General features: G+C 46.3%; 3 protein-coding genes and 1 non-coding gene across 6 annotated transcripts; 3 read left to right on the top strand and 1 right to left on the bottom strand.

The window, feature by feature from the left end:
* Window positions 1-17,015: 17,015 nt before the first annotated feature.
* On the top strand, window positions 17,016-44,245 carry KCTD20 (potassium channel tetramerization domain containing 20). Of its 3 annotated transcripts, XM_066237231.1 has the most exons (9): window positions 17,016-17,189; window positions 24,346-24,439; window positions 28,095-28,296; window positions 31,651-31,924; window positions 34,718-34,820; window positions 35,158-35,278; window positions 36,590-36,787; window positions 38,987-39,097; window positions 40,841-44,245. In XM_066237231.1, exons 3-9 carry the CDS (start codon window positions 28,137-28,139, stop codon window positions 41,131-41,133), a joined length of 1,260 nt encoding a protein of 419 aa, XP_066093328.1. In that variant the 5' UTR covers window positions 17,016-17,189; window positions 24,346-24,439; window positions 28,095-28,136; the 3' UTR covers window positions 41,134-44,245. The 3 variants fall into 3 exon arrangements, with proteins under 3 accessions (XP_066093328.1, XP_066093251.1, XP_066093393.1); XM_066237154.1 differs by lacking the exon at window positions 24,346-24,439 and having other exon boundaries at window positions 17,017-17,189; XM_066237296.1 differs by lacking the exons at window positions 17,016-17,189; window positions 24,346-24,439; window positions 28,095-28,296 and adding an exon at window positions 28,311-28,582.
* A 3,209-nt stretch (window positions 44,246-47,454) lies between these two features.
* Window positions 47,455-95,872, bottom strand: STK38 (serine/threonine kinase 38). The gene is made up of 14 exons (XM_066237436.1): window positions 95,610-95,872; window positions 87,074-87,209; window positions 79,747-79,798; window positions 78,716-78,838; window positions 76,686-76,769; window positions 68,285-68,408; window positions 65,377-65,531; window positions 61,158-61,260; window positions 60,349-60,410; window positions 52,501-52,618; window positions 51,388-51,511; window positions 51,096-51,191; window positions 50,031-50,125; window positions 47,455-49,402 (listed from the first exon to the last, which is right to left on the bottom strand). Exons 2-14 carry the CDS (start codon window positions 87,202-87,204, stop codon window positions 49,272-49,274), a joined length of 1,398 nt encoding a protein of 465 aa, XP_066093533.1. The 5' UTR covers window positions 87,205-87,209; window positions 95,610-95,872; the 3' UTR covers window positions 47,455-49,271.
* Window positions 95,873-130,525: 34,653 nt separating this feature from the next.
* TRNAT-GGU (transfer RNA threonine (anticodon GGU)) lies at window positions 130,526-130,601 on the top strand. The gene has a single exon. It is a non-coding gene; the product is annotated as a tRNA-Thr (tRNA).
* A 3,237-nt stretch (window positions 130,602-133,838) lies between these two features.
* Window positions 133,839-141,411, top strand: SRSF3 (serine and arginine rich splicing factor 3). The gene is made up of 6 exons (XM_066237514.1): window positions 133,839-133,975; window positions 135,568-135,775; window positions 137,745-137,879; window positions 140,017-140,055; window positions 140,293-140,379; window positions 140,570-141,411. Exons 2-6 carry the CDS (start codon window positions 135,570-135,572, stop codon window positions 140,595-140,597), a joined length of 495 nt encoding a protein of 164 aa, XP_066093611.1. The 5' UTR covers window positions 133,839-133,975; window positions 135,568-135,569; the 3' UTR covers window positions 140,598-141,411.
* Window positions 141,412-142,907: the final 1,496 nt, after the last annotated feature.

Below are 142,907 nucleotides of genomic sequence, written 5' to 3' on the forward strand. Positions count from 1 at the left end.
GACAAATTAGTAAAACCAAATAAAAATAGATTAAAAATACCTAGAAAGCCTGACCTGTGGTGGTACAGTGGATAAAGTGTTGACCTGGAAATGCTGAGGTCACCAGTTCAAAACCCTGGGCTTGCCTGGTCAAGGCACATATGGGAGTTGATGCTTCCAGCTCCTCCCCCCCTTCTGTCTCTTCTCTCTCTCTCTCTCTCTCTCTCTCTCTCTCTCTCCCTCTCCTCTCTAAAATTTAAAAAAAAAGTAAAAGAGGAAGTTATTAAAAAAAAAATACCTAGAGAGGTGGGGAGGGTTGGAGACGGAATACATTCTTCGTCCTACTTCAGTGTGTGTGTTTCCTCCCCGGAATGACTCTTGTCTTCTCTCTTTAATCCTCATACACACAGTCCATCTCAACAGTCTCCACAGACACTAATGAAGCCTATTCTCCCACACACACCCTTCTTTTTCTAATATTCTCACATCAATCCAATAAGTTGAAAATTGAACTAAGGTTGTCTCGAAATAGTTCATAACAAATAGCAATAAAAAGGCAAATATTTGTCAAAATGTTGATTATTGCTGCATCTAACTAGTGGGTATACTCATGGCAAATATATTATACTCTCAAACTTCCTTTGTTTGAAATTTTTAATAATAAAAACTTGGGGGAAAGTCAGGAGAGATATCTAAAATTGTATAGGGCCTGACCAGGCGGTGGCGCAGTGGATAGAGCATCGAACTGGGATGTGGAGGACCTAGGTGCAAGACCCCGAGGTCGCCAGCTTGAGCACGGGCTCATCTGGTTTGAGCAAAGCTCACCAGCTTGGACCCAAGGTCGCTGGCTTGAGCAAGGGGCTACTCGGTCTGCTGAAGGCCCACGGTCAAGGCACATATGAGAAAGCAATCAATGAACAACTAAGGTGTCGCAACGAAAAACTGATGATTGATGCTTCTCATCTCTCTCCGTTCCTGTCTGTCTGTCCCTATCTATCCCTCTCTCTGACTCTCTCTGTCTCTGTAAAAAATAAATAAAATAAATAAAAACAAATAAATATAATTGTATAAGATTTTATATGGATATCTGTAAGATTTGTGGCCTATTTAGAAAAGAATTCAAAACAGAATGAAGCAGTAAATGAATTGGTTGAACCTAGTCAAGTGAGGTATTTGTTACAGGCTCTCAGCAGGTGGAAAGTTAATGGTATAACTGAAATCTTCCTTTGTTTTGGTGGAGGAGTTGTCCAGTGTATGCAGGGCATGTAAAATTCAAGAGAATTTAACATATAAGAGAATTAACAATCACTAGTATTTACAAGTTTATCAGGCTTACTATAAATAACTATTTGGCCTGACCTGTGGTGGCACAGTAGATAAAGCACGTTGACCTGGAAATGCTGACATTGCCAGTTCAAAACCCTGGACTTGTTTGGTCAAAGCACATATGGGAGTTGATGCTTCCAGCTCCTTCCTCCCCCCTTCTCTCTCTCTCTCTGTCTAAAATGAATAAAAATCTTTAAAAAGTAAAATAAAAAATAAAATTACTGTAAAAAAATACCTATTTGAAAAGATTTGTCAGTTGGACAATGAAGGTATGTGGAAAAGGAGTAAAATATTTTTAAAGCATGTGGTCTGAAAAGATTTGTATTTAGTTACATGGAAGATGCACCTTTTAAATTAATTGCTAAAATTGGCGACTTTTTAAAAAAGATTTAATTTATTGATTTTTAGGGAGAGAGAGAAGGGGGGAGGGGGACCAGGAAGCATCCACTTGTAGTTGCTTCTTATATGTGCCTTGACCAGGCAAGCCTGAGGTTTTGAACGAGCGACCTCAGCATTCTAGGTCAATGCTTTAGCCACTGTGCCATCACAAGTCAAGCAACTTTTTAATTTCTTCTGAGAGAGAGAGAGAGAGAAGCATGGACTCATTGTTTCACACTTAGTTGTGCCTTGATTGCTTCTCCTATATGTGTGACCAGAGGTTGAACTGGTGCCCTCACAAATGAGCCTGCGACCCCAGGATCAAGCCAGCAACCTTGGTGCTTTGAGGTGATTTATCCACTGTGCCATTGGCCAGGGCCTAAAATTTGCTACTTTTAACTAAAATAATAAAATGTATCAGCAGAAATGTTATAATTTTCTCTTTATTCTTCTTTTAACAGCTCAGGGAGATTAACTTCTGAATAGAACTTTTATGAGCTTGAAAATTAAGTTTGAAAATTCTTTTAAAAACTCACTTGCTCTGGCCAGGTAGCTCAGTTGGTTAGAGTATCATACAGATACACCAGGGTTGTAAGTTCAATTCCCTGTCAGGGCACATACAAGATCAACCAATGGGCCTGACCTGTGGTGGCGCAGTGGGTAGAGAGCATTGACCGGGAACACTGAGGTCACCAGTTTGAAACCCTGGGCTTGCCGGGTCAAGGCACATACAACAAGCAAATAATGAACAACTAAAGTAAAGCAACCATTAATTGATACTTCTTGTTCCCCCCACCCCTATCTCTCTCTGCTCTCTGTAAAATCAATAAATAAAATATTTAAATTAAAAAAAGAAAAGAATCAACCAATGAATGCATAAATAAGTGGAACAATAAATTGATCTTTTTCTCTCTCTCTTTCTCCCCCTTTCTCTTTCTCTCTACAGTCAATAAAAATATAAATAAATAAATCAGTAAACACTCACTTGTAGAAGACAAATATATGAACACTAGAAGAAAAGGTTAAGACTATAGGATCTAGAAGGTAAAATGCCTGAATAATAACAAGTCTTGGTAGGAGGGAGAAAAAACCACTAAAGCTTTAGGAAAAAAATTATGAGCCTGACCAGGCAGTGGCGCAGTGGATAGAGCACCGGACTGGATGTTGAGGACCCAGGTTCAAGACCCCAAGGTCGCCAGCTTGAGCGCAGGCTCATCTGGTTTGAGCAAAAGCTCACCAGCTTGGACCCAAGGTTGCTGGCTCAAGCAAGGGGTTACTGGGTCTGCTGAAGGCCCACGGTCAAGGCACACATGAGAAAGCAATCAATGAACAACTAAGGTGTTACAATGCACAACGAAAAACTAATGATTGATGCTTCTCATCTCTCTCTGTTCCTGTCTATCCCTCTCTCTGACTCTCTGTCTCAGAAAAAAAAAAAAAGAAAAAAAAATTATGAAATAAATAAATGTGAGGAAACTTCCTAAAACCAAAGGTCATGTGGCTGCAGAATGAAAAGGCCCAGTGAATTTCCAGAATGACGAATGAAAAGAACTATGCCAAGGTTCACACACACACACACACACATCTTGAAATGTCATATATCGGTGATAAACAGTAGATTTTAAACACTTCCAGATTGAAAAAAAAGGAATTAAAACAAACTCAACAGCAGTACTGGATGCTAGAAGACAACAGAACCTTGGAAACCTTGAGGGAAAATGTTTTCTAACTGAGGACTATGTAGCTATTTACATTAACAAGCGAGGCCCTGGTTGGGTAGCTCAGCTGGTTGGAAGGTCATCCTCACAACCCAAGGTTGTGGGTTCGATCCCCAGTCAGGATGCATACAAGAATCAATCAATGAATGCATAAGTGGGGTGCAGCAACAAGTCGATACTTCTCTCTTTTTTCTTTCTCTCCCTCCCTTCCTTTCCTTTTCCTCTCTCTCTAAAATTAATAAAAATTAGAAATTAAAAAAAATGAGACTAGAATAAGCCCCAGTTTTTCACTATCTCAAAAAAATTAGCCTCCCATGCATCTTTTCTCAGGAAACTACTGGAGAAGGTGGGCAGTTGACTAGAAGAAGGAAAAAACCAATAGAGATAAAGGCAGGGGTCCTGCCGGGTGGCGGGGGGAGGTTTTTGTCATAAACTATTTAGCAATGATTGATTTCTAAATTATGTGTTTGGATTAGTTTAAAAAATAAAAATTAATTAAAAAAAAAAAGAAACAAAGTAAAAGAAGGCCAGCGTGATTGAAGAATAATGGGCAAGCCCGAAAGAAGGAAAGAATCTTGTATGCCCTGCTGCATGCTTTAGATTTGATCCTAAAACAGTGAAAAACCACGGAAGGCATTTAAACAGGAGAGTGACACGATCAGACCCCTGTTTCAAAAGACCACTCTGGCACTGGATGGAGGATGGTTTGGAATCAGGCAAGAGACCATTATAGTAACTTAGGAGATGGAGAAAGAGTGTGTAAATTTAAGAAGATTAAAGAACTAGAGTTGATTGATTAGAAAAGGGGATGACAGGGAGACAACGTTCATGGATAAGTCCCAGGTTTCTGATGATCAAATAGGTGGATTACGGTGGCATTAACTGAACCAGAGAATACCAGCATAGACTATTTTGCCTTGTTGGGTAGAGTTGTATTTGGGAGAGGGGTGTGGTGGCAGGAAATGGTGAATTGGATATATTCAGTGTTTGGGTATCTGAGAAGTCATTCCGGTGGCGATGTTAAGGGAGCATTTGCCAAAACAAAGTTGGAGCTCTATGTGCCAGGCACTGTGATAGGTGCTAGGTTTTAATAGTGAGCAAAATCTTTACAGTCCGGGATATATTAGTGGACCTCACAGAGGATGGTCCCTCAGTGTTGCTGAACACAGAGCAGGTGTTGAAAATGTTGGAGTGCATTTAGATAGTTATATTAATAGGGGGTTGTATTCAGATTTTTTTTATTTTATTTATTCATTTTAGAGAGGAGAGAGAGAGAGAGAAAGAGAGAGAGGAGAGAGAGACAGGGGGGAGGAGCTGGAAGCATCAACTCCCATATGTGCCTTGACCAGGCAAGCCCAGGGTTTCGAACCGGCAACCTCAGCATTTCCAGGTCAACGCTTTATCCACTGCACCACCACAGGTCAGGCTGTATTCAGATTTAATAGGTAGAATCAAGGACCCTAGACCAGGCATGGCCAACATACGGCTCACGTAATGAGTTTATGCAACCTGCAATTAAATTTTTAATATTCTTTGCTACTTTAAAATCTCAGCCACTCAGAAGCAGAAGTGTCTTTGATTATTGGAAATCAAGATATTTAAGAAGATAGTGATAAGCGGAAAAGAATTCCATGTGTGACTAATCTAGGGTTAACTTCCAATAATTGGTCGAATGGGTTCGCGATACTTCTTTATTTTTTTAAAAAAAATCCATTATAAAGATTTACAACTTTTGTACTTGTTTGTACTCGATATGAACTGTTTGATGTTTAGTAGCGATGTGAAACCCACATTGTTTTAGGCAGAGTTTGCCAGTGAGCACCTAAGGTCAAACAATTCGTTATTTTTGTGGTCAAGTGTGCCAAATCAAGCGGCATTGTAGCACAGACAATAGCTGCAGTTGATAACTGAAAACGTGTCCAGACTGTAAAACAAAATAGTTGTTTTATTTGTGATATAACCCCTTCAAGCTCAGTCTATTAATTAAATATTATTTTGATTGATTGCGATACAGTTTGGATATTTATACAGTATGTAATTATATTTTTATTAAAATAATATATATTAAAATTTTTTTCACTCACATTTATTCATAAATAAATTACATAATAAAATTTTGTTTACTTAAATGAATCGTTTTTGTATTTAACATTTTTTCTTTCTCTTTTTCTTTTCTTATTTAACATTTTTTAATTTTAATTATTTCGTCCGGCCCGTGAAAAAAGTTTTCTTTCTGATCTGGCTCGGGGCAAACACTGTTGGCCATGCCTGCCCTAGACCGACCTACTCCAATGTCAAGGTACCAACTGGGAAGGTCTCCCCCCACGATCCTGCAAATTGTCCTACATCCTATATAACTCCGTACTGTTTCTCTGGATATCCAGGTAGGTTAAAAACAATCCATATATGACTATCTGAGTTTAGAACTTAAGTCTGTTTCACATATATAAACACAAAGACTTTTTGCATGGGTTTTGTATACACTGGGTTTTCTAAGAATTCATCCTCTGTATAAGTCACAAAATCAAGAGGAACTTACACTTTCATTGTTAGTATCATTTTGTTTTACTAAACTTTAACAAGATTTATTATATCAGAAAACCAGAGGGCTGCAATGCCACACATGGTAACCGAGTTACTAAGTTAACACACCTCACCATACTGTATTTGTGGGTGTCACATTCACAGCGATTCTACAAATAGGTGCAAGCAAGCGACTATTTGATTGAGTCTTCTCTTATATTATGCAAATATTTTATTTGTTTATTTTCAAGAGAGAGGAAGGGAGAGAGAGAGACAGACAGGAACATCGATCTGTTCCTTTATGTGCCAGATGAGGGATCGAATCGAACCTGCAACCTTTGGGTGTCAGGAAGACGCTCTAACCAACCAAGGTATCCCACCAGGTATACGCCGAGTTTTAATATACTGAAATACATATTGGTTTATGGTAACTATTATTATAAATTAACTTCCTGTTCATTCTCTTCTATGAGAAGGGCATTCTACAGATTTTAAAATTGAATTTGTATGAAGTTCCCATTAACCATACATATCATTTCAGAATAGGAGCGGAGGCGTGATGACATATTTGTTTTAAAAAGTGACTTTCGAAGTGTTCTTGCATTGTCCCTTGCATTGTCCCAGAAGCGATAAAAGTGCAATTTTCCATTTCTGTTATACTTAGACACGTATACTTTTTACATGATATAAAATTGGGAATGCGCTTGTTGGCCGCGTTCCTTCACTCTTGCATCCACACCTCCGCTATGACTCCAGGAGCCTGGGGCAGAAGTGACGGTGTGGCGTTCCAGCCTAGCCTGAGGACTGGGTGGGTTCCTGCTTGTCCCTGGGCACCTCCGCCATCCCCACGAGGAGCCGCCCCCTGCCCCCACTCCCCACTCCCCCCCCCTCCCCGCCGCTGCAGCCCTTGCAACTGCGCACCAGGAAGAGCGCCTAACAGAAGACAGTATAATTGTCAATAGCCTAGAATTAGAGATCCTTTTTTTCTCCTCTCTTTCACCCAGAGAAAGAGAATCAGAGACCCTTTATTCCACTATTTTCCAGTTTCTAAATAAACATAAGTTACTTTTCATGCTCATTAAAAAAAAAAAAGAAAGTTTACTAAAGAAACAAAATCCTTAACTCTCTTGCGTGAGCACGTTGGTTTTGCCAGGACCTGACTTGATCAGAGCGCCTTGCAGACAGCGGGCGGGCAGTGAGGGTTATTGTCGAGAGGCCCTCCCCTCACGCATCTCGCCCGGCTTCCTCTCTGCTTCTCCGTGTTCCCTCCTGGTCTTTCTCTCCCTTCTAAGTAAGACCAGTTTGCAACTTCTCTGGCCCACTCCCAGTTTCTCTCCCCCTGTCTGATTCCTCCTTCTCTTTTCCTCACTCTTCTTTGTGATTCTCTTTTCTTTTCTTTTCCTTCTCCTGAACTTTTTTTTCTTCCTATGTTATTTTTTCTTCCCTCTTTTTATTTTCTTTAGTTTGGTATTGCCTCCCCCTTTCTCTCTTCTCTCCCGTTTCCTTCTCCTTCCTTCCGTGGGATTTCTCCCCCTTAGCTAGCCATAATACATACAAATGCGTTGTTTTCTGAAGGTTCATTGTTGCCTGGCCTGTGGTGGCGCAGTGGGTAAAGAGGTGACCTGGAATGCTGAGGTCACGCCTGCCTCCAAAACCCCAGGGCTGGCCCAGTCTGCCAGGTCAAAGCAAATAACCAGAAGCAACTATTACAGTTGATACTTCCTGCTCCTCCCCTTCTCTCTCTCTCTCTCTCTCTCTCTCTCTCTCTCTCTCTCCTCTGTCTGACAATCAATAAATAAAATCTAAAAAAAATAAAAAAGAAGAAAGTTAATTGTTTACCGAAATGTATTCTCTTTTTAGTGTTTAAAGAATTTTAAAATCAAGTTCTTTTTAATCGTGTGTGAATCATCTTTGACTTTTCACTGGTTCAGTGGTTCTGGCTGGAAGAGACTCACCACCCTTGTTTTATACCTTTCCATAGAAAAGGGATGTCCTCCAGTGACCTTCAAATTTTGGAAATAGTACTTATTTGAATGGACAGTACTTGCACACAGGACCAAGGTCATCTTTAAGAAGCTTTTGGAGCCCAGGCCAAATACCACTTCCTGACCCACCTTCCTATTTATACTTTTATCCAGGTAGAATCAGGTTACATTATGGGCAAAACTGAAAAAGAAAAATAAGTCACCAACATGGTCTGGTCACTGACCCTCATTGGACCTTAGATTCCTTCTTAACAAGTTGCAAATATGATGTATATGTTTGCTCGCTTCTAGTTTGCATTGGGTGTGGGGGACAGGCTGTAAGCAGGCAGGATCCTTATAGCCTAAGGCAGGGGTCTCAAACTCATGGCCCGCGGGATGCGGCCTGCCCACCAATTTTGTGCGGCCGCAGACTGGCCCGCAGATTAATCCACGAAGTTTGATTAGTCTGCGGGCCGCACAAAATTGGTGGGCGGGCCGCACGGCCGCGAGTTTGAGACCCCTGGCCTAAGGCTTAGTTTTAAGCCTTTCCCACCCTTTTTGATGTGGGGTGGTACATTCTCATAAGGAATCCCATTATGCCTCAGATAAGTGACTTTGTATCAGAGACTTCCTTGTTTGTATACTGGATTAAAGGTTTGATTTCTATACTATAATGTATAGTATAGAAATATACTATATAAATATAGACCAGGAGCTTGCTCTCTCTTGGTTCCTGAGATTAGCATTAGAGAGGAGAGCAGAGAAAGGCCATGTGGAGGGGAGGAGAAGCAGCCAAGATGGCAGAGTGCTGAAGGAGAAGCCAGTTTGTGCAGAGTTTGTGCAGTAAGAAGGAGATGGGGAACAGAGGTGAGTAAGGCTGGTGAGCTAGAAACCTTTGATTCTAGGAAACTCGGATAAGTCAGTGGCTTTGGGAGCCCTGAATGGAAAGGGAAGTGTTTTCCCACTGTGTGTATTTCTTGCCCGCCCGGTGCAAGCTAGGATTAAAGCTAATGGCCCACCAGTTCTTGGCTCTGTTGTTTCATTACCAACTGTCTGAATCAAATGTGAACCTGCATGGGCCAGGTGGCTGTGATGGTGGCCGCGGCTACTGGCTTTACAATTTTCAAGGCTCTTTCCACATCGGGCCTTTTATAAGTGACTCCTGAACATAATTTCTTCTTTTTTTTCAATGTTTTATTGTATTGATTTTAGAGGAAGGGAGAGAGCAGGAGGGACCGGAAGAGCTGTTCCCGGATGTGCCCTGACCGGGGATTGAACTCACAACCTTTGCATTTAGGGATGATACTCTAACCAATCGAGCTCTCCAGCCAAGGCTAGACATAATTTCTGAAAGGGAAACATAAGCCCAAGGAGTGGATTTTCTCTCTATGGAACCTTAGAATTGCAAAGCTGAAATGGTTCCATGGAGTTCACCTAATGCAACCTGAAATGATAACTTCACCTCCTTTGAGCCAATTTCTGTATCTATAATGCAGGTCTGTCTTGCCAGGCTACTAGGAGAACTAGAGCTAGTACCTGCCTACTGTTAATAGCAAGATAATAGGCCCCAAATGAAGTCACTTATTAGCCCCACATCAGCAAACTGAGACTTAACTAGTTTAGACTCTCCCTGAGATAGACTCTTAAACCAGTCAATCAGGAATGACCTGATCAGCACTAGTTAGGTATAACAGATAGAGACCCCGCCGTCCCGCCCCTAAAGGACGTAACCTTGCAATAACTAACAGGCTTCTTTGCCAGTACAATATCCCTCTTTCCCCCCTCTTCTGCTTCTAAAAGTCTTTCATTTTACACAGCTCCTCAGAGCTCCTTTTCTTTTTTTAATTTGTTTTTTATTAGAGAGGGAGGAAAGGAGAGAGAGATAGGAACATTGATGTGTGTGGCAGGGGCAACCTTTTAAGAATAAGAATCTATGAGGGCAATTACTGTACCATTTTAAAAACGCACTAAAAAGGACACATTTGATAGAAAACCAAATGTCCCCTTAAGAAAAGATGTCAAATTCTATTTAAATTAGTAACTCTATTGTTATTAGTGATTATGGATAAAAGGGGGAAATATTGAAAATACTGTCACTATAACATGTTTTTATACTCATTCAAACTGCATAATAAATGTTAAGGAAATCAGCCTATTTTAATCTACTAACAACTTACGGTCCATATTGAGGAGGGCAATTTTATCTCCTAAAAATGTGTTGGGGTGTTCTTTTTAAAGATACTACAGGTTCGGATCACATGTGTGCATGATGTTAATACTAATAGTACCTTAACCTTCTCTAGTAGGTTGTAAAATACTTTTCACATCATTTTAATTATGTTTTCTTCCTCATAACAACCTCATGACAAAGATAGGTCAGCTATTATCTTACAGGTTAGGAAACCCAGGCTTGTGCGTGACTTGCTCCCTCAGTAAATCACCACTTACCGACCTAGCGTCGAGGTCACCTGGAGCTTTCCCCAGTGTTTATTTTTCACTACATCGCACTGCCTTCCGGATCTGATACCAGGTCATGATTTCCTATCTCCTTTCCAGGTACCTTGTACCTTCACAGATGTTGACTTATTTCCAACATATCCCATCCCCAAAGGAGCAAGGAGAACTCTTTGGGCTCTTGGTGAATCAGAAGAAACCTTTTTGGCTTTGCTTAGTTCCCAGTATTTCTCATTTTAGAATTTCTCAGTGCCCTGGCTGATAGCTTAGGGTTAGAGCATCGTCCCAAAGTGCAGAAGTTGGCGGTTTGGCCTCCGGTCAGGGCACATACAGGAACAGATTGATGTTCCTGTCTCCTCCCTCCCTCTCTCTCTCTCTCTCTCTTTCTCTCTCTCAATCTTTTCCTCTCTCTCTGAAATCAATAATAAATTTAAAAAAAATTTTTAGGCCTGGCCGGTTGGCTCAGCAGTAGAGCGTCGGCCTAGCGTGCACAGGACCCGGGTTCGATTCCCGGCCAGGGCACACAGGAGAAGCGCCCATTTGCTTCTCCACCCCTCCGCCGCGCCTTCCTCTCTGTCTCTCTCTTCCCCTCCCGCAGCCGAGGCTCCATTGGAGCAAAGATGGCCCGGGCGCTGGGGATGGCTCTGTGGCCTCTGCCCCAGGCGCTAGAGTGGCTCTGGTCGCAACATGGCGACGCCCAGGATGGGCAGAGCATCGCCCCCTGGTGGGCAGAGCGTCGCCCCTGGTGGGCGTGCTGGGTGGATCCCGGTCGGGCGCATGCGGGAGTCTGTCCGACTGTCTCTCCCTGTTTACAGCTTCAGAAAAATGCAAAAAAAAAAAAAAAAATTTTTTTAAAGAGTGGAGGTAAGGGCCCAGGACACATGTTTTGGTAAACAGATTTTGCCCTTTCTCAGCTTTGAAGGTTTGGGGAAAGAGGAGGTGTCACTGGAGCAGGGTAAAAGGATCTCGTGGTTTTCTGTGGTGGCTCAGTGGGGGACTGGAGTCTATGTCATCAAAAGCTCCAAGTTCACTAGTTGAAATCCTAGCTTGAAGAATATATATTTTGGGGTTTGTCTATTTGTTTTGTTTTTCAAATGCAGTTTATTTTAAACTCATGTAAGGTTAAAAACAAACACTTCCCAGCATTCTCAGTATTGAGTTCACGAATGAGACTTGTTTGTTCACAAACAGGCAATGGGAACTGGCAGGGCTGGGGCATATGGGATGGGCAGGTCAGAGTCTGTTTGTGAAGTGGTATCAGGAGGCATGAGAGATAAACATATTATCAGTTTACACCCAGCCACTGCCAAAGCCCAGGGTAAGATACTTCTACATTTTCTGATTCCCGCATTCTGACTCCTCATAGGACTTCTATTCACAGAGGTTTATTTGATTCTTGAATTTCAAGCTGAGCCTTCGATGTACCTTTAAAAAGTCATGCAGCCTGACTTGTGGTGGCGCAGTGGATAAAGCATTGACCTGGAACGCTGAGGTTGCCGGTTTGAAACCCTGGGCTTGCCTGGTCAAGGCACATATGGGAGTTGATGCTTCTTGCTCCTCCCCCTCCTCTCTCTCCCTCCTTCTCTAAAACAAATAAATAAAATCTTTAAAAAAATAAATAAATAAATAAAATAAATAAATAAAAAGTTATGCAGTCTTGAGAGTCTGGCACATAGGCGGGGGGATGTGGGGGAGTGGGGGGGGAGCTCGTGCCCTCAACACAATCTCAGTGGAAAATGTGTGCTATTGGAATTTGACCATTAAACTTCAAGAAATTGTTTTAGTCTCTTTATCTTCCATCAGTCCATTTTACCTTTCCCCTGACACTCAAAATACACTCCACTACCTGCTTGCCCATTGCCTTCTAGAAGAAAAGAATATCAAAATAAAATTCCACAATTGTAGTACAATGTGGAATATCTTTCAAAGGGTTTGTTCTTTCCAAAGCATTTATTTTTCTTTTTAGAGGAATTTAAATTTTTATATTGTCTCAAAAACCCCAATGGAAGCCCTGGCCGGTTGGCTCAGCGGTAGAGCGTCGGCCTAGCGTGCGGAGGACCCGGGTTCGATTCCTGGCCAGGGCACACAGGAGAAGCGCCCATTTGCTTCTCCACCCCTCCGCCGCACCTTCCTCTCTGTCTCTCTCGTCCCCTCCCGCAGCCAAGGCTCCATTGGAGCAAAGATGGCCCGGGCGCTGGGGATGGCTCTGTGGCCTCTGCCCCAGGCGCTAGAGTGGCTCTGGTCGCAACATGGCGACGCCCAGGATGGGCAGAGCATCGCCCCCTGGTGGGCAGAGCGTCGCCCCTGGTGGGCGTGCCGAGTGGATCCCGGTTGGGCGCATGCGGGAGTCTGTCTGACTGTCTCTCCCTGTTTCCAGCTTCAGAAAAATGAAAAAAAAAAACAAAAAAAACAAAAAAAAACAAACCCCAATGGATGTACTTACAAATGCTCTGTGTGAAGAAAATACAACTCAGCTCTTAGGTAGGACTGGCCTCATGTTTTCTTTTTTCTTTTCGTATTTTTCTGAAGTGAGAAGCGGGGAGGCAGAGACAGACTCCCGCATGCACCCGACCTGGCATGTCCACCAGGGGGCGATGCTCTGCCCATCTGGGGCATTGCTTCATTGCAACCAGAGCCATTCTAGCACCTGAGGTGGAGGCCATGGTGCCGTCCTCAGTGCCCGGGCCAACTTTGCTTCAATGGAGAATGGAGCCTTTGCTGCGGGAAGGGAAGAGAGAGAGAGAGAGAGAGAAAGAGAAAGGAAAGGGGGAAAGGGTGGAGAAGCAGATGGGCGCTTCTCCTGTGTGCCCTGACTGGGAATTGAACCTGGGACTTCCACATGCCGGGCCAACGCTCTACCAGTTGTTGTGTTTTTTTGTTTTTTTTTAACTTTATAATTTATCTCTCTCTTTTTTTTTTTTTCAGAGACAGAGAGAGAGTCAGAGAGAGGGATAGACAGACAGGAATGGAGAGAGATGAGAAGCATCAATCACCAGTTTTTCGTTGTGACACCTTAGTTGTTCATTGATTGCTTTCTCATATGTGCCTTGACCGTGGGCCCTCAGCAGAACGAGTAACCCCTTGCTCGAGCCAGCAACCTTGGGTCCAAGGTGGTGAGCTTTGCTCAAACCAGATGAACCTGCGCTCAAGCTGGCAACCTCGGGGTCTTGAACCTGGGTCCTCTGCATCCCAGTCCGACGCTCTATCCACTGTACCACCGCCTGGTCAGGCATAATTTATCTCTTAAAGAGTAGAGGCCTTTTGACCCATAGAGTTTTCCATAGTCAGGACTTTGCAAATTCCAGGATCATAGTACAGTTCAACATGTTCCACTGTTCCCTGTGTTTCCTACAAACTGGCTGCTCATCCCACGTCTAGATCAGATTTAGGTTCGATCCCATCAGCAGCAATTTAAGCAGTGGTGTGGTTTCCCCTCAAGAGGCACGTAATGTCTAGTTCTCCCTCTTCTTATGATCTTTGAAAATGTTGACCCATAATGCCTGTATCTACTAATTCACGGGAGGTTACAAAATCGGGCTATTCTATCATTCCTCTTTTACATAATAGTGGAATACTTTGAAGCAGATTCGGTTTCCCTCACTTCTTATTCGGTTGCCCAAATAACTAGCCTTCACTTTTTAAAATTCCTTAAGAGGAGAAATCCTACCATCATCATCTACGTAGTTCTCTTGGGGTCCTATACCTTTGGACTGTGGCTACTTGTTTGTTGAATTAGCATATGAGACATTCCTATAAACGAGACTAAGAGGCACACTGAAGTTGTATGTAAAGCAAATGTATATTAATAAAGATTTAGTAGTAAATTCCAGCCACGAAGAAACTTAAAATGCTTGATTCTCTGGTTGATCATTTATTCAAGGTCCAGTCTTTGCTTCCTGCCAGTCGTAAGCCTTTGAGACTTTCATGAAGAGATTGTTAACAAAGGTAAGCTGATAAAAGTGAAGTAAAAAGGTTTCTTGTGGATCTATTTTGGGTCAAAATGCAGGGTTCTGGCCAGCTTCCATCTAGAAAGTCAGAAATAAATAATTATTGCCATCTATAGCTGAGCACAATGTGGACTTCAAACAGAAGTGATCATTCTTTCAAATAATCTCATTAGATGTTTGCAGTCATTTAGAGATCACACAACTAAACCAGTTAGTTAAGAACCTGCAAACATTATTACTTTGAGAGTTCAAATATCTTGCGATTTTTGGTTTGTTTTTATATTTACCACTGTACATTTGATGTAGTCTGTAGAAAGAATAATTATTGATAGTTTCTTATATGATAATTGCTAATAGCTATTGCTTTAAAAATATTTTCATTCTAAGATAGATAGCATCAACTTTAAATTAGTTGTCTGGTGTTATGGCTGAAGGCATTTACGGTGCCTCCAGCATGTGCTCAGGAGCTGACCTGCACGCACTCAGGGGACGTGCCTACCTTGGCGGAGGTCCAGCAAGAATGCTGGGGTCAGAGGGCCTGGCTTCTCAGTTCTTCAGCACCACTGCTGAGTAGTGTAAAGACCTTAGATAATTCGATTACATCTTGTTTTCCTCATTTGTAAACCCGAGTAATCAAATCTCTTTCCCCAAGTTGTTGAAAAAGATTAAGTAATGTAAAATATTGGGGAAAGTGCTTTGTACATTACTGGTAATAGATGTTATGTTTTAAGGAGACTCCGATAACAGTTAGTGAGATGAACTGTATTGCCTTTTCAATTGGCTATTAAGACCACTGAAAATTCCACGTCTGCCAATTTGACATTAGGAAGGGTTTCAGCTTCAGACAGAAATACATCTGAGAGATTCAGGTTTTGGAGCTGCACTAGAGTGGAAATAAAATGATAAAAGTCAGCATACACCTGTGCTTTCTGTGAACAGACATTTGTTCTAGTCCGTCTCCTTGATGTCTACTCAAAAAAAGAAAAAAGGTATCAGGTCTGATATTCATTCATTATATTAATTAATTATATAAAATTAAAGACAAAAAAATAGAACCATTTAGTCTTAACTATTAATTAAAAGACACAGTAGTTAGCCTGATTCTCCAACCTTTGGGCCAGGTTTTTGTCTATTACAAATGTGCAGAGAGAAACCTTTCCAGAAAGGAAGAATTTGTTTCAAGAATTCTTACAGGAACATTAGAAAGTCCCCCCCCCCTTTTTTTCCTTTGCCTTGAAGGACAGAACACTGTACTTTATAGAAATGGAAAGAAAGGCATTAGTTTGAATAATCCTCCATTTTACTTTGGTTGTAAAGTCTGGATCCTATAGCTCTCCAATTGTCAATATTTATTTTTACTATTGAACACTGGCAGACACAGGGCTATGCGCTCACCAAACCATTTTTCGCATTCCTTTTTCCCAGGCACACAGGAAGTGATACCCACCAGCCTTCTTAATCAGGTTGAACAATGTGACTAGTTCAGGCCAATGACGTGTCAGCAGAAGTGAGAGGTTCACTCTCAGGTGAGGCAAAGAAAAGCCTTGGCAGGATTCTCCCCTCTAAGCCCTCCTGCCAATCGAGTGCTTGGTTAACAGAGCTGCTGAGTCACCACGTGTAAGTCCGCTGCCCTGGAGTCTCCTGTCCCTTCCGGTGGTTGGTGCAGCATCAAAGCCTAGCCTGGCCTGATTCAAACACAGTACTGAATGCTTCACCGTCACTTAAAGAGAGGTGAACCAGTAGAAACGGGGAGTGACCTCTAGACCTCTAAGATCCAAATATTTCTGCAATTAATGTTGTTGATCTTGCAAAATGCAATTTTGCTATTTGGTGCAAGTATCTGGCAACCATTTGCAACCTGGTGGAATGAGTCAAACTCTTTTCTTCTATTACTGAGATTTCAGCTCGAATCACAATCTTAGCCCTCAAATTAATTTTTAGAGATTTTTGTAACAAAAAAGTTGACTCAGAATTTAAGGAATCATGCCATTATTAACTTATATGGTTCTCAACATTTAAAAAAATAGAATAGTTTGCATAACCAGTAGAACGTTTTATTTCACTCGTATGATAACTCTTGAAAGCACAAAAGCCATTAGAAATCATGACGGTGAGGATTGATGCCATTTCTTTCATGTTAGAGGATCATACCTAGGTGTTTATGAATCTTAAAATAGTTTTCTTGTAACACAACCAGTTTTCCAATAATTTGCTTCTAGTTGATTTCAAGTTCGTAATTCCACCTCGTTTGCTATAGCATGTAGTTTCATTGCACTCAAGGCTTAAGAAAAAGCGCCCCGCCCCCTTCCTTTTGGTCAGAATGCACACCTAGGATAGGGGCTTGCAAGGAAAACGTATTTAAATAATTCCACTGCTCTTATTACCTCCGTCCCTCAGACGTATGGAGCGATCCGGGCTCCACAATGTTCTACATATAATGCATTAGCTGTCCTGGGATAGAGCGAGTTTATTTTTACAACTGAGACCTGTACTAACTTTTCCGTTTTAGACCTTTAATAATTGAAAGTGGGTATCCGCATCTCAGAACTCGAATCCACTTTGGCGGTGCAGGTGGAGGAGTGTGCTCTCCTCCGGCCCGTGGGGCGTGTGGGTGAGCGAAGAGGGACCCACCCCGGTCTCCGCCCCCGCGTGGGGCCCGCGGTCTCGGTCCGGGCCCCGGAGCCCGGCTTTCCCAGCGTGCCCCGCGCGCCGAGGGGACTCTTAACGTGAAGCGCCGGGTGATTCAGCCGCGTGGCCGCGCCGGCCGGGGCGAGGGGCGCGCGCCGCTGCGGCACGGCCGGTCCCGGGGCGGCTTCTGGCGGCGCGGGCGGGCGGGGTGCGCGCGCCTCCCGGGCGGATTCGGGCTCCCGGCCCCGGAGCGCGGCAGCGGGCGGCGGCAGGTAAGGGGCGGCGGGCGCGGCCCCGCGGTCTGTCTTTGTGTCGGGTGGGGGCGGGGGGCGTCTGCCCGGGACGCCGCCTGGGCGGAAGGCCGCCGGGGCCGACCCCGGGGCCGAGGCCGCGGGGCTGCGCTCGCCGCGGGGAGCAGCGTCGGCAGGCGGGCCCGGCGCCGGTGTCCGTGCCGCGGGGGGCCCGGCGAGCCGGGGACGGCGTCACCTGTCCGGCCAGCGTCGGCTCGGCCGCGGGGGTGGCCGAAGTGTCCCCGAGCTGTTTCCTGCGGGCCTTGGCTGTGTCGGGCTCGCCGCCAGTGGGAACTCCCGAGCGTTCATTGATGAAACAGTCGCAGGCACGAGTTTTCTTTTTTTTCCGGCTATTCACTAAACTCGTTAAAAATGACGTAGTTGGTGGGACTGCCTCCTCAACTCGAGCAGAGAGTGCATTTGCTCGCCGCTTTTCGCGCCTGCTTCGGCGCTCCTGCCCCGCACCCGCAACCGCGAGCCTCCGTGGGCGGCCCTGTCTGCAGAGGCGCTGGGCAGAGCCCTAACCGGTCATTTTCTTTTAAATGAAACCTCACTTTTTAGTAGCCCACAGTGTCTTCAGGTTGACAGCCCTGGCACTGCACGATCAAAAACCCCCAAAAAACAAAACAAAAAAACCCCTCCTCTGTTTTGGAGTTTGTGTTGATTTCTGAAAATTCCTGGGTTGAACCGATTTATCTATAAACAGACCAGCCAGCCAACTTAACAGCGTATAAACAGGGCAGTGGAGGAACCGTGGAACCAGTTTGTGGACATGCATTTTCCAGGCCCTTTTGTTGTCCCCCTGTAAGCTGCGCAGCGACTAGCTGCAGCTGTTAACCGGGGAAATTGAGGGGTTTGTGTTGTTTTCTTATGGCTCCCAAAATGTGTAGTAATATCAGCACCCTCCCCCAAATTATGGGTGCAGTAGTTCTCAGACATAGATTTGCTCCTTAAAAATGCCAGTACTTGCCCTGGCGGGGTAGATTAATGGGTTAGAGTGTTGTCCTGGTAACACACCAAGGTTGTGGCTTCCATCCTGGGTCGGGACACATACAAGAATCAACCAATGAATGCATAACAAATGGAACAACAAAATCAATGTTTATCTCTCTCTCTTCCTCTCTCTCTAAAATCCATCAAGAAATAAAAATCGTAAATGCCAGTACCATTCCCAGAAATTTGGTTCCGGAGAACCGTGATGGGTCCCTGAGTATGCATTTTAACCAAGCACCCTCTCTTGGGCTGTTACTGGTGACCAGGGCCCACGCTTGGAGAAACAGCACCATAGGGCGGCCTGAGGACTTTCAGAGCTGCCCAGCTCCCTTATCCCTCTGTTGATTTACTCTCCCTGCCCCCCGGCCAGTCCATGAGCCAAGACTCTGACACCAGGGTAGGAAATGACTTTCATACATATTTCTGACATTGCCTTGGTGGCTGAGAGAGAGCCAGGGCCTATTCATGTGTCCTTTTTCCTTCTGGGGGCTATTTTCCATATTATCAGACCAACAGTGCCATTACGTGGGATTTGCCTCCTCTCAGCGAACTGGGGCTCCTTCCCTTAGAACCAGGGCAGCGGGTGCCATGTTATCCCCCAGGGCCTTGAGCTTTCAGACTCCCCGGTTTGTGGCAGCACCGGTAGCATTTAGGAGGGCTTTCAGTTCCGTCATCAGATACCCCAGTAATGTGTGTGTTGTGCAGAGCACGGGCAGCAGGTCATTTTAGCAGTAACCTTGCAGAGGTGGCCCAGAGTTACACGGCTCCCTGCAGGCAGGGCTGGATCCTCAAGTCTGCTACCAGAGGCTTCTTCTGTTTCTTAGTCCTTCTTTAAGTAAATGTGGAGGCGTGAGGTTAGAGTCAGGCTCTGTGTTTCTGACCTTTTTTCCGACTTCAGTATCATTTTGGTGTCTGATTTCTCCTCTTAATTCATCTTTTTTCCTATTGGTTCACCAAATGTCACATCTTTCCTTCCAAAGTCCTGGGTTTCCTGATTATCACAACTTCCTCTGCCCCCAGATCTGAATGTGCCTGCCTCTCCTTGGCTAACTGGAGTAGACAGTTTAGGGAAATTGTTGGAAAATGAGTGATTTCTGGTTGGAATACCCAGAGTCATGGAAATATGCGGCTTAGAGATATAAGGAAACCTATTACAAATGTATCCAGCGCGAGCCTCTCGTCTTTCAGATAAAGACTCTGAGAGATGAGATGGCTGAGTGAGGACTCCCGGCTCCTGGCCCAGCGTTCTTCCCCCTGAGCTGTCTCGAGAAAAAGGCTTCAAACATGGAAAAGCTCCAGAGAAATTAACTTGTAAGGAGATGAAGAAAGCGGAAGAGACGTTCACTGACTACAGAAGTAGCAGTGTTTGGAAAAAAGGGAGATTGAAGGAGAATGTCATCGAACCATATAAATCCTGACGAGTGGGAATACTAAAAATAAGGAACTCTGAGCCTGGAATAAGTAGAAAAAGGAAAAACAGGAGCAGATATGTAGTTATTTTGTAATCCCAAGAGATGTTATTTTTTTTGAAGATTCAGTAAAAGTTAAGTACATTGGTGATCTTTTATTATGTAAAGATCAGGGGTCGGGAACCTTTATGGCTGAGAGAGCCATGAACGCCACATATTTTAAAATGTAATTCCGTGAGAACCATACAATGACTCGTGTTCGTCATTATCCAATAAAAATTTGTTGTCCCTGAGGACAGCTGTGATTGGCTCCAGCCACCCGCAACCATGAACATGAGCGGTAGGAAATGAATGGATTGTAATACATGAGACTGTTTTATATTTTTAACGTTATTATTTTTTTTTTATTAAAGATTTGCCTGCAAGCCAGATGCAGCCATCAAAAGAGCCACATCTGGCTTGCGAGCCATAGGTTCCCGACCCCTGTGTTAGATGTTTGAACAATGTCCAGAATCTTTTGAAGTTGTCACATAACTGTACTGTTGTCCTTACCAAAGTTACTAGGTATCTCTGTGGGAGACAAAATAAAAGACTGATGTAACTACTAATATGATTCAGTATATTCTGATGCTCCTACTAGAAGCGAGATTATCCGAATGGTATATGTGCATTTCTGCAATAGCAGGAAGGAAAGAAGTAGGGATGAAAGAAGAGAACTTTTTTTTTTTTTTTTTTTTTTTGACAGAGAGACAGAGAGAGAGTCAGAGAGAGGGACAGACAGGAACGGAGAGAGACGAGAAGCATCAATCATTAGCCTTTCGTTGCAACACCTTAGTTGTTCATCGATTGCTTTCTCACATGTGCCTTGACCGCGGGCTCTCAGCAGACCAAGCAACCCCTTGCTCGAGCCAGCGACCTTGGGTCCAAGCTGGTGAACTTTGTTCAAACCAGATTCTCCTGCGCTCAAGCTGGCGACCTCGGGGTCTCGAACCTGGGTCCTCTGCATCCCAGTCGGACGCTCCATCCACTGCGCCACCACCCGGTCAGGCAAGAAGAGAACTTTTTGATACTTAGTTTTACTGGGAGTCCCACATTAGACGTTGGATCATTCTTATGTATTCATGAAAAGTAGAATGAGAAATACTGGACTTGCTGTATCATCGACATTACTGTCTGTCAGACGCTGTACTAAATGCTTTTACGTCCATTGTCTCAATTCGTGCTCTTTATTTTACAACTCAGGAATCTGAGACACGCAGAGCTTAAGCTTGCCCAAAGTCATAAACCTATTGTCAGTGTTCAAACTTCCATCTGGCTGGCTCCAAAACCGTTGAGGTTTATGCTTAATAGCCTTAGACCCTCTCATACAGTTGACCTTCAAACAACATGGGCTTGAACTATGAGGTTTCATGAATATGAATTTTTATTTTTCAAATGACTGCAGTTCAGTTGACCCTCTCAGTTTAAACCTGTTACCCCAGGGTCAGTCAGTTCCACGTTTGGGAATCTGAGTATGCAGAGAACTTGTGCAGTTTTTGAACAGTGTGGGAGGTCGATGCCCCCTAGTCCGTGTTCAGGGGTCAGCTGTTCCCCATTGGGTAGTGGTTAAGAAGGTGGGCTTTGGAGCCCATCTTTCCTGGGCTCAAATCCTAGCTCCTTCGTTTACCAGCTTGGATAAAGTACCCGGCAGTTTCTGTGTCTCTGACATAGTGATTATAATAGTACCCACCTTGGAGGGTTATTGGGATTGAGCCTGTGAAGTGCTCACAGCTGTGCCTGAGATGCTGCACATTCTCAGGAAATGCTGGCTGTTCATTGGTTTTATTACTATTGTTCATTGTAATTTATTTCAAGTTACTGTCTTCTTTAGGTTCATATTGTGCTTTCCACTGTTGAAATTTTAAGGCTTTATAATAAGTATAGATATAAAGTGAATGATCTCTGTCCTTACAAAAACGGGGAGCCTTGGCCCAAGTTTGGAAAGCACTGAGGCGCAGTGGAGAGACCTGTGACCTGGCCGGAGGACTCGGTTTCAGGTGTCTCTGTTACTGCAATCCTGCTTGTCTCATAGAGAAGGTTGTGAGGATCAGTTGCAGTAACAAATATGAACAAAATCTGAATGGTATGCTGTACAGATGTGAAATACTGTCAGTAAGGTTGTAGAGGAAAGTGAGAATAAATTATTGTTGAGATTATTAAAAGAAATTTCAACCTTATTAGAATAAAACAGCTCCCTTTGAAAATCCCAGTCTATACCGTAAAACAGTGGTTTTCAATATTTTTAGACTTGGGGACCAGTGACCTAGCCCGCCAGAAATGGAAGTGTGCAGTGAATAAAATTTTATTTTACTGCGCGTGACAGAGTGACACTGTACAAGATGATGCTTGATCCCCGAACCCCACATGCACGATGCATTGAGGATGACATCAATTTGTCCGAATGCTGTTTGTCTGTTGCGCACGATCTGTAAATGCTCTGCAGGTACAAAAGGTTGTCTGAATGAGCCTGCAAGTTGCTGAGATCTCTAAGACAGCCTCAGTGGTATTTTCATTGGTGATACAGGCTGATAAGTGACAATCGCCCTGAGCTTAAGGGACTAAGATCATTGGGTCTGTAATCTTCACATGTCAGGGTGTTAACTCTTTCTCAGGCCAGCACTCGTCTGTGGGAGGTTGAAAAACATTGCCAGAAAACCATATGAGACTCCTTCCGTGTGTTTGTCCTAAAGCTCATTTGGGTGGGAGAGAGTGAAGTTTAATTTTTGCAGTTTTATCTGTGTATTAGTTTGCTAGGGCTGCCATAACGAAGTTTCCTGTTCTAAGCTTTTATTTTAAAAAATTACAACATTTTCTTCAAGAGTCCCTGTGTTAGAGATACACCTTCCTTTTCTCTCATTTTAAAAGTATTTTAGAGACTTTGGAGTACTCAATAAAACACCATTTCAAAATAAAATCATGATGAACCTATAAGTAAAGGAGAATGATTATGAATATTTTCCATCTGTTTTTCTATGAATATATTATTTCAACCTGCCTTTTAAAACCTAATATTAATACTATTTCATGCTATTTTTTTTTCTGTATTTTTCTGAAGCCGGAAACGGGGAGGCAGTGAGACAGACTCCCGCATGCGCCCGACCGGGATCCACCCAGCACGCCCACCAGGGGGCGATGCTCTGCCCATCCGGGGCGTCCCTCTGTCGCGACCAGAGCCATTCTAGCGCCTGAGGCAGAGGCCAAGGAGCCATCCCCAGCACCCGGGCCATCTTTTGCTCCAATAGGAGCCTCGGCTGCGTGAGGGGAAGAGAGAGACAGAGAGGAAGGGGGGGTGGTGGAGAAGCAGATGGGCGCTTCTCCTGTGTGCCCTGGCCGGGAATCGAACCTGGGACTTCTACACGCCAGGCCGACACTCTACCACTGAGCCAACCGGCCAGGGCCTATTTCATGCTATTTTAGTATTTTAAAACTACTTTTTATTGTAGTGAATTATATTGATTTTACATGTTAAGTCAAACTTTGTCATGATGCAGCAATTTTCAACCAGTGTGCCACAAGAATTTTAAAAACATAATACCTGGCCCTGGCTGGTTGGCTCAGTGGATAAAGCATTAATCTGGATCGCCTGTGGTCGCGGGTTCGACTCCCAGTCAGGGCACGTTAGAGAATCGATCAGTGAGTCCACAACTAAGGGAAACGACGAGATGGTGCCTCTCTCCCTCTCTCCTTCCCTCCCTCCCTACTTCCCTCTCTCCCTTTCTCTTTCTCTCTTTCAAATCAATGGGAAAAAATTTTTTTAATTTAAAACATGCAATACCTGACTGTTTGTTTAGTAAGGGGCACTGACCTCTTTTCCCAAATAAAAAGATGACACCAGCCAACACAATAGTGTCCAGTGTGAATGCCCTGTCTTGAACCATAAATATATAGGTCATACAATAGAGCTGCATCTTATTGGGCACATCACATAAAAAGTTGTGTCTGATCGTTTAATTCTTGGTACCAGAGATCCTTATATACAAGTATAGGCGCCTGATTTTTAAAAAAGTCACTGTGGAACTAAAAGAGTTGGTAATGATTATTATTATTACTGTTATTTTTGTAAATCAATCAGAATTAATACTTTTTTTTTTTTTTTTTGTCAGATCAGCAAAGAGTATAGTATATTTTTTTGGTGTGCCACAGAATTTCAGTAATTAATTTATGTGTGCCATGAAGTGAAAAAGGTTGAAAATCACTGTCATGTTGCATTATCTTTTTTTAATATATCTGGATTTGATTTTTTAATGATGTTTAGGATTCTTGTTGATGAGAGAACGGGACCGACATTCCCTTTTGGTAATGTTTTTATCAAGTCTGGGGTCTGTGTTATGCTGCCTTCAGAACAAATTGGGAAATGGTCCTCTTTTTCTATTCTGGAAGAGTGTGTAAGATTGATGGAATTTCTTTCTTAAAGGCATGGAAGAATTTGCTAGTCAGGCCATTTGGTCCTGGAGTTGGTTTGTTTGTTTTTGATAGACATGTTTTAGTTACAGAATACGGTTCTGTGTGTGTGTGTACCTATCTCAGAATAATGTGATATATCTATCGTCTGTGTGTAACTACACACATGTATCTCACGGTGTGCTTGCAGGGAGCTGGCTTACAAGGGGGACTGGGCGCGGCCATCAGGAAGGGCCGGCTGGCACCTCGGGCCGGAGCTGAAGCCGCCGTCTATAGTCACATTTCTTCTTCCTCAGAGACTCCTTGACTGGGTCAGGCATCCAGATTATCGAGGTTGCTCTTCCTCAGAGTGAAGTAATTAGAGACCTTCCTCCCATCTACCAAATACAGGTACTTTCACAGTAATGCCTAGATCAGTGTTTGATTCAATACTTGCAGCCTCCCCAAGTTGACATTTAAAATTGACCATCACATCTCCCCAGGAACTGACTATCTTACCGGTTGTCTAATACCTTCAAACAAATGTTTTTTCGGTTCTACCACAGTTTTCTGAGGGACGTTATTCCAGGGGGTAGGACTAAAACCAGTGCCTGGAAGTAGGTCAGAGTGGGCACTCAGAGGAAGGAAGGCAGACTTCAGCTCAACACGGGGGAAAAGTCTTTTCCGCCAAGGATTTCTGCCCAGCGGTACAGTGAGCTAAGCAAGAGACTCTATTTTTGGTAGACAGGACTGAACTGGACATGTTCTCGTAGTCGGGTGGAAGGTGATTGAGATCCCGAATCTTTTGAGAGTCATGACTGGTAATATTGTGGTGCCCGGGCGGGCAGTTGGGAGCCTCTTGTGAAGTTGCCAGCAGTTAGGACATAAATAACATCCGGGCATCACTTTCTGTTACCATGATTTCATTAAAGAAAAGACATCTTTAAATATAAAAAAAGAAGTAAAGATATAATTTGGGTACAAAAGATAGTCCTTCCCAAGAAAACATTACATTAACCTACTATAATTCTTCAGTTGACGTTTTAATCTTTTTGAAATCAGGATGTATCTGAAAATCATACATACATTTAATATAGTAGCGCTTCTTTTTCCTAAAAACCTATTATTAGATTGATGTTTTAATGTCAAGGACTTTAAAATTGGTGCATGTGTGTGAGTGTGATGTGTGCGTCTGTGTGTGAGTGTGATTGTCTGCTTTGTCCTTACTTTTGCTAAGAATCAGTGAAATCTTTCTTTTGAGAGGGAGAGATGGACAGAGACAGGAAGGGAGAGATAGGAGAAGCAGGAACTCGTATTTGCATCATTTTAATTGTTCCTTGATTGCTTCTCATACGTGCCTTGGGGGGGGGGCTGACTGGAGCCAGTGACCCCTTGCTCAAGCCCATGACCTTTGGGCTCAAGCCAGCTAGGATGGGATTGTTTCGATGATCCCAAATGCAAGCCGGTGACTAGAAATCAAGCTTGAGTAGCAAGCCTGCACTCAAGCCAGTGAACTCGGGGCTTCAAACCTGGGACCTCAGGGTCCCAGATCAACACTGTATCCACTGTGCCACCGCCACCGCTAGTCAGGCAAGAGTCAGTGAAAACTTTTGACACTCTTGGAACCAGTCCTTGAACCATCTTCTGACACGGTGATGTGGATTGCCTCCAGGATTTTCAGCACGGACAGGCCCATGGATCTCTTCCCTGAGGCATTCAGACCTTTTCTTACTGTACACACACTTAGCTTTTTCCTGTAAAATGGCCTGCTGTGTTGACAATGCTGTCCCTTTTAAGATATTATTGCTATCTTATCTTGGCTAGTTCCTGGAAGTTTACCATTAAGTAATCTTTAACAGCTTGTGTGTCACTTCCTTTAGCGGGCTTTGGGTAACAGCAAGTACAAGAGTGTCTTGGATTTTAGGGACATCACCCCAGAGATTCTGTCGCATGTTAACTGGATTTTTCTTAGGAGTCATGAGCTTTGCCTGGTCTGTTTTGTGCCTTGGATGTAAGGTTGGTGGAAAATGGGGGATGGTCAGGTAGGAAAGGTCAGACCTGGGAACTTTGGCTAGGACTGTCTACACTCAAGCGTGCCAAAAGAGGCTTCACAGGAACCATTTGGAAAAAAGCGACTGTCTGCCAACCAGTGAGATTTCACCACGTCATATTAGCTCTACTTCCCCAGAGGGACCCCTTTAAACATCTCCCACGCGGTTTAATCCTTGCGACTTCCCTGGCCTCCATCTCCTCCATCTTTCTTTCTTCAGGGCCAAGGAACCTCGCTGGGCGGGATGCGCGCTCTGTACTCAATAAAGCCTTTTATTATTCCACACTTTGCGGCTCCGGGCCCCTTCCTTCCTTCTCGGCGGGGGAAAATACCTTACATTGGATAGTCCCTAGCATAATGTTATTATAATGGCCATAACTAAGCCCTGGCCAGCTAGCTCAGCGGTAGTACATCAGCCTGGCGTGTGGAAGTCCCAGGTTTGATTTCCAGTCAGGGCACACAGGAGAAGCAACCATCTACTTCTCCCCCCCTCCTGCAGCCATGGCTCATTTTGAGCAAGTTGGCCCTGGATGGCTCCATGGCTTCTGCCTCAGGTGCTAAAAATAGCTCATTGCCAGGACAGCAGCCCCAGATGGGCAGAGCATCGATTGTTCTTAGGGGGCTTGGTCAGGGTACATGTGGGAAACTATCTCTGCCTCTCACTTAAAAAAACAAACAAAACAAGACATGTTACTGCCCTTAGTGACCTTCTTCACAAATTGGTGTTAGTCTACAATCCATAGATGATATGAGATGATTCTTCCATGAAAACACCAAAATCAGTACGGTACAGAAAGTGCTGAGTAGGGTGGACGTCAGGAATGTTTTCAGAAGATGGGCAGCCCCCAAGGGGAAGGGCTGTGGGGCATGACTGCCTGGAGGAGAGATTAGAAGCCCTCTGCCTGGCCTCTCCATTCTGCCTGGTCAGTGGATACCTTGCACATGGCATTCCCTCAGTAGGTGTTTCTGTGATGGCTGCCCCCTGCTGGGGGGACAATTAACTTTAAGGCCAGTGATAGCTTGGTGTGATTTTGAGTGAGAGCCAGTGATAGCTGGGCATTGGGGAGTGAGCATAAGCTATAGAAAGTGAAAGAGAGAACTGATCATTTCGCTCTTTTTAGGGCAGGTGACTCAGAGTTTCAGTTCTCATTTTAGTAGCATTATCACTGTGAATGTTTTCCATTTCCTGGTGCTCTATGGTTGCCGGAGTATGTGTTGGTGTTTAAAAAATATATGTGCCTGACCAGGCGGTGGTTCAGTGGATAGAGCGTTGGACTGGGATGTGGAGGACCCAGGTTCGAGACTCCGAGGTTGCCAGCTTGAGCATGGGCTCATCTGGTTTGAGCAAGGCTCACCAGCTTGGACCGAAGGTCGCTGGCTCGAGCAAGGAGTCACTCGGCCTGCTGTAGCCCCATGGTCAAGGCACATATGAGAAATCAATCAATGAACAACTAAGGAGCCGCAACAAAGAATTGATGTTTCTCATCTCTCCCTTCCTGTCTGTCTGTCCCTATCCATCCCTCTCTCTGACTCTCTGTCTCTGCCACAAAAAAAAAAAAAAAAAAAAAAAAAAAAATATATATATATATATATATATATATATATATATATATATATATATATGGGCAGGTTTTCTCTAACTGACCAATTGGACTCTTCCCCTCTGGTGTCTCTTTGGTATAAACAACACCATATGTTATAGACTCTGCTTTCTCTTCAGATCACAGAAATCTCTTGCCTTTTAAACACCACCATATTATCGCAGCACCATAAAAATCAGTGTGGTCAGTGCCATTCTGTGGGTAAGACTTAAAGTGATTTCCTAGTAACAGGTTCACCAACAGATCGTTTACATCAGCCGATTCCTCTCAATATAAAATCGTAGAAGTGTTGAAGATGTGATATCTTCTCAAACAAGGAGGAGAGCTGTCAGCCCTCGAGCTTGATTTTCGTGCCACGGAAGTCGTCGGCAACCTGTTTTGAAAGTTCTGAGTCCTGCCTATTCCTGTTTTGCAGGGTTTTCCCGATCAAGCCCACAGTTGGGCGTAGGGCCCAGGCATGAGCGTGCAACGTGGCGGCAAGAACGACAGGTTCCTGCGGCAGGAGCCCAGCGGCCTGATGGACGGCACCCCAGCTGCAGTCCAGGAAAGAGAAACAAGCTGCCTGACTTCCTCTGGTCTTCAGAATCTCACGTATCCTCTGGGCCCCAGGACTGACGGTACGCTGATGAGAGAGATCTTGACTTAATTTGGAGGGCTTTCTGAACCCACGCATCCGCTCTGCCCAGAAGACATAAATGTTCATCTAAGGAACATATCCAGTGAATTGGCTTAGTTTACATATCACAGTTACATAAAGCTAACCATCACAGAAACTCTCTGCTTATTTAATTCGTCTAGCAGCTCATCTAAGTTGGCAGTAATGATGTATGAAAAATAGGCACGGTTTGCAGGCAGAAGACAGGTTCGAATTCTAGCTCTGCGACCTATCCACTGTCACCACAGGTGAGGCCCTTAGTCTCCCCGAGCCCCACTGCCTTCATCAAGAAAGCAAGAATATTAACATCCTTCTTACCCCTCAAGGCTGGAAGATTATTGAGTTAATGGAAGTAAAGGTTTTTTTATTTAATTTTATTTTTTATTCATTTTAGAGAGGAGAGAGAGGGAGAGAGAGAGGAGAGACAGAGAAGGTGGGGAGGAGCTGGAAGCATCAACTCCCATATGTGCCTTGACCAGGCAAGCCCAGGGTTTCGAACCGGCGACCTCAGCATTTCCAAGTCGACGCTTTATCCACTGTGCCACCACAGGTCAGGCCAGGAAGTGAAGGCTCTTGATAAACTATTAGGTTCTTTCTGACTTTTAATAAAATCAGTAGCAACAGTCACAGCACTGCCCACTTACTGCCCACTCACTGTGCTGGGAGTTTTACATACATCCTTCAGATCGAGGGTGGCAGGGTGTGGTCACCTCCAGGCTGCTGCCTGCTTTTGTAAGTACAGGTTTGAAATACAGCCATCATGCCCTTACGTTTCCATGTTGTCTGTGCGGCTTTCCTGCTACAGTGGCACACTCTGCCCCAGAAAGCCCAGAATATTTCATTTCTGGCCTTCGACAGAAAGTTTGATGCATTTTCTCGTTAAAAATGGGGAATTGGAGGCATACTGCTAGGACCTAGGGGACCGGGATTTGAACCTGTGTCTTTCTGATCAGACTGTGGTATTATTTTAGATACAAAAACTGACAGAGGAGCTGAGTGACTGCCCCCTAGAGCGCACCCTTTTGGAGAATTCCTGCAATGTGTCTCTTCCTACTCGTTCTTTTAAGGGTGGAGCCCGAGGCATCCTTCAGGAATCAGCCTCATGTAATTGCTTCATTGCTGGGGGCACGGGAAGCTTTCTAGAGAACTGTAGTAGCGACTTAGAGACCTCCTTTCATTTTTGAGTCCCGCCCTGCCTTGTGCAAGCCTGTCCGGTCTGGTGATTAAGGTGTTTCTTGCTACAGGCTGCCTGTGGATTTGGGGAAACTTAGCTCTTGGCAAAATCAGGGCCACATTCAAAACTGAAATCCTCCAGCTGTAGGATGTGAACCCAAAATTGATTTTTGATCTAGATTTTGGTTTCTTTTTCTCTAGAAACTAGTGGGAGAAAAAATAAAATGTACTTTGGTTACCTAAGTGCCTGAAAATTAGACTAATTTCCCAGAGTCATGGGCATTTTCTGTGTTCATGAACTACTGTATACAAATTTAAAATACAGGAAGGGTGGGAGTGAGACATACAGTTGTTTCTATAATTCCCCCCCAAAAAAGGTGGGAAGAAAATGTAGAAAAATGTTAACCGAGCTTGCCAAATGTAGGTAATGGCTTATACATATTGTATTAATGCTTTGCTTCAACTTGTTTGAAATTTTTCATTAAGAAACATTTTTACATTGAAATAAAATACAAGGAGAACTGCCAATTTAGGAGCCTCCTGGGTACTCCTTTTGTCAGTACGTGTTCCTGCTGGTCTTCTGTACACCTTAGATTTTTTTATTTAGTGAGAGGAGGGGAGGCAGAGACAGACTCCCGCATGTGCCCGACTGGGATCCACCCGGCAATCCCACTAGGGGGTGATGCTCTGCCCATCTCGGGCTTGCTCCATTGCAACTGGAGCCATATTTTAGCACCTGAGGCAGAGGCCATGGAGCCATCCTCAGTGCCCGGGCCAACTCACTCCAATCGAGCCATGGCTGCAGGAGGGGAAGAGGGAGGGGTGGAGAAACAGATGGGTGCTTCTTTGTTCCCTGACCAGGAATCAAACCTGGGACATCCATATGCTGGGTCATGCCCTACCACTGAGCCAGCTGGCCAGGGCCACACCTCAGATTTCATTACTGCACTTGGTGCAGGCCACTTTTACGTGCTCTCACATGCTTGCAGTTGGTCAGTCCTGTGCAGTAGATGGAATGAATGAACATTATTCTCATTACACAGATGATGAGCCAGGTTTAGAAAAATGAAATCGGCCCCAGATGGGCCTGCCCTGTGGTGGAGCAGTGGATAAAGCATCCACCTGGAACGCTGAGGTCACTGATTCAAACCCCTGGGCTTGCTGCCCGGTCGAGGCACACACAGGAGTTGATGCTTCCTGCTCCTCCCCGCTTCTGCTTTCACTTTCTTTCTCCCTCTCTCCCTCTCTCTACTCTTAAAAATGAGTAGATTTTTAAAAAATTTTTAATAAAAAGAAGTAAATAAAAAAAATGGCTCCAGATGGGCAGAGCATCAGCCCCAGATAGAGGTTTGCAGGTGGTTCCCGGTCAGGGTACATGTGGGAGTCTGTCTCTCTACCTCCCCTCTTCTCACTTTAAAAAAGAAAAAAAAAAGGAAAAGAAAGTAAATCACTTTAACCAAAATGGCTCTTTGTTGATACCAACCCTGAGATTCCAAGCATGAGTCCTAACCCAAGGAGTGAAAATGTGTTTTTCCTCTGACTTTAATAGAAAAAGTGATGCATTAGACAGAATCCATCATTATCTTTCTGGAAAATAAAACTTGGAGACATTTTTGAAGACTGTGGAAAACTTGCCACACAGTTTTGGCACACAGAGGTAGCAGGTTCCTTAAGTCATAAAACACAGGAACTGTGAGTCTTATTTAGAGACAGAAGTGAAGACAGAAGTAGAAAGTGGTGCCCCCGAAACAAGCCTGGGTGGTCGTGGGGGTGGCAAGAGCGTGCTGTTCCGTGAACAGTCTTCGCTGATGTTTAGTTTGTTTAAACCATGCACAAGTTTACTTTTAAAACTTTTAATTTTATTTTAAAGTGTGGGTATTACTACCTTTATTATCTTTATTCCCACCACACACACATGCATGTGCACACATGCACGGGGGGGGGAAGCTGGGGGGTCCAATATAAGTCTCTTGGTGTATTTGTTCTTTACTTGCCTTAGGCAAGAATTTTGCCTGTGAACCCCTGAAAACCTGTGAGCTTCTGGTTTAATTTTTTTATTGTTTTTTAAAGAAGAGAGGATTTCTTTTTTCCCCCCAAGGCTTCCACTGCTGAGTTATTTTGGTTTGTCTATCTGATCTTTTAGACCTTTCACTTGACCACGCGTCCCCACCAGCAAACCCTCTGTTCCCGCACATAATGCCGCTCCCCGAGGACATCAGAGGCCCTTGCTTCCCGAGTGGGAGCAAACGGAGCCATGAGCCCTTTCCTGCTCCAGAACGCTTCGGGAACAGCACGGCGGGCTTTGGCAGTAATGTCCACCCCCAGGCGCCAGAGAAAGTGACACTTCTTGTAGATGGCACACGCTTTGTGGTGAACCCACAGATTTTCACTGCTCATCCGGATACCATGCTGGGGAGGTAATTGGTGATCATTTCCTTCCAAATGCTCTGTTTCTGTGACTAGAACACCTGCTGTCGATCTGGCTTTAGATGCGAGAATAAAGAGCATTGCATTGCCCAGTCCCACCCCCCCCACCCCCACCCCCCCCCACCCCCGTGGAGAGACAGGGAGAACACGCCGCTCAGAAACCCTGTGTGTGGGTGACTTGTGGGCCTGGGAACCGGAGTTACGTGCAAAGCCAGTGCAGTGAACGAAAGTCCGTGCAGACAGGGAGAACTCTGGGAAATAGTCGGTCTCGTTCCCTGTGCCTCTGTGCACTCACTCCAAAACAGAAGTCGGCTACTTGATTTCTTCTAGTCACAATTTCTTCTATCCACGTTTTCTGGGTTCCATGAGTCAGACTTGGTGGGATGAGGTGAGATCTGTAAATCATGATCTTTTCTTTTTCTTTTATTTTTTGGGGGGGACTTCTTTTGTCTTTTGATAAAGAAAAGACAGAATTAGACAAATGTTTCACATGACACGACAGCACAGCCAGTCCCCAAAAGCGTTGTTTTCCGACCACCTTTTGCCATGGTGCTTGGAAAGGGACCCGCGCTATGGTGTTTCAGTGCCTCCGCCGCTGTTGGCCTCCGGAGCCTGTGTCCGCCTGTTGCGTTGCTGTGTGATCGTCTTCTTCATTCTTCTTGTTCTCTTCAGACTGTGGTCTCACCCTCCACTCTTCACCCCCGCCTCAGGGCTCAGGGTCAGAGCGTAGGGGGGGCCCGCACCTGTGTGGGGGAGCAGTGCTCTGGGAGCCGGGCTGTGAGTTAGGAGACGCCCTTTCTGGCTGGTCAGAGACCTTAACCTGGGGAAGGGCAGATGCGCTAAGAGTAAAATAACAGTAACAGTAACGTTTGTACACACATTTGGCTTTTAAGGAGTAGATCTTATTTAAAGATCTAACTTCGTCTGACCAGGGCGCAGTGGTTAGAGCATCGGCCTGGGATTCAGAGGACCCAGGTTTGAAACCCAACTTGAGCGCGGGCTCATCTGGTTTGAGCAAAAGTTCACTAGCTTGAGCCCAAGGTCGCTGGCTTGAGCAAGGGGTCCCTCAGTCTGCTGTAGCCCCCCCCCCCCCATCAAGGCACACATGAGAAAGCAATCAATGAACAATAAGGAACCACAAGAATTGATGTTTCTCATCTCTCTCCCTTCCTGTCTGTCCGTATCTGTCCCTCTCTCTGACTCTCTCACATAAAAAAAACCCCAAACCTATATATTTTTCAAACATCTGAATTAAGATTAATCTAGGACATTAAAACATCTTCTAAGTTGGCCCTATGTTTTACCAGACTTCCTGGCCTCAGTTCTCAGTGCCCTGCCTCCAGCCCCTCCCCCACAGGGCTCCTTGGGGGGCTGGCGGGCTGAGCTGGTTCCCTCTGCAAGGAGTGATCACGAGAAGGCAAGCATTTTCTGGGTTACAGGTTCTTGGGTGACTGGTTCTCTGAATCTAGTAGATTATCTCAGGAAGGTTTCTTTATCTAAATGGCCCATCAGCTGAGTTGACTAAGATCATGAATTCTGTCCTGTGGCTACATACAGTATTTGTAAGTCCAGCTAATAATGAGCTTACTGTGACCCGCTAGTCACAGAGGACAGGCTAGGAGAGGGAGACCGGCTTGATGCCGTTCCTAGAGAAATATCTCTGAGGTTAGGTCCTGCTGATGGTAAGGAGAGTATATTCATGGCGTGGTGTTCACTATTTTGAGTCATAACTGTCTTGGCTAGATTTCAACCAGAACGTTCCAGAGAAACGTCAGCATTCTTTGGAGACGGCTTTTATCAGGATGGACTCCTGATATATGGTCGAGTGATTTGGAAAGCATGTTCGAGGGAGTCTTCTCCAGGCCTTTGGAAAGCCCCCAGTTCAGAGGGGAGGCTGACAGTGTGCCCAGTGGAACGGCAGGGCTTCCCCGCAGGTCCAGGGAGGAAGTGGCCGCGTGCCCCCACAGGGAACTGAAGTCGCCTGGAGGCAGCGCCTGACTTCGGTTCGGTTCCGCAGCTCACACAGAGGTGCAGCAGGGTCCTAGCAGGCAGGGGCCAGCTTTGGGAGGGGATTTGGCATAAGGGAGGAGGGATGGGAAAGGAGGAATAAGAAAGCAAGACTCCTCCTTGTATCCTCATGGCCTCTGAGTTCATGCCCAGAGCAGGCCTGCGGCTCTGACCTGTGTCACACTGCTCACTCGAATACCGCCCCCTTTTTACGTGTCCTGTGTGCCAGTTACTCCTTGGAGGGAAGGGCACTTTCCCCCAGAGCTCCACCATTAAATTGTACCAGGAAGGGAAAGCATGAACACATTTGTACCTACTAATACAGATTCACCTGTCAGATGGGATGTGAAAAGCAAAGCCGAGGAGTACTGAGGGCCGGCGTGCCAGACATGTTGGCAGAGGAGGGGAAGGACCAGGCCAGGGCAGGAGGCGGGAGGCTGCCCCGGGCTGCCCGGTGCACGTGCAGGCAGAGCCCTGGGCCGGGGCAGGGTGGGAGAGGCGCCCTCGCCCATCCAGCTCTGTGGTGCTGTTTTACTTCTAAAAGTAAACGCTGGGGACACGTGAGGTCTCAGGCCTCCAAGCACTCCAACGCTGAATGCAGTGGCTGCCTCCGTTCCCGTCTAAGGGGCATTTCCTGAGACCCGAGTACCTCCCTGGGGGCTGGGCCCCCAGCCTCCACTACCCTCACTAGGAGAGAGTAACATGGGACAGTCTCCTGGAAGGGGAGGTGACGAATCCTGTGGGAGATGGTCACCCCGTTGCCTGCTGTTTTTCAGGATGTTCGGACCCGGACGAGAGTACAACTTCACCCGGCCCAACGAGAAGGGCGAGTATGAGATCGCTGAGGGGATCAGCTGCACTGTCTTCCGGACGGTGCTGGTGCGTGCTAGCCTTTCTGTCACATCCTGCCCGCGGGCCCGCAGGGTCCACGCCCTGACAGTTCCAGCAGGCGTGTTCCTGACTCTCCTGACTCTCCTGCTTTCTCTTTTCTTCTTGTAACGTAAGCCTTCTTGCTGTGTGAGCCTGATGAGGCGTCAAATGGTGATTACACATGTCAGGACCGCCTGCAGCCACTGTACTATTTAATGAGTCACTCAGCTTCGTGATGGTGCTCGGACCCCATCACTTGAGCAGAACCAGCGATGAAGAGGGTGTTGAAGCGGTCATTTTTCATCTTGTCCTTTGCCTACATTTCTTCTTCTTAACCTGTTGACAGGATTATTACAAAACTGGCATCATCAACTGTCCTGACGGCATCTCTATCCCAGACCTGAGAGATACGTGTGATTACCTCTGCATCAACTTCGACTTCAACACGATCCGCTGTCAGGATCTGAGTAAGTACAGGAGCAGTGGGACTGAGTTGGCCTGCAGTTGACTGGCCCTTTTTATTGCTAAACAGAAAGAGTTTCACGGGGTTGAAAATCACCCGCGGAGGTGGAGGTGGGATGCGCTCCCGTCCCCTGTGCTTCCGAGCGCCAAGGAGGCGGAGTCACGAGAACATGGAGTGGGTTCTAAATGTGGCTTGACCCCTGGGTCATCAGGCTGAGTCCTTCCCTTCCTGGGACCTGGGTGTCTCAACCTTTTAACAGATAAGGGTGCTGAGTCTCACCTGTGCAGGAAATCTCGCTACTGAGTCTCACGTGTGCGGGATGTCTCGCTACTGAGTCTCACGTGTGCGGGATGTCTCGCTACTGAGTCTCACGTGTGCGGAAAGTCTCGCTACTGAGTCTCACGTGTGCGGGAAGTCTCGCTACTGAGTCTCACGTGTGCGGGAAGTCTCGCTACTGAGTCTCACGTGTGCGGGATGTCTCGCTAATAAAGTTAAACAGTGTAAGTTAGCTGGGTTCTTACCATTATTTTTATCATTAATTTTTTTTCTAATTTTTAATTTATTGTGTTGACATGGTTTCAAGTGTCCCGCTCAATATATATTATTATTTTAACTTAGTGTTTGCTAAGTGCTTTACAGATGTGAACTTGGCATAAGTGCTTATAACAACCCTAAAAGATGGGTGATAACCTTAATTAACAAATGAGACTGAGAAATTAGCTATTTAAAACTCAAAGCATTAAAAGCTGAGATTAGAACTAATTAAATACAAAGTCCGTGCTCTTATCATTACCAGGCTTCCTGAAAATTATTTTTTAAATTGTTCTTTAAAGTTCATGACATATTTCCCGGCAGAGTCCACCACGTTCTCCGGACTGGTGCTTTCTCCACTGGGTAGCGTATCCTTAGCGCAAGCCCCTTGGTGTCACCAAACGAGATGACTCCTCAGCTGTGGTACTCGAGGTGCCTGACGCTGGGGCCCCGGGCATCTTCAGGAGTGCCACAGAGTCATCCCCAAATGAAGGTTCTGTCCCAGGAAGAACTCATGTTTATGGTATGACCCTGTGTTCAGCAGAATCTCCATTCGTCAGAAGGCTCAGGTGTTATTAATATTAAGCAGGAAACGGAAGCATGGTAGAATGTGAAACACTTAACAAAACGGGCTAGTTATCTCCGTGCAGCAGGAAACAAATAGTCTGCCCTTTCACGGGTCACTTCTCTGACCTTATCAGTGATAACAGTATCACTTGAGTCTTCTCACTCCAGTAACATGCACGTGGGCCGCGGGGTGTTCACTGGGCCCCTCTCTCCCCAGGCGCGCTGCTGCACGAGCTGTCTAACGACGGTGCCCACAAGCAGTTCGATCACTACCTCGAAGAGCTGATCCTGCCCATCATGGTGGGCTGCGCCAAGAAGGGGGAGCGAGAGTGCCACATCGTTGTGCTGACGGATGAGGATTCTGTGGACTGGGATGAAGACCACCCCCCACCCATGGGGGAGGAATATTCCCAAAGTAGGAGCCACCTGCATGACGTCATGTTCTTGGCCAGTGACATGCTGCCCAGGGGAGCAGTAGGTCCCAGGAGCACTGGGAATGTCACTGTTGAGCCAGTGACGAGCACACCGCCTGGTGGTCAGCTCAGCCTAGTGAGGCGGGTGCTCCCTGTGTCCGTCTGCCTGCCCTGCTGCCACCAGCGTCTGGTCTGGCGTCACTTCTGAGCCGGCATTTTTACCTCCGTCTGTTTCATGTTTAAATCCATTTGAATTAGCGATAATTCAGAATCCAAAAAGTACGAAAGGATATACGTTGAAAAGTCTCGTTCCCAGCTGGCCTCGTCTGTCTGCTGTCCTCCTCAGTGTCTTCCCGATGCACTCAGTGCACACACGGGCACTTGCACGAGGTTCTCCTCTCAGATGATACCGTGTTCCACAGACTTCAGTACCGTTTCTTTCTTTTTTTTTTTTTTTTTTTTTTTTACAGAGACACAGAGAGAGTCAGAGTGAGGGGTAGACAAGAACGGAGAGATGAGAAGCATCAATCATTAGTTTTTCGTTGTGCATTGCGACACCTTAGTTGTTCATTGATTGCTTTCTCAAATGTGCCTTGACCGTGGGCCTTCAGCAGACCGAATGACCCCTTGCTTGAGCCAGCGACCTTGGGTCCAAGCTGGTGAATTTTTGCTCAAACCAGATGAGCCTGCGCTCAAGCTGGCGACCTCAGGGTCTCGAACCTGGGTCCTCCGCATCCCAGTCCAACGCTCTATCCACTGCGCCACCGTCTGGTCAGGCTTCAGTACCATTTCTTACACTGAAAGCTTTCCGAGTTTCTATAGCGGCACAGTACTGTATCGCATGATTTTGCTGTGATCGCTAACCAGCCCTGTTACAGACATTTAAGCTATAAATCATGACGCCACAGTGACTATTCTATACAAGTCTCTCACACATGCACGTCGCTATAGAATGATATTTCTATAAGTGGGATTTCTGTACCAAAAGCCTTAAGCTTTTGTAATTTTGATAGATCTTGCCAAATTATTCTCCACAGAGCTTGAGCCAATTTATACTCACAAAACATGAATTTATTTTCTGCACCCGTTTACCAAAAGTGTTTTACTAAACTTTTCTGTCTGCTACTAGAGTTTTTTTATTTTGTTTTGTTTTGTTTTTTTAACAGAGACAGTCAGAGTGAGGGATAGGCAGGGACAGACAGGAACGGAGAGATGAGAAGCATCAATCATTAGTTTTTCATTGCGCGTTGCAACACCTTAATTGTTCATTGATTGCTTTCTCATATGTGCCTTGTCCACGGGCCTTCAGCAGACTGAGTGACCCCTTGCTGAAGCCAGCGACCTTGGGCTCAAGCTGGTGAGCTTTTGCTCAAACCAGATGAGCCCTCACTCAAGCTGGCGACCTTGGGGTCTCGAACCTGGGTCTTCCGCATCCCAGTCCAATGCTCTATCCACTGCGCCACTGCCTGGTCAGACTGCTACTGGAGTTGTTTTTTTTGTTTTTTTTTTTAACTAGAGTTTTAATTTACATTTCTCATTTCATGAATAAGACTGAACATCTTCCTTTTTTTTTTTTTAATAGATTTTACTTACTTTAGAATAGAGAGAGAGAATGGGGGGGGGGGGAGTGGGAAGCAACAACTTCTAGTAGTTGCTTCTCATATGGGCCTTGACCAGGCGAGCCCGGGCTTCAAACCGGCGACCTCAGCGTCCAGGTCGACGCTCTATCCCCTGCGCCACCACAGGTCAAGCTGAACATCTTCATTTTTAAGAGCCATTTTTATTTCCTTTTCTGTTAACTGTACTCGTGCCTTTTGTCCATTACAAATGAGACTGTTAGTCGCTTGCTTAGCAATTTGTGCAAACACTGTTTGTGACCACTGTATATCAAGGTGGTTAGCCTTTTCTAGTACAAGTTGCAAATATTTCCAGTTGATTATTTGTCGCTTTAGCTTTAGTGGTGGTTGTGACTAAGCAGAGATGTATTTCTATGTAATGGGGGGGATAAGCTTTTCTTTCATGGCTTCTGGATTTTACATCATACCCAGAAAGGCCTTCCTTGCCCTGAGATGATAAAAATTTCTTGTATGGATTTTTTCTTATGGTTAATGTATTATTTAATGTCTAATCTGTGATCCAGCCCCCCTTCTTCCTCGCAGAGGTCTCCGCTCCATGACTAACACCCGATCTTTCTCCCCCAGTTCTTTATAGCTCCAAGCTCTACAGGTTCTTCAAATACATTGAGAATCGGGATGTTGCTAAAACAGTGTTAAAGGAACGCGGCCTGAAAAACATCCGCATTGGAATCGAAGGTAACGGAGTCCAGTCCGCTTTCAGCTTGCATGGCTTACGGGGTACGTTGGAGCTAGGGCCTCAGCTCCGGTCCCTCAGCCCGGCCGCCGGGGGACCGAGACAGTGGACACAGGAGAACGACAGGCCTCCCCGAGTGTGAAGCACTTTCCATTTTGTTTGCCCATACATTCCTCCTCATCCTATTTCAGCTGCACATGTGGTAAGGCAGCGGAGGAGTAAGCTCCAGTTTCCTGCCTCTGGAGGAGCGCAGTGCGGGCCAGGCCTCTGGGGGGCGGAGCAGGTCTTGGGGCTCCCCCGTCGGAGGTCGGAGGGCGCCAGCCGTCTCGGGGGGCATCCTTCTGCGATCAGGAAGGCTCCTCCTGAACACTAGAGCGTAGAGACTCAACATTTTTAAGTTTTGTAAGCTAATACTGGGTTAAGGTTTAGGGTTAGGGTTATTTTGTAGCCAGGGGTAATTTTATTTCTTTGAAACTAACTGGCTCATATTTGAGGTCAGGTTTGGCTGTGACCAGCATACATACCTTTGAGAAATGCCTAGACATACTGACGGAATTGCTTCACCTTTAAAGATCATTTCTTGAGCAGTGACTCCCAACCTGCGGTCTCCGTGGAAGGGTCTCAGAGACTGCCGAGCCACCCGGCCTCCCTCCACAGGCCTCTGACTCCTGCGTCCTGCGCCTCTCCCTTAAGTCGCGGGTCTCACCCACAGAACCCAGCGGGTCTTCACTGTGTCTGACTTAGGTTGGGATTTAAAGTTGGAAGAGGTTTTTGAGATCATCTAGTAAATCTCTTTTTTTTTCTTCTTCCTTTTTTTTTTTTTTCCAGAGACAGAGAGAGTCAGAGAGAGGGATAGATAGGGACAGACAGAGAGGAACAGAGAGAGATGAGAAGCATCAATCATCAGTTTTTTGTTGTGACACCTTAGTTGTTCATTGATTGCTTTCTCATATGTGCCTTGACCGTGGGGCTATAGCAGACCGAGTAACCCCTTGCTCAAGCCAGCGACCTTGGGTCCAAGCTGGTGAGCTTTTGCTCAAACCAGATGAGCCTGCACTCAAGCTGGCGGGCTCGGGGTCTTGAACCTGGGTCCTCTGCATCCCAGTCTGATGCTCTATCCACTGCGCCACCACCTGGTCAGGCAGTAAATCTCTTTATACTGTGTGCTTCCTTTGTCTCTGGAAACCCTGGGGACAGGGTGGTAGGGATCATTCCACTGCCCAGAGCAGGACATCACATTGTTCCACTGTGGGGACATTCCTCAACATCTCTAATAGGAGACCGCCGCCCTGTTCAGTCTAGACTCTGAGTAAGATCTCTGCCATTTCCATATGATGGCCTGGCAGATATGTTGGCGGCATCCCTGTTTTTTCTTTAGGCTAAACATTCCTCCTTCCCTGAGCTCGTTCTCATGGTGTGCCCTCTGAGCACCAGCAGCAGAGGCCTGGAGTAGCCGCGCCCCGCAGGGCTTCTGTCCAGTGTCCTTGCCGGTAACTAAAAGCTTCCGAGATCAGTAAGAAGCTCCTCTCCCCTCCCATTAGGAGGGGTAGAATTTTTACTTCCCTTCCAGGGCTGAGACCAACTGTGCAGGAGGGAAAGGGTCTCTGGGGCTGGGAGATCGCGGTCAGAGGCTGGTCACTTTCCTGCGTCTCTGGATTTGGGAGGAAATGGATGTGGTGAGGAAGAGGTCAGGCAGCCAGAGTGAGCACATGCTGAAGTCATGAGGACGGCCTTTCCTGTTTCAGGTTACCCCACCTGTAAAGAAAAGATTAAGAGAAGACCTGGTGGCCGATCCGAAGTCATCTACAATTACGTGCAGCGGCCCTTCATCCAGATGTCGTGGGAGAAGGAAGAAGGGAAGAGCCGCCACGTGGATTTCCAGTGTGTTCGGAGCAAATCGCTCACTAATCTGGTAGCTACTGGGGAGGATGTCTTGGAGGACCAGGAGGTGGTGATGCATCATCCGCCCCAGGTGGACGAACTTGACCGGCTAAACGCCCCACTTTCTCAGATGGCTTCTAACGACTTTCAGGAGTAGGGCCAGCTGTGGGTCCACCCCTCCTCGAAGCTTTTCTGTCTGGGCTGCCCACAGCCAGTCCTCCCCGTGAGCAAGAGACGTGCTTCTCCCCCATCCTGCCCCACTCTCCCATCCATGTGCGTCCTCCCAGGGTACCTGCCCCCCCGGCAGGGGGGCACAGCCCCACTGGGAAGTGAGCTGCCCGCTTTGCAGTAGCCCTGGTCACTTGAAACATGAGGTCTGGTGCTGTTCAGTGAGTCTTTGCATAACTGCAGAAGCAGAAAAGGAAGTCAGGACTCCGGTTGCCTCATATCCGGCAGAGCGGTTCTTGTCCTTTATGCTTTGTTCTTGGCTTCTGTGTGCTTTGTTTGATAGCAGGCACGTTACTTAGCAAAGGGACCAAATGGAAAAGGAGGTAATCTCCGTCTTCCTCAGATGGGCGCTAACGGCATGCTCAGAGGAGGTTCATGAAGGTGCCGTTCCCGGTGGCGTCTGAGCCCAGATCGCATCAGGGAAGAGCGAGGCTCTCACTCAGACTGTCTGAAAGGAAATTCTTAGGCACTTAAATTCAGTTTTGTTTTTTCATTCATGCAGCAAACGCTCCAAAACCACCTGTTCACTGGCAGGAAGGGTGATGGCAGAACAGTGTTCACAAAGCCTCCGCTTCGTGGTGCTTGAGCCTCAATGAAGGACTCACTTGGGAGGAAACTCACAGCTCGAGTAGAACCTCTCCAGACCAGGCCACGTGCGCTGCCCAGGCTTGGACTGGCGGGAAGCCGCCGGTCTCCGCCCTGGAGTGGCACATGGCTGTGGGTGTGGCTGGGAGGCCAAGCGGGGACCTGAAGGCTTTCAGGATGTGGGCACCATCTTCTCCCCAGCACTGGGGGTCCCTGGGGGGACATCAGCTTTGTCCCAGTCCAGACTTTTTCTTTGTATATTCTTTTCATACTCGTGGAGTTATTTTGGATGCCAGGATATTTTTCATTTTTGAGACGGCCTGTCGGCTGCTCACACTAAGAAGCCATACTAATATAATCCCCAAAGGAGGGGGAGCTGAAAAGAAATTAGACCTAGTGGTTGTGTTCGGTCGGTCAGCTGCGTGATCATGCATAACGTGGACCGTCCAGATCTCTCCCCCCAGCACTGACCCACGTCCTCCGGGGTCCCCATGGCCAGAGCCACGTGTGTCACTGGATGAGCTCCCATTCTGTGGTCCAGGCTGGCTGTCCAGTCACCTCCCCAGAGCGTTTACTCATCACGGGTTACAAAGAGGTGTCGTTTCGTTCAGGTTCTTCAGGATATGAGCATGTCCAGTTTTCTTCAACTCCTTTCCCATAGGGTCAGCTGCTCGACTCTGTTTTATGACTGCTAGTCCCGGGCCTCCAGAGGTGAAGTCAGATGGTGCTGAGAGCTGCCCCTCCAGGCTTACAGAACAAGGTTTCTGAGGACCTGTTCTCTGTGCGTGTGGTCAGCATAACAGCAGGAGTCAGTGCTGTTTCCCACTCGGAGATGGTGATCAGGTTTGAGCTGAATCACCTCCCGCTGACAGCGTTCTGATGCCCACTGGCACCATGGGGAAGGCTGACGCCAGGTTAAGGTGTGGGGTTGGGGTTACTTAGCCACCAGAGGGCAGTGTTATTTCTGTGATGCTGATTGGCTCATACTTGAGGTCAGGTCTGGCTGTGGCGCTACCAGTGTACGGTCATGCCCACTAGTCACTGAGCAGCCCAGGAGCTGTTTGCTGGTGCTTGCCTCGCACTTTCAGTTCTTGCTATGTCATAGAGAGGGAGTCTGCCCTGGCCGTGTGTGGTCTGTGCGCCTGTCGCAGCTGCTGTGCTGCTGATGCCCGGGGCGTCCGTGCGCTGTGGCCCGTGCTCACGCCGTGTCGGTCCTTGTCAGGCAGGAAGCCAAGCTGCAAGGATGGCGTGTGCTCCACACTTGTTTTCCACATAAACCATTGACTCACTCAGGCTGTGAAGAATTAGATTCTTTTCCCCCAACCTGGCTTGTGCTTTTGGCCCCAACCCCATGGAAAAGCGGTGGAGGTCAGTGTGCCTGTGCCAGCCAGTGGTGGTGGCTGAGGAGGAGGCTGGGCCCCAGGGAGAGGAGGTCTCTCCCGCCCCGCACCCCCCCCAGCCCGGGGCTCTGCATTGCTGTGATTGGGGGGCTGTGCTCAGCCACAGCAGCTCGTTCCCAGGGCCGGGACGTTCCGCCCTCATGGGAACACAGGCCGGGCTGCAGCCCTTCCCTTTGGAGTCAGCACTGATCCCCTGAGCAGGTGTTTCTGATACAGAAGAGGTGGGGCTCTGGCTCAGTGTTTCTTCTAAGTGCCTAAAGTAAGCCAGGTGGCTCACACGGGATCATGTTCATAGAGAAATGGTTTTGCCCAGACTGTCTCGCTCAGAGGTATCAGCAAGCCAAGATGAACTTGGACTTGAGGTTTCGAGTCCGAGTCTGTGTCCACATCACATCACGTGCGGGAGAGTAGGACGCCCTTGCCACTGGGGACTCGGAGACTAGTGGGCAAGGAGGCTGTTCAAGGGTGTCTGGTGATGACAGTAATGATTTCTCCAAAGCGGAGGAGAGGTGTTGACAGAAGGGCAGACAGCACAGGGGAGAGCAGCCTCACTGCCTGCACAGCTGCTTTAGGCGGAAATCCCAGAGAAGGTGTGCGAGCTGATGGAGACAGACCTGGGGAGCGCTGGGGACCATCCCGGGAAGGGCGCACGTCTGCAGAGAGAGTTCCTGCAGGTCCCTGGGTAGTAACGACAACCCGAATGCAGGCTTGAATGCAGGCTTGAATGCAGACCAAGTATGATATGGAGACACTTTTTGAGCGAAAATAGAAAGTTAAGAAGGGGTTTGGTAATCTATTCAATGCCACTTCTTGCCACCATTTTGAAAGTGTTGAAATGGGCACGGTGAGTTCAGAAAGCAAATGGCGCCTCCACGGGGGACGGCGCCACACCGTGCTCTGGTGGGACTGCCTCTGCAGAACTCTCACGGGCAGATGCCTTCCCTCGGCCTCTTCACTCTGTATTTAAATTGCACATGTTCACCTGCCAGTGTTTACGTAATCCTGTATTTGGGATGCTCCTTTTTTTAAAAAAATAATAAAATATTATCATTTGTGTCTTTTTGGTTTTTTTGGGGGTGGTAGAAAATAAAATTAGAAGTTAAAAGGGACCAAAAAGAGCAGCAGGGGCCTGCCCAGGCCAGTCCCCTCTCCTGCAGGGCCACAGGGCACACTGAGCTGCGTGTGCCCATCTGCCGTTCCTCTGTGCCCCAGCTTCCAGAGCCCCAATGCTCTCTCTAGTTCCTGGTTAGCTTGCACTTGAGACCCTTGAACCCTCAGACCCCACAAAGTCAAACGTAAACCTGAAAGGTAAGAGGACTCCAACGTCGCGTCCCCGTTTTGGTTTGTAGCAGCTGAGGAGCTGCGCCACGGAGGGCGGCGGATGAGAAGGGAGAGCGGAGTGCAGGCCGGCCAGGGAGGACCCTGCCTGCCCCATAGGACCTCTTGCCCTGCCCTGTCCAGTGGCCCTGCCCTATCCGGGTGGCCCTGCCATTGGTGTCTGCTGAGCCTTCAGCTCACCCAGCTGGAAGCCTGCGGGTGCTACCACCCAGGTGCTGCAGCATGCGTGCCCCAGGCCTGCCCGCGGTGGCGCGGGGCCTCGGCATGATCTGGAGACGTGGCCATGTGAGCGCACTGCTGAGCACTGCTTGGCTGGGGACACACTGCCCCAGACACGGCGTCTCCCTCCAAGGGGCTTCTGTAACCACAGGGAGATCTCTGTCAACAGTGCCGGTCACTCAAAGCCCAGAAGGGTGGAGTGGCCAGTTTTTACTGTGAGGGGTCAAGTTCACATGAGTATTCTAGAGGTGACACATGAACCAAGTTGTGAAGGAAAGATACCAGTTGTTTTGGGTCCATGAATACAAGGGGAGGTATCCCAGGCCAGCTCAACTGTGGGCAAAATTGTATTGTCAGGAAGGCGGCTGGGGTGATACAGACATGAGGCCAGAGTAAGGAAAGGCCGGGACCTCGGGCAGAGGCGTACTGGGAGCCCCCAAGGGTTGCACACGAAATGACATGATCAGACTTGAAATTTAAAAGAATTTCTTTGGTAATCCAAAGGATGACATACTTGAAAGAAGGACCAGAGGCAAAAATGTCATTTAAGAGACGAGTGCAGCCTGACCAGGCGGTGGAGCAGTAGATAGAGTGTTGGACTGGGATGCGGAAGACCCAGGTTCAAGGCCCCGAGGTCGCCAGCTTGAGCATGGGCTTATCTGGTTTGAGCAAAGCTCACCAGCTTGGACCCAAGGTTACTGGCTCGAGGAAGGGGTTACTCGGTCTGCTAAAGGCCTGCGGTCAAGGCACATATGAGAAAGCAATCAATGAACAACTAAGGTGTCGCAATGAAAAACTGATGATTGATGCTTCTCAGCTCTTTCCGTTTCTGTCCCTATCTATCCCTCTGTCTCTGTAGTAAAAAAAAAAAGAAAAAAAAAAAAGATGAGTGCAGCTTGACCAGGTGATAGCGCAGCGGATAGAGCATTTACCTGGGATGCCGAGGACCCAGGTTTGAAACCCTGAGGTTGCCAGCTTGAGTGTGGGGTCATAGACATGGTCTGAAGGTCACTGGCTCCCTCCCCCCATCAAGGGAGAAGCAATCTTTGAACAACTAACTACAAGTTGATGCTTCTCATTTCTCTCCCTTCCTGTTTGTCTCTGTGTCTGAGAAAGAGAAGGAGCCCACTGCAGTGTCAGGGAATGAAGGCGCTACTGGCAGGACAGGTGGCCCCGCTCCGGACCTGGACATGCTTACTGCTGGGAGCCCTGTAAGGTTTCTGGCTTGGACAGCTGGGGAGACTGAGCTAGAAAAAAAGGCTCTGGAGACAGGAGGAGCTCTGGACAGCTTTTGTCTGAGGCCAGAGGCCTTCCAGACGGCCATTTCCAGTAGGCAGTTGGCTACATGGGATCTAGGGAGATTCTGGGGAGTGGTCTAGGTAGGCTGGTCACTTTGAAGACCTCCACAAAAGCATCGTAGTTGAAGCCACAGTACAGGGCAGATATCCTAGAGATCACGAGTGAAAAGAGGGCAAAAGTCATCGCTATGAGGAGCACCGGTAGAGGAACAACCAACAAGGAAGTCGGAGAGGTAAAAACAGTTTTTAAAGTCAACAGTGTGAGTGCAGCAGGCTGATCAAGTAAGGTCAGGAGTAAAGAAGCCAATGGACACCAGTGAGCAGAGGAATTGTAATAAACCAGCATGCTCTATACACGGGATAAGTAATACATGTTTCATACAAGGGGCAGGAACCAGACTGGTGGGGGTTGAAGTGGGAGAGGGAAATAATGTAACAAAAGTGACTGCAGTGTTCTTCACAAAGCAGTAGTTCCTCTCAGCTCCTTGCTGCTGGTGAGAAGCCACACTGGCAGCCCCCAGTCCTGGACTGCTCACGCCCCTCTGCCAAACAACTGCTGACAGACATCTCCAGGAAACTTCCCTAAGCTTCCCAACAACCTGGGGTCGTTAACAGTATTGTTACATCAACACTAAAATTCACTTAACAATCGATGCTGTGTTCTGTTAAGCCACTTGTGGGTAAGAGTTCTCCACTCAAGCTGATCTGCAGTTCAGAAGCACAGGGCACAAAAATAATTCTGAAAAGAAACAGGCACTGAAGAGCCTGAGTCAAGGAGGACATTGACGGCCAGCTTCATGAGAAGGCGGTACGGCTGACGTTCTATTTGTTCCTAATTCCCTCTAAGAGCAGGAAACAGAATTATCCGTGAACAGTACCAACACTGAGCCCATCGCACACATTTCCAAGCCTGGGAAAGACAGGAATGCCAGCTGCATGGAGGGCCCTTGGCCCGCAGGTCCTACCCTGGTCTGCGCCCCTGCCTGCCTCCCTGCCTTGGAGGCTTCTCTCCCTGACTCAGGGAGGGCTGAGAAGTGAGACCCAACCAGACTCAGCTGGACAAGATCTGGAGACAGCCTGCTCTGGTAGAGATGGAGGAGAGAGGGGGCCGAGAAGTCCCATCCTGAGAGCTTGTGAGACCCCACGGTCAGCCCAGGCTGAGGAAAGGGGCTGCCAGCTGAGAGCACTTGTCAGAAAGGTCCCCCTTGGCCTCACTGCGAGGCAGAGCCCACGCCTCGTAACACAGAACCAGGCGCAAGAACACGTGTGGCCCCAATGGGAGACGGGACCGCCACACGGACAGCGCCTCAGGACCTCGGGTCTCGGCTCCCCTGTGACTGCAGAGTGCCTGGCCTGCCTCTCGGAACTGGAAGCCACACTTCAATCAGAATACATCACAGATTACACCTCTTTTCTTCACACAGTTTATTCAAAAGTTTACAAGTTAAAAGGTGGACATTTCTCCCTCCTCCCATCCTCCCTGCCACTCCCCAGCACAGTCACCACTCCTGTCACATCTGACCCATGCTTACCACACACACTCTTGCACAACACATGGGGGTCAACACCCCGACAGGTAATACAAGGAAATACAAAGTTGCACAAAAGGACCGCACTCACTTCCTTTTTACTAACAGCATGAATGAAAGATTAAGGGGCAGATACGTTACCTTCACCCAGAGTTAATACTTCCTTAATGTTCTTTTTTATTCCTCGAAGACATGAAGATCCAAAGCAGCTGCACTTACTACTGTGCCTTTGAATTCCACTTTTATTTCCTGAATGGCCAGGCTAGGACACACTTTCCTTTCCAAGCAGATCTTAACAACATCAAGACTGGCAGGAAGCAGCCTCCCAGCTGCAGCTTGGCCGTGACACTCAGCAGCAGGGAAAGTCACTACACGGGTGCAAATGATGCTTTCAGAGTTATCAACATTTTAAAAATATTAATGCATGAATGTGGAACCCCTCCAGTTTCCTGACACAGCCAAGTCCCTCTGACGGTGGTGGCAGCTGTGAAAGAAAAGGCACTTTGTGCTAGAACTCCGAGGGGTCTGGAGAGAACACCACAGCAGGCCCGTGGGCCCGAGTGCAGCCACCCTCCAGGGCGGAGAGGAACACTCCCCGGGGAGGCGTCTGCAAAGGAAAACTCCGTAACCACAGTTCCAAGGCAAAATGGTACTTGAAGTTGGGAGAGAAGAAATGCCGAGAGAGAAGACAGAACACAGCTGCACCAAGGACTGAGGAGTGACCTTGACAAAGATCTGGAGGCTGGCCCGCACTTCCCACGGGGCTGGTTCCATCACCACTTTCACAGAGGTTCCGGAGGCCGCGTAGGAGCAGCCCCTCAGCCAAGAAGGTGCCAGGTCCCCTGCCTCTGCCTGGCTCTCCACACCATGTTCCCAGGATTAAAGCCACGTTCCTGCTGGCCCATGGCCACAGCCGTCTTGGGGATTCTCCGACACAGCACAAGAAAAAGGGTTCTGCAGGTGGTCCGGACGCCTTGGCAACGCTCAGTGGCTTCAGGGCTGTCTAGGAGCAGCAGCGGATCAAGCTGGTGTTCTGCCATCGATACTCAGAAAAGCAGCACGAGTATGTCCGGTGTGTGGGAGGACATCCCTCAGTGGACTGAGGGTCTGTATCCTAGTACCATAAATAAAGTGCACCATGGAGGGAGGCTATAACAAGCTGCTTATCCGGGCCAGCGACGGGGAGAAATGACCATCACTGCCCGCAGAGGACGGGGTCCCCTCCAGCCGCAGCGCTGGCTGCCACTTTCATATTGCTGTTTCCTTAGCACTATGGAATGTTCCGCTGTAAAGACACAAATACTTGGTGGGCTTGGCAGAAAGGGTGTCACAAAATCACGGGAATTGGCTGTAGTCAATAAGGATACGTTACAATTTCAGAAAGGTTGGATGATGGCCGTTTTCCCCTCCGTTCCAATGAACTTAGGAAAACTCAAGTTTTGTTTAGTTTTTAACACCTATCAAATTGGCTCATGACACGTCTAAAGAAGCCGCTACGGCCAGTGTAGTAGAAAGGCTGTGTCCGCTCCGTGGCTTTCCGACGCCCTGCGCGGGAGGACCCCCTCACTGTCCCGTCAGGACAGTCTACCGTGATGCACGGGTGGGTGGGGCCATAAACTTCTTTCAGAAGCACGTGCGAGAGGAGGGCCCGGACGCGTACACAGAACTCCGCTCGGCGCGGGCTCCGAGGCAAGGGCGCTATTTGGCCGCTTTCATGTAGGAAGGGATGGCCCCCCGTGCAGTCAGGCCCTCGAAGCGCTTGTACGTGTAGTTGACGAAGACCCAGTCCTTGTTCTTGTAGTCGGTCTCGGGGTGATTACTGGTGGCCACTGGGAAAGAAACAGATGTGAGAGGTGACTCGCCACCTCACCCCGACGGACCACGGGGCACTGAAGACATGCCATTCTGAAGGACGCTCTGGTGTCTATTTGGGAAAAATTATTTTTCACTCTGTGAATTTTCTACATTTGCTTGCCAATATGTTCCTTGAACCTTTTTCACATATATTTTAAGTTTTATTTTCCCATTTCTTCCATTTCGGGTGACCTAACCTTTAGTTTAATTAATAGCCAGAGAACGAATCTCTGTGGCTCGCCCCCGGCTGGGCAGGCTAAGCACGGAGGTGCATACGTCCTGCAGGCCGGCCTCGCCGCCCGGCACCGGCTCAGGAAATACTTACGAGGAGCCCGAAGAGCTGAAGTCCCTCTCCACGCTCTCTACCCTGCTGTGCACACCTCGCCCTGAACCAGGAAACCATGCGCTTTCAGAGCAGAAGGAGGCAGTGCTGGTGCTATTTACCGGGAAACCATGCGCTTTCAGAGCAGAAGGAGGCAGTGCTGGTGCTATTTACCGGGAAACCATGCGCTTTCAGAGCAGAAGGAGGCAGTGCTGGTGCTATTTACCGGGAAACCATGCGCTTTCAGAGCAGAAGGAGGCAGTGCTGATGCTATTTATTACCTGTTGGCTTAAGAATATCAGACTCTGGAAACTCATCGAAGTTGGAGGTATCATCAATGCTTTTGATTTCAATAGATATTGCAGCAGGCCTCTCTCTGCCAAGAACAGACATGCCAAAAATTACTGTGGCTCGTGACCACATGGCCTATAGCGAGCCGCGTCTTCTCCGAAGAAGACCCCTGGTCTGACACGGAAGACCCCCGGCTGGAAGCATGTCTCTTCTCTGAAGAGCTTCTGACCACGGACCAACCTCACCAACTAACTACAGCCAAACAAAACACTGCAATGAAGAAACATAAATAACAACTATTCCTAGCTGGGAAGACCAGAACCATTCATTGTAGGAGGAGAGATTCAAGCCCCACAGTTCTGCACTCCCCGACGGCCTGCCCAGTCCACTAGAAAGGACACTCGGGCCTGGGAGAGGCCCGCAAGCAGGGCTCTGCCCCTCATCAGAGGTACCAATGATTAGGGTGGCTAAAAATGTGGCACAAAGGAAGCCAAGTCAAAAATCACAAGGATGCAAATCAGTACACAATTATGAAAGATGACAGCGTCTCACTCCTATCTAGGAAGAACGACCAGACCTGGCCGGGGGCCCACAGGAGCCACGCAGGCTGAGCTGGGCAGGCAGCACTCTCCAACCCAGGCCACGCCCCCTGCCCCCTGCCTCCCCACTCTGCGCCACGCCCCCAGCCCCTGAGCTTGCTCCTCCCTCTCCAACCCCAGCGCCAGCCCCTGCCCAAAGTCCTGCCCACGGTCCGTCCCTGACACCAGAGAGGTTGGTAAGTTCCAGGCAAACACACTTCTTAGAGGTTCCCTTCACCGTGGAACCCAGAGTTCACTGCCCTGTGGATATAACTGCTGGCTGCAACACGTCCTCTGGCTCAGGGCCGACAGGTAGCTCCAACTCCCAATCTTCACCATGAATTTAAATTGGGAAATACACCTGAATTCTTTAAAAAGATCACTTCCCTTACTTGGTTTGCCAATAGTGCCGCTTCTAAATTAGTATTAAGCAAACTAGACTCTGAAATAATCCTGAAAGCTGTTGTATGGATATACCTGATATGTTCCCAGTCAACACCTTCAAAAAAAGAGTTACTTTTGATTTCCTCAACTCCAGGGGCTCCAATCCTATGTTCCCATTCACAGCAGAATCTGGAAAAGACACAGGCCTTTCAGCATGCAAGCTGTCTCTTCGGAAAAAGAAAAGGAACAACCTCTCCTTTTTTAAAAAAGAGAGAGATGGGAGGAGGCAGGAGGCAAACTCAGGAAATTATGAAAGCTTAGAAAATGGATTCACTCCTGTCAAGAAGCCTGGGTAGGGATAGGGGAGACGTCCTCCCGCCCGTACCTCAAAATCAGGTCCTTGGCTTTCTCAGAGATAGGAACTTCTGGAGGAAAAGTCAGAGTTTCTTTCCAGTTCATCACCTTCTTATATGTCTCCTGAGGGGTCTCAGAACAGAAAGGTGGGTAGCCTGTAATAAAAAAGGAACTTGGAGGTTTTATATCGCTGAACTTGGAATCCGAGATTATTCTCCTCAACATGATGCTATGGATCTTTAACGACCTTGTTCTGTCCTTCCCTCCGTGACATGGACAGGAGTTCCACTCTTTCCCGAACCCCCAGAGCCTCGTGAAGAGGTGCTCTGTGGCCAGGGAGAGAAGGGGGTGCAGGAGAGCTGCAGATGTGGGAACCACTGTGCCCGAAGGAGAAATAAAGGGTGAAGCATCACTAAGAAACCCAAGGCTAAGAACACCCGTGTGTGGGTCAAGTGCCACATTATCTAAGAAAATAGCATGGTTTTCAAAGGGACCGCCATCCTTCTTTTGAAAGCTACAGGCAAGAGGATAAGTGGTCACAAACCACATCACCCAGCGACCCACACATAGATCCCATTCGCCCCACGGGCATCCACCCCGTGCTCCCCGGGGCAACCAGACGCCACGCCTGTCGCCCGCACAGACACACTCAGGACCACTAGACACCCTGCCTCTTCCAGTGCTTGCAGGCATGGGCCCACCCCCACTGGTGGGTCCCCTAAATGAGAGCTACCATCTAAAGGAGAGAGGTCACAGGGTTCCATGCTGTGAAGCCTTGAGGGAAGGGGACAGCGTGGGGAGTAGAGAGAGCCAGAGGCAGGGCAGGAAAAGCGCTCTGCACACAGCGGACGTCCAGTCACCGCCCGCCCGGGGACAGGGGGAGCTGCTGGACCGCGAGGACTGAGCAGCAGGGAAGCGTGGGCAGTGCTCCCCGAAGCAACCACAGGATGCCCGTGTGCCGAGAAGAGAGTGGGAAACGGTTTGGGGCCAAGGCTTTTTGCCCTGGTAAACTTAACTTTGGAAGATGAGGGAGGGCGGAGAGCTTAGATCAAGCCCAAACTTGATCTAACTGAAACAGTTTGCTGTCAGCAGAGGACTCTCCCCCGGCTACACAGAAAACACCATCTGGAAGCATGCAACTTACCGATGAGCATCTCATACATGATCACTCCCAGCGACCACCAATCACAGAGCTTGTTGTAGCCGGTCTGCATGAACACCTCGGGGGCAATGTAGTCAGGAGTGCCTACTGTGGAGAAGGCCTGAAACACGCGCCACACGTCAGGGGGGCCCAGCCAGCGGGAGGATGCCCCGAGTTCTTGTCTGGAGACCAAAGGCCACCAGCCCTCCTGAGCTCCCCACAGACTAAACGTGCAGGAGGCCTGGCTGCTCTACGGCAAACCTGATCTGCCAGAGCGCTTCCGAAATGAACACTAAAGCCCTGTCAGCGCGAGACCCCAGGCAGCAGGAAGGGCCCGCTCTGTATTTCTTACTGCTGCTGAGACCAGTCCCGGCACCTCCGCAGAGAGGACCTTATGAACCCAACACTGCACATAAAAAGAATCTGACACCCAAAATGGCTTTGCCCACGGCGTCAGAACTGGTTAAGTGACAGAGTGCAGTTTGGAAATTGTCTTGCTCCAAATCATCCCTCTTTCTATCATCTACATTCTTTGACTTGAGGAAATCATAATGGGGATTTTATTACCAAAAGCTAAAGTTAGGCCCTGGCTGGGTGGCTCTGTGGATAGTGTCGACTCAGCATGCCAGAAGTCGTGGGTTCGACCCCAAGTAAGGGCACATAGGAGATCAATCAATGGGCATACGACTAAAATGGAACAACTAAGTGAAATCAAGTTGATGCTTCTCTCTCTCACTCTCTCCCATTTCCCCTCTCTCAAGTCACTGGGAAATTTTTTTTAAAAAAGAAAAAGCTAAAGTTATAACCTATAGGTCAAAGGTTCATAATGTTTGTTTACCAAATTTAACTACTTATACACAGATACAGTTCTGAGAGGAATGTTTTCTAAAATCAAGTAATCTCTCCTCACAGACCAGGCTGCAGTTCTGAGGAAGCACAGCGTCCAGCGTGCTCGGCACTGGGGACTCGCCACGTGGTGGCTCTAATCTAGGAGATGACGGTATTATCTGACTTCTAGAATTAAAAATTACAGCTGTGCCTGACCAGGCGGTGGCGCAGTGGATAGAGCGTCGGACTGGGATGCGGAGGACCCAGGTTCCAGACGCCGAGGTCGCCAGCTTGAGCGCGGGTTCATCTGGCTTGAGCAAAAAAAAAGCTCAACAGGCCTGACCTGTGGTGGTGCAGTGGATAAAGCGTCGACCTGGAAATGCTGAGGTCGCCGGTTCGAAACCCTGGGCTTGCCTGGTCAAGGCACATATGGGAGTTGATGCTTCCTCCTCCTCCCCCCTTCTCTCTCTCTATCTCTCCTCTCTCTGTCTCTCCCTCTCCTCTCTAAAATGAATAAATTTTAAAAAAAATTAAAAAAAAAAAAAAAAGAACCAATTATAAAAAAAAAAAAAAAATTATTTAAAAAAAAAAAGCTCAACAGCTTGGACCCAAGATGGCTGGCTCGAGCAAGGGGTCACTCGGTCTGCTGAAGGCCCGCGGTCAAGGCACATATGAGAAAGCAATCAATGGCCTGACCTGTGGTGGTACAGTGGATAAAGCGTCAACCTGGAAACGCTGAGGTTGCCAGTTCAAAACCCTGGGCTTGCCTATTCAAGGCACATATGGGAATTGATGTTTTCTGCTCCTCCCCCCTTCTCTCTCTCTCCCCTCTCTATAATGAATAAATAAAATCTTAAAAAAAAAGCAATCAATGAACAACTAAGGTGTTACAACGAAAAACTGATGATTGATGCTTCTCATCTCTCTCCGTTCCTGTCTGTCCCTATCTGTCCCTCTCTCTCTGTCCTTGTAAAAAAAAAAAAAAATTTACTGCTGTGTTCTTTTAAAGACATTTATTAGGAAGTACTGCAAACATCCAGAAACAAAGCAGACACTATATAACCATTACCCATATTAAAGTTAAATAATCTGCCATATTTGTCTCAAATCAGTTGTCTTTAAAAAAATAAATAAAACTAAAGAAACAATTAATCCCTCCCTCCCTCTCCACTGAAGTTAACCCCCCCTGGAGTTTTGTGCTAGGCTTGTAGGAACACTCACATAAGTAATAACCTAATATTAATTTTTGTATATTTCAACTTCTAATAAAGGGTTTCATACTGTGCTGTATTAGTCTGTAAGGCTACAACTTGCTCTTACTCCAATTATAGGTGAGACTAATTCATGCAGCCCTAGCTCACCCATGCCACTGCTGTGTACTAGTCCATTATACAATGTCACAGTAGTTTGGTTTTTTCTCCATTCTCCTGTAAATGGGCACTTACATCGCTTCCAATGTTTCACTAGCACAAATACCACCTGAATGAACATTCTTGTAACTCCTCCAGGGCACTTTTGCAAAACTTTCACTAGGGAATGTAAGAGAAATAGTATCACTGGGTCTTCTACTTAATCAGACAGCTTCCAACTGTCCAAAGCCATCACGCCTAGTGGACACCCCAGTGGGAATGAGCTCCTGATGTTCCGGATCTCACCAAAATTCGCTTCCTCAGACTTTATCATTTTTACCAATCTGATGATTATGAAATTGGATCTCTCTGTTTTAATTTGCATTTCCCTTAATTCCAATACGGTTGAGTGCTAATGTTAATCAGTCATTCGGGTCTTTTGTTCAGATCCTTTGCCCATTAGTTGTTTTTTCTATTATTTTTTTAGTTGTATTATCTTTTTTCTTATTGATTCATAAAATTTTCTTATAAATCCAGGGCATTAATCCTGATTCAGGACATTCATCCTTTATAGTTGTAAATAGTGCAAGTATCTTCTCCCAGTCTGCGGCTTATCATTTTATAATGATTTTTAAATGATGTAATATTTGTCACATACCAGAAATATGTAATTATTAAATCAAAAAGCATAATAACGAAAACGAATACCCACGAGTTCAACTGAAGAACAAAAATATTACGAGTATCTTTAACACAAACCGCGTGCTCCTCCCCCCAGCCCTCCTCACCCCTCTCCACACCCCAGTATGTTTATCATTCCTCTGCTTTCCAAAGAAATAGAATTCGCCATGTCTCTCGAAAGGAGAGCTTTTTAACTTTGTCCTTGAGCTTTGGAAAAATGGTACCATTCTACATGCAGTCTTCTGCTATTTGATTTTTCCTTCAATGTTTTGTTTCCAAAATTGATCCATGATGTCACACATAGCTACAGTTCAATTATTTTCATGGCTGTAACATTTCTATTCCAGAATGTAACCATTTTCCTATTGATGGGCAGGAACCTCTCAGTAATTGGCAGTTTTTTACTGTTATGAAAATGTAATAAACATTTTTTGACATGTCTCCTGGTTTACAAGTGCAAGATTTCTCCAAGACACATGACTAGGGGTAGAGCTGCTGGGTTGTAGGCTGTGCACATGAGCGGCAAGGTAATTCCAAAGTAGTGGGACCATGGGATTTATCTTCTCATTTGTGTCTTTCTATATACAGAAACTTTCTTTAAAGTAGTAAAATAAAACACGCTTTTCTTTATGATCTGTACTTCTTGTATTTGAGAATGTTTTTACTCTGAGGTCACAAAGATTTTACAGCATTTGCTTCTAAACTTTCAGTTTTACTTTCCATCTACAATTTATTTTGTGTATACTATATAATAGAAATCCACTTTTCCACACACATAATTATACATCGTTTTATCAATAAATACATTAAATAACATAAACACCAGGACTTGTTAGTTTTTTAAGTTTTAAGTCTGAAATATGGATTGGGCATACCTCAAAGAGCAGAAAGAAATATTTTCATTCTAATTGCAGAAAGTTAAGAAAGTATAAAAACCTTTCAATTTATAAACTAGATTTATTCCAGCAAAGCTGAATATTAAGTACTGTCAATCTATTCATTCAAAGATTTCTATTATGAAACCAGAGCTCTCCTGACTGGTGGTGGCAGAGGGGACAGAGTGTCAACCTGGATGCTGAGGTCACTGGTTCGCAACCCCGGGCTTGCCCAGCCAAGGCACATACGGGAAGTAACTATGAGCTGATGCTTCCCACTCCTGCCCCCCTTTCTCTCTCTTTCCTCTCTCTAAAATGCATAAATAAAATCTAAAATGAAAAGGGAAAAAGAAAAAGAAACCAGAGATCTGCTGCCACAGGAAAGGAATTACTACAAGATACTAATGTATTAAAAAAAAACTCTCGGAGTTGGGGCACATGCGGGAATCCGGGAATCCGTCTATCTCCCCTCCTCTCACTTAAAAAACAACAAATGAACTCCAGGAGTTATAAAATACAAGCAGCAGCAGGCACAACTGGTGACAGGAGGCGAAGCTCTCACTCCGGGGCCTCAGTCCAGCGCCTGGGGAGCTCAGGCTCCTCTGAGCACCTGGGAGGAGCTCTGTCTCGTCGAGGACTGCCCCCTTCCCCAACTTCTGTCTGTTTTCCAGCCAAGGCGTCCTCCAGCTCCAGGCTCTTAGTACCTCAAATCCATCCTTTTTCCTTTTGTTGTCTGGACATTTACAGGGTCAATCAGAGCTATACTCTAAAAGAGTTTGTTGGCTGTTAACAGTCATTTCAAACATATGACACGTTCCAACTTATGTTTCAGTTAGGGTTTCGGGGGAAATAATTCCACTTCCTACTCAACCACTACTGTAAAGTTACACTAAAAAATAAATAAAGTGACAAAGATTGGATGCCTAGATGTACTTCAACTCTCACCTCTGTGGTTTAATAATACAGCTGACACTTACCTATTCCCTAGTCAGTTGCCGGGCCTAAGGCTTCCCAAGACCACAGAGCAATTTGAAACATTGCAGTATGAAGTCTGTAGCCAGGGAGTGCGCCCACAGCCTCTGCTTTACTCAGTGGCTCTCAATGGACTGAAAGTGATAAGGTGGGTGAGCAGTACGAAGCTTATTAGCCTAGAGCAGTAAAGCAGTAATTCCTACTACGCATGCACTAATGTTCCCTGCCGCTTGGTACTAGCTGCCAGGGACCCCTTACCACAGGTGAAGAGTTCGGGGTTAACCCTTGAGTAGTGCGTTTTTCTCATGCTCACTGACGCTCCATGAGTGAGTTGTTTTTCAAAAAATGAAATCAGTTCCAGTTACAGTTTTATTAACTTAAAATCATGTTTGTTTGATAACCAATTTGTGGAAACAAGAACACACATTGGCCTTTTTTTAATGTTGCCTTACACACTTTTAAAATAAAAATCTTTGTTATGATCTTACTCTGGATGGTCAGGAGGCACAAGGATGTACATGAACATTTGTACTGCTCAAAGGGTTAAAGGACCGTTTAAAGACTAAGAGTTGGCTTTATTGCCTTCAAGTTATCAAAACAGGCAATAAAAATTACCTTAATACATTTCCATTTCTACCACAGATAAAATAAAAAGGCAAGAATGTTAATCACAGCATGAGAACCTTAGTCTGCTCAGACTTAATTTTTAAAAGATCTTAAACTATTAAAGGATACTGCACTTCAAATACAGAAACAGAACTCTCCTTTGTAGACCTGTAAGTGATTCCTAGTAAGTTGGACATGACCCTTTGGTGTGTGTCAAAGAGCATAAAGTCTGTCTCAAAACATAGGATACTTAAGGTACTTAAGCTTAATTACCCCCCAAATAAATATTAATACAGCAGCCAAAGGTTAAATCTTGGCTTGCTTTAAAAGAAAAAAAATCAAAGAAGATTCTTTACCTTTTGTTAGCTTCCAAAACATAGGTAAATGTCAATTTCCCAATAATGTAGAAGCTACTGATTTTTTTTAATGTTTATTTATAGAGAGTGGAATGGAAGGAGAGAGAGAGAGAGAGGAACATGGATCAGTCTGTTCCTGTGTGTGCCCTGACCGAGGATCCAACCACAACCTCTGTGCTTCAGGACGAGGCTCTAACCCACTGAGCTATCCGACCAGGACAGAAGCTGTTGTTGAGAAATAGTCTCTTCCTTAGAGGGGCTCAACCTTCACTGCACAGAATTACCCAGAGTCCTTTTTAAAATCAGATATGCGGACTATATACCTAAAACCAAGTGAGTCAGAATCTCTGGGGAGGGACCCGGACAGCAGTACGCCCTCAAGTTCCCAGGTGACCCTGGCGCGCAGCCCTGGTTCAGCTCTGCTCCATGAACAGACATCCCAGAAGTCCTGACCACCTTTACTCCTGGCATTCCCTAACCCTCAGCCAGCTTGTAAACAGTGTTCCAACCACACCGAGTGTAGACATTTAAAAAGTATCCGAGATCCTAAGGAAAGGATACGATCACGTGGCCAACTACACCAAACTTAAGTATCCCCAAGTTAATGTCACAGGAAGATGATCAGAGGTTAACTGCATATCTTGCAAAGGTGTTTGGTTTAAATAATTGCCTCTCCCCAGGCCCAGGTTTAACATAAAAACCATAATGCTCAAAGCACAGTCTGGGTCCACATATGGGCCTCAAAAAGTTAGAAGAAAAAAAAAAAGGCAAGCCCTTCCTTTCATTCTTTCTTAAACAATTCTATAGGCTTCCACTTTCACATGACAGCTACTTACCAGTGACCTTGCTAAGTCACTGAGTTCTCTCCAGAGAAGTCTAATGCAGCACTTCCCTGAGCGGTCCGGTTGACAAGCAGCACCGGGCAGACCCGCCAGTGGCTACCGTGTTTGCACTGACGAGAAGCGCCGACTGTGCAGCAGGCACGCGCACCGTCACCACTCTGAGCCGGTCACAGTCTCCCCCCAGTGCTATTCTCGCACTCTGATGACTGCTTTTAGTTTACCTCTACCATCCTCAAATCCGTTCACTACAGGTTTCTGGCAAAGCCTAAGTATGCAGCCATACACATTTCCGTTAACTCTCTAATAACTAGACATCAGGACGTGTTCCCTGCACTTCAGATATGAACCAATGAATTGGAATAAAAGTTTGCTGGGCAGCAACATTTTAGTGGTGAATTTGTACTATTTAAATAACTTTCTGTCTGACCAGGCAGTGGTGCAATGGATGGAGTGCCAGACTGGGACACGGAGGACCCAGGTTCGAAACTCCGAGGTTGCCAGCTTGAGCGCAGGCTCATCTGGTTTGAGCAAGACTCACCAGCTTGAGCCCAAGGTCGCTGGCTTGAGCCAGGGGTCCCTCGGTCTGCTGTAGCCCCCCAGTTAAGGCACATATGAGAAAGCAATCAATGAACAACTAAGGAGCCACAACAAAAGAATTGATGTTTCTCATTTCTCTCCCTTCCTGTCTGTCTGTCCCTCTCTGTCCCTCTCTCTATCTCTCTCTGTCACAAATAAATAAATAATTTCCAATATACAATCATGATAAATCCAATAATGCCATTTTTAAACCTGCAGCACATGATTTTATGTGTATTCAAATATTTTTAAGGTAAGTAATGAGTATTTCCCTTAATTTTCTCTTCCAATTTTCAACACCTGGTTCTGTTTTCCACTGCTAATTAGGAAAGGGCAGGGCCAGTAAACTGAGGAGTCTTGACTTGCGGAAGCGAACCAACGTTTGAGAAGTCTGAGAACCACTGCCTTACAGCTCCGGGAGGTATTTGTACTTAGTTTCATTTCGAGAGACCTCCAGCTTAAATATGACCCCTTTACCACCATAAAAATAGGAAAAAGGTGGAACAGGAAGGAAAGGGGCTGTCACCACTGTAAAAGGTCAGAATGATGCCATCTACTGAAAATGCCACAACCAAAACAACCTATTACTTGCCTTCAAATGATGAGTTTGGTGCTACTGACATAGTGACAGTGCCATGTTACGGTCATCTTAAAAGCAAGGGAGAGACATGCTGCAAACATTTATCAAACTCAAATTTATGTGCATATTTTTTGAGCATATTCAGAGTTGGCTTGTAGCATGTAAGAAACTACAGATATTACTTACCAGCTGACGTCTATTTCTTTTCCAGGTCTCTGCTTTCCTTTTGGAGTTCATGTTCTGGAAAGCTAAAAGTTGAAAACAAGTTCTAATCAAAGTTCAGACAGGAATGTTGACCACTTTTTTAGGCTCCAGTTCACACCTCATGAGACCCTCGAGTTTGCCAATACATCAGGACAACACAGCGAGTCTACAAGCCCGACCCGGGGCACGTGTCAGTCACGCCGTGAGAGCGGGCAGCTCTTCCAGCACCTCAGGGGGCCACCGAGGACAGGGCAGGCCCGGGTCACAGTGACAGGGCTTTTAATCAGCCCAGTCCCGTCGGAAGCAGAGGTCCTGAGGCAGGCCTACGACATGGACAATCTCTCGAAATCACCATCACACTTCCAGGAGCAGGAACTGTTCACCAGAGACTCCTGAATCTGTAATTCATTATTTGATATAAGCTTCTCTAAGATGAGCTGCAGTTCTATTACGTGAGTTCAGTGGCTTGCTAGTGCTCTGTGACAGGGACACTCATAACGATAAATGTCTATCGGCTGTGAGAGAAAGCAGCACCTAGGATGGCTCTGTTCCCAGGACCTTCCTCTGCGGCCGATTTCTCCCCAGGAACCTCAGGAGCACTCAAAGTGAACTCTCGGGCCCGTCACACTCCGGGGCCCCTCGGCCTGCCCCACTGCCCGGGCGCAACGCTGAGTTCTCCGAAGGCTCCACGGGAGGCTCTCCCAGTCCGTCCTGCCCGTTCCCGTGGCCGGGGGCAGCTCTGCGAGGACCGGTTAAGGAATAAAAAGGCTAACCTCACCGTTCACACTTACTGAAGTCACTGGGAAGGCTGTGGTTCAGATTCCTATAAAATTCTGTCCTGTGTGCTTTTTTCAGGCCTGTGCAAAGGCCAAAGTCAGAGAGTTTCACGTGGCCCTGTTGAGAAGAAACACGGCGATGGGTGCACACTCGCGGGCGTGGGGCACACAGGGTCCCCGCCCGCTCCCCGCAGACTCACCACAGCTCCCCAGCCTGCGGGTGCTGCCTCTCGTCCTTTCGTTATGGGGAAATATATTTAGTACCACATACATTTTTAAAAGATCACCCCAAATTCTATTAAATTAACAACAGTGTTTTCATTTTTGCATATTATCTGTTTTTGTCTACATACAGACTTTTAAACATAGTTGAACCCTCTATAGCATCTAAAGATAATTTTACTCCTTAAACTAACTCAAATACTCCTCTGTGTTTCTATATGGACATAGGCTTAGACATTACCATTTTTAATGTTTACAGATAATATTCAAATGCCTTAGTACCTCCTGCCTACCTAACGTCCCCCACACTGGACACTCACTTCATCCCCAATTCTTCACTCTTACTGTGATGAGGATTCAAGCACCCCTGTGACACAGAGGGCCCATGTTCTCAACCCCAACCATGCCTGGTACAGAGGATGGCCTTCATAAATGGTTGTTAAATAAGGAACAAATCTTTGTTCATATAGCTTCTTCTTCTCTTGAATTACTTCATTGGGATGTAACTCCTTCATTCCAAGGAGTAAACTATTCCAGAGACAAAGGAAATGACCTTGATTTGACTATTCCGAGTGGACAGCAGAAACTCAGAGCCCCTACATTTTCACTCCTACACTTCAACACTTCCTGATAAATGTGGCCAGACTGCATTCCAATCCTAAGTCTCTGATGCCATCACTCTCAACACTCACAGCTCCTGTGAGCCAGACACCAGGCTTTAAATGTGTCGTCTCGTTCTTCACTCTTAAGCCACACACATAATGACTCAGAGTCATTAACGGCTTGCTGGTGACATGGCAGAACCAAAACAAGAAATCAACAAGCTCTTTCTCTCCGGACCAGGATTATCTAACCTCTGCCACCTGGTCTGGGAAATAGGGGTAATGACACCTCCTGGCAGGAGCACGGGAATCAGTGCAGACAAGGGTCCTGGCACGTAACTAGCCCCGAGAAAGAGGTTGATGTTCAGAGGGTGGTTGAATTTTAAGCAGAGAAGGAGGGAAAATCAAAAGCAGGAGAGGGAACCCCAATGCACAGATCTACACTGCTCCCAGCCACACAGATGCGGTGTGGCCAACATCTGAGCCCAGTGACTTCAACATGTGTGGCCGTTCGTGACACCACCTTCCTTCAGACCCTAACATACGTACAAACTTCCTGGGGTACAAGGCTAGAGGCCCAGCACAGATGGGTCAGGTTTTATTTTGTTTTGCTTTTAAAGAAATTCCATTAGATTTGGCTGTGTGTGCGTGTGCACACAGGTAAACTGTCAAACAAAGACAGCTTTGAGTCTATTAACCTGATATCTTTTTTTTTTTTTTCAGACTTGCAAATAACTTGTTGTACAAGTCAAGGAACAGAGTTTACTTTGTAGTTCTGGTGATGACATGTTTTACCTGGACACCTCTAAGAAAGGAGGTGTCCTCAGGAGCAGTGCCTGGAGCACATGCTGTGCTAACCTAGGTTTCTGGGGACTCTAGCTATTCCAAGTCGACAGCAGAAACTCAGAGCTCCACACAGCCCACACAGAACTGGGCTCCCTGTGAACAGTTACTCTACGAGTCTGGCTGGCATAGACAGAGAGTAAAACTGCACCTCGCAGGGCTCTCTGTTCCTCCTCAGCTAGACTGAGTCCCCAAATTCTTAGCCTTCACTGTTTGCTGAACCGGAACACAGACTACAGGGTACAACTGAGATGGTCCTAAGGCACCTGGCGAACCAGACCAGGGCACGTGAACCCAGGACCAGCAAAGTAGGGCCAACACCTCATTAAAAATGTATCTGAGGCCCTGGCCGGTTGGCTCAACGGTAGAGCGTCGCCCTGGCGTGCGGGGGACCTGGGTTCGATTCCCGGCCAAGGCACATAGGAGAAGCGCCCATTTGCTTCTCCACCCCCCCTTCCTCTCTGTCTCTCTCTTCCCCTCCCGCAGCCAAGGTTCTACTGGAGCAAAGATGGCCCGGGCGCTGGGGATGGCTCCTTGGCCTCTGCCCCAGGCGCTAGAATGGCTCTGGTCGCGGCAGAGCGACGTCCCCGAGGGGCAGAGCATTGCCCCCTGGTGGGCAGAGCGTCGCCCCTGGTGGGCATGCCGGGTGGATCCCGGTCGGGCGCATGCGGGAGTCTGTCTGACTGTCTCTCCCCGTTTCCAGCTTCAGAAAAAAAAAAAAAAAAAATGTATCTGAAATCAAGGACATAAAAAAATACTTTTATATGCGTTAATATTTTACATACCAAGAATACCAAGCTATTTACTTTTAGAAAGCTAACTGTATATAAATTATGGACACCAACAGAAAAGGTACTGAAGCTATTATACTGACATAGTGCTTATCTTTGCACTGTGAAGTTACTGATATTTTTCTTCTTTGTAACTGTATTGTTCAAATCTTCTACTATGTATGTGCACTGATATAATAAAGGGGAAAAAATACTATTAACCAGAAAACATTATCTGATAAATCTCTTGCCCTCTTGAAACAGAATCAAAGCTTTTAAAGAAAAAAATTCAGGTTTTCAATGATAGCAAGAATGTTATCAGAAGACAGAAAGAAAATTACTCTAAAAATTAAATTTACTTTTCTCTTAAAAGAAAAATTCAGTCTAGACAACAAATCTGTGACAGCACATGACCTTCTACATTACTGGGGCTGGAAGAGCCTGAGTAGCTTCTTGGGGTCAGGATCTGTGCTTCACAGACACCGGAGGCTCAGGGCTGGAGGGACCCCAGGGCTCAGGGATGCCCAGGGCTCAGGGGACGCCCAGGGCTGAGGAGATGCCCAGGGCTCAGGGGTGCCCAGGGCTGAGGAGATACCCAGGCAGTGTCCCCCAACTTAGCAGCACAAGGGTCCTCTTCACATTCGCTGTGAGCTCATGTGCACAGCAAACAAATATAAAAAGGCCACTGCAGAGGCTGCTCCAGGACCTGACCTCTGCGGGGAGAGCTGCGCTTGCTGCTGGGCCTCCGTTCCCGGCTCCTGGCCGGGTTCCTCCATAGGAGGCAGCCCGTCAGGGCGGGGGCTGGGGCTCACTAAGTGACACGCCCCAATAATTACATGCTACAAGATGACTATCTTTGGCTTTATTACAAAATAACCTTCAACTTTTTTTCTTTTTCTTTTTTACATTTTATTTGCTGATTTTAGAGAGGTGAAAGAGAGAGAGAGCATCAACTCATTTCTCGTATGTTCCCTGACCAGGCGAGCCCAAGGTTTTGAACTGGTGACCTCAGCATTCCATGTCATCGCTTTATACACTGCGGCACCACAGGCCAGACCAGAATAACCTTCTATAAATCAATTTTACTCCTAATCATTTTCAATGTGATTACTCCATAATCATTTTCATGTCCTTTATTTTTAAGAGGAACATTCAAGTCACACTGGAGAATCAGCCTGGCCTGTGGTGACACAATGGATAAAATGTCGACCTGGAATGCTGAGGTCATGGGTTTGAAACCCCAGGCCTGCCCGGTCAAGGCGCATACGACAAGCAACCAATGAACAGCTAGAGTGATGCAACTACTTTTTGTTCCCCCCACCTCTGTGAAATCAATAAATAGAATCTTAAAAAACAACAAAACTGTAGAATCATAAGCCTTTCAGAGAAAGAAAGTACAGTAACAGCAAACTTGTAAAAAAACAAAAACATTGAGAGAAACATATAAGACATTCACAGCTCCACAGCGCCCCTGCCGTGATCACAGGGGCAGCGCAGGGGACAGAGCAGGGGCAGAGCAGAGGGTGCTCAGGCCGGGACACACACACACACACACACACACACACACACACACGGTCCTGCTGTCACTCCCAACACACACACACACACACACACACACACGGTCCTGCTGTCACTCCCAACACACACACACACACACACACACACACACACACACACGGCCCTGCTGTCACTCCCGCCCCCCCCCACACACACACACGGCCCTGCTGTCACTCCCGCTCCCCCCACACACACACACACACACACACACGGCCCTGCTGTCACTCCGCCCCGCAGTACCTTGCTGTCCAGGAGCAGGTTGTCTGGCTTGATGTCTCTGTGGATGAATCCGAGCTGGTGGATGGAGTCTATGGCTAGCACTGTTTCTGCTATGTAAAACTGAGTCTCCTCCTCTGTCAACGTGTCTTTTTTCATCAGTAGGGTCATCATGTCCCCTGGAAACAAGATATAAAACCACCACATACACATACACACACACACACACAATATAGGAGTCAGTGCCAGTTTTCAGATACGCCTTCCCTATCTGCCAACATCAGGCCTCTGCCACGTCCCCGAGGCTGACCCACACCGCCACCCACGGTGGGCAGAAGCAGTAAGTAGTTTCTAACACTTACAAGGTAAAGCTCAAAGCCTCAGAGAGCTAAGCACTTTCTCCTAAGCTAACTGATGCTTACCACTGAGCTATGATTTCCATTTTACTTTGACAGAAAATGAAAATTTGTCTCACACTAAAAAAAAAAAAAAAAAAAAGTAAATTTGCTTATGATAAAATTTTAAACTGGGGATAAAAGCTACTTTAAACTTTGTCTGCATAATATCTGCAACCTTCTCTCTACCCAGAACCAAATGGCATTTCCACATTGGTTGTACCACCATTGTTAGAGAGGCTGAAATGCCAACAACCATGTAAACATTTAGGGGGGTGGAAAACAAGCCTTCCAATTTCTAGTCACAAAACACTAGAACATAAACAAACAAACAAAAAAATAAGTGGGAATAAAAACGGATTTAGGAAGCAAACAGCTAGTCAGCAAAAACTAAAACTAAATTAAAAATGCTCCATAGAGCCTGACCAGGCAGTGGCACAGTGGATAGAGAATCAGACTGGGACGCGGAAGACCCAGATTAGAAACCCTGAGGTCGCTGGCTTGAGCCCAAGGTCGCTGGCTGAAGCAAGGGGTCACTCAGTCTGCTGTAGCCCACAGTCAAGGCACCTATGAGAAAGCAATCAGTGAACAACTAAGGTGCCGCAATGAAGAACTGATGCTTCTCATCTCTCTCCCTTCCTGTCTGTCTGTCCCTATCTGTCCCTCTGTCTCTGTCACACAAAAAAAAAGAAAAAAGAAAATGCTCCATAGAGAAGGTGTGACTGTCGCCTCCCCAAAGCGCCCACTGACCCCCAAGCTCAGTGGGCTAATCCCACCAGCGCTTCAGCATAGGTATTTAAATAGACACTAATATGCTTTATGCAATTCTTGTAACACTGTATCAATAGGTTAGCACTTAAAAGATAAACATTTTGTTTTCTGCCAAGTCAAAATTTAATTATTTCTGCTTAATACCAGTAATATAAAATGGCAAGACAAAGACTCTGATCATAACTCGACAGTTAGACAAAAGCAAAGCAAAGACAATACGTATAAGTAGTTTAAAGCTCAGAGAAATAGGAGAGGTTCAGTTCAGACCTCAGGTAAAGCTGTTTATGTTAGAACAGGGAAAAGAGAAAGAAAACTGATTTCAACAGAGCATCATGCTGCTTTTGAATTTCATTTATCACTTTCGGGGAATTTTTATATTGTTTAGAGAAAAGTGGATATTTTACCCCCAGGCAAAAAAAAAAATCACACCTTTTATTAAAATGCTCTTTTTTGACTAAGACTTAAAATATGAATCCCTCTGCACTCCTGGCAGCCACACAGTGACTCTGGAGGACAGTGACGGGCCAGCGCACTCAGGCAGCTCTAAGGGAGCTGGGTGGCCCTCACCGAGGCCCAGGGTTTCGGCCACCAGCCTTGCCTGAGCGGGCCTGCCCCGATGATCATGGAGCTCATGCCAGTGGGCCTGTCGCCCTGCAGGCCAGCTCCACCAAGGGCAGAGGGCAGGTCCCGCAGACATGAGCAGCCATGGAAGATGGCGGCCGTAAGGCTTGAGGGCACACGTGTCAAGGGGCTGGTGACTGGGCTGGTTCGTATTCCTGTTAAGAATCAGCATCTAGGCCTGACCTGTGGTGGCGCAGTGGATAAAGTGTCGACCTCAAATGCTGAGGTCGTCGGTTCGAAGCCCTGGGCTTGCCTGGTCAAGACACATATGAGAGTTGATGCTTCCTGCTCCTCCCCCCTTCTCTCTCTCTCTTTCTCTCTCTCTCTCCCCTCTCTAAAATGAATAAATAAAATAAAAATAGAAAAAAAAGATAAGAATATGTGGATTTGAGTCAAGATTAAAAAGAATCATCATCTAAATAATACAAAATTTCTCCTCATTCTATCAGCCTCTTTTCTTACCTTCATTAATAAAAAATAATTGATTAGATCTAAACTAAAGGCTGTCACAAGATCAAAATATTATGCCACAATTATGTTTGCTTTGCTATAGAATCAGAAAAGAAAGTTTTCTACCCCACCCCCACCCCACGCTCGCTCAGTGCACCTGCTCACCGCGAAACAGACCGTTTCCCGGAAGAGGAGGAGCATCCTGTCCTGGTTTGTGCAGAAGCTGTCTCAGGAGATGCACAAGCCAAGTTACAGAAAACTTCACATCTCAGAAACAAGAAACTGATTCTGGCCACTAAAAATTCACTCCTTATTAACATAACTTATAGAAAAAGAAACAAAAGAGTTGCAGCAAAGAATGTTATAGTTTCGGTTTTGTCACTTGGGTAACTGATTATACATGAGTCCCATTGACAGATGAGGAGGCAGGGTCCCTAGTTTATTCCTATATATTTAGAAAGAAAAAGAAAAAAGAAATGTCCATCTGAAATCATGAGAATGAATATGAAGGTTAATTTTAGGCACTAAGAATTATAGAAAGGCACCCAGCACAAGACAGGTTACTGGCTTCCTTTACAGACCTAAAGGAGAGACAGAGAGTAATTTTGTGAGGACTGGAGAGGAGGGTTAACTGAGGTGAGAAAGAAACCACAGAACAAAAAGGAAAAATGACCTTTTCATCATCAAGTAATTACCTCCAGGCAGGAACTCCATGATTAGGTAGAGGTTTAGCTTATCCTGAAAACTATAGAACATTTTCACAACCCACAAACTGTCTGCCTCCACTAGAATGTCGCGCTCCGCACGAATGTGGCCGACCTGGAGGTACATGCATTTGATTAATGACAACACTTGCTTTGCTTCATTAGACTGTATATTTGTTTAAACAATTTAAATACTAGTTTGAGTATTAAATTGCGATGATGCCAAAGATCTAATTGATGCTTAGGCAAACCTACTGACTCAAAATCGACATTTGACCTGAGGGTATTCGGTAATGAAAACTAAAGGGATAAAAGGCTTAAAAACATAGAATGAATGGCTGTAATGCAAACGGCAACTTGAACAGTGCTAAACATTGAACCTCTGACTGCTTAAAATTACCATGATTTTGCATGTATTTTAGTTCTAACACAGTAGTCCCTCTGTATCCCAGAGGGATCCTTTCCAAGACCCCCAGCGGATGCCTGGAACCGAGAGGAACATGGAACCCTGTATATATTATGTTCTCCCCTATATAAACATACATGTGGTACAGTCTAATTTATAAACAAGGCCCAGAAAGTGGTTAACAACAGTAATAAAGTAGAATGATTACAACAATATACCGTGATAAAAGTCATGAGAGTGTGCTTGCTCTCAGAGTACCTAACTGTCCTGTCCTAATCTCGCTCAGGAAGCCCAGTGCCCCCTCGTCAGCATGTCTGAACTGCCCGCATCACTGCCCTCGTGCTTTGGGACCATATTCAGTAAAATAAGAATAACTTTCAACAGCACTGCGATACCATGTCAGTCCCCTGATGACTGAGACGGCTACCGAGTGGCTGGCAGGCGGTGCGCGTACACAGCGCAGAGTTTAAAACTTATGAACTATTTCTGGAATTTTCTATTTAATGTTTTCAGACCACTGTTGAACACAAGTAACTGAAATCACAGAAAGAAAACTGCAGATAAGGTAGGAACGAATGTAATCTTTCATGATAAAAGACTGAAGCTGAGACTCTCAACCAGTCCTGGCTCGGGCATGCCGGGGGGCCCGCCAGCCTGCGCCCTGCTGACAACTCTAGAACAGCACTGCCACAGCGCTGCAGTCCCTGCTCGGGCATGCCGGGGGGCCCGCCAGCCCGTGCCCTGCTGACAACTCTAGAACAGCACTGCCACAGCGCTGCAGTCCCTGCTCGGGCATGCCGGGGGGCCCGCCAGCCCGCGCCCTGCTGACAGCTCTAGAACAGCATTGCCACAGCGCTGCAGTCCCTGCGTGCAGAGTGTGTGCCCAGTCCCTGCTCAGGCATGCCAGGGGGCCCGCCAGCCCGCGCCCTGCTGACAGCTCTAGAACAGCACTGCCACAGCGCTGCAGTCACCGCTCGGGCATGCCGGGGGGGGGGGGGGGGGGGGGCCCGCCAGCCCGCGCCCTGCTGACAGCTCTAGAACAGCACTGCCACAGCGCTGCAGTCACCGCTCGGGCATGCCGGGGGGGGGGGGGGGGGGGGGGGGGGGGGCCCGCCAGCCCGCGCCCTGCTGACAGCTCTAGAACAGCATTGCCACAGCGCTGCAGTCACTGCGTCAGCTCACTGAACTGAAATATAAGAACACCTAAGAAAAGGTTTAGGTTCAAATTTATGACATTTCCAGTTTTCTACTCTTCCTGAAATATCTACTAAGGAGACCAGGTTGCCGAAGGTTCGGGAGAACTGGTAGAATTCATTAAAATAATGTTTTATTATGACAGTTACCTTATCTACTTTGAATATATTGATATAATAGTAATCAAAATCGTGCTGTCTATTATCAAATTCCACCCCCTCTCCTCTGATATAAGTGTCACAAGATGCAAGGTTGGGCTGAACAAGATCTCAATTTATTAAACCCAATCCAGTCCTTGAAGACAGGTTTGGTCTTAACATGTGCTGCAGGCCTTGAGCTGACAGTGTTTGGAGCTGAAGCTGTACCAAGGTCCACGAACTGGTACTTCCGTTGGCAAACTCAGGCCCTGGGTGTTGCTTTGTTTGATACAACGTTCTATTTGCTTGTTTGTTTTACTGGAACCTCTCAGCACAGCCAAGCACTCCCATCTGGACACGAACTCTGCCCCTCTCCCGTCTGACACATAAGCTGCGACCGTCTTCCATGCTAACTCCTGGGGGCCTGAAGGCATTTCTGCTTACTTACTATTTAAGTTTTCAGTTGCAACTAAAATTATTCTTTGAGAAATTGCTAAACAGCAGAAAACTTACATTTTTATGCCTCTAATTATACAGCACGAGAGTGGGGAAAATTGAACGTAGGGTGATAAAGTGCTCTGGACCCAGACGAAGCCCAGCGAAGCTACTGCCTCGACTCCGCTTGAACACGAGCAAAGCGCTTACTCGCGGCTGTGAACCGGTCACTACCAGACACGAAGCCTGTGCGAGGCAGCCTCCACCTCCCTCTGCGTCCGCGGCTCCTGTTAAGGCAGGGGTCGGGAACCTATCGCTCGCGAGCCAGATGTGGCTCTTTTGATGGCTGCATCTGGCTCGCAGGCAAATCTTTAATAAAAGAAATGTTAAAAATATAAAACATTCTCATGTATTACAATCCATTCATTTCCTACCACTCAGGTTCATGGTTGCAGGTGGCTGGAGCCAATCATAGCTGTCCTCCAGGACAACACCAAATTTTTATTGGATAATGTGTAACGTACACGGGTCGTTGTATGGCTCTCATGGAATTACACTTTAAAATATGTGGCATTCACGGCTCTCTCAGCCAAAAAGGTTCCCGACCCCTGCGTTAAGGCCTCTCCTGACCGACTACGGGGAGCCAGAGAAAAGGGGAGGCACTGCTACTACCACTTGTCACTCACCCTAGAGGACGGAACAGTGACTACAGCAACCGCTGTCTGTCAAGGGGAAAGCTATCATCATCACTGTGAGCTCAACTTGCCCTTCTCTCCTGGGGCTGACTCAGCCGCTGGGAAGCTCAAGGTCTGAGTGGAGTCAGGAATATAGGGTAAGGGACAGAAGAGCCAGAAGTGTGACCCTCCCCAGAGGCTCCCTTTCCCTGCTCTCTAACTGTCACTGATGGGTGGGGAATTACAGGCCAGCTGATGGGAACACAGGGACACCAGTCTTCTGTCCCATCCTGACTCTAGACTGGCATCACACTGAAGGTTTTCCTTTTGCATTAGAAAAACATGAAGAAAGTAGCTAAATGATTCTCTTACCCTTTAAATTTATTTTCTGTCCCTGCAGGACAAAATGACAACCTGAACTCTCACTGGGTAGCTGTACTTCTTGCTCAGCTTAGTAAAAGCAAACAAAAAGCTTTTCCTCTAAGGCACTCTGAACCTAAACTCCGTCAGCACACCCAGCCGAGACGGGTGTGCACTGGTCTGCCGCCACGCTCACTAGCACACCCAGCCGAGACGGGTGTGCACTGGTCTGCCGCCACGCTCACTAGCACACCCAGCCGAGACGGGTATGCATGGTCTGCCGCCACGCTCACTAGCACACCCAGCCGAGACGGGTGTGCATGGTCTGCCACCACGCTCACTAGCACAGGCTGCTGAGACGGGTGTGCACTGGTCTGCTGCCACGCTCACTAGCACACCCAGCTGAGACGGGTGTGCACTGGTCTGCTGCCACGCTCACTAGCACACCCAGCCGAGACGGGTGTGCACTGGTCTGCCACCACGCTCACTAGCACAGGCTGCTGAGACGGGTGTGCACTGGTCTGCTGCCACGCTCACTAGCACACCCAGCTGAGACGGGTGTGCACTGGTCTGCCGCCACGCTCACTAGCACACCCAGCCGAGACGGGTGTGCATGGTCTGCTGCCACGCTCACTAGCACAGGCTGCTGAGACGGGTGTGCACTGGTCTGCCACCAAGCTCACTAGCACAGGCTGCTGAGACGGGTGTGCACTGGTCTGCCGCCACGCTCACTAGCACAGGCTGCTGAGACGGGTGTGCATGGTCTGCCGCCACGCTCACTAGCACACCCAGCCGAGACGGGTGTGCATGGTCTGCTGCCACGCTCACTAGCACACCCAGCCGAGACGGGTGTGCACTGGTCTGCCGCCACGCTCACTAGCACACCCAGCTGAGACGGGTGTGCACTGGTCTGCCGCCACGCTCACTAGCACACCCAGCTGAGATGGGTGTGCATGGTCTGCCGCCACGCTCACTAGCACACCCAGCCGAGACGGGTGTGCACTGGTCTGCCGCCACGCTCACTAGCACACCCAGCCGAGACGGGTGTGCATGGTCTGCCGCCACGCTCACTAGCACACCCAGCTGAGACGGGTGTGCACTGGTCTGCTGCCACGCTCACTAGCACAGGCTGCTGAGACGGGTGTGCATGGTCTGCCGCCACGCTCACTAGCACAGGCTGCTGAGACGGGTGTGCACTAGTCTGCCGCCACGCTCACTAGCACAGGCTGCTGAGACGGGTGTGCATGGTCTGCCGCCACGCTCACTAGCACAGGCTGCTGAGACGGGTGTGCACTGGTCTGCCGCCACGCTCACTAGCACACCCAGCTGAGACGGGTGTGCACTGGTCTGCCGCCACGCTCACTAGCACACCCAGCTGAGACGGGTGTGCACTGGTCTGCCGCCACGCTCACTAGCACAGGCTGCTGAGACGGGTGTGCATGGTCTGCTGCCACGCTCACTAGCACACCCAGCTGAGACGGGTGTGCACTGATCTGCCGCCACGCTCACTAGCACAGGCTGCTGAGACGGGTGTGCATGGTCTGCCGCCACGCTCACTAGCACACCCAGCTGAGACAGGTGTGCACTGGTCTGCCGCCACGCTCACTAGCACACCCAGCCGAGACGGGTGTGCACTGGTCTGCCGCCACGCTCACTAGCACACCCAGCTGAGACGGGTGTGCATGGTCTGCCGCCACGCTCACTAGCACACCCAGCCGAGACAGGTGTGCATGGTCTGCCGCCACGCTCACTAGCACACCCAGCTGAGACGGGTGTGCACTGGTCTGCCGCCACGCTCACTAGCACACCCAACTGAGACGGGTGTGCACTGGTCTGCCGCCACGCTCACTAGCACAGGCTGCTGAGACGGGTGTGCACTGGTCTGCCGCCACGCTCACTAGCACAGGCTGCTGAGACGGGTGTGCATGGTCTGCTGCCACGCTCACTAGCACACCCAGCTGAGACGGGTGTGCACTGGTCTGCCACCAAGCTCACTAGCACAGGCTGCTGAGACGGGTGTGCACTGGTCTGCCGCCACGCTCACTAGCACAGGCTGCTGAGACGGGTGTGCATGGTCTGCCGCCACGCTCACTAGCACACCCAGCCGAGACGGGTGTGCATGGTCTGCCGCCACGCTCACTAGCACACCCAGCCGAGACGGGTGTGCACTGGTCTGCCGCCACGCTCACTAGCACACCCAGCCGAGACGGGTGTGCATGGTCTGCTGCCACGCTCACTAGCACACCCAGCCGAGACGGGTGTGCACTGGTCTGCCGCCACGCTCACTAGCACACCCAGCCGAGACGGGTGTGCACTGGTCTGCCGCCACGCTCACTAGCACACCCAGCCGAGACGGGTGTGCACTGGTCTGCCGCCACGCTCACTAGCACACCCAGCTGAGATGGGTGTGCATGGTCTGCCGCCACGCTCACTAGCACACCCAGCCGAGACGGGTGTGCATGGTCTGCCGCCACGCTCACTAGCACACCCAGCTGAGACGGGTGTGCACTGGTCTGCCACCAAGCTCACTAGCACAGGCTGCTGAGACGGGTGTGCACTGGTCTGCCGCCACGCTCACTAGCACACCCAGCTGAGACGGGTGTGCACTGGTCTGCCGCCACGCTCACTAGCACAGGCTGCTGAGACGGGTGTGCATGGTCTGCTGCCACGCTCACTAGCACACCCAGCTGAGACGGGTGTGCACTGGTCTGCTGCCACGCTCACTAGCACAGGCTGCTGAGACGGGTGTGCATGGTCTGCCGCCACGCTCACTAGCACAGGCTGCTGAGACGGGTGTGCACTAGTCTGCCGCCACGCTCACTAGCACAGGCTGCTGAGACGGGTGTGCATGGTCTGCCGCCACGCTCACTAGCACAGGCTGCTGAGACGGGTGTGCACTGGTCTGCCGCCACGCTCACTAGCACACCCAGCTGAGACGGGTGTGCACTGGTCTGCCGCCACGCTCACTAGCACACCCAGCTGAGACGGGTGTGCACTGGTCTGCCGCCACGCTCACTAGCACAGGCTGCTGAGACGGGTGTGCATGGTCTGCTGCCACGCTCACTAGCTCACCCAGCTGAGACGGGTGTGCACTGGTCTGCCGCCACGCTCACTAGCTCACCCAGCTGAGACGGGTGTGCACTGGTCTGCCGCCATGCTCACTAGCACACCCAGCTGAGACGGGTGTGCACTGGTCTGCTGCTACGCTCACTAGCACACCCAGCTGAGACGGGTGTGCATGGTCTGCCGCCATGCTCACTAGCACACCCAGCTGAGACGGGTGTGCACTGGTCTGCTGCTACGCTCACTAGCACACCCAGCTGAGACGGGTGTGCATGGTCTGCCGCCATGCTCACTAGCACACCCAGCTGAGACGGGTGTGCATGGTCTGCTGCCACGCTCACTAGCTCACCCAGCTGAGACGGGTGTGCATGGTCTGCCGCCATGCTCACTAGCACACCCAGCTGAGACGGGTGTGCACTGGTCTGCTGCTACGCTCACTAGCACACCCAGCTGAGACGGGTGTGCACTGGTCTGCCGCCACGCTCACTAGCACAGGCTGCTGAGACGGGTGTGCACTGGTCTGCCGCCACGCTCATAGCACACCCAGCCGAGACGGGTGTGCATGGTCTGCCGCCACGCTCATGAGCACAGGCTGCTGCTCACTCTTCAGGACGCTGACCCGGGAGGGCCGGTGGCCAGGAGCCTTCACTGGACCACACTGAGACCAAACCCAGGGCTCTGAGCTGGACTCAAACCCTCATTCTAGCAGGCATTTCCTTTACTTTCATGTAGAAAATGCTCCACACTAGTTTTGAAGAAGGTGTAACATTTACGGACTGTTTTTACACAGTGCCTGGGTCATCTGTCCCAGCGCTGGGGAGCTGGCATCTACTATGACGAAGTACTAGGCGAGAATCATGACGTGTGCTTCCTTACAGTTTTATTCTGAATGCTAATTGTTTCATAAAGAAAGATTCTGAGCCTTAGATGTAGGAAATATGTCTTGTAAAAATAAACCTTACTTGTACAACACAAAATATACTCACTAATCACTACAGCTTTAGTTTCCTTTTCAAGGTGGATAGAAACTCTCAGGGCCCACACCCATACTACACACTCTTTTCCAGAAAATACATAAGTAGAGCTGTTGTGTGTTTTTAATAAGGTTAGTGTTAGCATAAACAACAGTGTCTGGAGACTTACTGCCAGAGTACTTGATACTCTCAATCGAAATTTTCAGGAGTCTAAAGCTTCTGGGTAATATGAAAATCAGAGAGAAAATATAAATCCCAACTGTCAAGCTGGGACTTGAATGAGTCCTCAGCAGTTATACCTCCTCTGAAGAGGCAGAAAGAACAGGGTGTGGGCCAGTCTCCCCACTCGCGGGCTCTGCACCCAGAGCCCTCCTCGCCACAGGCTCTCGCTTCGCCCTCCTGGAGCGTCTGACAGTCTCCCACGGGGTGTTTGCAGGTGTCACCAACTGCAACCTGTTCTTAAGCGACCAGCTAAATACAACCAGATCTCTAGAAAGTCTATATTCTCATTTTTAATATACTGTTCCGATATTTAAAGTATACTTGGCATAAACTACCTATGTATCTTATAAATCTATTTGCAAAGTAGGTTTAGGTTTCGAAAGCATTCTTAACTCTTAAAGAAGATGTGCAGTGCTCTGCCGCTTACATCGAGTTTCCGATTCACTCATTCATTCCCTCTTCCCTTTCAGGGAACGGTCAGTTACTGAGCAGACCCAACTCTGGTTTCCGTGTAGAGAAGAATGTGTATTCAGACACATTTTAGAGTGCAAATTCCAACTTCTAAGTCCTCAGCCTCAGTTCCAAGGTATACATACAATTTCTACCTCTCAGCATTCAGTAAGGAACATGCTTCAAAAAAGGCTCAGAAGGGCAACTTGCGACCACTGGGATGCACAAATAGCACACGCTTCTCCAACAGGTTTGCAACTTTAAAAAGAGTGTGCATAACACATAGGCATTATTTGTACTTTTAAAATATGTGCACCTACTTTTTTGTTGGATAAAGGAAGGGAATATTCTATGTATATTCATACCTGACAGCTAAAATAACTGTAATAAGAATAAACATCCCCGTTAAGCAGAAAGATCCACCTTAGTAGACAAAAGCGCATGCGGTGGCTGAGCCTCACAGCGGCTGCACTTTACCTGCTCTTTCTCAAGCATGTCTGCTTTACGGAGTATTTTCATCGCGTACACATGCCCTGTGTCTTTCTTCTGAACCAGCCGCACCTGAAAGTTAATGTAAGATGCCACATTAAAAGTTTACAATGCCAAGTTAATGCTTTCATGTGTTACAGAAACATTTAAACTGAAAACATATTACAATTTTAACATAAGCAAACAGAACAGAGCAGAAGAAAATGCTTTTTGATGTTCCAAAATAGATACATTAGACCCGTGAAGTCAGCGCTGGCAACATCCTCAGACACCTCCACATGCGAACAGCTTTAGCTCCCTAGCTGAACTGATCTGATTTAAAACCCTCACTTTTGAATTTAATTTAAGGACTCACTGACCCCGTGGCACATATTGTGTAGTCAGCTCCGAAACCATAAGTAAATGATTACAATGTTTAAAACAATAGCAAAAGTGCCTGAACAGTGGTGGTGCAGTAGACAAGAGTGTCGACCTGGGATGCTGAGGATCCAGGTTCAAAACCCTGAGGTTACCGGCTTGAGTGTGGGATCACTGACATGACCCTATGGTTGCTGGCTTGAGCTCAAGGTCGCTGGCTTGGAGCCCACCGCCCCCAGTCAAGGCACATATGAGAAACAATTACCGAACAACTAAAGTGCCACAACTATGAGTTGATGCTTCTTATCTCTCTCCTTTCCTGTCTCTGTCTAAAAAAAAACAAAAAAAAACACACAACAGCAGACCAGTGTGTAAAGCGCCGACCTGGAATGCTGAGGTCCCAGTTTGAATCCCTGGGCTTGCCCACCAGTCAAGACGCATAAGAGGCAACTACAAGTTAATGCTCCCTGCTCCACCCCACTTTCTCTCTCTCTCCCTCCTCGCTCTAAAAAAGAACAAGGAGGGCCTGACCTGTGGTGGTGCAGTGGATCAAGCATTGACCTGGAACCATGAGGTCGCCAGTTCAAAACCCTGGGCTTGCCCGGTCAAGGCACATATGGGAGTTGATGCTTCCTGCTCTTCCGCCCTTCTCTCTCTCTATCTTTCTCTCTCTCTAAAATGAATAAATCAAAATAATTAAAAACAATAATAAAATAAAAAATAAACAAATAAATAAATAAGAACAAGGAGGAAAAGAATCTGACATGTAAAATTAGAGAAATATGGTTGTATGCATCCTGAGTCCCTATGTAGAGGCGGTTCTGTCGATTTCCCTCTCCTAAGGGACCAGCCGGGATCGGAATGCGGAGGGATCAATTCAATCTTCCGCCTGTGATTTGAACATGCACTTACACTTCCTCGAGGTGCGGCTTTTCAGTAATACACTGCTTTTATCCAAAGATAACGAAACTATTGCATCAGGTCACCCACTCTGGATGTTTTCCGTTCCCGGGGATGACCTCACACGGGCTCATTCAAACCCTCCCCACCAGACTGCTCTGGTGACCAAGCAGGATGTATTTGCAAGACCAGCTGGGACAAAGGTACAGATTCTCTCAGCTCTCCACCACTATCCGTGTAACTCATCCGCACAGATCCTGCCTCCGAGGGCCGCTGTTCAGCGCTGTGCCAGTCCAGCAGGAAGCAGCACAGGGTGAAGACATGCTGCTAGCTCACTGCTGGAGAGGCAGCGTGGTTCCAGGGGAATGAGAGCTTCCAGGTCAGGACAGCGGGTTCCACTTCCAGCACCACCACTGCACAACGGCTGTGGCACACTGCAATTATATACCCCCCCCCCCAGTCATCTATGTATGAGTATTGTGTCTATAGGAGAAAAGCTCAGGAAATGATAAGGGTTGATGTTCTTCTATCTTCCGACACTCCCCTAGACCAATACTTAAAACATCAACATACCTCTGGTGAAACAGAGAACAAACTGAGCTCTGGGACAGTGGAGGAAGTCAGGGTGTGAGGCGGCAGGCTGCCCTGTCCTACCCCGTGTTTCAGTCACATCAACAACCACGCGCTCACGGCACGTCAGAAGCTTTGAGGGTCAATGGTATTTCTGTACTCGGTAAGCAGATGTAGCTGTGGGTTCTTACCTCACCAAATGCTCCTCGGCCTATCACTTTTAAGGACTCAAAATCTTCCAGTCCAAGTCTTGTTCTCTTCAAACGGAGAAACTCTGTTTCCTTCCGAGCATGAGCTGACCTCCTGAGTCGTTTCTAAGGGGTAAGTAAAGGGAGAGAGGAATGGTGGCGGGGGTTGGAAGTCCACAACAAAGCCATATTGGAGACCTGACCCACCCAGAAAGCAGGGCCACACCAGGCTAAGCGTGGCCCTTTCACACGGGAAAGCACCACAGAAGGACGCTAGAGGTCACTTCTCCCTCCCCCAGCCTTCAGCTACCAGGACCGAACCCCACTGCCCAGGGGGGCGCTCCCTCCAAGGCTCTCACTAAGCCCCCTCAGCAATCCAGTATTCTAACCTTTCTAAAGAAGGCGGGACAATGAGCAACGTTTTCCTTTCACCTTTGTTATATAAAAACTGTGTGTGCTTCTTAATTTCCCTATGGGTGTTTTACACACTGCAGTTCGTTTTATGCTTTAGTTTTTTATTATTCCTATAAGTCTGGGGTATTTTTCGCCATTTCCCTGGGTTTTGTGATTCATTTCTAATTTTGAAAGCATTTCCACCGCCATTTCGGTTCCCGGCAATCTCTGGTTAACCCCATTTTCTCCGACCACATCTGTGGGTACTGGAGGAAAGGCCCCATTTGAGAGATCTTCTGCCTTGATAATGACTTCAAAAATGTGTCCCCCTTCTACGGCACCTTCAGTGAATTATTTAACTATGCTATCATTTGCCGTTTAACAATTTAATCTAGTTTCATCTCCTTCTTTCTTGGAATTCTAAATTAATTCTAATTAATTTATTAGAGCTGTACCTGGAGAAGTCTTCCTCTCCTGAGTGCTTAATAACCCCCTCTGCATGAACGCCTAACTCCAGAGGCACACTGGCCTCCCAAGTCCGCTGCTGAGCCAACCCCCCAGTGCATGAACACTAACGATTTCCTGAACAAGATTCGGCTGCCACGCTGGGTTTCAAGGGGAAAAATTCTGATTTTAATTACCTCTTCATCTTTTAGGCCTTCTTCTTCCATCACTTTTTCTAACTTCTTTTGTCTAAAAATAAACATGTGAAGTAACATTTGAATAATTTTCTGGAAAATCTATGCAAACATAATTATTTTTTAATGACAATAACAGGTAAATCTTAAAAGAGCTCATTAAAGCAACAAATTACATGTTACTAGGACCAGTGAAAAGATCCCCACTCTTCGTTAGTTCTTCATTTTGAAACAGATTGCATAAGATGCTAACGCAACAGAGAACCGTATTTTGAAAAGTTCCCACTCGCTTGCCTGCTCGCTCTCCTTTTTTCCCCTGGCTGAACTGTATTTCCTCCTTAAACCACAAAACAGCTGGTGTTTGATAACCTCATATCAGGGTGTTTCTCCCCCTCTCCTTGACTGAAATCTACTTCCTTTATTTTTACATCTTCCTCCTCCTCTTCCTGCCACAAAGAGTAATAAACAACAAAGGTAAAAGGCAGAGTCTGGATGTCCAAGGGAGGTAACTGGCATCACTACAAAACTTAAGGACTCTAGCCCCTTGGAGTACTGAACTTTAGGAACTGTATTCGAGAATATTTTTTATCTAGTCTCATACCAATATAATAAAACTAAAATGAAAACTTCCTTACAACCAAGTCCGTGTGACCTTTATTTATTCGGCATAATAAATAAAAGCGCAGGGGCTGGCCTCTCCCCTCCACCACTGCCGACATTCCAGAAGGCATGCGATGTGAGCAGGGCGGGCAAGAGTCAAGCACAGGGTACGTGAAGTAGTGCATGTGGCCCAGTGTGGCAGAGGCACACAACACTTCTATGTGTGCCTGCCTCTTAGTGGCTCTTAGTCTGAGGACAACTGAGAACCTCCAGAGGCATGTGCACAAGGACTGATGTGACCAGGTTTCTGTTTCAGAATGGCAAACAGCAGTAATGAGCTAATGCACTGGCAGGAAAGGCAACTGACAGACTGAGGCAAATCAAAAGCTATGTAAGGATTCAGATGTGTAGTAAAGAGCTGGAACTAGTGCTAGAAACCTAAAATGAAATGAACAGAGCTATTGCACAGATGACCAGCAAGGAAAAAGTCTTAGAATTTCTTGTGTGGGAGGACAATGCAGCCACTAACCAAGATAAGAAACACAGACAGAGGCAAGATAATGGAAAGATAATGAGTTTCGTTTTGGTAAATGACTATGTATTGCAATAATAGTATTTGGTTGAAATGAATATACTGTTAGAAAACATATTACAAATCCACTGCATCAAATGATGACAAAGAATGTGTGTCTAAATGCTCAGGAAGTAAAAGTTCTATTCTGTCTCTGATGGAAAGAAGTACGTGACTGTCAGCTTCCCACTTTTCTTCTAATTCCCAGACATTTTGGGATATCATTTATATGTGCTCATGTATCGGAGGGAGAAGGCTGTACTATTGGTAGTTTCAGAAGTGTAAATTAATTCCATATCAGTGGCTAAATAGCTGAAATAGAAAAGAATAGGCCCTGGCTGGTTGGCTCAGTGGTAGAGCATCGGCCTGGCGTGCAGGAGTCCTGGGTTCGATTCCCAGCCAGGGCACACAGGAGAAATGCCCATCTGCTTCTCACCCCTCCCCCTCTCCTTCTTCTCTCTCTCTTCCCCTCTCGCAGCCAAGGCTCCATTGGAACAAAGATGGCCCGGGCGCTGAGGATGGCTCCATGGCCTCTGCCTCAGGCGCTAGAATGGCTCTGGATGCAACAGAGCGACGCCCGGATGGGCAGAGCATCGCCCCCTGGTGGGCATGCTGGGTGGATCCTGGTCAGGCGCATGCGGGAGTCTGTCTGACTGCCTCCCTGTTTCCAACTTCAGAAAAAGACAACAAAAAAAAAGAAATAGGGAAGAACAGGAAGAGTCAAACTATCAAGGGCAAGAACGGTAAGAACGCCACCACGTTCAGCTCCTTTTGTGCCTTAGGTATCAAATACATCATGCCTTCTGACCATATATTTTCTGAGTGACCACATCCGACTGTACTAGAAGTTCAAAGTGCATCACACGATGTGTGTCACAGAGACAGCTCCTTCTGACTATATTTTAAATCTAAACTCAAACTGAGTTTTCCACAGCTTTATTCCAAGTTAATTAAATTGGTTTCAGTAAAGTTATCAGAATCAACTCTGGCCCTGGCCAGTGGCTCAGAAGATAGAGTGTCGGTCCAGTGTATGGACATCCCAAGTTCGATTCTGGGTCAGGGCATACAGGAAAAGCAACCATCTGCTGCTCTCCACCTCCCTCTCCCCCTTCTCTCTCTCTTCCCTTCCTGCAGCCAGTGGTTCAACTGAGTCAGGCATCGGCCCTGGGTGCTGAAGACAGCTGAGCTGACTCGAGCATTGGCCCCGATGGGGTTCTTAGGTGGACTCCAGTCAGAGTACATGCAGATAGATGTCTGTCTCACTATCTCCCCTGCTATCTTTAAAAAAAAGAGAAACAAAACAATATTTGTAACATCAAAACTAACAGTGAAGTAGTGCGTGCTTTTGCCCTTAACTCAGGAACAAAACAAAAATATCTACTCACAATGCTTATGTTCAATATTGCACCTGAAATTCCAGTCAATGCAAAAAGGCGAGAAAAGAAAGCTATATCGATAGGAAAGAAAGAAGTAAAACTCTCTATCTAAATAGGACATGGTTGTTTGCATAGAAATTTCTAAGGAATCTACAAAAATAAGCTGCATTTAGAATAAGTAAATTAGCAAGTCACAGAACACAATTAGCAAGTCACAGAACACAAGGTCAATATACAAAATTCAGTTATATTTCTATATGCTACAGCAAAGAACAGGAAAATGAAATTTTAAATATCCACTTATAATAGCACCAACCCACCCAAAAGAGTACAAGGAATAGATGAACAAAAGACACTTAATACCTCCACACTAAAAACTAAAAAACAATGCTGAGAAAAATTAAAGCAGACTTAACAAAATGGAAAGCTATACCATATTCATGCATCGGGACTCAATACTGTTAAGATATCCATTCTCCCCAAACTGATCTACAGATGCAATACAATTACAATCATAATTCCATCAGGCTTTCCTGTAAAAAATGACAACCATTTCTACAATTTATATGGAAATGAAAAGAACCTAAAATATCCAAAGAAATCTTGAAAAAAAGGAAAAAAACCCCAAAACTATTAATAAGTTGAGGACTTCATAGCCGACTTTGAAACTTACCACAAAGATACAGTAATCAAGGCAATGTGATACTGGCACAGGGATAACTAGATCAACGAAACAGAATTGAGAACCCAAAAATAGATACACACTTACATGGTTTTAATTTTTAACAAAAGTGTCAAGGTAATCTAATGGGGGAGGGGGAAAATAATCTTTGCAACAAATGATGCTAAAATAAATGGATATCCAAAAGAAAAAAAATGAATCTTGGCCCTGGCCAGTTGGCTCAGTGGTCGAGCCTCAGCCCAGCATGTGACTGTCCCTGGTTCCATTTCTGGTCAGGGCACACAGGAGAAGCGCCTGTCTGCTTCTCCACCCCTACCTCTCTCTCGCCTCTCTCTCTCTCTCTCCCTCTCCCTCTCTCCCTCTCTCCCTCCCTCTCCCCTTCCTGCAGCATGGCTCAACTGGAAAAAGTTGGCCCCAGGCAGTGAGGATGGCTCCTAGGCCTCCACCTCAGGCACGAAGAGCTCCAAGAAGAGCTGGGTTGCTGAGCAATGGAGCAATGCCCTAGATGGGCAGCACATCGCCCCCTAGTGGGACTTCTGGGTGGATCCCAGTCGGGGCGCATGCAGGAGTCTGTCTCTCTGCCTCCCCTCCTCTTGCTGAATAAAAAAGAAAAAAATAAATAAATCTCAACCCCCATTTCATATCACACATTTACTAATTCAAGACGAATAATAGTACTAAATGTAAAAACTAAAACCATAAAACTTCCAGAAGAAAACAATATTTTTATGACTTGGAGGTAGGCAAATGTTTCTTAGAGGTCACAGAATGCAATAACTATAAAAGAAAAAAATGCCAAAATTGAAATTTTCTGCTCATCTAAAGAAATGAAAGATTGGAAAGAAAATGAACAGAACCTGTATGGTTTTGCAAACCAACATCATCCCAATAAATTCAATTAAAAAAAGAAAGAGCCCTGGCCGGTTGGCTCAGCGGTAGAGCGTCGGCCTGGCGTGCAGAAGTCCCGGGTTTGATTCCCGGCCAGGGCACACAGGAGAAGCGCCCATCTGCTTCTCCACCCCTCCCCCCTCTCCTTCCTCTCTGTCTCTCTCTTCCCTTCCCGCAGCGAGGCTTCATTGGAGCAAAGATGGCCCGAGCTCTGGGGATGGCTCCTTGGCCTCTGCCCCAGGCGCTAGAGTGGCTCTGGTCGCAACAGAGCGACGCCCTGGAGGGGCAGAACATCGCCCCCTGGTGGGCAGAGCGTCGCCCCCTGGTGGGCATGCCGGGTGGATCCCGGTCAGGCGCATGCAGGAGTCTGTCTGACTGTCTCTCCCCGTTTCCAGCTTCAGAAAAATACAAAAAAAAACCCAAAAACATATGCCTATGTATGTTTATGACCCGGCAATTCCACTCCTATATTCACCCAAGAACTGAAAACAAACATTCACTAAAAGATCTATCACAAATGTTCATAGAAACTCATTCAAAATAGCAAAAAACTGAAAAACTTTCAGTCCAGATGTTTATCAACAGAAGAATGTATAAATAAACTGAAGTATAGGCAAAAAACAGAATGGTAGTCAGCAATATAAAGGAACAAAATTATCAATACAACAGCAATACGAATGCACTTGAAACATTAGGTTGAGTGAAAGATGCCTTATTCAAAACGAGTCCTTAACTATATGAACCTGTTTACATGTTCCATTTATATGGAATAGGCAAGACCAAATCAATGGTAGAAACAAAATCACAATAGTGACTGCCTGGGGTTGAAGGAGTATTATCTTTAGAAATGAAACAACTTTTCGAGATAATGGCCATGTTTTATGTTGTCATAGAAGTCTAAGTTATATAGGTGCATGCAATTGTCAAAACTCATCAAATGGGCCTGGCCTGTGGTGGCACAGGAGATAAAGCCCCAACCTGGAATGCTGAGATCACCAGTTTGAAACCCTGGCTTGCCCGGTAAAGGCACATACAACAAGCATTTAATGAACAGCTAAGGTGAAGCAACTATGAGTTGATACTTCTCACTCTCCACCCCTCACTCTCCTCTCTTTGTAAAATCAATAAAGAAAATCTTTAAAGAAAAAAACTCATCAAATGCCAACTCTTTTTTTTTTTTTTTTTGTACTTTTTCTGAAGCTGGAAACGGGGAGAGACAGTCAGACAGACTCCCGCATGCGCCCGACCAGGATCCACCCAGCACGCCCACCAGGGGCGAAGCTCTGCCCACCAGGGGGCAATGCTCTGCCCCTCCAGGGCGTCGCTCTGCCGCGACCAGGGCCACTCTAGCGCCTGGGGCAGAGGCCAAGGAGTCATCCCCAGCGCCCGGGCCATCTTTGCTCCAATGGAGCCTTGGCTGCGGGAGGGGAAGAGAGAGACAGAGGGAAGGAGGGGGGGGGGTGGAGAAGCAAATGGGCGCTTCTCCTATGTGCCCTGGCCGGGAATCGAACCTGGGTCCCCCACATGCCAGGCCGACGCTCTACTGCTGAGCCAACCAGCCAGGGCCAAATGCCAACTCTTAAGACTGTGCATTTCACTGAATGCAAATTTTACTCCTTTAAAATACTGAGCTCTAGTTTGTTATGCAAGCAGAAATATTAAGAAAATACAGTGATCCCGGCCAGGGCACATAGGAGAAGCGCCCATTTGCTTCTCCACCCCTCCGCCGCGCCTTCCTCTCTGTCTCTCTCTTCCCCTCCCGCAGCCAAGGCTCCATTGGAGCAAAGATGGCCCGGGCGCTGGGGATGGCTCTGTGGCCTCTGCCCCAGGCGCTAGAGTGGCTCTGGTCGCAACATGGCGACGCCCAGGAGGGTCGCAACATGGCGACGCCCAGGATGGGCAGAGCATCGCCCCCTGGTGGGCAGAGCGTTGCCCCCTGGTGGGCGTGCCGGGTGGATCCCGGTCGGGCGCATGCGGGAGTCTGTCTGACTGTCTCTCCCTGTTTCCAGCTTCAGAAAAATGCAAAAAAATATATAAAAAAGAAAAAAAAAAAAAAAGAAAATACAGTGACATCTAAAACATACTTCAAGTACAGCAAAAAATTAAGATAGATTAAAGAATGCACAGAGGGATGAATACACAGATATGTGATAAGACAACAAATGGTATTCCAGAATCTAGATGTCATATTTATGGGCATTCTTTCAACTTATCTGCACTTTTTTTCTTTTTATCTTCAAATGGTTTTTATTTTCCACATAAATAACAACCTATGTGGTATACTCCATGACAGTGGTTTTTAACTACCAGTTCACAGACCGGTGTTGGTCTGCCAGAAATTTCATGACCCTAGACTCTATAATCTTTCTACAACATCCCAGAGCGACTCTTTTGCAGACTAGTTGTGGAAAACCACTGCTCTATGGTAATATTTTCAGTGTTCTAAAATATTAATAAAGAGGAAAATATCCCTCAGAAATTGTTAATGCTTCAGAGGTCCTTTCAAGGATTTAAAACATTTTAAGTAGCCCCCCCTTTTCTGTTTGCCCCTCTCCTTTAAAGGAAACAAAATAAAAATATTAAATTGTATCTGAATAATTATTCTCTGTCAACTTCCATAATAAAATGCTGGGAATAAATTTTAATCATGAGTTAACTACATGAACAGTATATAGACACCAGAGCAGTAACAAAAGCTGCTACTACCACTGTTAACTAAGTGATCATTATGTGTAAAGCACTATCGTAGGTATTCAAGTATTGTTTTGTCTAATCCCCACAGCAATTCTGCAAGGCAAGCAGTTTTGCCCCCATTTTCCAGATGGGGGAACTGATACCCAGAAAGACAAGGAACCTGTTCCAACCTCACACGGCTACCAAATGGGAAAGGCAGGATGCAAACCCAAGTCTGACTACATAAGTGCTGTTCTCTCCATTATATCACACTGCCTTCATGAACTCCACGGATATGGCTCAATTAATTGTTTTATACTATCATGGAATTTTGTGTCATTGACGTAATAGTAGAAATATGTGGGTTATAACAGCAAGGGCTTTGGAAACCAATGACACTGTCATTCCACTGCAATGGGATAGGCTATAACATGGCTGTTGTTATTCTTGTCTCCTTTCAACAATATTATGAAGGTTCTGTATGATACCAGACATAAATACCAAAACAATGACATAATTTTCTTGGACAAAATTCTTTACCTCATCTCTCGTTCTTCATGTTGAGCGATAAGGTTGCTATAGAAATTCTCCAGTGTCACTTTGGTCATTGTCACCCTTTCTTTCGTGTGATTACTCATGGAGGAGCAGGGTGTTGAGCCCGTCATTGCCATGGCCGCTGGAAACAAAGAAAAGAAGAGGTGTTAGTCTCAGAGTTAGAACCTACAATTACGCGCTCTCCTACCTTACCGGTAGGAAGGTAAATTGGTACAACTTTTCTGGAGGACAGACAAGTACCTGTAAATAACAACAGCCAAACAAACAGAACACTTGGTGAAAATATGTATATATTAGTGTCCTATGACCCTGAACTACTACCCCTAAGGAAAAGGCCTAGAGAAATTGTCACACAGGCTTGTAACGGGACATACACAAGAAAATGTACATTATGCCATCATCTTGTTAACAAGTTACAGAGGCAATTCAGTAAGAAAAGAAAGAAAATGCTGGGGATGAATACAAAGAAACAGCATGTAGCACTCAGAAGCAAATCTACCAGCACCTCAAAGTGACACAAATATATCTTTAAAAAGTGTTGTATTTAAAAAAAAAAAAAAACATTATCACAATACCATATGGGTAAATTAAGAATATATACTGTAGACACAGTATAGCTCTTTGCCATCTAAGAATCTACCTTGGGGAAATCAAAGACCCATAAGGGTTCACACACAAGACAGTTCGATGCAGCACTATAAACAAAGAAAAACTAGCCTGTCCAGGCGGTGACGCAGAGGATGGAGCATTGAACTGGGATGCGGAGAACCCAGGTTCGAGACCCCGAGATCGCCAGCTTGAGCGCGGCCTCATCTGGTTTGAGCAAAAGCCCACCAACTTGAACCCAAGGTTGCTGGTTCCAGCGGGGGGGTTGCTCGGTCTGCTGAAGGCCCGCGGTCAAGGCACATATGGGAGGGCAATCAATGAAGAACGAAGGTGTTGCAATGCGCAATGAAAAACTGATGATTGATGTTTCTCATCTCTCTCCGTTCCTGTCTGCCTGTCCCTGTCTATCCCTCTCTCTGACTCACTCTCTGTCTCTGTAAAAAAAATAAATAAATTTTTTTTAAAAAAAGAAAAACTAGAAATAACTTGAATATCCAACAGCAGAACTGATTAAACTATTAAAAAGCCTACAATGAAATAATATGCAGACAATTAAAATATGTTCAAATGTTTAATGCCCGGAGAAATGTTCCCACTTTAAGTGAAAAGAATAGGTTGCAAAACAGATTATATACCATGATCTTAATTTTGTTCACAGAATTATTTTAAAAAAATATACATATATAGGCCCTGGCCGGTTGGCTCAGTGGTAGAGCGTCAGCCTGGTATGCAGGAGTCCCGGGTTCGATTCCCGGCCAGGGCACACAGGAGAGGAGCCCATCTGCTTCTCCACCACCACCCCCTTCCTTTCTATCTCTCTCTTCCCCTCCCGCAGCCAAGGCTCCATTGGAGCAAAAGTTGGCCCAGGTGCTGAGAATGGCTCCATGGCCTCTGCCTCAGGCACTAGAATGGCTCTGGTTGCAACAGAGCAACGCCCCAGATGGGCAGAGCATCGCCCCCTGGTGGGCGTGCCAGGTGGATCCGGTCCGGCGCATGCGGGAGTCTGACTGCCTCCCAGTTTCCAACTTCAGAGGGATATGAAAAAAAAAAAAAATATATATATATATATATATACATATTGATATATATATCACATTATCAAATGTTTTATATATATATATGAGATATATACATATCTCAAATGTTATTAGTGGCTTAACTCTAGGCAGTGAGAATACAATAGATCATTTTATTCTTGTTTATGCTTTCCACATTTTCTTGTTTTCTTCAATGAGCACGTACCATTACCGTTAAGTTACCAATAACTTTTAAATTTAAATTTTTGGCCCTGGCTGGTTGGCTCAGTGGTAGAGCATCGGCCTGGGTGTCAATGTCCCGGGTTTGATTCCCAGTCAAAGCACACAGGAGAAGCGCCCATCTGCTTCTCCACCCTTTCTCATCCTGCTTCTCTTTGTGTGTCTCTCTCTCCCCATCCTCCCCCTCCTGAAGCCATGGCTCGACTGGAGCAAGTTGAGGACACTGAGGATGGCTCCATGGCCTGGTCTCAGGCGGGAAGAAGAGCTTGGTTGCTGAGCAACAGAACAACACTCCAGATGGGCAGAGCATCACCCTCTAGTGGGCTTGCTGGGTGGATCCAGTTGGTGCACATGTGGGAGTCTGTCTCTGCCTCTCCACCTCTCACTGAACAACAGCAACAAAAAAATTATGATTTCTACAGTTTAAAAAGTCTGACTAAAATGCTCATCTACAGTATATATATGCATTCTGACATATATATTTAATAAATGTTTACTATCTATATGAATTTACCAGTTAAAACAAAGACCTATGATGGAAGCAATATTACCAAGGAAAAAAATGCATCACAATTTTAGTGATGGATAATACCATAGAAACAAGCCACCCTAAGTTCCTAGTTTTACCTATGAGAAAGCAACAAAATTTAACAGGATGACTGAACATTTTTTTCCTAAATTGAAATCTCATTTTCCCCCCAGAAATTTCTGTCAACCTATATTGTCACACTTGACCAGACTACTCACCAACCTTAACAGGCTCCAGCACTGGCAATAATGTCCAACATTTACCCTTCTGTGTCTTCCTCCCACACACCCTACCTCCAAGTCTGTCTTTTCACCCAAAACACAGCTGACTACAAATCAGGAGAGCCAAGGTTCATTTTCAAAGGGCGTGCATTTCATGAAAGTTCTCCCCTTAATACTTAACAACTTCTTTATTTTGTAGAGCAAACTAAGACTTTTAAGGAATGCGCAAACACTTTTTATTACTAAGAAAAAAGACAACATTAAGCAATTTTATAAAATACTACTCGGGGGGAAAAACAAAGAATAATCCTTTCAGAGCAAAGAGATTCCAAATCAAGGCTCTACTTCAGAGCCAAACATTTTGATTCATGGTGTGTCCAATGATCAGTAATCACCAATTTGAGACATTAAACTTAGCTCTACCTTATTATAAAATAAGATTGTTTTATGGGAAGTTTTTGCTAATACCAAAACAAACTCAAGTGTTTTTAGGATATCAGAATTTCTTTGAAAAAAAACCAACCTCTGTTTGGTTATAAAGCTTGGGTGTGGTTCCTTGTTTGTCAGCCTGTACCCCCTCTCCACCCACAATGAAAACCACAAGCACTCTAAGTTTGATGAAGAAATGTGAAAACCAGATTTAAAAACAAGTCTGAAGCAAGTGAGCACATTGTACTCCAGTCATCCACTGTCTGAAAATTTCTGGAAACCCCTTATATACACTGCTCACAAAAATTAGGGGATATTTCCAAATGAATATGAAGCAATAAAATATCCCCTAATTTTTGTGAGCAGTGTATTTTAACTAAAATTACTTCAACTTAAAAATACAACTAGAGTGAATGAGTTTAAGCCTGAGACAAACAGTGTCTTCCAAATAATAGGTGGTTAATAAATGTAAGTTTAGCAAGTTAGTGATTTTTCAGTTTTCAACAAAGTTAAAACAACAAAATTACATTTACACTGATGAGCACATAGAAACTGGGGGGGGGGGGGATTTGGCCCACTTAAGTCACTGGCATGACTTACTAAACTTTTTAAAAGGTCAACAGAAGATCTTGGCCACTTGGCTCAGTGGTAGAGAGTGGGCCCGGGGTGTGGCTGTACTGGGTTCAATTCCAGGTCAAGCGACCATTTGCTCCTCCACCTGTCCTCTCCCTTCTCTCTCTCTCTCTTCCCCTCCTGCAGCCGTGGCTCAATTGGTTCAAGTGCATCAGCCTGGGTGTTGAAGATGGCTTCATCGAGCCTCCACCTCAGGCACTAAAAATAGCTCAATTTCCAGCTGGGCCCCAGATGGGTAGAGCATAGACCCCAGACAGGGGTTGTTGGATGCATCCCAGTCCAGCCCAAGCTGGAGTCTGTCTATCTATCCTCCTCTCCCTTGGAAAAGAAGAAAGAGGAAAAAAAGATCAGCAGGAGATTAAGTTCACTCAAAGATGCTTTGTAATAGGCCAACAAATTTTCTAACAAAATGGTTTTCAACCTGCACATATAGTCTCTAACGTAAGGCAAAGGCTGCCCTGGCCTTCCCCTTTAACCTTTCTTTAAAACCTCCTCCTGTTTTTCTCCACTCATAAAAGGGTTAGTTTAATTCTAACAATCTTACATTGAAAGATACAATTACTCTGCCCTACAGCAATTTATAGGTTCACTGGATCAACCAAATACTTTTTTTAATTGATTTTTACAGAGAGAGAAGAAAGGAAAAGAGAGAGAGAGAGAGATCAGTTTGTTCTACTAATTTATGCACTCATTGGTTGATTCTTGTATGTGCCCTAACCTGGGATCAAACTGCAACCTTGGCGTATCCAGACAATGCTGTAACCAACTGAGCTACCAGACGCTTTTTTTTTTTTTTTTTTTTTTTTTGTATTTTTCTTAAGCTGGAAACGGGGAGGCCAGAGCCAAAAATTTAAATTTTAAAGTTATTGGTAACTTAACGGTAATGGTACATGCTCATTGAAGAAAACAAGAAAATGTGGAAAGCATAAACAAGAATAAAATGACCTATTGTATTCTCACTGCCTAGAGTTAAGCCACTAATAACTTTTGAGATATGTATATATCTCACTTATCTTTATTATATGCGGCTTAAGTGTCTGTCACCGATAGCTTATTGGTTGCTTGCATAACTGTACTAGCCAATGGGGTGAAGTTGCCATGGCATTCAAATAGTCCCACCTTCTGGCATGCCACCTCACAAATTGAGGTTAAAGATTGGAGTAATTATTATGCTGTTAAGAAATCTTAACACCAGAAGGGGTCTTTGCAATGGTACAAGACTAGAGGTTCTCCAATTGAAAAATAATGTCATAATAGCTAAGTCTTTGACTGGCTCCTCTAAAGGTGAAATACATGTCATTCCAAGAATTGATTTGGCTCCATCTCAAACAGGGTTGCCGTTTCAATTGAGACGTAGACAATTTCCTGTAAAACTTGCCTTTGCTATGACCATCAATAAGTCTCAGGGCCAAATGCTTAAGCGTGTTGGCATTTTTTTTACCTGAGCCTGCATTTGGACACGGTCAACTTTATGTCGCCTGTTCAAGAGTTCGTGAATGGACATAAAATTAAAAATAATTGATGGTCCTCTGCAAGGCAAGCTTAAAAATGATGGAAAGATCTACACAAGAAATGTTGTGTACAAAAAGATCTTTGACATGTGAATTAACATTTTATTATTTAAATCACCTTTATTTATTGAGCTAGCGGTGGCTCTTAAGAAATGTACCGCCAGTGGTTTCCTTCATTGCACTCTACTTTAAGCAATTAAGCAAGTAGAAGGGGGAAACCCCGTGGAGCAGTAAGCAAAGGGGCGTCCTCACCGCCTGCCCTGGGTAATTCAGTTTGAATTAGCAGACACCTTTGCACAAATCGTTTTAATTACAATGTATAATATCTAGAACAGCGGTCATTTCGTATGACCGCCGGGCTTTCTAGTATATACACACACACACACACACACACACACATACACATAACATTTGATAATGTGATATATATCAATATGTATGTATATATATATATTATATATATATATATTCCCCCCCCCCCATCCCTCTGAAGTTGGAAACGGGAAGGCAGTCAGACTCCCGCATGCGCCCGACCGGGATCCACCCGGCACGCCCACCAAGGGGCGATGCTCTGCCCATCTGGGGCATTGCTCTGTTGCAACCAGAGCCATTCTAGTGCCTGAGGCAGCGGCCATGGAGCCATCCTCAGTGCCCAGGCCAACTTTTGCTCCAATGGAGCCTTGGTTGCGGGAGGGGAAGAGAGAGACAGAAAAGAAGGAGAGGGGGAAGGGTGGAGAAGCAGATGGGCGCTTCTCCTGTGTGCCCTGGCCGGGAATCGAACCCGGGACTCCTGCACGCCAGGCCGACGCTCTACCACTGAGCCAACTGGCCAGGGCCAAGGCCAGACGCTTTTTATAAGACATGGCTTGCCTGACCAGGCAGTGGCTCAATGGATAGAGCGTCGGATTGGGATGCGGAGGATCCAGGTTTGAGACCCTGAGGTAGCCAGCTTGAGCGTGGGCTCATCTGGCTTGAACAAAAAGCTCACCAGCTTGGACCCAAGGTCGCTGGCTCAAGCAAGGGGTCACTCGGTCTGCTAAAGGCCTGCGGTCAAGGCACATATGAGAAAGCAATCAATGAACAACTAAGGTGTTGCAATGAAAGACTGATGATTGATGCTTCTCATCTCTCTCCGTTCCTGTCTGTCTGTCCCTATCTATCCCTCTTTCTGACTCTGCCTCTATCCCTGTTTAAAAATAAAAAAAAAGACATGGCTTTCCTTCATGTTTTTGATGATCCAAGCCTTCACGCCTGACCTACAGACTGGCCTATTTCTTTCATTCTCCAACTCTGCAAAATTAGTAAATAAATATGTAGGTGAGGAATTCTGAAAAGTTTTTAAAAATTGACAAAAGGACATGATGCTCATAAGCAGGGGTAGGCACTGCAAACATAAAAGGAGGTGAAATGAAAACCATTGTTTTATTCCGTCTAGAAAGCTACACGTGGCTGGCTGGCTGACTGACTTTACAATGGTACTGTTATCTCTATAAATACACCTGTCTCATCAATTCGGTTTACTTTCTTGTGACTAGACAACCCAAATCTTTCATTTGGACAACTCAACAGTGGGGCTAAGACAATTCCTTAAGAGTGACCTACCTGCCCTGGCCGGTTGGCTCAGCGGTAGAGCATCGGCCTAGCGTGCGGAGGACCCGGGTTCAATTCCCGGCCAGGGCACACAGGAGAAGCGCCCATTTGCTTCTCCATCCCTCCGCCACGCTTTCCTCTCTCTCTCTTCCCCTCCCGCAGCTGAGGCTCCATTGGAGCAAAGATGGCCCGGGCGCTGGGGATGGCTCTGTGGCCTCTGCCTCAGGCGCTAGAGTGGCTCTGGTCGCAACATGGCGACGCCCAGGATGGGCAGAGCATCGCCCCCTGGTGGGCACAGCGTCGCCCCATGGTGGGCGTGCTGGGTGGATCCCAGTCGGGCGCATGCGGGTGTCTGTCTGTCTCTCCCTGTTTCCAGCTTCAGAAAAATGAAAAAAAAAAAAAAAATGACCTACCTAATTTGTCTTACTAAACAGTAAGCCACTGCAAAGCAAGTCTTATACTATTTTTAATATCCTCCTCGATCTCCTGTGCAATGCTATATGCACTGAGTGAGCCCCTTATAAAAAGCCTACTGGGAAAACACTTGTGTCCATTACTGGGTGTTGAGAATACTTATGTGTGACAGGGAATGGTTTTCTATGCAGAGCTGGAGGAGAGAATTCCCATCCTCTTATCAGGAAGTCGGTATCTACTGTCTGGGGTAGAGCGGAGCCTGTAATTGTGATGGCTGTTTTATGTTTAGGGAAACCACAAGTACTGCCTGGCTAATTCCAATTCAGAGCCAAGGTGACCCGAGAGGAAGAGGAAGCACAGGGTCTACTTCACCCCAGGCCCCCCTCTGGACATGTCAAGCGCAACAAGTTTCTCCCTGCCTCTCTTAATCAGTTCCAAGTGCAGCTGGCCGATCTTGTCTCTCGACCAGCCATTCCACACACTCTCTGACACTGAGACTTCCCTCTAAGTCCTTCTCAACTTGCCTGTTTCACTCCATTCTTAATAGGAGAGTCCTCACTACATTTTTTAAAATTAATTTTAATGGGGTAACATTGATAAATCAGGGTACATATGTTCAGAGAAAACATCTCCAGGTTATTTTGACATTCGGTTATGTTGCATACCCATCACCCAAAGTCAAATTTTCCTGTGATGTTTAAGGTTATCTGAAGGCCGGTACCCAAGGACAGACCCTGGGGAAGGGAGCCGACTCAAAGGTACCAGCACACACTACCGGGGCTCTACACAGCTCTGCCTCACACTACAACTCTCAGGCTCTTAGGCTCCAACAACAACAACAAAAAACGAGAGAGAGACCCTGACTGGGTGGTTGGTTCGGGTCGGGTCGGGTCGGAGCAGTAGGAGAAGCAATCAATAAGAGCACAACGAAGGGAAACGAGTTGATGCTTCTCTCTCTCTCAAATCAATGGAAAATTTAAAAGGGGGGGGGGGATTGGTAACGGGCGAGATCCCGGAGAGGACTGAGACAGCAGAAGGCAGACAAAGCTGGCACCTTGGAAAGCAGAGGGCCTGGCTCCCCACCCCAACGGCACACGGAGCGCGAGACGCACCGGGGTGGGGAGCCTAGGCCCGCGAGACCGTGGGAGGGCCGCCGAGGAGCCTCAGCGCCCGCGGGGCGGGGGCTGTCGGGAGCCGGACAGAGCGGCCGAGGGGCCCGGCTGGGCTGCAAGAAGGGCGCAGGCGGGCAGGGGACAGTCCCCGAGCCGGGGAGAGAGGAGACGAAGGCGAAAGCCTGGCGCGGACCGAAGAGTACGGCGGCAGAACACTCACCAAAGCCCGCAGGAAGGCTGAGCTGGAGGCGGCGGACCGCCGCGGGTGCCGGTCCGGCCAGAGGGATCGCCACAGGAGGGGAGGGGACAGCGGAGGTGCTCCGAGGTAGGGGACCACGGGCGGTTGCAGGTGAGAACAACAGGAAGCGCTCCAACTGCCGGAAAAGACGGCAGCGCGGAGGGGCCAAGGCACCCGGGTCCCCCACGGCGGAGAGGGGCTGGCGGGGCGACCAGGGACCCAGACTGCGCAAGCGTGACTTCCCGGAGACGCGGCGGGGACTTTCGGGACTGCGCGTGCGCGGCCCCGCCCACCTACCCACACCCTCCTGGACTTACCAGAACAGAGGCCAGGGTGAGGGCAGAAGTGTGAGGTGCGGTTCGGTTCTTGGGTGGGCTGGGCGGGGGAAGTGGGGGTTGAGGGAGAGGTTCCCTTTGTGTTTTGTTTTCTCACTTTTTACTTTGAAATAGACTCACGAAAAACTTGCAAAATTAGTCCAAAGAAGTCCCATAGACCCGTAACCCACCCAGCTTTCCTCAATATTTTATGTAACTAGGCAACACTATCAAAACCAGGAAATTGACATTGGCACAATACAATTAACTAGACGGATACAATTAACTAGATTACAGCCCTCACTCGGATTCAATTAGTTTGGCATGCACTCATTTCTGCGCGTCTGTGCGTGCGTGCCCGCGCCTAACTGGAGTCCTGTGACATTTTAAAACCATGTGTAGTCGTCATACCCGCCCCTCCCTTGATTTTCGAACTTTGGAGCACGAGGTCTGCTGGAACCCTGACCCCCACCTACTCTTCCTTAAAGTAATGATTAACATGACTTACTTGGGGATCAGGCTAGCTCTCGTAGATTTGACCACGGGATACCGGGAGGGTGTCCCCGTGTGCACATAAGAGCCTCCTTTTCAAAGATACTCAACTGCTTTGGGGTGAAGAGGTCCCAAGTATACCTAGCCTTTGGGCACTCGTTCTTTGAAAAAGGAGCACAAGGCCCTAAACCAGTAAGTGTCAGGCTCCTGGAAACAAGAATGGTTCCTTCTGGCCTTCAAAGAGGCCACTTAGGGAGCAAAAGAAGCATGTGTGTGAGCCATTTCATCAGATTGTTTTGCAATGTTCTGGTGCTCTCTCTCTCTCCTTCTCTTGTAACTGTAAGACCAAAGGTCTTGGTTTTATCCTTCAAGCGTGGGGTTCCAGGCTTTGTTCCCTAATGGTCTTAAGAACATAGGCCTTCCTTGACTGCTTTCATCTTTAAAAACTTCAAAACCCAGTTTCTTTTTGTCTAGTCTCATACAAGACCATCTCACCCTTCATTCTCTCTGCCCTTGACCCTTGACCCTCAATGCCTTTTGTCAAAGTTCTAGTCATCCTCAATGACTTCATAACAGTGTGACATGTTTGCATAGAGCTTTGCAGTTTACAAAACACTTTCACTCATTTTTATCTCAGTTGATCCACACAGCTCTTGGGCAGGTTACATCGTATGAGTCTTTTAGGGTGTTTTTTATTTTTTACATTCAATTTTCAAAATTGTTTTAAAATTAAAGTTGACCTATGATAGTGTCAAGTATACAACGTAGGGATTAGACATTTATATAGCTTGTGATGTGATCACTGCAGTAAGACTGTTACTGTACACAGTTATTATGATATTATTGATTATATTCCCTATGCTGTACATTTCATCCCCATGACTTATTTATAACTGGCAATTTGTACCTCTTAACCCCCTTCACCCTTTTTGCCCATTTCCTGCCCCCTTCCACTCTGGCAACATCAGTTCTTTCTCTCTATGAGTTTGTTTCTGACTAGTTTTGTTTGTTCATTTGTTTTGTTTTTTATATTCCACATAGAAATGAAATTGTACAGTATTTGTCTTTCTCTGTCAAATTTTGGATGAGTTTTTATACATGAAAGTAACATTCAGAGAACTACAATGATTTGCCTCAATTCTCACAGCAAAGTAGTGAACCCCACTTTCTGACTGCCAAAGCAATGTTCTTTCTCCCTTCCCCTTTCCTGTCTTTAAAGCCCAGTTCAAACCTCATTTTCTCCCAGTTTCAGAAGAAGGATTCTGTTCTCCACTCTCTTTATGCCTATATTGACTTATCAATACTTCAACTCTAATAACTAAAAAAGGTTTTCCTCAGACTACCTCAGCTAGAATATACTGCTCTCTCTGCAGGGACCCAAAAAATGACACTTTGCCATGACACCAGTAAGTGTAGTGGACGTTTGTCATTCCTTTTGACTACCAGAATTCCTTTCATTGGTTCCCACTTCTCACTGAAACTAAAAATTCCAGATATCCTGTCGCCTTGATTCTTTTGCATCTAGGGCACGGGCACAAACGCTAAGTGCCACCAATCACTTACACCCACCCTGGACTGTGAGGTGGAGCCTAGGGTGACCTGAGCCCTCTTGCAAGACTCGACATTATTTGCCTCTTGTACTGGTGTTGTCGGATCCTTCCTTTGCTTTAAATGTTGATATTTTGTTCATCGTGGATTGTTTGCATTAAAAAGTATATATTTTTTAATATTGCAGTAAGATATCTTAATTACTGAGTTACTTGCTGCCCTCATAGATCTTATACTGAGGCGAATGTCTTGTTCTCCTCATCCTACTACAAGTCCTGGAAAGATCACTCCGGATCTGCTGTGCAGAGAGTGGTGACTGCTCCAGATAATTTCTAAAGACCTGCACTGAGGCCCCGGCCGAGTAGCTCAATTTGTTGGAGTGTCAACCCAATGCACCAAGGTTTGGAGTTCAATCCCCATCAGGGCACATAAAAGAATCAACCAATGAATGCATAAATAGGTGGAACAATAAGTTGATGTTTCTCTCTCTCTCCCTTCTTCACTCTCTAAAATCAACTTTTTTTTTTCTAAAAAAAAAGAAAAAAAGATCTCCATAGAGGTCTCATTGACCAGAATTGTGTCACATGGCTACCCTTTCTGGGAAAGCAAATACTCAGCATTTTTAAAAATATATTTTTTTATTTTTTAGAGAGAAGTAAGGAGAGAGAGACATAGAAAGAGGAAAATTGAGCCATTCCTACCAGGAATCAAACTGGCAACTTCTGTGCTTCAGGACGACATGCCAACCAACCAAGCTATCCGGCCAGGGCTTAATTTTTCTCTTTATTTATTGATGAGAGACTGAGAGAGGAAGGGAGGCGGAGGAGAGGGGGATGGGAAGCACTCATTTGTTGTTCCACTTAGCCATGCATGCATTGGTTGCTTCCCATGTGTGCCCTGACCTGGGATCAAACCCACAACCTTGTCATTTCAGGACAACATTCTAACTGACTGAGCTAACTGATCAGAGTAAGTACTTAGCTTTTTTATGCTCTGTAATGAAGGCAGGCAAGAAAGAAAGGGTTTAGGAATGGGTATTGGGCTTTCCAGCCAATAATGTTGCCAAGGTAGTATATATGTATTACTTTGCTGTTCTCTTTTAATCGAACTTTCTAATATAAATGGAGGACTAACATATAGCAGGATCTTTACTAATTGACTTCTGGTTAATTAGTAAACCAGAACACTGAACAGAGGCAATTCCTCTATATTTTCTCTATTGCCAACCTATCTGGTCACACTTGGCCAGATTCTTTTTTTTAAAAAAGACTCCATTTTTTAAAAATTGATTTTAGAGAGAGAGGAAGGGAGAGAGAGAGAGAGACATAAACCTCAATCTGTTTCTGTGTGTGCCCCAACCGGGATTGAACTGGCAACCTCTGTGCTTCGGGAGGACACTCTAACCAACCAAGCCATCTGGCCAGAGCCCACATTCTTTTTTACAAGTGGAGGAAGAAAAGATGAGTGTCTTGCTCACCTCTCCTTGTATTACCGTATTTCCCCAGGTATAGGATGCTCCCATATATAAGATGCACCTTAATTTTGGGGCTTAAAATTTGAAAAATAAATGTATTACATAAAGTTATTGAACTCAAGTTTTATTCATCATAAAATTCATACAACTCCTCTTCACTGTCAAAATTCCCATCCATTAGCTTGTCCTCATCTGTGTTTGATGACGAATCCCTGTCATCAACAATGGGTGCAAAAACAAGCGTGATATAGCAGGAAATGCAAGTAATGAAAATCTACAATCACTGTATAAGGCACACCCAGCTTTTAGACCCCAAATTATTCGGGAAAGTGTGCATTTTATACATGGGGAAATACAGTATCTTTGCCTTTATATAATTATAATTATAATTCACCTAATCCAAACTTCTCAGTTTTTTGTTTGTTGTTGTTGTTTTTTTTTTGTAGTGAGAGGAGGGGAGAGAGTGAGACAGACTCCCGCATGCACCCCGACTGGGATCCACCTGGCAACCCCCATCTGAGGCCGATACTGGACTCAACCAAGCTGTCCTCAGCGCCTAGGGCCGATGGTCGAACCCCAATCAAGGCACTGGCTGCAAAAGGGGAAGACTGAGAAAAGGGGAAGAGGGGTGGGGAGAGAAGCAGATGGTCGCTTCTCATGTGTGCCCTGGCCAGGAATCGAACCAGGGACGGCCATACAATAGGCTGATGCTCTATCCACTGAGCCAACTGCCAGGGCCAACCTTCTCAGTTTTATAACAGATTTCTCTAAAACGTCTTGGAAAAAACTTTTTTATAGTATACTTATTCTTCATCCCTATGGGATTTGAGTGCCGTGGTTTGAATATTAGTATTAATATTTTATTGCCTTGCTCTTTTTCCCAGTTTCAGATCCACTAGCCTCCTGGTCGGCAAACTGCGGCTCACGAGCCACATGCGGCTCTTTGGCCCCTTGAGTGTGGCTCTTCCGCAAAATACCACGTGCGGGCACTACCTCGATAAAGAATGTACCTACCTATATAGTTTAAGTTTTAAAAATTTGGTTCTCAAAAGAAATTTTAATCGCTGTACTGTTTGATATTTGGCTCTGTTGACTAATGAGTTTGCCGACCACTGCACTAGCCTTTCTCTTGTGTTCAAACATTGCCCCAAATTGTTCTTTGTCCCAAGGAACCCACCTGCTTCTCCTCCATCAGGCTGACCTTCGATTGCTTCACCAGATGAAGCTCAGTCTCTCAGCAAAGACCACAGTCGACAGGCAGTGTGTACGTGCTCCACCCAGTGGGGCAACGACATCAGTTATCTCTGAATGTTTCTTCCATAACGGGTGCTAGCTAGCCCGGTGCGGCTCACACTTCGATGTGCACACCAATTCCCTGGGATTCAGTTAAAACGCAGATCCTGACTTAGAAGGTCTGGGCCGAGCTGAGATTCTGCTCCTCAAACGAGCTCCCGGCTGGTGCTTATGCTGCTGCTGGTCTCTGTACCACACTGGGGGTAGGAAGGAACTTGAACATGCGTCTGAGTGTAAAACAAGGAGAAAGTGTCCTTGACCCAGCAGCCCGCGGTCCCCACCAGGGCCCAACTCCAGGGAAGCCAATGAGGCCCAAGACTGAAGGAGGCGCTCAAGCTCAGAGGGTGCACCCCCGGCACTTGCATGACCCTGCGAGCGAGCTTCTCACACTGTGCATCCCAGACACCTCACTTTCCCACCTGAGCGCCTGCCCTGGTCACTGCCAGATACCGCTGTGGTTGGTACACCTCCAGACTGCTCTGCTTTCTGAGACACCCATGAACACATAAGAAGTCGTACTGTGTATGATCAGACTACATATGATTGTACTTGCCATATTACATGTACAGTATTGTATTCTTATTATGTGTTGATTTATATCTAAGTTATGCTATTTTAAATCCTCAAGCTCTGACAATTTCCCTCAATTCAGTTAATAATTCCATTTCTCGGTCCTGGCCAGTTAGCTCAGTGGTAGAGCGTTGGCCCGGCATGTGGAAGTCCCACATTTGATTCCCAGTCAGGGCACACAGGAGAAACGCCCACCTGCTTCTCCACCCTTCCCCCTCTCTTTTCTCTCTATCTTTCTCTTCCCCTCCTGCAGCCAAGGCTCCATTGGAGCAAAGTTGGCCTGGGCGCTGAGGACGGCTCCATGGCCTCCACCTCAGGCGCTAGAATGGCTCAGGTTGCAACGGAGCAATGCCCCAGATGGGCAGAACATCACCCCTGGTGAGCATGCCGGGTGGATCCCGGTTGGCACATAAAGGAGTCTGCTTCTCTGCCTTCCCGCTTCTCACTTCAGGGAAAAAAAAAAAAAATAATAATAATAATAATCCTGTTTCTCTAATATGTATATATACTTGTGTTGGGCTCAAGTTCAGAGGCAAGGGACAGCAGGGTATGAGGGGCTGGAAGCTGGAAAACGATGAGGGGAGCTGTGGGCAGGTGATGCATGCTTCATTGGGCGGCAGCGGCAGCCTGACACAGTGCGCAGGAGTTTTACAGTAAATCACACCAAAGTGGGACCAAGCCATGATTACAGAAAGTAGGGGTAACATTATCAGTTACGTAAGGCGGGTGCACATGCGCACTGTCCCGGCCTGTTTCCCTTAGTCATGCATGGCCAGCTCTGACGTACTGGACCTGTCCACACTGACTCCATCTTGTGCAGGCTGTTTACTAATTCTGCGGAGACCAACTTCCCCACAACATGCTTTCTCTAAGTGGAAGGATTATGAGTGGTTATTATTTTCTTCTTTATACTTTCCTGTACTTTCCAAATCTTCCACATAACTTTTAATTTATTGTTTATTATCAACGTAATACGTGTGTGGACTTGAGAAAGACCAAAGGATCTACGAGTCACTGCGGCATAAACAGCAGCGCCTCGCCCCACCCGTTCCATTGGAGTCGCTCAGCGGCAGCAGCTGCTCTCACCGTTTTTCATTGTTTCCTCTGCCATTTACCTCCTTGTCACTGAATAACATCGCTATTTGTTGTTTTCAGTCGTCAACATTTTTTTTCAATTTCCTCGGTGAAGGTGAGGATTTAACTCACACAACTTCCACATAACTGCTTCAACCACTGCCATCATCCTGAAATCAATATTCAGCGTTTGCAGCTGAGCCCAATGGCGCAGAAAAACTGCCGTCTTCCTGTCCCACTTTTTTGTTTTCCCTGGAGTGAACGGTTGTTCGGTTTGTTTTCCTGTGTGTCATTTTGTTTTAAAGTACCTGTCACTGCCTTCTCTGCGATCTCCCTGCCAAAACGGGAAGACTTTTCTCAGATGATGGGCAAGCTCACAGTCTCCCGGCTCCATTGTTGTTGTTGTCTCTAGGGTCGTCCTTCTGGAGCTTTCTGTATTAGGCAGGGGTCTCCATAGAAACAGAACCAACAGGAGACATGTATGGGGTGGGCAGAAGTAGGCTTACAGTTGTAAGACATGTTTCTGAGTTAAGAAAACTATTGTAGGTCCTGGCCGGTTGGCTCAGTGGTAGAGCGTCAGCCTGGCGTGCAGGAGTCCCAGGTTCGATTCCCGGCCAGGGCACACAGGAGAAGCGCCCATCTGCTTCTCCACCCCTCCCCCTCTCCTTCCTCTCTGTCTCTCTCTTCCCCTCCCACAGCCGAGGCTCCATTGGAGCAAAGATGGCCCGGGCGCTGAGGATGGCTCTGTGGCCTCTGCCCCAGGCGCTAGAATGGCTCTGGATGCAACAGAGCGATGCCCCAGAGGGGCAGAGCATCACCCCCTGGTGGGCATGCCAGGTGGATCCCGGTCAGGCGCATGCGGGAGTCTGTCTGACTGCCTCTCCGTTTCCAGCTTCGGAAAAATGCAAAAAAATAAAAATAAAAAAATAGAAAACTAGTGTAATAATGACGTGCATGTATTTTTCCACATAAACAACTGTAAACCTACTTTTGCCCACCCCTGTATATAGGGGGAGAGAGAGAGAGAGAGAGAGAGAAATTGGTTTGTTTTAAGGAGCTGGCTCACATGATTGTGAGGGCTGGCGTGTTTAAAATCTGTGAGGCAGGCTGGCAGGCGGGACCCTTGGGCAAGAGCTGGTATTGCGGCCCTGAGTCTGAGACCCACAGAGCTGGCGAGCAGACTGGGGACACAGGTGGGATTTCTATGTTGTCACCTAATATTTTATATTATAATTATGCTTACATGCCTATTAATTTTTAATAATAATTGTAAGAAAAAAAGTACTCATTTAGATACAAATACATCACATCACACGCAATGGATCAACTCTGCATGGATCGAATATGGACATTTACAGATTAGTCTTCCAATATCAAAAAGGAGGACAAGTAGGAGGACACTTTTTGAAGGAGGATGGAACTTACAAAAGAAGGACTGTCCTCCCTAAAGGAAGACGATTGGTCACCTTACCTGAAGGCCGTCGACTGACTGAAAAAGGCCCACCCACAGTATACAGGGCAATCTGCTCCAAGTCAAGTGATCGTCCACATTAATCACATCTAAAATACACGGACCTCCACCGGAACAGCTAGAGGAGCCTTTGAACAAACGGGGCACTGTAGCCTGAGCCCAGTTAACGCAAAATTAACCATCGCAGCCTTCATCCTCCTAAGTCATCTCTCTTCTCCACGCTATTTTATTTTCTCTTTAGTGTGCCCCCCACCCACCCCCATTTAACTTCCTGGCCCTCCCTTTCGATATTAACTAGAGCTTTAGGTAAATATTTCCCAGGTGAATTAAGACAGCCCATCACAACATTGTGCTGGGGTCGACAGAGTGGATGGGAGAGGCCGTGGGCGCCTCCTCCACCCTCCTCCATCAACCTTCTCGTCTCCATTTCTTTCCCACGGTCCTAGGAGAGCAGGAGCTCGGAAAGCACATTCTCTGGGGTCACTGCCAGTAACCAAGCCCGGCCAGGAGAAAGAGAATTCATTGGCAGCTCCATCCTTCAGGGAAGCATTAGTATAATTAGCTGGGTCTGCAACCGCTCTCTGCACATTTTTGTCCTGGTACTTAGGCTACAAACCTGAAGACCTCAAAGGAAAAAAAAAAAAACCCGCTAGATGCAAACAGTAACCTTCCATATTTATTGTTCCTTGTTTTCAGACTTACAGACAAGACAGCACATAACACGACACTGGCTTTGATCTCATGGTTTTTCCTGCTTAGAGATTTTTGTTTTCCTTCAACTGAATGCTTAATGGTGGGGCCAAAAGAATTGGAAAGTCTTCAGAAATACAGATTTTTAAGTCAATATTTTTCCAAGTGACTGTGGTGTGTGTGTCATGATGAGTCCGTGTGTCTTTGGGAGCTGAGGGTGAAGAATCTCAGACTAACGGAGGATGTGAAGCGTGGCAGGTCCGGTACCCACATCATGCGTGAACTTTCCCCGCCTACCTATTCGGGAGTGAAAATCTTAGGAGGGAGGGAATTATACAAACTTAATGGAGCAAGGAGAGAAAGACAATGAGAATTTCTGAACAAAAAGAGAAAAGAAAAGTTCCCAAAGCAAAAACTAAATCTGAAAGCCAGAACCGAAAGGGGTAAGATGTCCACTGACTTCATTGTGCTTAGATGGGAACTTTCCTGTAAAACGAGGGAGTTTCTGTGGCTCCCACTGTTGAGAGGTTTTCTTTCAACGGGTGGGGTGGAGAGCGGTATGAGTCACAAGACTCTCAGGCTCCCTTAGGAATGTGCTAAATCTTCCCGTATTTGTAGAGGCCCCAGGACAGTCCTAACTCAACTGTCAGCTGATAGCTGACCTCATAAATTCCCTAAAAATGAAGGCATGTGTATCCCATTTGTTCCAAATGGAGGTAATAGGACACACCAGAGGGTTCCAGATTTTTATTTATTGATTTGAGAGAGAGAAGGAGGCAAAGAGAAATAGAGAGAAACATCAATTTGTTGTTCTACTTATTTATGCATTCATTGACTGATTCTTTTTTTTTTTTTTGACTTGTGGTTTTTTTTTTTTAGAGACAGAGAGAGAGAGTCAGAGAGAGGAATAGACAGGGACAGACAGACACAGACAGACAGGAACAGAGAGATGAGAAGCATCAATCATTAGTTTTTCATTGCGCGTTGCAACACCTTAGTTGTTCATTGATTGCCTTCTCACATGTGCCTTGACCGCGGGCCTTCAGCAGACCGAGTAACCCCTTGCTCGAGCCAGTGACCTTGGGCTCAAGCTGGTGAGCTTTTGCTCAAACCAGATGATCCTGTGCTCAAGCTGGTGACCTCAGGGTCTCGAACCTGGGTCCTCAGTGTCCCAGTCCAACGCTCTATCCACTACCCCACTGCCTGGTCAGGCTCATTGGTTGATTCTTGTATGTGCCCTGACCGGGGATCAAACTCACTACCTTAGCCAACTGAGCTACCTGGCCAGGGCAGGTTGTGTGGGTTTTGTTTTGTTTTTTAATTTTTCCATGGATTTGAGAGAGAGGAAGGGAAGGATTACAGAGAGAGAGAGAAACATGAACTTGTTCTGCCCAGTTGTTCCATTTAGTTGTGCCCTCATTGGTTGCTTCTCATATGTGTCCTGACCAGGTATCAAACCCACAACCTCAGCGTGCCCGGACGATACTCTGTTCACTGAGCCACCAGGCCAGGACTGTTATGTGAGTCTTTTATTGCAGGCCTTCTTAGGACCCTTAATAGCATTTCAACTCTCCATCGGGAACATTTATTATATAGGATTTCCCAAATTTGTCTGAGATACGTCACAGAGCATTGATTAGCATTTACCTACACTAGCTCTGAGGAACGCAGATCTAGACAGCCAAGAGGATCACTTGCTAGTTCTTCTGTAACTTCTAGTCAAAGAAGCAGAAGGAGAGCCAACAGCCAGGAGCTGGTAGCTGTACCAGCCAGTTACCATCTCCTGGCTTTGAAAAATGATCTCGTACATTCCCCTTTAGTTCTACATTGCTAACTGTTTCAAAATCCAGTAATATCAAAGCTTCAAGGGAACCTAGAGATCACTTCATCTAATCCTTCCATTATACAGGTGTGAAAACTGGTCTGTGGAGGGGAATTAGGTTGCCCAAAGTCAGAGGTGAACTAAATTGCAAAGCTTGGCTAGGACCAGGTTTTCCTGACTTCTGTCCACGGACCTTCCTCGTGCTCTGTAGTGGCTCTCTGTTGGTCAAATAAGTTTGTAAATATGATATATATGTTTGCTTGCTTATAGTTTGCATTGGGTTTGGGGGACAGGTTGTAAGCAGGCAGGGTGGTTATAGCCTAAGGCTTAGTTTTAAGACTAAGCTTTTCCCCACACCCTTGACTGATTGCATGATGTGGGGTAGTACACTCTCATGAGGAATCCCATTATGCCTCAGATAAGTGACTTTGTATCAGAGACTTCCTTGTTTGTATATTGGATTAAAGGTTTTGATTTCTACACTATAAAGTGGGGCAGACCGGGAGCTTGCTCTCTCTCTCAGTTCCTTCCTGAGATTAGCATTAGAGAGGAGAGCAGAGAAGGCCACGTGGAAGAGGCCAGGAGAAGCAGCCAAGATGGCAGAGTGCTGAGGGATAAGCCAGTTTGTGCAGAGTTTGTGCAGAGAGAAGGAGATGGGGAACAGAGGTTGAATAAGGGAGAAACCAGTTTGTGCAGAGTTTGCGCAGAGAGAAGGAGATGAGAAACAGAGGTGAATAAGGCTGGTGAGCTAGAAACCTTTGATTCCAGGAAACTCAGATAAGTCAGTGGTTTTGGGAGCCCTGAATGGAAAGGGAAGTGTTTTCCCATTGTGTGTATTTCTTGCCTGCGGGGTGCAAGCTAAGATTAAAGCTGATGGCCCACCAGTTCTTGGCTCTGTAGTTTCATTACCGTCTGTCCAAATCAAATGCGAACCTGCATGGGCCAGGCGGCTATGATGGTGGCTGTGGCAACTGGTTTTACACTCTCCCTATGACTGAACCCACAGACTAGCAATGGGCTGTTACTGCATGATTTTGACAAATCTGCCTATAATAAAAAATGAGACCTGCCAGACTTGTGGTGGCCCAGTGGATAAAGCATCAACCTGGAATGCTGAGGTCCTCGGTTCAAAGCCCTGATGCTTCCTGCTCCTCCCTCCTTCTCTCTCTCTCTCCTTTCTCTAAAATGAATAAATAAAATATTTTTTGTTAAAGTGAGGTCTAAGCCCAACTGAGAGCCTATGTTACTTCAAACAAATTTCCCTTTTTTTGTATGATTGTATTCATTTTTTCTTTTTTTAAAATTTTATCCTTTTTTAAAATTTTTATTTATTTATTCATTTTTAGAGAGGAGAGAGAGAGAGAGAGAGGAGAGAGAGACAGTGAGAGAGAAGGGGGAGGAGCTGGAAGCATCAACTCCCATATGTGCCTTGACCAGGCAAGCCCAGGGTTTCGAACCGGCGACCTCAGCATTTCCAGGTCGACACTTTATCCACTGCGCCACCAAAAGTCAGGCCAAGCCTGGCGTTTCTAACAGGCGACCTCAGTGTTCCAGGTCGATGTTCTATCCACTGCTCCACCAGAGGTCAGGCTCAAGCAAATTTCAATATAAAATAATTCAGTCATCGCATTTGAAGCAGCAGGATTTGACCTGTGCTTCCAACACCGGGTTCTTCTTTTACCCCTGAGCCCACAGCCTTACGATGTCTTCCTTGAACTCGGATCTGTAAATCATGCCAATGTCATGATCCACCTCTCTTTAAAAACGTTTTAAATAGGTTCATATTGTTCAGTACATAGATCAAGGATCATAAACGGTTCAAAGAGAAAAATGTCATTCCTTTCTCTGTCTCTCACCTTCCTTCTGCACATAGCCATTAGTGTTTTGTGTATCTTTCCGGAGTTTATTATGTAAATATTGATATAGAGACTTACTTTTCTTCCTTATTTACATTAAGAGCTTGAGCTCTTTATTAGGCAAATAAGTCTCTTCCCCTTTCTGCCTGAATTTCCTCATTTATAAAGAAAGAGGATTGTACCAACTCTCCACGACCCCTTCTCTCTCTGATGTTCTCAAAGGGGCAAAGGCATCAAGCCCCCTGCCACTCCCTCTCTCTCTCTCTTGACAACGTTTGGCCTTTTGGAAAGTCACACTTGCATGGCTGGTTTAGTCAGGAGCCTCAAATTGAGAGCATTCAGGGTGTGGTTCGTAGACTCTGGTATTTCATGCTTTAAGAAAATCCAGTACACAAATGTCAACATTTCCAAAGCAAATTAGGGAGTGGCTGTTTGTATACTCATACTTGGTACAAAATTCAAAAGAGCATAAAATAAAAAGACTCCACCTTGATCCCAGTTCACCGAGCTCTCCTCCGGTGGGCCTGCTGGTGTCAGTTTCTTGCACATCCTTCCCTATTCTCTGAGTATGCAAGCATATCCATATATGGCACTCCAAACTAGCACTCGAAACAGTTGTTTTGCAACCTGTATTTTTCACTGAAAACACGATATCTTGGAAATCATTCCATATCAGGACAAATAGTAGAACTGCCTCATTCTTTTTTTTTTTAAGGGTTGTATACTTTTCTAATAATGGGTTCACCAAAATTAATTAATCCTAAAGGGTTTCTTTTTAATAGTAAACTCCATGATCCCGCTGGTAATCCTATTTAATCCCTGAAGTACTGTTTTCGACTGCACTCTCTGGTAGGAAACGAGACTCTCTCCAGGGTGTTCCCTTTGTGTGCAGCATGGTCAGAGCAGGCACCAGTGCCTGCCTACCAACATGTGCTAAAGAAACAGGGTTTTAGTTTAGTTTAGTTTATTTAGTTTAGGTGAGAGGAGGGGAGATAGTGAGACAGACTCCCACATGTGCCCCAACTGGGATCCACCCAGCAACCCCATCTGGAGCCGATACTTTAAGTACCTAGCTATTTTTAGTGCCTGAGGCTGATGTGCTCCAACGAAGCCATCCTCAGTGTCTGGGTCCACACTTGCACCTATCCAGCTACTACAGGCGGGGGAAAGGAAGAGAAGGAGGAAAGGGAGTAGAGGAGAAGCAGATGGTTGCCTCTCCTGTGTGCCCTAAGTAGGAATTGAACCTGGGGGGTCCATATGCCAGGCCTACACTCCATCCACTGAGCCCACAGGCCAGGGCCCAAACAAGTTTTCACCTCATAAATAGTAAGGTTGAATCTCAGACAGTTCTGAGATCCTCGAAGCTTACTCTTCCTAATTTTTGGAATAAGTTTTTCCTCTTCCTAATTTTTGGAACAAGCTCCTCTCTTTCCCTTCCTTCCTACCACCCTCTCCTCATTACTGAACAAAACTGAACAATGTAATGAGGTTTTTTGTTTGTTTGTTTTGGAATCACCCAGCTTTGGAAACCTGCCTCACTCTCCAAGGCTCTGACTAAAATCCCCTAGTGATCCCTAACAGCTCTTACTCTGGGCGGTCGGTCCCCAGCTCTGCCTTCATAACAATAAAACTCCTGTACAGGCATACTCACTATGAGCATAGAAAAAGCTCTGAGCCCTGGCCGGATAGCTCAGTTGATTAGAGCATGGTCCTGAAGCATAGAGGTTGCTGGTTCGATCCCTAGTGAGGGCACATACAGGAGCAGATTGATGTTCCTGTCTCTCTCTCTCTCTCTCTCTCTCTCTCTCTGTTTCTCCCTTCCTCTCTCTCTAAAATCAATGCAATAAATATTTTTTTTAAGTCAAAGAAAAAAACAAAAACACTGTCATCAGAGGCAGGTGATAATGAGATATTGCTCTCGCAGCCTCAGTGTAGCCCAGAAAGGCTGAGGCAGCCCTGGGGGGGTGCCCTTGTCCATTTCCCCCTGGGGTTGTACTGACACTATCATGTTCTCCTGGGTGACAGTGAGGCGGGGTGAGAAGCCCTGACGAGGACCAGGAGAGGAGACACTGTCCTTAGCACAGAGTTTGGCTCATGGTGTTAATATCTGATTGATTGATGGGTCAGTTGAATGATATAATCAGGTACTAGGTACTGAATTATTATTAGGTATTATGATTATTAGTATGATTATAACCGCACTATTTTAGGGCCCCTACCCAAAGAAAGAACACATGACACCTACAGATATTTGATAATCCCAATCTTAGTAGACCTCTTCGTTTACTTAAAATATCCACTTCCCTTCGTTCTGTGACATGACATTTCCCTGCTTCTCTTCCTGCCTTCTCAGCTCTCTGTGGATTCTTCTCCTCTACTGGGTCCTTAAACCGCGGAATTTTTCCAAGTTTGATTCTCCAACCTTTTCTCTCCCTGAGCCATGTTAACACACACACACACACACACACACACACACACTTACACACATACACGCGCGCGCACACACACACACACACACGCACGCACCCCAGGACTCCAGAGACAAACTGTGTTCTCAGGAACCCCAAACGGATGTTTGCAGCCTGTCTCCCTCCGCTGAGCTCCAGACTCACGGGTGGACTGCCTGCCTGTCATCCACGATGAAGCCTCTGCCACCTAGAGGAACGAGAGCTGAACATCAAAGCAAAGGTACTGCTGTCCCAGAACATCTACTTAGCTTGTTTGTACCATCCCTTCAGATTAAGTAATTTTGTACAAGAAAAGGAAGGAAGGGAGGAAGGGAGGGAGGAAGGGAAGGAAGGAGGGAGGAAAGAAGGAAAGAAGGAAGGAAAGAAGGAAATGAAAGTTTAGGAAAGGAAGGAAGAAAAGTACTGAAATTTAAGGTTTTTTCTTGCCTATCTGGAATTTGTACGCACTCCAGTAGCCATTTCAGATCTTTTCTGCCTTCTTCAAGTCTTTGGTTTTGCTAACCCTTCCCATCCACCGACCCATCCCCATGAGCAGATCTGTCACCTCCTATTTCACAGAGGCCACCGAGCAGCTTTCTTACCTCCCGCCACCAAATCTACCACGGTCACTGTTCTCCACCTTTTTTCCTCCTATTGAAGCCGGTTTCCTATCCGGGCTTCGGCTTGCCACCTCCCAGCTTGTCAGGGACCCTTTGCTACTGAGTGTCCACCCTCTCCTTCCTCACTCTCCTGAGTGCTCTCTCTGCTTGCTGCTTCCTGTCAGTGTTTGTGGAGATGCAGAGGCTCCCCAAGGTCAAAGCCTTTTCCCTCCACCCCGCCTACAGCTCCCACTGTCGCCCTTCGCCATTCCCTCCACAGTCAGGTTTCGTGACCGAGTTCTCTATTTCCCATCTTTGTGGCACATCGCACCCTGCTACCATGATGCTGTCTTCTCATAGGCTGGTGTTGACCAAGTCAGCACCAATGTCTTCTGTATTCCTTTTTTTTTTTTTTTGTATTTGTCTGAAGTGAGAAGCAGGGAGGCAGAGAGACAGACTCCCGGATCCACCTGGCATGCCCACCAGGGGTGATGCTCTGCCCATCTGGGGCATTGCTCTGTTGCAACTGGAGCCATTCTAGCACCTGAGGAGGAGGCCATGGAGCCATCCTCAGTGCCCGGGGCCAATTTTGCTCCCATGGAGCCTTAGCTGCAGGAGGGGAAGAGAGAGATAGAGAGAAAGGAGAGGGGAAAGGGTGGAGAAGCAGATGGGCACTTCTGTGTGCTCTGGCTGGGAATTGAACCCGGGACTTCCACACGTTGGGCAGACAATCTACCACTGAGCCAGCTGGCCAGAGCCTCTTCTGCATTCTTTAACCTGATGGTCTTCACACCGCCTACGCTCTCTGCAGTATTTGCTGCCATTACCCAGGCCCTCCTCCTTGTTTCCTTGCTGCTTTCCCTACGGGGAAATTCCTCACGGGGAATTGCCAGCCAGGGACTGTATTTTCTTTCTACCTTAACAAACACTGAGTTCTGTCTAACTTCCCCTTCAAGTCTCAGCTCAGGGCATGCCTGCCTGTTCCTTCAGACCATCCTCAAGGCTTCCTGTGCTTTGAGTAGCCATGATCACAGACAGCAGTTAGAGGTGTGAGGGTCATTCTAAGCCCCCAGCCTTTCTCCTGAACTGTGTCTCATTTCCAGGGACTTCTGTGGTGCTGACATCCAGGGGAGGGCGGCTCTCCGCGCCCGAGTGTCATCTGTTATGCTGGCCCAGCTGAAATGTACCAAGAGCTCACACTCCTCCCAGGGCCTAGTTTTAGGGGATCTGAAAGCACCCCTTCATTCTCCTCACATTTTGATGTTTTACTTATTTTTTCTCCCAGATTTTTGTCCGAAGGGATTATTGGAAATGATTAGAGCAACCTTCCCTAAGAGCGGCCTGGGAATGGCCACACAGCCTTCTTTGTGTGAAATTTCACTGAACAACCACTGAAGACACCACAGCAGTCCTCCACGCTTTCCTCTCGGGCTGGGGCCCACTCCCAGCCCAGAATGCCTGGGCGGTCTGGCGCGGCACCGGGCCCGGGGGGTGCTGGGTCCTGAGCTCCCCAGTCTGCCTCCGCTCAGTCCAGGGACCCTGCTCTCCTCTGGGGGCAGAGGGGACTCTTCCAAGCCTTGCATGTTGTCTTTGCACCTGAGTCCTCTCTGTCCCCCCTCACCCCCACCCCAGGGTCCTGCCTCCAAGCCAGGAAGAGACTCCTCTCCCTCAGCCGGTCCATCCTTTCCTGAGTTGAGACGACCGTGATTTAGCACACAAAGCAGGGGAAAGGCCCGGACAGGAGAAAACTCTGCAGCGAAAACCATCAGTTATTATTCCAGACTCCTGACACAGCCCTGCGGCTAGAGAATCTAGGTGAATAAGGGTTTGAGGGTCGTAGATGAGTCCAGAACCTTCTTGATGTCCTTAGCAGATCAATAGGTGTAGCAGGAGGAAAAAATCATTTTGCCAGAGAGTAAGCAAAGAAGAGCTATTTCATCTTCGGCATCATGCAGAGGAGTTTTTTTTTTTTGGGGGGGGGGGGGGAATGTGAAGATTTTGTGAATGGTGAATAGGTCTAAGTCATTTGTAAATATGAAGAAAAATAAAACTTGTACTTGTGCCTAATAGTCGCTGGCAAGATGGTTACGAATCACCCACGAATCTCCCCTTAATTACCTAATTACCTCCTACCATCCTCTGACCTTTCTCTTCCCACACAGCCTCCCTCATCTCTGGTTTGTTATCTAAACGAAACGACACCAGCACCCAAACCAAAAGCCCACAGATAACCAAGAGAAGACACGTGGTTGGGGAAGATTTCATTATATTTTCAAGGAACTCTGCCTTAAAATATCTCCGTTGTATTTTTTAGAATCTCAAACCCCGGGAGGAGAAGGTGAGATGCAAGTGGAGGAGTGTGACCTCATGCTTTTGTGGAAACACTGCTGGGTCATCAGGGGACAGGAAGCCAACTCCAGGGGCCTCGTGCTTTTTTTTTTTTTTTTTTTTTTGTATTTTTCTGAAGCTGGAAACGGGGAGAGACAGTCAGACAGACTCCCGCATGCGCCCGACCGGGATCCACCCGGCACGCCCACCAGGGGCGATGCTCTGCCCACCAGGGGGCGTTGCTCTGCCCACCAGGGGGCGATGCTTTGCCCACCAGGGGGCATTGCTCTACCCACCAGGGGGCGTTGCTCTGCCCACCAGGGGGCGATGCTTTGCCCACCAGGGGGCGATGCTCTGCCCACTAGGGGGCGTTGCTCTGCCGTGACCAGAGCCACTCTAGCGCCTGGGGCAGAGGCCAAGGAGCCATCCCCAGCGCCCGGGCCATCTTTGCTCCAATGGAGCCTTGGCTGCGGGAGGGGAAGAGAGAGACAGAGAGGAAGGAGGGGCGGGGTGGAGAAGCAGATGGGCACTTCTCCTATGTGCCCTGGCCGGGAATCGAACCCCGGTCCCCCGCACGCCAGGCCGAGGCTCTACCGCTGAGCCAACCGGTCAGGGTCAGCCTCGTGCTTTTTGATAATCCCTCAGGATGCCTCAGAACAACAAGCATAAACCGTCTGCCTGCTAGTGACCAGAACAGGACACTATCAGGATGGAATCTGTCCCGTTGCCTTCCCTCTCAACTCCGAAATGCACCTGGAAACCCACCTTCTGTGGCTGGTGGAGATAGACTTAAAATGGTTCGATGTCATTTCTTCTTGTTGATGTCCACACAGTGGAAGTCTGGCCCTTTGGGGGGACCAAGCAGATGTCTCTCCCGTGATATTCTCTCCATCTGCCCTTGTTTTCGGATAGTCTGCTTTCTAATTGTTACATGGACTTCTCTTTGGAGAGATGGTTTTGGAGAAGCCAAAATAATTGGACTCCAGGGAGAGCTGAGATGCAGAGCTGAGGCTTAAATGAGCTGACAAAATAACTCTTCCCCATATCATGTTTTTATGTCAACACCGTGCTTGGAAACTGGCTTCTAATTGAGTATGATATACTGCTCGCAAAATTAGGGGATATTTCAAAATGAATATGAAGTGATAAAACATCCCCTAATTTTTGTGAGCAGTATATTTAAAAATCATTATTATTATTAAACAATCACTTACTGAGTCCCTCTACTCAATGAACGAACATTGTACCAAGCCCTTCAGCTAGATTTTTTTTTCTTTCTCTCTCTTTTAAAAAAAAATTTGATTGATTTTAGAGAGAGGAAGGGGGAAAAAGAGAGAAAGACAATGATCTGTTTCTGTATGCGCCCTAACTGGGGATGGAGCCCACACCTTTGTGTATCCAGCTGATGCTCTAACCACATGAGCTATCCGGCCAGGGCTCAGCAAGGTTCTTTCACTTGGTCCTCTGACATCCACGAGAGATACGAGTTACTACTCCACTTCAGAGAGTAGAGAACTCACTCAGAAATAAAGTGCTCCTGCAGGGTAGCCGGAGTCTAATTAAGCAGGAAGCTAATAAAGCCCAAGCCACAGGCCTTCCCTTACAGGGGCCCCTTTCAAGGCCCTGCACCTAATTTTGTATTCATAAGCTTTACTCCTCTCCTTAGGGAGAGCTTTCAAAACTGCATAAGCTTCAGTCCCCACAAAACCTGGACCTGTCTGTCCCTGGTGTGGAGCCAGTATCTGAACTCAGAATTATCTGACTTTGGAGTCTGTTCTTCACACAGAACTGTTGTTTATCATCAAGTACAGGAGTCAGGAAATACAACTTCTACTTCCTACATCTGCTGTAACCTTGAACACTCCACTACGCTTAACAGAATGCTCTGATGAAATACTACTTGGGGTCCCAGGTTCGAAACCCCGAGGTTGCAGGCTTGAACGCAGGCTCGCCAGCTTGAGTGCAGGGTCGCCAGCTTGAGCATGGGATCATAGACGTGACCCCATGGCCGCTGGCTTGAACCCAAGGTCGCTGGCATGAGCAAGGGGTCACTGGCTCTGCTGTAGCCCTCCACTCCCCAGTCAAGGCACATATGAGAAAGTAATCAATGAACAACTAAGGTGCCGCAACTATGAGTTGATGCTTCTAATTTCTCTCCCTTTCTGTCTCTGGCTCTCTCTTTCAAAAAAAAAAAAGAATCACTGGTCCCCCCAAAGTTTCCAAATCCATTGTGCAGGTAAAGTACATTAGGTTTCAAGGTCTAGGACTAATCCATTGTGGCTCTCAGCTCTGTTCTCTGGGTTCGAGGCTCCATCATACCAGTCAGCTTTCCCTTCCAATGAAAAGTGTGTGTGTTTACAGCACAGTAGTTTTAGCAGCCTGTTTCTGTAGAATTTGGGAGGTTCCAACAGACTTCTTCCATTTTGTCTTCTCTCTGTTCCTTTCAGTCCGAGCTGTCACTTTCTGCTGGTATGAAATTCTCAAGAGCCTTTGGGTCTCCAGTGTGTGTCATGAGGAGTCGCTTTGGTAGGTAAGAGGCTCCTCCACTTATTTTTTCTAGGTAACCCCATATCTTTTGTGAGGTGGTTGAGGGGATCTGGGAATCACACCCTTCATCTCCTCAAAGAGCCCTTTGGGCCATTTCAAAGAAAGCTGCTGTGAATGAGCATTGATGTATAAGTCTTTGTATGGACATGTGTTTTCATTTCTCTTGGGTAAATTTTACTAGGAGTGAAATTGCTGAGTCATGGGGTGGGTATATGTTTAACTTTTCAATTAATTGCCAAACTATTTTCCAAAATGTTTGTACGTTTTACATTCCCACCAGCATTGTGTGAGAGTTCCAGTTCTTCCCTATTGCCATCAACACTTAGTATGGCCAGGATTTTCTTCTTCTTCTTCTTCTCCAAGTGAGAGAGGGAAGATAGAGACACAGATTCCGCATGCACCCCAACAGGGATCTACCCAGCAACCCCTGTCTGGGGCCAATGCTCTGCTCATCTTGGGCCATGCTCACAACTGAGCTATTTTTAGCACCTGAGATGGAGGACTCATGAGCCATCTTCAGTGCCCAGGGCTGAAGCACTCGAACCAATTGAACCATGGCTGTGGGAGGGGAAGAGAGATAGAGAGAGTTGGGGGAGGGGAGGGTGGAGAAGCAGATGGTTGTGTGTCTCCTGTGTGCCCTGACCAGGAATTGAACCCCGGACATCCACATGCCGGGCTGACACTCTACCACTGAGCCAACTAATTACCTAATGATTTTAACACCAGATGACAGTCCTTGCTTGAATCAATTTCATTCGAGCTTGCAAAATGCTTTTATATTTCTAATCTTATTTCCACATTGACTAGCTGGCGGTCTTCAGTAAAAGAGTGCTTTCTCTCATTCCCATCAACTGAGAGTATATAGTTACCCTAAATGTATTTCCCACAAAAAAGATTACATGTTTAATTCTTTCCCTTTAAATTGCCAATTAAAAAAAAAGGTTGTTTTAATCCTCATACACCTTTTTGATTCAGGTAGGGCATTCTTGTTTTCTCGTTTTGCAATGTGAAAGTGAGGACAGTCAGACTCGAAAGAGCTTGAGGAAGATGTTCAAGGTCTCAACCTCAGCCAACAATCAGGAAACCCGGTGAGAGTTTGCTTCCAAAATAAATGAATTCGGTTGCCAAGGTGCTTTGAAAAGTTATCACAATATGCCTGTCCTGGGCACCTGCTTCCTAGTAACCTGGTCAAGAGTCTATTGAGAAACATCTCGGCCCTGGCCGGTTGGCTCAGCGGTAGAGCGTCGGCCTGGCGTGCGGGGGACCCGGGTTCGATTCCCGGCCAGGGCACATAGGAGAAGTGCCCATTTGCTTCTCTACCCCCCCCTCCTTCCTCTCTGTCTCTCTCTTCCCCTCCCGCAGCCAAGGCTCCATTGGAGCAAAGATGGCTCGGGCGCTGGGGATGGCTCCTTGGCTGCTGCCCCAGGCGCTAGAGTGAGGCTCTGGTTGCGGCAGAGTGACGCCCCGGAGGGGCAGAGCATCGCCCCCTGGTGGGCAGAGCATCACCCCTGGTGGGCGTGCCGGGTGGATCCTGGTCGGGCGCATGCGGGAGTCTGTCTGACTGTCTCTCCCCGTTTCCAGCTTCAGAAAAATACAAAAAAAAAAAAAGAAAGAAACATCTCATCTTCCTGCCATGGACGCCCTCATTCTCCACGAGGCCACTAGTGACCAGGGTCTCCCAGGCTGTCGCGCTGCCCGGCCCGCACCCGCTGGTATGGGGCGGAAGCTGGACGCTGGGGCCCAATAGCCCTGGGATACGTTTCTTTGCCAGGAAAGCCCTCTTCATTGACTTTTGTCTGAGCATACTACTTTTCCTGCAGAAATCAGGAATCAATTAGGGGTGACTTCCTGGGCTCTCTTCCAAACAAGGATGGGGCAGAACGTACCATGTAGCAGAAAAGCAAGGAATCTAAAAGCAAGTTTAGATGTTGAGTCAGTAAGGGACATAGAGCTAAGAGGTAAGAGGCAGACCAGGCTGACGCTCAGCTGGAAGGCTTCAGAACGGAGGGAGCAGCTGTTAAATATTCACACACATCTGCGGCTGCTCCGAACAACCCCACCCACCCTCATTGCCGGTCCCCACCCCATACAGCGCCCAGTCTCGTCTCCTGTCACCCTTCATGGCTTTTGTGATCAGCTACGGTCCAGGCTGAACTATGGTGAAATATTTTGAATAACTTCTGGGTGTGGACACACCGGATTAGAATTCTAACTGGGGTGACCTGGCATCGCTATTCTAACGTGAACCTGAACATGGAGTTGTCAACCACTGTTGAGGAGGCCTAGATGCTGCCCGCTGTCATGTACTTGTGGCACTGGTTTGTGATGTCGCACGGATGTCTTCACTGTTGGGATCAGACGTTTGGAAAACCCAGGCAAGAACATTCCAGGCAAAGGGAGCCGTATGGGGAGGTCCACAGCTTGGTTCCGGAAAGGAAAGACGAAAGGGCTAGGAGGTGGGCAAGGCCAGGTACGAAGGCCATGCGCCCGTGGTCAGTGGAGAGGGACCGGGAAGCAGAGAGGCTCAGATGAGGAGCCCAGGATGGAAAGATAGTGATTTGGGGGTCTGGAGGACTCTGGGGACATAAGGAAGAAGCATGTGCATTTGAATGTGTGGCTCAGGCGTGAAGGAATAAACACCAGCCAGAAGTAAAGCCAAGAACTCAGTTCCTTCTGGAGAGGGGGCGGGGGCGGTAGAGGACGGAGCACGCTGATGGCGAGGAGCCAGAGCTGGGAACTCCAAACCTGGAATGGGAGAACAAATGCACGGGGGAGGCGTCCTCAGGCTGACGTGTGATAGGTCAGTGACAGGAACCCCAGGCGCCTGAGGGCTCAGCCGCAGGATGGGATTGTGACAGGAGTCCTGACTGCAGGGGGCTAAGCTGCCTCTGGTTACTCTGAGCCCTGGGACCTTAGCAAGTGACTTAACCTCGTGTTCCTCAGTGTTTTGTTTGTTTGTTTGTTTGTTTTCCCCATAAAATGGAGATAATAAGATCACCTACTGCCTGACCTGTGGGGGCGCAGTGGATAGGCATTGACCTGGGGCAATGGGCTTGCCTCGTCAAGGCACATATGAGAAACAGCTATGAGTTGATGGCCTCCTCCTCCAAAATCAATGAATAAAAATCTAAAAAAAAAAAAAAGTCATATATAAAAAACAAGACCATCTACTCAGAGAGTTTCAGGATTAAAAGAAAGAGGGAAGGGCAGTGGGGAGAAAAGGAAGAAACAATCTGAATGTTTTTAAAACATTGTAAGGGCCAGGCCTGGGGTGGCGCAGTGGATAGAGCATCACCTTGGAATACTGAGGTCTCCAGTTCAAAACCCCACGCTTGCCCCCGGGCTTATGAGAAGTGCCTACAAGCTGATGTTTCCCACTCCTCCTCCCTCTCCACCTTTCTTCCTCTCTTTCTCTTCTCTCTAAAGTCAATAAATAAAAACATGGAAAAGGTGGAAGGACTACATCTAACTATTTGCTAAATTATGGTAGCTGTGGTACTAGCCACCTAAGTTTTTGGATTGATGTGTAAACTCTAGAGCAAGGGTTCCCAAACTACGGCCTGCGGGCCGCATGCGGCCCCCTGAGGCCATTTATCCGGCCCCCGCCGCACTTCCAGAAGGGGCAGGCACCTCTTTCATTGGTGGTCAATGAGAGGAGTATAGTTCCCATTGAAATACTGGTCAGTTTGTTGATTTAAATTTACTTGTTCTTTATTTTAAATATTGTATTTGTTCCCTTTTTTTTTTTTTACTTTAAAATAAGATATGTGCAGTGTGCATAGGGATTTGTTCATAGTTTTTTTTTATAGTCCGGCCCTCCAATGGTCTGAGGGACAGTGAACTGGCCCCCTGTGTAAAAAGTTTGGGGACCCCTGATCTAGATGCTCAGGAAAGAAGGAGCCCAGGGAACTGAACAAAGACACATCCATTTCAGAACACAGAATTAAGCACACACTAAGCACGGTGACAACCTTGACACCTCTACTCTGCCCTCTTCAGTCGCTTCTGGTAGTGGCTTTTGACACCAAGTTGGTTCCCGTATTTGTGATCTCCAGAGCATAAGCCTGAGTCACTGAAAAAAAGGATTTCTCCACCCCTAGCTGCACAAGTGATCCTTTTATTCTGGCCTGGATCCCTTTCCGGACCGCTCGGTGCTCTGACAACCAAATAAGGTCACACAACGAGGCCAGCATGAAAGTTTAGGGCCACTGAGGGGGGCAGAGGGTAGAGCTGAAATCAGAAAAGGAGGCTCAAGAACTGAGTGGTCTCAGGGGGCCGGGCACAGCCAGGAAACATCTGTTCATGTAACACGCCGTTCCTTGGGGTTCCCGGAGGAATGTGGGGAGCTGAAAAAAACAAACACACGCCCCAGATGCTAAACACAGTCTTTCCAAATGACCACGATTTTTGAGCATTGCAGCTTTCCATTCCTCCAATTGTCACCGGGCTTCAGAGCCAGACTTGGGGTTCGAATCCCATCTCTGTTCCTTAGAAGTGTGACCTTGGGCAAGTTACTTAATCTCTCTGTATCCCGGTTTCCACTTGTTTCAAGTGCTACAAGGACATTTGATAAATCAGGTGGATTCCAGAGGAAACCACAGGGTGAAAATTATTGTGTGTGTTGTGGAGGCCGGGGGCATGGTTGGTGCATGTGGAGAGAGGTATTTGGTTGGGGGGGCAGTGTCGGGAAAATCAATTACTCAAATGCTCTCAGCTAACTCACAAACATGGGGTCATGGAACACCCCCAGACCAGAAAGAAATTAGATAATTAACTGAGGAGTGTTGGAAACTGGGGACCAATTTAAAAATTTTATTGTATTATTATTATTTTTTTTTTTTTTTACAAAGTGTATTTATTTATTGATTTTGGAGAGGGAGGAAGAGAGAGAGAGAAACATTGATTTGTTGTTCCAGTTACTTATGCGTTTGTTGGTTGATTCCTGTATGTGTCCTGACCAGGGATTGAACCTACAATCTTGGCAGATCAGGACAAGGCTCTAACCAACTGAGTTATCTGGTCAGGGCTAAAAATAAATTTATTTATTTATTTATTTTTAGTAAGAAAGAGAGAGAGAGAGACAGGAAAGGAGAGAGATGAGAAGCATCAACTTGTAGTTGTATCACTTTAGTTGTTCATTGATTGCTTCTCACAAGTGCCTTGACCAGGGGGCTCCATCCAAGCCAGTGACCCCTTGCTCAAGCCAGCGGCCTTGGGCTTCAAATCAGTGACTTTTAGGCTCAAGCCACTGACCATGGGGTCATGTCTATGATCTCATGCTCAAGCCAGAGACTTTGGGGTCTCGAACCTGAGTCTTCAGCATCTCAGGTGGATGCTCTATCCGCTGTGCCACCATCTGGTCAGGCTAAAATCAAAGTTTTAAAACCAAATTATATTTTAGGTATTTTGACTCTTCAATAAAAAAAACTCGTATTATTTTTTATTAAAATATAATTATAGAAAATTAGACCACATAGAGAAACAAACAGCTAAAAATAATCCTCAACCACCTCATCACCTGGAGGTAAATGCTATCATTTTTATATATAACCTTTCTTACTTTTTTTCTCTGTGTATATGTGTGTATAAACACACACACACATAATATATACAATAAGCATATAATAATTATATATTTGACAAACAGATTATGTCTGCATTACTCTGTTACCTGTGTGGGGTTTTGTGGGTGTTTTTGGGTTGGGAAGAATTAAGAACAGTGATGGCGCCCTGGCCGGTTGGCTCAGTGGTAGAGCGTTGGCCTGGCGTGCAAGGGGTCCTGGGTTCGATTCCCGGCCAGGGCACACAGGAGAAGCGCCCATCTGCTTCTCCACCCCTCCCCCTCTCCTTCCTCTCTGTCTCTCTCTTCCCCTCCCGCAGCGAGGCTCCATTGGAGCAAAGATGGCCCGGGCGCTGGGGATGGCTCCTTGGCCTCTGCCCCAGGTGCTAGAGTGGCTCTGGTCACAATAGAGCGACGCCCCGGAGGGGCAGAGCATTGCCCCCTGGTGGGCGTGCTGGGTGGATCCCGGTCGGGCGTATGCGGGAGTCTGTCTGACTGTCTCTCCCCGTTTCCAGCTTCGGAAAAATACAAGAATAGTGATGGCCTGACTGGTGGTGGCACAGTGGAGAAAGCATCAACTTGAAACACTGAGGTCATAGGTTCAAAACCCCGAGGTCTCTGGCTTGAGTGTGAGCTCATTCAGCTTGAACGCAGGCTCACCAGCTTGAATGCAAGGTCACTGGCTCGGCTTGAACCCCCTCTCCCACCCCCAGTCAAGGCACATAGGAGAAGCAATCAATAAACAACTATGAGATGCTTCTCATCTCTTTCCCTTCCTATCTCTCTCTTTCTCTCTCTCTCAAAGAAAAGAATCCTTGCGAATCCTCTTAAAACCCACCAGCCTTGCTAGTTTCCTTACCTAATTTCTCTTTGCTGATTCTGTGATATACTTGGAGACGACTAAACTTTCCCAGGACACAGCGTGATGCATGAGAGGAAATAGAACCTCAATAAAACCATAAATTATAACTGACATGAACAATGCTCATTTGCTGGACCTGTTCCTTAAACTTTTCTTTTCTTTTTTAGAGAGAAAGAGAGACAGACAGACACATAGGGACAGACAGATAGGAAGGGAGAGAGATGAGAAACATCAACTTGTTGTTGCAGGACTTTAGTTGTTGATTGATTGCTTCTCATATGTGCCTTGACCAGGGGGCTCCAGCTGAGCCAGTGACCCTTGTTCAAGCCAGTGACCTTGGGCTCAAGCCTGCAACCTTGTGGTCATGTCCCTGATTCCACTCTCAGAACGGTGACCCCAGGCTCAAGGCGGATGAGCCCATGCTCAAGCTGGCGACCTCGGGGTTTCGAATCTGGGTGCTCAGTGTCCCAGGCCAACGCTCTGTCCACTGCGCTACCACAGGTCAGGCGCCCTTTCAGTTTCATAATAATGCTCTTTAATGCACAAATATTTTTAATTTCGATAATGTTTAATTTAACTATTTTTACTTTTGTTGCTTATGCCTGTGCTTGTCATGTCTAGCAATCCATCACCAAATTCAAGACCATGAAGATTTACCCCTATGTTTTCTTATAGGAGTTGAAGGTTTTAAATCTAATACTTAGGTCATTGACTCATCTGTAGTTAATTTTTGTATATGGTATGAAATAGGGGGGTCCCACTTTACTTTGTTTCTTATGGAAATCCAGTTGTAACAGCACCTTTTGTTGAAGAGACTATTCTTTCCCCACTGAATAGTCCTGACACTCCTCAAAAATCAACTAGCAGCCCTGGCCAGTTGGCTCAGTGGTAGAGCATCGGCCTGGTGTGCAGGAGTCCCTGGTTCGATTCCCAGCCAGGGCACACAGGAGAAGCGCCCATCTGCTTCTCCACCCCTCCTCCTCTCCTTCCTCTCTGTCTCTCTCTTCCCCTCCCTCAGCCAAGGCTCCATTGGAGCAAAGTTTGCCCAGGCGCTGAGGATGGCTCCGTGGCCTCTGCCTCAGGCGCTAGAATGGCTCTGATTGCGGCAGAGCTACGCCCCAAGATGGGCAGAGCATCGCCCCCTGGTGGGTGTGCCAGGTGGATCCCGGTTGGGCGCATGCGGGAGTCTGTCTGACTGCCTCCCGTTTCCAACTTCGGAAAAATACAAAAAAAAAAAAAATGTAATTTACAGAAACACTATTTTCACATAGTTGTCCAGCATATGGAACTAAAATAAGCTTTTATTTATTTATTTTCTTCTGGGAATGTATTTTATTCCATTTCTGCTGATAATTAAATTTTTATTTAAGTATAGTTTGTATACAATATTATACGAGTAATATTTGTTTCAGGTATGCAATATAGAGATTCAACATTTTTATACCTTATAATGTTATCACTCCACAAATTCTGGTAATCATCTGTCACCATGCAAACATATCATCATATTATTAAATATACTTCTCACCCATCCCCCCAACCCTTCCCTTTGGTAACCATCCCTGTTCCTATGAGTTTGTTTTTGTTTTATTTGTTCATTTTTTTTTTTTTTTGGTATTTTTCTGAAGTTAAAAGTGGGGAGGCAGTCAGACAGACTCTTACATGCGCCCAACCGAGATCCACCTGGCATGCCCACCAGGGGTGATGCTCTGCCCATCTGAGGTGTTGCTCCATTGCAACCGGAGCCATTCTAGCACCTGAGGCAGAGGCCATGGAACCATCCTCAGTGCACAGGCAAACTTTGCTCCAATGGAGGCTTGGCTGCGGGAAGGGAAGAGAGAGACAGAGAGGAAGGAGAGGGGGAGGGGTGGAGAAGCAGATGGGCGCTTCTCCTGTGTGCCCTGGCCGTGAATGAACCCAGGACTTCCACAAGCCAGGCCGATGCTCTACCACTGAGCCAACCAGCCAGGGCTGTTCATTCTTTTTTTGTTTTGTTTTTTAGATTATGCATATAAGTGAAACTACACAGTTAAAATGAGTTTTTAAATGACTATTTGTTGTAATTGCATGAAGTTATTTTCCATTTGTCCTGGTAGATAAGCACCGCCCAGCAGAAATATGTCACACATATAATTTTTAAAAATATTTTCAATTATTATAATTTTTTAGGTGAGAAGAGGGGAGATAGTGAGGCAGACTTCCGCATGCACCCCGAATGGGATCCACTCAGCATCCCTCATCTGAGGCTGATGCTTGAGTACCAAGCTACTTTTAGAACCTGAAGCTGATGCACTCCAACAGAGCTATCCTCAGTGCCTGGGGCCATGCTTGAATCAATTAAGCCACTAGTTGTGGGAGAAGAGGGAGAAAAGGGGAAGGGGAGGGGAGAAACAGATGGTTGCTTTTCCTGTGTGTCCTGACTGGGAATCAAACCTAGGACGTCCATATGCCTGGCTGATGCTCTATCGACCAAGCCACCAGCCAGGCCTTAATTAATTTTTATTTGTTGATTTTAGTGAGACAGGAAGGGAGAAAATGAGAGACAGGAACATTGATCTGCTCCTGTATGTCCCCTGACTGGAGATCAAACCGGGAACCTCATTGCTTCCAGACAATGCTCTAACCAACAAGCTATCTGGCCAAGGCCACAAATGTAATTTTTTTATTAATTATTTTAGAGGGAAGAGAGAGAGCAACAGACAGACAGAGAAAAACATTGATTTGTTGTTCTACTTATTTATACATTCATTTGTTGACTCTTCTGTGTGCCCTGACCAGGGATTGAACCGACGACACTGACCAGCTGAGCTAGCGGGCTGGGGTACACATGTAATTTTAAGTGTCCTAATAGCCACGGCTAAAAAAGAATAAAGAAATAGATGAAGTTAATTTTTTTTTTGAAGTTAATTTTAATAATAAAGTTTTTTTTTAATTCAATATGTCAAAAATATTATCATCTCAACATATAATCAATATAAAAATATCTAATGAGATATTTTACGTTATTGTATTTTATTCCATACTGTTGGAAATCCAGCATGTATTTTCCATTTACAAACACATCTCAGTTCAGACTCCGATAGCCACATGCGCCTCATGGCTGTTGTGTTAAAACAGCACAGACCTGGATTGGTTTTCCGGTCTTTTCTGCCCCGGGCCTTGGGACGCTGACTTTGGGGCTTGCTGTCACCCTCTTGTTCTCAGACTTCCCGATGGCTTTGGGCTATAGAAGGTACCATTAAAAGATGGGACTATTGGAAGAGAGAGCTGTCCAGTTCTTCTGCCTCTGACTTCATTCCCTTCTAAAAAAAAAAAAAATCCTCATAACTGGGTTGCCGCAGTTTCTCTACGTAAGGCCGTAGTGGCATCTCTACATAGCTACAGCATTGGCCTGGGTCTGGTATCCATGTTCATTCTTGCCCCGTTGGGCCTCTGGGAGTCCTGCCTTCCCTTGTGAGTTTCCATAACCCCGCCCATAAACTTAGTAAATAACCCTGCGTTGAATGTGCAATCCGCTTCCTGCCAGGCATTGAACCAAGTAGTTAATGAACTATTGTTATGGACCATACTCATTAGATTTTTCCTTGAAAGTCAACCACAGTGTTTAAAGCAGTGGTTCTCAAAGTGTGCACCCTAGAAGATTTCCAGATGCGCCCTATCGTATTCCAGAGATATATGTGCCTGTTGGGGACCAAAAAACCAACAGGGTTTTTGGAGTTTAGATTTTTGGGGGACAAAAGTGTGGGGAATTGGCTATAAGCTGACAGTCTGCCCAACCCCCCACCTCACTTGCCTGATTAAGTTGCAAAAGGCTGTTAAGCTGTGGTGCTGGATTGTTTACACTACCCCCCATGTTCCCTGGAAAGACTGGAGGCAAGTTTCTTCTATCCTTTGTTTGATGTAAAGTTAAGATTTGCTAATGGCCTCACTTTGCCCTATAAATAAAGCAAGATGCAGTTTTTGGGTGCACTTTGTTCTTGCCAGCAGCAGTTACAGGGCCCTCCTGACCCCGTATTTTCTTAATTCCACGTATTTCCTTAATTCTGCACCGTTCCCACTCGGGACCTGGAATTACTAGCTGCGCTGGTTCACAGCATGTGCCCAGATATAAAAATAAATATAGTTACTCTATTATACCATCATTTCATTACAGATATACCGCTGTTTTTATTAACACATCATTATTATACTTATTATTAACACATCATTATATTATTTTTAGATAAATACACCCAAATAAAATGGATAGATTTCTCAAAAAGAAGCATGAAATTGAAGAATCTGATTCTGGAAATGAGCAAAAGTTAAGTGTAAATAAAATAGGACTTGAAGGCTGATGGTCAGAATTTAATTTATGGCATTTTCAATCACTTATCACTGAACAATACGACTGGATTAGAAACCCATTCACGGAAGCTTCAAGTGATTTTGGTTTAACATTAACAGAAGAAGAAGAACTGGCAGCTGATCGTGGATTGATGATTAAACATAGGAATTGTCTCTTGAAGCCTTTTGGATTTCTATAAAAGAAGAATATGTGGCAATATCTAAAGATGATTTAAACATTTTACTACAATTTTCAACATCCTATTTATGTGAATTAGGATTTTCTACCCTCACCACAATTAAGAGTAAAAAGAGAGAAATTCTTCAACGTATTGACAAGAAAATGAGAGTTTGACTTTCAAATATATGCCCAAACATTGAAGAAATCGGCAGGACACATCAGGCTCATGTTTTTCATAAACACAAGAATGAAAAAACTTAACACATTCATGCCGAGACCTGCTGAATTTACTAAATCTTACTAAGAATGTGTGTGTGTGTGTGTGTGTGTGTGTGTGTATATATATATATATATATATAACTTTTTTTAACCCCTCTTTCTTATAAATTCTAAAAAGCATACTCAAAAAATATATCATAAAAATGTTTTTTAATGTATTTATTTTGTTTAATTACCATAAAAGCATGCTTGGACTTTATATGTTTTTTTCTTTAATATTTGACTTAATGATTATAACATGTTTCTCAGAAATTTGTATATAGCACACCTACAATTATTTGTAGGATTTTATATGCGCCCCAACTTCAAAAAGTTTGAGAACCACTGGTTTAAAGTATTACTGTATTTCCCCACGTATAAGATGTACTTTAATATTGGGGCCTGAAATTTGAAAAAAAAATGTATTACATAAAGTTACTGAACTCAAGTTTTATTCATCATAAAATTCATAACTCCTCATCACTGTCAAAAATCCCATCCATTAGCTCGTCCTCAGCTGTGTCTGATGACGAATCACTGTTTCAACAATGAGCGCAAAAACAAGCACAAAGAAAGTGGGAAATGCAGGTAAAAGAAATCTACAACCACTGTATTAGACACACCCTAATGCCTGGTCATCAGTATTTTTTTTTTTGGGGGGGGGGAGAGAGAGACAGAGACAGGAAGGGAGAGAGATGAGAAACATCAACTCGTATAGTTGTTCACTGATTGCTTCTCATACATGCATTGATGGCGATGGGGGCGGAGGGTGGCTCAAGCCGAGATAATGACCCCTTGCTCAAGCCAGCAACCTTGGGCTTTAAGCCAGCAACCTTGGTATCATGTTGATGATCCTGTGCTCAAGCCAGCAACCCTATATTCAAGTCAGAAGCTTGTGCTCTAGCTGGCGACCTCTAGGCTTCAAACCTGGGCCCTCAGTGTTCTGGGCCGATGCTCAATCCACTGTGCCACCACCAACCAGGCAGTAACTTTTTTTTTTTTTAGTTAAAAAAAACTACTTAGCTTATTGATAATGGGTGAAATTTTTTTTTTTTAATAGGGACAGAGAGAGTCAGAGAGAGGGACAGACAGATAGGAACAGAGAGAGATGAGAAGCATCAATCATCAGTTTTCCATTGGGACACCTTAATTGTTCATTGATTGCTTTCTCATATGTGCCTTGACCGCAGGCCTTCAGCAGACTGAGTAACCCCTTGTTTGAGCCAGCGACTTTGGGTCAAAGCTGGTGAGCTTTTTCTTTTTCTGCTCAAGCCAGATGAGCCTGCGCTCAAATTGGCGACCTCGGGGTCTCGAACCTGGGTCCTCTGCATCCCAGTCCAACGTTCTATCCACTGCGCCACCGCCTGGTCAGGTGATAAAGGGTGAATTTTTTTAGAATTGGAAGATAACTTAGTGCCATCAGTCTCAACTTGAGATAGTTAGAAGCATGTGTCAGAGTAATTTCTATATTTGGAATCTTTCTGTGTGCAAGTGACAGAGAAAAGAAAACCAATTCAAAGTGACTTAGGCAAGTTGAGGGGAGAGGTAGGGAACTTGTATGTTTAAATAACTGGGAATTCCAAAAGGCCCTGGGTTCAGGGCCTTTCAATAAGAGGTCCAGGGCTCCCGCTTCCCCGTGTCTCAGCTCTCCCTGCCTTTCTGTTGGGTCTACCTCGGGCTGCTTCTTCCCCTCTGGAAACAGGACGCTGCCCTGGCTCAGGAACGCACCAGCCAGAGGAAATGTGCCCACGCCTCTCTGGCTGGCCTAGCAGCAACGCTGGCTTAGTAACTGTTCTGACTGGATGACTCATCATTTCTAATGGGGTTGGGAGTGGAGGCTTAGAACTGGAATGATTTCATTAACCAGGGGTGGTCATGTCCCTATCGGTGAAAAAGTGGGTTGCAGGATCCAACCACACCTGTCTACTGTGTGAAAGGTAGTTCTCTCAAGAACATCAAGAGAGATATTTCCTACAACATATGAGCTCCATTCCCTGTCCCTACCAAGAAATTCTGAGAGGTCTTCTTGATGTTTCATGTGGTTCTAGGGCCTAGACAAGAATGGTTGGTGGTTGTATAAATTCAAAAGAACAAGCCTGACCTGTGGTGGCGCAGTGGATAAAGCGTCGACCTGGAAATGCTGAGGTTACCGGTTCGAAACCCTGGGTTTGCCTGGTCAAGGCACATATGGGAGTTGATGCTTCCAGATCCTCCCCCCTTCTCTCTCTCTGTCTCTCTCCCTCTCTCTCTCCTTTCTAAAACTGAATAAATAAAATTTAAAAAAAAATTCAAAAGAACATTAAAATATTCCAGAATTTAAATGGGTAATTCACATGGCTGCAGTTACCAGAATATAGAAAGGGTGTGTGTATAGCCAGAGGAGGTTTAAAATGTATTCAAGACTACAGTTGGAAGAATTACCAGTGCTACAATGAAAGATGCATACTAGACTGGCATTACACACACAAAAACAGAAAAAAATTGTGGGAAAGGATGGGTTACCGAGATCTAAAAGGAATATTTAAGCATTTTTTGAGCAGAGGTTGTGCCAGATGACTTACATTCGTGTGTGTGAGTGTGTGTGTGTGTGTGTGTGTTTATGTGAGAGGAGGGGAGATAGTGAGGCAGACTCCCACATGTGCCCTGACTGGGATCCACCTGGCAACCCCATGAGGGGCCGATGCTCCAGTACCAAGCTATTTTTGGCAACTGAGGCTTTGTGCATTCCAGTGGAGCTTTCCTCAGTGCCCTGGGCCATGCTGGAACCAATGGAGCCACTGGCTGCAGGAGGGGAAGAGGGAGAGAAAGGAGAGAGGGAGGGAGGGATAAGTAGATGGTCGCTTCTCCAGTGTGTCCTGACCAGGAATCGAACTTGGGATGTCCATACTTTGGGCTGACACTCTATGCACTAAGCCACTGGCCAGGGCCATATATATTTCTTTCAATGAATTAAGTCAGTGGTCCCCAACCTTTTTTGGGCCATGGACCGGTTTAATGTCAGGAAATATTTTCACGGACCGGCCTTTAAGGTGGGATGGATAAACGCACAAAATAAAATTATGCGACCGGCGTAAAAACTGTGGTATTTTTAAATATAACTGTCGAACTGAGAGACAAGCGTCAAGAGTGAGTCTTAGACAGATGTAACAGAGGGAATCTGGTCATTTCTTAAAAATAAAACATCGTGCCCTGGCCGGTTGGCTCAGTGGTAGAGCGTCGGCCTGGTGTGCTGAAGTCCCGGGTTCAATTCCCGGCCAGGGCACACAGGAGAAGCGCCCATCTGTTTCTCCACCCCTCCTCCTCTCCTTCCTCTCTGTCTCTCTCTTCCCCTCCCGCAGCTGAGGCTCCACTGGAGCAAAGATGGCCCGGGCGCTGGGGATGGCTCCTTGGCCTCTGCCCCAGGCGCTAGAGTGGCTCTGGTCGCAACAGAGCGACGCCCTGGAGGGGCAGAGCATCGCCCCCTGGTGGGCAGAGCTTCGCCCCTGGTGGGCGTGCTGGGTGGATCCCGGTCGGGCGCATGCAGGAGTTTGTCTGACTGTCTCTCCCCGTTTCCGGCTTCAGAAAAATACAGAAAAAAAAAAATTAAAAAAATAAAATAAAATAAAACATCATTCAGACTTAAATATAAATAAAACGGAAATAATATAAGTTATTTATTCTTTCTCTGCGGACCAGTACCAAATGGCTCATGGACCGGTACCGGTCCGCGGCCCAGAGGTTGGGGACCACTGAGTTAAGTAATTAAACAAATACGTATTGATTGTCTTCGGTGTGCCAGACTTGTTTCCAGGGCCTGGGGTTGCAGGAGGGACCACAATAGACAAAAACTAAAGTTCTTATGGGAGGTAACAGCACCTCACAGCCCTGCAAGGCTGGTCTTATTATTCCGTTTAACAGAGAGAAAACTAATCCTGAGGTTAAGATTAAGGCATTCTTTTCAAGGCACTTTATTTAAAAAATTTTAGGTATTTTTAAAATGTATTTTTATTGATTGATTTTAGAGAGAGAGAGACAGGAACATCGATCTGTTTCGTCATGTGCCCAGACGGGCAACTTTTGCGTTTTGAGAAGATGCCCCTGCTCGACCAACCGAGTTATCTGGCCAGGGCTAGAGGTTTTTTGTTTTTAAATATTTTATTTATTGATTTTAGAGAGAGGGAGAGAGAAGGAGAAAAGGAGGGTAAGAGCTGGAAGCACTAACTGGTAGTAGTTGCTGCTCATATGTGCCCTGACCAGGCAAGGCCGGAGGTTTCCAGCGATCGCAACGTTCCAGGTCACGCTTTACCCACTGCACCACAGATCAGGGTCAAGACACTTGAGCAGGTACGTAGGTAGCAGTGGGGTTGTGGTCCAAATCCAGGACTGACTTTGCTTTGGCAGAAGAAAAAATTATAAAGAAACACAGAGGAGGGGAGCAAGTGAAGGCAAACATAAGTGAGCCAGAAGAGAAAAATATTTAGAGAATGAGAGCAAAGTAAGCGAATGAGGGTTGGCTAGAATCCTCCCTCACCTGGTAAGACACTCCAGGTAACCCCAGCACAGGGCATAGCTCAGCTGCTGGAAGTTCCCTTTCCCTCTCTTCCCCTGCGGTCTGAAATTCCCATTTTACAAGAAAACAAAGGCTCAGCGCAACTAAATATTCATGCCCCCCTGCCCCCCCCCATGAAAAAACCTTCTAGAGCCACAATAAGAGATAAGATTTCAAATGAAAACATTTGGCAGAGATAAGGCAAATAAATACTTGCCAAATGTTGGTCAAATAAGTTTTTAAATATGATATATATGTTTGCTTGCTTATAGTTTGCATTGAGTGTGGGGCACAGGCTGTAAGCAGGCAGGGTCCTTATAGCCTAAGGCTTAGTTTTAAGACTAAGCTTTTCCCCACACCCTTGACTGTTGCATGATAGGAGGTAGTGCACTCTCATGAGAAATCCCATTATACCTCAGATAAGTGACTTTGTATCAGAGACTTCCTTGTTTGTATAAGTCTTTGTATAACAAGACTTCCTTGTTAAAAGATTTTGATTTCTACACTATAAAATGTGGCAGAGGAGCCCATGATGTAGGAGAGCAGAGAAAGGCCACACGGAGGAGAGGAGTAGCAGCCAAGATGGTGGAGTGCTGAAGGAGAAGCCAGTTTGTGCAAAGAGAAGGAAATGGGGAACAGAGGTGAATAAGGCTGGTGAGGTGCAAACGTTTGATTCTAGGAAACTCGGATAAGTCAGTGGCTTTGGGAGCCTTGAATGGAAAGGGAAATGTTTTCCCACTGTGTGTATTTCTTGCCCCGGGGTGGGGGGGGGTGCAAGCTAGGATTAAAGCTAATGGCCCACCAGTTCTTGGCTCTGTTGTTTCATTACTGTCTGTCCAAATCAAATGTGAACCTGCACGGGCCAGGCAGCTGTGATGGTGGCCGTGGCTACTGGCTTTACAGCATATCTTCCAGCTAATGATTGAAAAACAAGTTACTTTTGGTTTTTTCCCCCCTCTTTCCTTCAGAGCACATTTAAATCTATTTTAGCCAATAGGTAAGTCAGACCTTCCTGCAAGAGGGAAGGGGAGGAAGTTTGAGGGCACCAGCCAGAAACTTCCTGGCTTAGCTCCCTGCTGGAGAGAGGGAGACCTGTTATTTTTCAAACACGATCGCGGTAGTTCTATCCCAACAGTTAACGATTCCTATGGCTTTACCTTCCTAGCGGGAGCGGGAAACAGGAAGGGGTAGGTAGCCCATGGTCCCCACCAACACCCCTTTTTCCAGGAGGAAAAACCAGAAGTGCCCTTCCTGGCATCTGTTTGGGGGGGCTCAGATTTTAAATGCAAACTTCTCCAGGAACTTCCTCTTATTGTTGTTATTTGCTAAAGGTGGCCTGGCACGTCTCGTTGGCCTTTGAGTTTCTATGAAAGGGTTTTTGAGTCCAGGCTGATGACGCCACCGGTCTCTGCCAAAGCCTGCATGCAGTTGGGGTGAGCGGCGGGAAAGCAGGGCCAGGGCTGGGCACTCTCCAGGATCGGGCTTTTCCGTACGTGTGAGACTTGGCGGGCACAGTCCGGTGGCAAGCTCCGTCACAAACAGCTCAGTGACCTTTGGGAGCAACGCTGAAGCACGCTTGTGAACACGATGGTTCTTAGTTCCAGCCACATCGCTGGCGAGGATCAAGTAATGAATTCCTAATACCTTCACCTTAATAGAGGCAAATGGCTATTAGCTTTTGGCAGCGACGGCAGTGGTGTTAATAACTCCAGCCTATTTGGAGATGAGGGACAGGAAACAGAATAAGTTGGATTTCGGAGATCGGGGAACAACACCCAAGGGAGCCCGGGCTTGGGGCCACGAGGGCGCGAATGCACACGTCCCCAACCAGTCAGGCGGCGCGGCCAGAGCGCGCTCCCAGCAACCGCGGTTTTCGTTGCTTTTCTAGCCGCGACGTCATAGCCTTCTCGGCCTCTCATTGGACGAGACCGTCCAATCATGTGACTCCGGCATGCTCTATAAATACGGGCAAGGAGACAGCGGTGGTCCGCCATTTCGTGGACGCCGGGTAGGGTTGACGGTGTTTGGGAGCCGGGCGGAAGGGAGCGGAGGAGCCGTCCGAGGGTGTGTGTAGATTGGAGCCGCCGCATTTCTAACTCAAGATCTCGGTAAGAGTCCAGCGTGGAAGGAGTGAGGGTGAAAAGGGAACTTCCGAGTGCCGAGGTGGGGCTAGGCCCAATGGCGGCGCCAGATTGAGACAAAGGGACGCCGCCGCCATTTTGTGACGTTCCGCACGGGGTGGTGGCGGGGGGCTGCAGGCCCACCGGAGGCCGAGGCCGCGGCCGGGCCTTGCCGTGGCGGTGGCTCTAAACCTTTATGGGTGGGGGGCGAGGGGGGGGGATCCGGGGTGTGGGCTCACCCAGGACTCGGGCTGCGGTGGAGGGAAACAGGAACCGTATTGTACTCCAGGCCCGCGCGGCCTTGCGGTTTATGGCCCCCGCCTTTTTAAGTCGCCCCATATATTCTTAAGCTGCCACTGTACCTTTTTGATCTATATTGAGTGGTTTCTGGAATCACCTTGATTTCCATGTTATTTTAGTTTGATTTCATTGTTTACGCCTTGAAACGAGTCTGTCTTTTTTTTTTTTTTAAAGCCGATCTTTCTTGCGCAGCGTTCTTATACCTGCCTTCCATTAATCCGTAGGCCTGGAATGGGTCACGGAACCCGTCTCCAGCCGCGGATTGATCTCAGTTCCTGGGCACAGGGTGGGGTCACGCACAGGAGGAGGTTGTGTCCAGAATGTCTTTCTTTCTTGGATAAGCCCAAAGTGAACAGAAACGTGGAATTTGTGAGAAAGCCCTGAACTAATAAGTTAATTGACGAGGCCGCTCGCTCTTTCATGCAATTGAAACTGGCCTATAAGGGGATTGGGATCGTTGCTAAGGCGACTTGAAGTTCAATACAAGCCCCCAAAGTGCGTTCAGTTCCACCAGACAGATCTGTCTGGATTGATCTGTTTTGGACGTTCCATTGTAGATGGAGTCGTAATATATTACACAGTTTTGAGTCTGGTTTCTATGACCTAGCATGTTTTCGTGCACGTTTGTAGCATTTATAAGTGCTGCTTTTCCTGAGTACATTGTGTGGATAATACACTGCTTATTTTTGTCCATTGCTGGCCATGTAAGTTAATAAACCTTTTTGCTATTAAGAATTGTGCTGGTGTGAGGCACGGTTTTTAAAACTAACATTGTTTTGTTGCTTTGAGGAATAAAGTTGTTTAAGTTTTGGTTTATAAGGCTTTTTTTTTTTTTTTTTTTTTTGCTTATAAGGCACATTTTTATCACCTTTCTAGCGGTTTAGGCTTAACCAATTGTTTTCTGCCTTGTTGCATTTGCTTTTGGGGCCTCGGTGTTCACCTCTGAGCAGGTTAGCATCCTTGTCTAAGCGCTTTATTTTTGAGGTTAATTGAAATAGCAGGTGAAGTCCCTAAGTCGGTGCCCACATAGTAGTCAATGATCCTCCAGTGCATTTTTGTTTTTCCCATGCTTTTCAAAGAGGTACAGGACTTGTTTTTTTTTTAAGCAGTTTGTGCTGGTTTCCTGACAGTTATCAGTAACAAGGGGGAAATAGATGTTTTGATGGTGATAGCATTACTTGCTTGATTCTTGGACATTTTGGCATCTTTCCTAAGGCTGTTTTTCCACTGTAGATTATTTGGGGAAATCTTTAATATTTTTCTTGTTTTGTTTTTGACAGAAATGCATCGTGATTCCTGTCCATTGGATTGTAAGGTTTATGTAGGTAACCTAGGAAACAACGGTAACAAGACTGAGTTGGAGCGCGCCTTCGGCTATTATGGACCACTCCGAAGTGTGTGGGTTGCTAGGAACCCTCCCGGCTTTGCTTTTGTTGAGTTTGAAGATCCCCGAGATGCAGCCGACGCTGTCCGAGAGCTCGATGGGAGGTAATTTCATCGTCGGCTTATGCTCTTCCACAGGTTGCTTGAGATTCTAACATTCAAAATCCCTTAGCTATCTTCCTTGGTTAAGCTCAAAATTGATGTTACCGGAGATTTACATAAACTTTTTTTGCAATCATAAGTGGGCTGAACAGTTTCAGTGAAGTCATGTTTAAGTTTCTTTTTATTCAGTTGGCCATTGAAGAAAATAGTTACGTTTGTCAATTCTAGGTGGATAGCTGTATCAAAAAATGGTCAAAACATTTAAATCTAAGTTCTCCACAGTGTCAAGTGTGTTTTCATCATTTAATTGTTTTTAAAACAATTGTGGAATCAAATATTTATTTAAGAATGAACTTACAACTACAAACTGATCACTGTAGTTGAGTGATGGTTATGTGAGGGGTTATTGCAGTTACCTTTTTAAAATTGATTGATTTTAGAGAGGGAGAGGGGGGAGCATTCATTTGTTGTTGCACTTGGTCATTCATTGATTGTTTCTCATTTGTTCCCTGAAAGGGGATCAAACCCACAGTCTTGTTTTGGAAGGACAACAGTGACTGAGCTTACCAGGCCTTATCCTTTTACGTGTTTGAAAGGTCCTTTTAGGAAGTGCGGATTGGATAGCAATTTTCCTTAGTAATTAGTGTTCTGTTAGCTGGCTGACAATGCCTGAGTCTTCATAGTAAACAGGTGTTGCCCTTCCCCCTTCAATTTGGCCTTTGAAACCATTGTATTTCATGAAACCAAGGAGGTAACTTAAGATCCTAAAATTAAATGTTCTGAGGGTTGACTGGAAAAGCTTGTGTTTATCCAAGCAGATTGCAGAAAGACGTTTTTAGGCCACAGCTCTTCCCACTCACTGTCCAGATATATGGTGGCTTATCTAAACTTCATGGATGTTGGAATTTTTTAATGTCACCTCTTGTAATTTGAGGGGATGGAGTGGTGTAAAATGGCCAAAAAAGTCTTCTGTTGTCCTGTTTATTGCTGTTTACATGGACGAGTATGTTGGGGGGTGGTGGAGAGATCAGCAAATACTGTGTAAGATCAGTAAACAAGCACTGGGACCTCAAAGGAAGAAGTTACAAGGTATACAGTTCAGATGAACTAGTACTTTCAGGATGAATTCAGGGTTTTCTGCCACTTGTTAAAAAGTTAATGTTGAGTCCAATGATAGACTGACTCTTAAAGTAATAAACTGTAAAGAAGTTGGTTTCCTTTTTTTTTTTTTTTTAATTTTTAAAAACTTTTATTTATTGATTTTACTCAGGAAGAGAGAAAGACAGAAACATTAATCTCTTTCTGTATGTGTCCTGACCAGGGATCAAACCAGCAACCTTTGTGCTTCTGACCAGTGTTCTAACCAACAGCTCTATGACCATGGTTTCTTTGTTTTACGTGAGAGGAGGGAGAATCCTGCATGCATATCCTCCTCCCCCCCAGTTCTCTGGGCCTGATGCTTGAATCAACCAAGCTATTTTTAGCACCTAAGGCTCATACTCAAACCAGTTTAGCCACTGACTGAAAGGGAAAGAGAGAAGGAGGAGAGGAAGAGAAGCAGATGGTCACTTCTTATGTGGGCCCTGACCATGAATCAAACCCGGGATGTTGATAGCTGGGCTGATGCTCTATCCACTGAGACAGCCCACCAGGAAGTTGGTTTCCTTTAAGAAAAGGGAGCCAGGCCTGACCTGTGGTGGGTGGTGCAGGGGATAGAACATCCACCTGGAATTCTGAGGTTGCCAGTTTGAAACCCTGGGCTTGCCTGGTCACGGGATATAGGGGAGTTGATGCTTCCTGCTCCCTCCTCCCCCTCTTCTCTCCAAAATAAACAAATAAAATCTTAAGAAAAGGGAACTAAAACTTGTTTTGGTTAAGGGTCCTACAGGCATTCAAATCTGTTCTTTAGTAAGAAGCTGACTGGGAGTGCTTTTTGGCTGCATTAAATTTAATGGGGTTTTTTCCTTCCTAGAACACTGTGTGGCTGCCGGGTAAGAGTGGAACTCTCAAATGGTGAGAAGAGAAGTCGAAATCGCGGCCCACCTCCCTCTTGGGGTCGTCGCCCTCGAGATGATTATCGGAGAAGGAGTCCTCCGCCTAGGCGCAGGTACTTGGGAGAGAGCGTGTTTAGAGGTATTGGTGTAATGGAGTAGCCTTAGGAGCAGGTATTTCTCGTGGAAGTTTGTTGGTGGGTTTTTAAACTTTGAAGAGTCGGAGGCTTTTATGAAACGTGCTGGGTATAGTTTGGGGTATGTGAGTTGTGCTGAGTGTTGGCTTTTGTCTTTAGGTTCATGTTGGTAGTCAGTAACTTCTATCTTGGATCTATCTTGTAGTTCATCTTCTAGTTGCATCTTTCCAAGTCTTCCCTTATACTTCAATTTAGGCCTTTTTCCATTTCTTGACTCCATAATGACAAAACATTACATTCAACTCTAGCTCTTCACAAAAATGTGTGTTCTGCTATTAGCACGATTGTAATATTTATCAGGCAGCTGTTTTAATGTTACAACTGGTAAAATAGAAATCTTTCTGAAACTAACTTAAGTCACTGACCAATAAAGGGGGCTAAAAAAGCAATCCCAGTCATCTATTCTTCAAACCCAAATAGGAGAGAAATCAGTTTTTTTATAATTGAAAATGGCATCATTCTTGGACCAGACAGTGTTGTCTGGATGCTAACTCCACATCTCCTCAGACCTCCAAAATAGTTTCTGTAGGACTGAATTTACCTCTTACAGGTGAGTGAAGTCCTTTAGGAGACCAGGAGTTCAAAATCTTGCCCCTTTTGCTATTTTGAAAAACAACACACTGTTGCCCATCATAATAGAGTATTTGTTAGCTAATAGATGGTTGTACTGATGGCTTGTTTTTCATTTTTTTTTTGTGCTTTTTGGTCCATCTATTAATAAAAATGAACCCCGTTACAGAGTCACCATCATGTCTCTTCTCACCACCCTCTGAGTCTGCATTAGCCAGTCAACTAGCCCTTTCAGCGTCATGTGACCAGCGCGCCCCATTCAGCTTGGCTGGTGTCGTTTCACATGACCCAGGCATGGCCAGTCGTCAGGTTGCACCGCCCTTTGGTTCCCGAGCATGCTGTTTTCTCTCAGCCTTCTCTCCAACCTTAACCAAATCGGCAGCAGCCGCCTCGACCGCCCACACATTCCTGGCCAATCAGCTCAGCTGTTTATTTACCAAATGTCTTCACAACAACTACAGCAGCAGCCTTCGGCTAACAAAAAAGCAGGAAAAATCCACAACACCCCCTTCGCCAACCAACTAAATCCAACGCAACATCTGGCAAAACCTTTTCAGCAAATTCTTCCTGGCCGTCAGTCCGGCAGCCTCACCTCACCATTTCTAGCTTGTTGAAACCCAAAACTAGTAAGTTTTTCCTGCTTATACAGTTTACTGCTGGTTAAAATAAGGAGTAAGCGGCTTAAAGTAATTCTTTTTTCTGGATCAAAGGCTGGCTGTGCATAATTGAATGGTAATGTACATATATATTGCTTGAATAAAACTTTTAAGGGTGATAGGGAACTCATAATGTAACTAGACCTTCAAGTGAAACTTATTTGCATGTGTGAGATGCCAAACTAAACAATTTAATAACTAACAGGTTTAGCTTTCCTTTCTAGCAAAAATTGTTGACTCCTATCACCTTTAAATGGTTTTACTAACAGTTTTCAAAATTTTTAAAATTTGGGGGTGAAATGGGCCAAGCTAAGGTAATTTTGATAAGTCTAAACACACTCTTAAATGTGACCATCACAATGCAGTCTAATGTAGCACTTAATGGCATCAGTATTGACACCTAGCGCGTTTTCACGAGATGACACTATCCACCTGGTACCTAAGTCTTGTCATGGACTTACAGGTTTGCATGGGTTCCAAATACCGGTTTATGGGACTGTTTTTGGAACTACTGTGGGACTACATTTTGGTGTGGTGTTTTGGGTAGTGAAGTTAGTTTGACATGAAGTTGTGCATTGGACAGATCTGCTGTGAAGCATTCTTTGTTATAGTGAGTCCATGGTTGGAATACCTGCTTTTCACTTGAGCTTTTGGTTCCTTAATCCTTCTGTGCCCTTTTTTTTTCTTTTCTTTTTTTTTGTTTTTGGACGATGGGTGCCAGTTCTTCGGCACATTCACTGGGCCCAACAGTGAGATTGAAAAGTTGGGAAATGCCTCACGCCATAAATACTAATTGACAATTAGCCTAACTTTCCTGTTTCTGCTTTTAGATCTCCAAGACGGAGAAGCTTCTCCCGCAGCCGGAGCAGGTAAATAGCATTTGGCCATGTTCTCAGAAGTGGTGGCGTTGCTGCTGTTCCTAGGCTGTTTTCTAAGTGATTTGCTTAATGGTACTAGACCTGAGGTATAGTTATGAATCAAGTGGTACACAGAACCAGTAGTAAGATAAAAGAATGAACCAGCTTTTAGTTTTGAAAGAACTTGCTAGAAATATTTGATGTGTATAATCCTGAACAGGTGTATTTTTCTTTTCCCTCCCTCTTAAGGTCCCTTTCTAGAGATAGGAGAAGAGAGAGATCACTGTCTCGGGAGAGAAATCACAAGCCGTCCCGATCTTTCTCTAGGTCTCGTAGGTAAGAACTTTATGCCATGGGCCTTTTAAGACCTTACATACTGTACTAAAATTAGAAATAGTCCATCTTTAGCCGTTTTGTTAATGACTTTTATAACTATATCGTACTACTTTTCCTTTTAATTGTATGTAAGTCTGAAGGTGTTTTGTCACTGTCACCAAGTTACAGATAAAACTTTTATCTTTTTTAGCCGATCTAGGTCAAATGAAAGGAAATAGAAGACCAGTTTGCAAGAGGAGTGGTGTACAGGAAATCCCTTCATTTGACAGGAGTATGTACAGAAAATTCAAGTTTTGTTTGAGACTTCATAAGCTTGGTACATTTTTAAGATGTATTAGCTGTTCACATTTGTTTGTCTTGGAACAGTGACACATAAAGATGTAATTCTCTATGGTTTAAAATAGATCATATGAGGCATGTTAATATCAAGAATTGTTACTTTACAATGTTCCCTTAAGCAAAATTAAATTTGCTTTGAACTTTAGTCTTGGGTAGACTGATAATAAACCTCTAAACTCCTGCCCAGCTAAAGTGTGATGTTTAATATTGTGGAAACAAGACTGGCAAAATTTGAACTTCGACTTTCCATAGCTGGGATGTAATATGCAGCTGTAGTTGGACGAGCAGTCTTCAAAAGCTGCTGTGAACACAAGCCAGTATAGGTAAAAATTAAAGCTGCAAAATTAAACTAGAGGCTTAAAAAATTTTAACTAGTCTTTCACTGGGCGGAAGTTGTCCAGTTGGTGTAGAATCTAAGAAGTTTTAAGAAAGCTAGTTTACCTTTCTTTGCTTTCGGTCATAAATTTTTTATGTGGTTGCTGTATATGAACATATAACCCTTTGTAACAACATTCTCATTTGGAAATTTGAGACTATTCAAAGATACCAGTGTCCTGCCAGTTTAAGGGTACATTGTAGAGCTGAACTTTGAGTTACTGTGCACAAATTTTTTTTCATGCTGTCATTTGTAATATGTTTTGTGAGAATCCTTGGGATTAAAGTTTTGGTTACAAATTGTTGTTTAACCTGAAAGCCTGTTTTTCCTTGCAAAACTAAAATGTGAGCTGGTTTTCAAGTTCACGTATAACATTCCAGTTGGAAGCCATACTTATATTTTCTTGTAAAGTGCTTTTGAATTAATAAAATAATAGCATAACTGTAATAGTCAAACCCGCTATTACCGTAGTTCCTATCCCATGGAAAGCAGTTGGTTACACAAATCTTAAAATTGAGGCTTTTGAAGTGAAGGCAATTTTTGGTTGCCTCCTAAGTGATTGTTCTTACCATTCTTTTTTTCTTTAGGAATAGAAGCCAGTTCAAAGTCCATGATACTCAGTGACTTAACATTCTAAAGTTTAGCAAGCTGGTACATTATAACCCAAAGTTGCCCATATAAAAAGGCTTTAAGCATGAGAACTTTCCACAAAGCTTTTCAAAATTGCTTCCATTTTATATAATTTGAGGTGTTGCATGGGAATTCCAAATTGATCCATTATGATGTAAAATTCACTATATGGTTCAAAATGTAACAGTGCAGATCTGAATATGGAGGCATGCATAACCTTCCTCGTAGAAAATCAGAGGAGCTGTAATATCAAATTTTTGTGCTATTAGATTAAATCATAATGCAACAGTTTTGTGGCTTAGTTTCCTTAAATGTGCTACTTTATGATAGTTTTGGATTGTTCTGACTTGATTATGAAAGGCATTGCATTGAGTTGAATCTGTAGCTATTTTGTAGGTCCTAAACAGATTATTTCCTTTGTTCCTTAACCTTTCATGCAAATACAAACAAGGGAGGAGAGTCAAATTGGTGTCACCAGGGAGAGTTGGTACTAATGATGACTATTGGGAGCCTTGTTATAGAAGACTCTTAAGATTACCTGTTGATATGCACTGGCTTCGAACCGTTTGGTTTTGGCATTTCCTACTAAAGCCTAAATACTGTTTCTGTTAGGAGGAACAAGACAAGATAGCTAAAAAGTTGTGAAAGTAACATGGTATGTCAATAATTACACTGCTTTTATAGATGGACATTAATATATATGGGCTTTTGGGCAGTATACAACTTCTAGTCCTAAGTTAGAAGGGTTTCTGTTAAAGGATAGTAATTATGAGTCTAGTGTGGCTAATAGAGAAGCTAAGATAAAGTCAACCTCAGAGTTACCCTGACTTGCGGGTATCCAACCAAATTTGCAATCACTTGAATCAAAAACTCCAGCACAATTTTTTTTTTAATTCAGTGAGAGGAGGGGAGGCAGAGACATACTCCCACAGGAGTCCCGATTGGGATAACCTGGCAAGCCCACTAGGGGCCAGTGCTCTGCCCATCTGGGGCATTGCTCCTGAGGCGGATGCCATGGAGCCATCCCCAGCACCTGGGGCCAACTTCACTCCAGTCAAGCCATGGCTGCAGGTGGGGAGGGAGGGAGAGGAGGAAGAAAGGGAGAAGCAGATGGGTGCTTCTCCTTTGTGCCCTGATGTAGAACTGAACCCAGGACATCCACATACTGGGCCGATACTCTACC

The sequence above is a fragment of the Saccopteryx bilineata genome, chromosome 1, assembly GCF_036850765.1.
Source record: "Saccopteryx bilineata isolate mSacBil1 chromosome 1, mSacBil1_pri_phased_curated, whole genome shotgun sequence".
Lineage (NCBI taxonomy): Eukaryota > Metazoa > Chordata > Mammalia > Chiroptera > Emballonuridae > Saccopteryx > Saccopteryx bilineata.

Excerpts from the sequence above, each read along its gene's own strand:
- STK38 (XM_066237436.1), bottom strand. The coding sequence starts at position 87,204 with ATGGCAATGACGGGCTCAACACCCTGCTCCTCCATGAGTAATCACACG. Across the intron at positions 60,411-61,157 it reads CAGCCTTCCCAGTGACTTCA|CTTTCCAGAACATGAACTCC; the intron begins GTAAGTGTGAAC and ends TTCAACTTTTAG. Across the intron at positions 50,126-51,095 it reads GTTGACTGGGAACATATCAG|AGAGAGGCCTGCTGCAATAT; the intron begins GTATATCCATAC and ends TGTTCTTGGCAG.
- KCTD20 (XM_066237231.1), top strand. The coding sequence starts at position 28,137 with ATGAGCGTGCAACGTGGCGGCAAGAACGACAGGTTCCTGCGGCAGGAG. Across the intron at positions 34,821-35,157 it reads CTGTCTTCCGGACGGTGCTG|GATTATTACAAAACTGGCAT; the intron begins GTGCGTGCTAGC and ends ACCTGTTGACAG. Across the intron at positions 36,788-38,986 it reads GGGGGAGGAATATTCCCAAA|TTCTTTATAGCTCCAAGCTC; the intron begins GTAGGAGCCACC and ends TTTCTCCCCCAG.
- SRSF3 (XM_066237514.1), top strand. The coding sequence starts at position 135,570 with ATGCATCGTGATTCCTGTCCATTGGATTGTAAGGTTTATGTAGGTAAC. Across the intron at positions 140,056-140,292 it reads TTCTCCCGCAGCCGGAGCAG|GTCCCTTTCTAGAGATAGGA; the intron begins GTAAATAGCATT and ends CTCCCTCTTAAG. Across the intron at positions 140,380-140,569 it reads TCTTTCTCTAGGTCTCGTAG|CCGATCTAGGTCAAATGAAA; the intron begins GTAAGAACTTTA and ends TATCTTTTTTAG.